Source organism: Schistocerca piceifrons, chromosome 1, assembly GCF_021461385.2.
Source record: "Schistocerca piceifrons isolate TAMUIC-IGC-003096 chromosome 1, iqSchPice1.1, whole genome shotgun sequence".
NCBI lineage: Eukaryota > Metazoa > Arthropoda > Insecta > Orthoptera > Acrididae > Schistocerca > Schistocerca piceifrons.
Genome location: NC_060138.1, coordinates 310,403,503 through 310,525,398, shown reverse-complemented (window position 1 = coordinate 310,525,398; position 121,896 = coordinate 310,403,503). Strand labels below are relative to the sequence as shown.

The 121,896-nt window shown below is 42.9% G+C and overlaps 1 protein-coding gene across 1 annotated transcript; it reads right to left on the bottom strand.

Annotated features, from left to right (window-relative positions):
* Nucleotides 1-16,066: 16,066 nt before the first annotated feature.
* On the bottom strand, nucleotides 16,067-71,178 carry LOC124714502 (forkhead box protein L1-like). The gene is made up of 4 exons (XM_047243031.1): nucleotides 71,032-71,178; nucleotides 26,091-26,373; nucleotides 20,346-20,470; nucleotides 16,067-16,833 (listed from the first exon to the last, which is right to left on the bottom strand). The coding sequence occupies exons 1-4, from the start codon at nucleotides 71,176-71,178 to the stop codon at nucleotides 16,711-16,713; spliced, it is 678 nt and encodes a 225-aa protein (XP_047098987.1). The 3' UTR covers nucleotides 16,067-16,710.
* Between the last annotated feature and the right edge of the window lie 50,718 nt (nucleotides 71,179-121,896).

The window sequence follows — 121,896 nt, the reverse complement described above, 5'->3', positions numbered from 1 at the left end:
TACTGAAGTAAGGTATCATTTTCTGGGGAAATGTACATCAGGCCATAACAGTTTTCAGGAAACAAAAGGCAATTATAAGAATAATGAAACAGGTGAGCAGCAGAAAATCATGCAATCCTTTCTTCAAAGATCTAAAGATCCTACCCCTTCCCTGCATTTATATACTGGAAGTAGTCATGCATGTCAAAAAAAGCATACTGAGAAAAGAAAACCTTTTTCCTCAAAACAAAAGTGTCCATGATTACAGTACCAGGTCAGACAGCGGCATACATGTCAATCATTGTAACACCACATTATGCCAAAAAGGTGTATATCATGCAGGAACAAAACTTTACAACAGATTACCAAGACATATAAAATCTCTTACTGAACTACAAAGCTTTAAAAAGTCTGTGACATCCTACCTTCTGAAAAACTGCTACTATTCAATCTCACAGTATCTTATGTCAGAAAAAATGTAATTTGTATCTTTAATTGTGGAAATAATTTATAAATATACAGTATTTCAAAAATTTGTAATTATTAACTGTATAGATCCAATTTGTCATAAAAATTTATAAAATTTATGTTTGACATTTGAAAATCCAGTAGCTAAAAAGGTTTTCTGTCCAATATCCTGTGTACAATATATGTACTTAAAAAGAGATTTATGTGGACAAATAAATAAATAAAGACATGCTGAAATTCCGTAGTTCCTGCATGCCTGTGCAAGTCCAATTAATAATGCTACTTACCTCGCAATTAATGGATGTTGGAACTTACCTTGGATTAAAACAACAATGACAGCACGAGAAATGATGGTGCCCTTTTAGATGTGTAGTTATGAGGGTCATTCCAAAAGTCCTGCATACTGCGTATGCGCGACCATTCCGGTGGCATGATCAAGTTGGAATTCATGTCAGTTGTCAGCGAGACTTTAGGCAAGACGCTTTTATATGTGTTTATTGGTTTGCATGGCCACGCCGTGATAAATTAAGTTTTAAAATGGAAACTGAAATCGAGTTACGTAGTGACAAGCATTCCCACATCAATGTCGAATCCCCATGTGGAAAGAATCCATGCACTTCTGATATGAGCCCACCAGACATTGATTTGTTTCTCAAATGAAGGAACAACTCAGTGGAAAACAACTGATGTAGCTACTTTGTGAGGTCATTCAAGTAATGAGACAGCTCAACAGTGAAGGAGCCCTATTTGGAATATGGAAATTGCCAAAATGTTGGGAAGCTGTTATACAGCAAGAATAGAGTTTCTACTGAAGGCCTGTTAAGGTATTTTGAAAAATAAACTATTTTATTCTGTTCTGTCTCACAGAATTTTTGTAATGACCCTGATACACAATGAATTTTCCGAAACTCACAAGCAAACGTATTAATGTTTAAGCAGTAATAGTAAGGTTCATGCTGTAAATTTCAGTAGCTATATTAGCACGCTGGGCAATATCTTAGGATCTAATCTAATGTGAAAACTTTCCAGTTGACGTTAATTTCATTTTGATAACCACAGCTTTATGGGAAGAACATTGTTAGTTGCTGGAGGAGTTGCTCACAGCTTTAAGAAGGGTATATTGATGTTGAAGTTAGAAAAGTTTGAATTCATAATGGCCAAGAATCCGTTCCTCGGGCACAAACTTAACGCAGAATGGAATACTAACAATGACGAGAATTTTAGAGCAATAATAGAATGCAGATATCCTCTACATGAAAGCAGTTTAGGTCATTCATGGGCTTACGCAGGTTCCTACGCAAAATCCTTAACTCTAGTAGTCTCTGCGAGACGTTTAAAAATGTGTATTATGGGAGTGGGCCAGTGAATGTGAATGAGATTTCAGGATAATAGATGACGTCTGTGCAACAGTCCACTGTTGTACTACCCTGATACGTCTTGACATTCTGTCTCAGTTCTGGCTTGGAGCTGCAGCCGAATTTTTACAAAAGAAAATTGTGGGTAAGAGAATAGAGTGCGAAAGTGTGGCATTTGCTAGCCACATGTATCTAAATATGAGTTCTGTTATGGTATTTCAGAGAGGAAGCTGCTGGTTGTCATCTTTAGTTCTGAAAAGCTTCAAATTTATTTTAAGGGGAGTTGTACCGCCAAAAATGGCAAAATTTGACAGTTTTACTTTTATGGAAATTATGAAAATATGGATGTTTATGCTTAATTTGGTGTTGGTTTTATTGAAATATTCGATTATTTACTATTTTAAATAAATATTTGAAAATAATCATGCAATGACATTTCCGAGAATTTTGTTTTTTACCATTTCGCATATTGGCATTTTTCTCTCTGGAACTATATAGTCTAGAAGGCTGTGGTTTCTTTGTAGACTCAAACAACAGTTGGGAAGTACCACGTTATCTGATGGTCTAAGACGTCGACTGACTGATAAGCAAATTGATCAGATTACACAATATTATGGTATGGCTATTAGAAGTAACAGAGATAATCTAGATGGTATGAGGACAGCTGTTTGAGTAATTTATTTTCACAAGCTGTCTACAGATGCTGAACCAAAACACAACCTGTGTTCCACTGAATGGTGTAAATACTTGAAGGCAAAAGAGGAGGGTAAAGTAGACACTTTCTTGCACAAAATTAATATACCAAATGCTGTTATGCTTGCCATGAAACCTGTGTTTCAGGATCTTGCCCAACCAGGGCTGTTGTAGAAATGTCTCAAGGGCAAAACACAAAATACGAATGAATCATTTAACAATGTTGTATGGTCAAGGATACCAAAAAATGTGTTTGTTGGAAGGTCAGTCTTTGAACTTGGTGTTTTGGATGTTGTTCTTACTTTTAATGATCGGTATTCTGGAAGACTACATGTTTTGGAATATCTTGGCATTCACAAAGGTTGCAACACCACTAAAAGTGTGATGGACTTGGACCAACTTCGAATCATTGCAACAAACAATATGTTAAAAGAAACCAGATCCAAGAGAAGGAGGGCAGCACTGGGTGAGGAAGATGAAGGAGGAGATGAAGACTACCATCCAGGAGGATTCTAACATATTTTTTATGTATCAGTTGGCTGCATATTAAAATTTTTTCTTTAAATGCAATTTTCTCAACATGACATTTTTCAGTATAAAAGCCCCTTTTTCTCAGAAACTTCTGAATCTACATCAATGAATTATTTACCACATAACATAGATAGTACAATGATGTTGTAGCTCTACTTTAATAGTATTTACTGTAATTAAAATTCAAGAAATTAAAATTGTGAAAATTTACACCAAAAAATTGTATGTTTAGGGAAAAAATCATAACTTTTTTCCAGTTGTCATTTTAAGGTGATCATGAGATAAAAACGCCACATTTATATAGTCAACAGTTCCTGAGAAAACGGGGCATTTATATAGCTAATTTAACATTGTCGAGATAGGGTGGTACGACTCCCCTTAAGCGGCAAAAGATATTGGTGATCTCCGACCGCAAAATTCTCGGCTATCTATGTGCTGCTGAAGTAAATCATAGTCGCCTTCATGGATGTCAATTGCGTCGGCAGTATCACAGTGCAGACGTAGCTCAGATCAAGGAAAAAGTGGCGGAAGTAAAAGAAGGGTGGCGAGACTTCCGGAAGTTGGATAGGTGCTGAGAAAGAGTGTGGTGCAAGGGTCACCAGCAATAAGCTGGTAAGGCACCTGGGACTACGGCGCCACAACGTCATGTTAGAGTCAATGAATGAAGAGGGCTACTGCTCTGTCAGGCAAATGATAGAGGCCTAAACCGCCTCTGCACCGCGGGAGAGTGAGGGTTCGTACCTCATCTTGAACAGCAAGCTGTGGCAAATAAACGAGCCCAGTGCCGCTCGTATGCGCTGGACCATTGATGGCGGAATAGGAAGTGTCAGTGCCACGTGGGGGATATGTGACGCCAAATATACATTTACGTATTGTGTGCGTTGCAGAAGATCGAGTGCTCGTAAACGGTGATTTAAGAGCCCAGCTCGTAGGTGGGAAGGTAGACGTCGGCAGTTGAGGGCAATTGTCCGCCTCAGACCACTTGAGAAATCGAGTCCTAAGCATGGGAGAGTATCAGCTACACGTAAAGGAGCAGCACTGTCCACAGGAAGTCCCGCACCTATAGTTATGGCGCTCAATTTGCGTACGTTAAGGCAGATACCACAAGCTTCGCCGTAATTAGTGACCCATGCCAGTGAATCCCTGACTTCCGCACCGCGACGAAGAACGATGACAAGATCGTCTGCATATGCAGTGCAGCTGAGTACATGGTCACCGAGAGATATCTGAAAGAGGCGTTGACAGAGGCCGCATAGCAACGGTTCTGTGGCGAATGCATAGAACAGTGCAGAGAGTGGGCAGCCTTGACGCACTGAGCAACAGATCGAGATGGATGGGAGGAGTAAGGCGGCCATTGTAGAGTACACGAGACGTAGCTCCAAGTAGGAGATGCATTACGATGGCGACGGTAGCCCGTATGGAGGAGCGTCCCTTCCAGGAAGTCGTGATCGACTTGATCGAATGCCAGGCTGAAGTCAAGAGCTGCCAAAAGTAGATGTTATTGGTAACACCCAGAGATGTTTGATCGGTGGATACCACGTACTGAGCTGTCCGTTTAAGCCATGCAGCCAACAACGGTGTAAAATCACTGCTGAGTAATATCAAGGGGCGGTAATCGCGTATCTGTGAGGTACTCCAAGGCTTCTGGATGAGAATGAGGAAACCATCGAGGAAACTGTCTGAAATCAACACGAAGGGTGACATAAGATCTTGACAAATTTTCGTCCACACTGGCGCCAGAATGCGACGAAATGTCTGATGAAACTCCGGTGGGAGGCCATCAGGGCCAGGCGACCTGTTCGTAGAACCCACTTGGATAGCGTCATGGGCTTTGTCCTCCGTGACGTTAGCAATCAGATCCATCGTCGCATCCGCGGGAACCAAGCCAGAGGAGAGTCTGGAGGCCGCCATAATGTTAGTAGTGCAGTAACGTTGTTCAGAGCACAGCGTAACGTATTGTGCATGGAGGGCAGACCCAAAATCCTGTTGGATATCAAAACGCTGCCCATCATCAGTAGTATGAACGTTAATCACATTCCTCCGACAGTGGCGACGTTCTGCTGTAACGTGATACATAGATGGACGCTCTTCCACTAACTCATTGTGTGTGCGCACACTGAACATAGCTCCTTCAAGGTGGCGGCGAGAGCGGGATGGGAGCTGTGACTTGGCACGATTCGCCAACGCCCGGCGCTCTGGCGAATGAGGCATAATAGTATATTCCCGGAAAATGGTGAAACAGAATTCCTGAATCCGTCGCCGCCACGCCGCAACCTCCCTTCTGTAATCAGTCAAGGTCTTGCGGAGAGCAGGCTTTGCAGAGAGCATTCACCAAGACAGGGCAAACTGAAAGGTGTCATTCCGTCGACTACAAGCTGTTCACGTAGTCTCGATGAGCTGCCGGCGCAGATTGATGGCGAAGACATGTCATGGTCAGAGAACGCAGTGGGCCAGACTTCAGCAGCCTGCACCCCATTGACAATGTCGGAGGTTCGAGTCCTCCCTCGGGCATGGGTGTGTGTGTTTGTCCTTAGGATAATTTAGGTTAAGTACTGTGTAAGCTTAGGGACTGATGACTTTAGCAGTTAAGTCCCATAAGATTTCACACACATTTGAACATTTTTGAACATTTGACAATGTCGAGGAAATGCAAACACGATTGAGTCAGCTGGAAGAACGTCTAGTGAAATGTGTAAGCCCCAGGAATTGCTCCCAAGAATCCTCTAGTCTGAAGTGCTGGAGAATTGTCGCTAGCGCCGTGAACGGAGAGTGATCTGTTAGTTGGTCTTTGGGTGCCTGGATACAGTTGAAATCGCCTCTCATGATCAATGCATCCTGCCGACCGAGGAAAAGAGGCGTGACCGTCTCGGAGAAGAAGGTGGAATTCTCACGGCGGCTACACGAACCAGATGGTGCATAGACATTGACGATCCTGGCGCCACTGAACGTGAGATCCGTACCTCTGGCGTTAGGGAGATGGGCAACTGGATCAGTGAGATTACAGTCACGTAAGAGGATCGCCACTCCACTACCAGGATGGAAGTATGAGAGACATGGGCTGTAAAACCATGGGGAGCACAGAAAGTTGCAACATGCACCTCCTCAAGGGAAGCTACGTCAACGTCACTATGGAGCAGCAGTACATCCGTGGACTGTTTGAGCAGTGTTGACATTGACCGTGGCTATGCGATAAGTCTGGAAAACTGCCATCGCCAGGGAACTCCCTGTTAGACCCCCACAGAAGGGCACATCAAATGGGGTCCATCGTTGTGTACACGTCCAGAATGTTCATCCTCAGCACTGACGTCATCCGCCCAGGAGACAGGCGTGCCACCGGGCCAGTTCAGCGGAACATTATCAGAGGTGCGCTCACGGGTGGCGTCAGACGCAGAATGGGAGGCGACCGCATCAAACACAGGGGGGGGGGGGGGGGAAGGTCGGTGTCTGGAGGTGGATGTTGACTGGAAATGGAGGCATGGATGGACGTCGCGTCGTCAAGTGTCAGGGCATTAAAGGACAACGCACCATCAGTAGTAGGGTCGTCATCCCGTGCAGACTTCCGATAGACGCAGTCATCAGAAGGGGTACGGCGTTGTCTCTTCCGTTTCCTCGGCGACCGTTGCTTCCTAACATGCTGTTCCATGTCGGATGGCGGGCAGCTGTCATCCGACATGTGACCAGATGACAGAACGGTGGAGGTAGGTACAGCTCCATGATCAACAACCATGGGGTCGGGACAGACAGCTTGTGCCTGCAGACAGTCGTCGTTCATTTGTATTGCTTCCGGCAGGGGTGTAGGAGAGACAGACGGAACGTCCATTGCATCGTCGATGGTTCAAATGGCTCTAAGCACATCTGAAGTGATCAGTCCCCTAGACTTAGAACCACTTAAACCTAACTAACCTAAGGACATCACACACATCCACGCCCAAGGCAGGATTCGAACCTGCGACCGTAGCAGTTGCGCGGTTCAGGACTAAAGCGCCTAGAACCGCTCGGCCACCGCAGCCGGAACGGTTTTGGTCTTCTGACCATCTGCAATTTGCATATTCATCGTCAGGAGCTGAGAATTATGGATGGTTAGGTTCTGGTAGCGGAGCATTCTTAGTTAAAAGAACGGAAGTTCAACAGCAAAAAAAAAAAAAAAAAAAAAAAAAAAAAAGGATCTGAACAGTTACTTGCTCAGACCAGTTAATTTGAAACTAGTTCGTTCATTAACTACACATCTTTAGTGTTATTGATCCAGATGAAGAAAAGTGAATAACAGCAATAGAAAAAAGAAGTCATCTGAACAAAATGACACATGGTAGTTGATGAATCCAAAGAAGGCAAAACGGAAAGAGTTCTTTTCAAGTCAATGGGTTTTGAAGTCAGAGAAGATGGTGAACATAAGGCCAGGCTGGATGTCATGAAAAGGTTATATATTTCAAGGAATTATTCAGCCCAATATTAGATATCTGTTGAAAGAGTGCTGTCTCTATGGGAAATTGGATGAAGAGATTTTCAGTTGAGATACCTGAAGCATACAAAGCTGGAAAAAGTTGAGTTTTGAAGAAAACACTGTATGGCCTTAGACAGACTCCACCCACATGGAATAAAACTGTGACTGATGTCCTAAAAAACAGGAGGACTAATCCAGCTGAAGGCAGATGAATGCACATATAAATGTGTAACCGAAGAAATGTACAAGACTGTACATGTTGTCACGCGTAGTGGCTGCGCGGTTAGAGGCGCCATGTCACTAATCGTGCGGCCCCTCCCGCCGGTGGTTCGAGTCGTCCCTCGGGCATGGGTGTGTGTTTTGTCCTTAGCTTAAGTTAGTGTAAGTAGTGTGTAAGTCTAGGGACCGATGACCTCAGCAGTTTGGACCCTTAGGAATTCACACATATTTTGAACTATACATGTTGACAAAGTAATCAGTATAGGAAAAGACCTGGAGAAAATTGAAAACATGCTGTAGAAACCTGAGAAGAATTTTGAGATGCCTGTGGCAGAAAATCCAGATACGTACCTAGCGACACAAATAATGAAAACAGAGAATGGACTATTTCTATGTCAGGAACAGTATGTGAGGGAAGTGCTGGAAAAATTCAGTATGACAGACTGTAAGGCCTAGACACATTATCATGAAGCTGTAGGAATTTTTCTTTATTTTCATGTGAAACCAGATCAGATCATAGACTCACAGTCAAGTGTCAGAAGTGGTTCACAGAAGATAAAAAAAAATTGTTACCAAAGTATTAGAAGAACTCGTAGACGACCTTTTCTATAAGACTCCACATTGTTTTGGTGAATGGGGAAGCCATGCTGGCGGACCTCGTCAACCAATCCGCCGCCCTTGAAGTCATACAGTGAGGTACTGTCGCGTGATTCGTAGAAAATGGGGTGGCGCCCCATCGCTTATAAACAACAACCATTGTCTTTATGCAAGAGTAACGTTTTGCAAAAGCACTGATAATTCATCCCGCAGAAATCTGTTAATCTCTTTGGTAAAATGTCTGACCCTACGAGTTTGTCACTGACAATTCCTGCCCATACATTGATAGTGAAGAGATGCCTCACCAACTTGTTTGCTTGAGTATTTGCGTCTGTCACATGTGAATAATGTGGTCATTTACTGTGCCATTTCTTGTGAATCCTGCCTACAGCATCGAATACTACACATTACTCCTCACAAGTAAAACAGCCCATATCTTAACAGACATTAGTTTCTGAACACACATTTCTAGGAACTTTTCTCCTAGATTTGACCAATGTTACCTCTTGCAGCAATACATGGTACATTTTTGTAAACACAATGTATGCGGTGTAGCGGCTCCGGTCACAGAAAACCATCATTACGGCCGGGAGTGCGGTGTGCTGACCACACGCCCCTCCTATCTGCATCCTCACCTTACGATGACACGACAGTCGGATGGTCCCGATGGGCAACTTGTGGCCTGAAGACGGAGTAAACGTATGCGGTATGCATGGGAGGCAACTACCTGTTAGCTTGGTGTCAGCGAGATGTGCGTTTCGGCCTAAGTGTCTGTCATTTGTATAGTACTGTATAAAACGAGAAAACTAAGTACTCTGCACAGCAATAAAATTGACAAACATTATCAGAAATCTAAACAATAGAAAGTCCAGGTCAATTAATATACAATAATAGTTACAGTTTATGTTTGCTTTTTTCAAAATTCAATTTCTGTTAAGGCACTTGTTAAGTTTTCTGAATTAAATTTCACTGCCACGCTTAATTCTTACAGTTGAGAAATTTATTCAGAATAATTTCCAACAAATCTAACTTATGCTCATCGTTCTTTTGGTTTCCACCGGGGAGGACAATTGATCCGTAACTAAGGGGACGCGAAGTCGTTTGTACTTCAGCTAGTAAAATACTGTCATAGTTTGACAACTAAGTCTGTACACATTACCATCCTGAGCAAAATCTGGAGATGCATAGACTCTGAAGTGAGGTACTTGGGTGTACTGATGGGCAGTTGAGGTTTTCAGCAGCCCGCGAAAGGCAAAGGTCCCGATTTCGAGTCTCGGTCCGGCACACAGTTTTAATCTGCCAGGAAGTTTCATATCAGCGCAGACTCCGCTGCAGAGTGAAAATCTCATTCTAGATCAAATACGATAGCGTATATAATACAGTTTCTACGATTCACAGACATGGCGTACACGTTTTTCCTCCATTAGAGCGTCAAAGTAATAGGGGTAAACTCCAGAAACTAGGCCAACCCTTCGCCAGTAATCGTGAGTTTGTACTCCTGAATCCAATAGAATACCTTCTGAGTGAGTTAGAACGCCGAGTTTGTTCCTGATCCCAGCATAAGACATCACTATTGTCTTCTCCAGTTTGAACTCTTGAAGATGATGATTGGGCTGCCATTCCTCCACAGACATTCAGACACCTTACCGAAAGTGTCCCCAGCAGAGTCCACACCGCCATAAAGGCGAAGGCTGGGTATACCTCATATCAATGTCCACTAATAGGTGTCCAGATACTTTTTTGATCAGATAGCGTCTAGCGATCCATACACACTTGCTGATAAAATATTGATCCATCGATATTTTCTGCAAGGGATGAAGGTATGTATCGGCGATATTATTTACACTTGCATATGGATAAATCGAATTCGAAAGGGCAATTTATGGCGTCGATATTTTCGCAAGTCGCCGAAGTGGCGTCAAATAAAAAAAAAGGACTTGCAACACGGCGGCCGAACTTCCCCGCGTGGGGCCTCCCGGCCAACAATGCCATACGATCATTTCATTTTTTTTATTTTACATTATATTTTTTTCGCAATTTTTGTTAAAGATTTGAAGCTGTTCTTTTGAAATTGTAGTAGAGCGTAATTTTACATATGCTTGTCTTACTACTTTTTTTAGCTTTCATCACTTCCAGTCTTTCTCTTTGACTGTGTGAAGCAGTCCGTTTGCACTGGGGGGTTGGAAGTGTGAATGGAATAACAAGACATCCGATGTGAAGAAACAGCACATAAGATGCGTGAAAAAAAAAAAAAACTTATAACGCAAGTAACGTTCCACTTCTCATCACCATTCTTCAAAAATAGGAAAATGACGAATAAAAGTGTAAATGACAAGACTGGTCTTTGCGGTGGTCGGAGACGTGTGAGGGGAAATGCCGACGTAATCGGCGCTCGGTGCTACCAACAGAAACTGCAACGTTCAACTTCAAATGGTTCAAATGGCTCTGAGCACTATGGGACTTAAAATCTGAGGTCATCAGTCCCCTAGAACTTAGAACTACTTGAACCTAACTAAACTAAGGACAGTACACACATCCATGCCCGAGGCAGGATTCGAACCTGCGACCGTAGCAGTCGCGCGGTTCCAGACTGAAGCGCCTAGAACCGCTCGTCCACCGTGGCTGGGTGTTCAACTTCGCTGGACAAAGAACTCAGAAAGAGACTCATAAAATGTCTTGTATGGAGTGTTCTTCTATATGGCGCTGAAACATGGACTATGAGGAAAAAAGACAGAGAAAGGCTGGAGGCTTTTGAGATCTGGACATGGCGGAAGATGGAAAGAATAAGTTGGATGGACAGAGTAAAAAATGAAGAGGTACTGAGAAGAGTGGGAGAGAAAAGGCAGTTACTAGATGTAATAAAGAGAAGAAAAAGAAATTGGATTGGTCATATATTAAGAAAGAATGACGGACTGATAAAAACAGTTTTAGAAGGTTATGTAGAAGGGAAAAGGAAGCGAGGAAGGAAGAGATTCCAGATACTGGATGACATGATGGACGGTACAACATACAGCAGCCTTAAGAAGGAAGCAATGGATCGCAGAAAATGGAGAGGCAAAGGACCTGCTAATATAGCAGATAACTGATGATGATGATGATGATATCGTATGCCCGATATTTTTATAAATATCAACAGTCCTAATCTAGACGCTTTAAACTGAAGTATTTACGAGAGTCTTTGATCGCAAGTTCCTTCGGTTTGCTCGTGTCTTAGCTTAAGTGCAATACACCAACAATGGTCCCACCGTACGGCTCACGCATAATAATCATCATTACTGATACGCAAGTCGCCGAAGTGGCGTGAACTAAAAAGACTTGCAATACGGCGGCCGAACCCCGAAGGGGATATCCCGGCCAATAAATGCCATACGATCATTTCATTTTACCCTTCAGTTTGATAGTCCTTTTTACGTTCTGAAGGTGACAATTTTGCCGTGAATTTTATGATTTTTAAAATTACCATCCCATTAACACCAGTTTTTGTCATACGACAATATTATTCTGTTTGTCTCCTTGTAGTCCTTTCAGGCTGTTGATAGCTGCGATTGCTAACAATTATTAGTCACTGTGATCTGCTTTCACTTCCATTTTGTGTTTCCTTGACTGACTTGAAGAAGTTCGCTTTTGATCGAAACTGGTTAGCAACCAAATCATGAAAAAGCTCTTGTGGTCATTGTCTAGGATATATTACAAAAAATAATCTCAAGTACCACGAAAAGCCGAAAATAAAAGTACAATGCCTAGAGTATGAGGGATGAGATTGGTTATGGGCTGCTGTGTTGATTGACTGCGTAGACTGGCGCCTTAACTGAAAGGTGCGGACTTCCATTTTGACATTTACGTCTATCCTCCGCAAGATCCTTTACAACGCATGGCGGAGGGTACTTTGCACCATTGCTAGTTATGTCCTCTCCTCTTCCACCCGTGAATGAAGCAATGGAAAAACGTTTGCGTGTATGACTCTGTATGGGCTCTGAGCTCACGCTCTTCTTACGATTCGTCGCTCTGCTGTCTGTCGCAAAACCTGGTTCTGTAGAGTTCCTCTAGATTCTCTACTTACCATCTAGGCTCACGGAGCATTTTCGCAACCATCTAGTATGGTTCGAACCGACCAGTAACAAATATAGTAGCACGTCTCTGAACTGATTCATTATCTTCTCGTAATACGACGTGGTAGGTATCCCAGCACTAAAGAGCTGGTTGCACACTCGATCTGTACGTGATCTGCCTTATATGTGCGGTAAATTTACCGAAAATTCTTCCAATGATCCGTATTCGACCATTCGTCCTCCCTAGCTCGTTCCATTTCGTATCCTATCGTATCGTGACTCAGTCAAGCATCATACTTTAATAATTTGTTCTAACATTATGCAATATTCCTCTACTCATCTGCATTAACTTACATTTTTTAATTTTAACGTAAGTTTCAGTCATTGAAACCAATAGAAATTTTGTGTATTATGTAACCATGTAAAAACAAATATTTTGATTTACCTTGCAATATTTTGTTCAGCTGACATGTTCCACATCTTTATCCTGAATAAAAACAGCTGAACACAGAGCTAACTACTCAACTAACTGTCCAACTCATTCTCACTCTCTCACCAGTCACTCAACGACGACACATTCCTATATACAACAGCGTCGCCAGTAAAACATACCGTCTCATACCGCTTTCCAACCTATCTGATAGATCGTTTATGTACACGGAGAACAGAAGCGGTCCTGTCACACTTCCCCAGTGCACTTTGTCTTTCTTCAAAACGTCTTAGAGCCAGGTACCTACTTGAGAACCTGTTCCTCACCTTTGTTAACTATCTACTGCAGTAATGCGCAGAGTCGAAAACATTCAGGGCATCTAGGAATATAGAGACTGTTGAAGGATTGAGTATTAATCAGCCGAAGCATAAAAAAGTGCGAGTATTAGACGTGTATATCTGACTTTCGACATCGTATTTCAACATCAACGACCTCGGGGAAGATCAGTTTGGATTCCATAGAAATGTTGGAACACGTGAGGCAATACTGACCCTACGACTTATCTTAGAAGAAAGATTAAGGAAAGGCAAACCTACGTTTCTAACTTTTGTAGACTTAGAGAAAGCTTTTGACAATATTGACTGTAATACTCTCTTTCCAATTCTGAAGGTGGCAGGGGTAAAATACAGGGAGCGAAAGGCTATTTACAGTTTGTACAGAAACCAGATGGCAGTTACAAGAGTCGAGGGACATGAAAGGGAAGCAGTGGTTGGGAAAGGAGTGAGACTGGGTTGTAGCCTCTCCCCGATGTTATTCAATCTGTATATTGAGCAAGCAGTAAAGGAAACAAAAGAAAAGTTCGGAGTAGGAATTAAAATCCATGGAGAAGAAATAAAAACTTTGAGGTTCGCCGATGACATTGTAAATCTGTCAAAGACAGCAAAGGACTTGCAAAAGCAGTTGAACGGAATGGACAGTGTCTTGAAAGGCGCGTGTAAGATGAACATCAACAAAAGCAAAACGAGGATACTGGAATGTAGTCGAATTAAGTCGGGTGATGCTGAGGGAATTAGATAAGGAAATGAGACACTTAAAGTAGTAAAGGAGTTTTGCTATTTGGGGAGCAAAATAACTGATGATGGTCGAAGTAGAGAGGATATAAAATGTAGACTGGCAATGGCAGGAAGAGAAATTTGTCAACATCGAGTATTGATTTAAGTGTAAGGAAGTCGTTTCTGAAAGTATTTGTATGGAGTGTAGCCATGTATGGAAGTGAAACATGGACGATAAATAGTTTAGACAAGAAGAGAATAGAAACTTTCGAAATTTTGTGCTATAGAAGAATGCTGAAGATTAGATCGGTAGATCACATAACTAATGATGAGGTATTGAATAGAATTGGGGAGAAGAGGAGTTTGTGGTACAACTTGACTAGAAGAAGGGATCGGTTGGTAGGACATGTTCTGAGGCATCAAGGGATCCCCAATTTAGTACTGGAGGGCAGCGTGGAGGGTAAAAATCGTAGAGGGAGACCAAGAGATGAATACACTAAGCAGATTCAGAAGGATGTAGGTTGCAGTAAGTACTGGGAGATGAAGAAGCTTGCACAGGATAGAGTAGCATGGAGAGCTGCATCAAACCAGTCTCAGGACTGAAGACCACAACAATTTCAACATCTCATTCATCTGAAGCGTAGTGAGGGTTTACAACTAATTGGACTAGGAATCGCACTAGAACTACTGCGATAGTCTCATGTCACATCTTGATCGTAGATCTGCACATAGAGCCAACTTGCCACCAGCCAGTGCAACAAATGCTACAGCTGGGATTAGGAAATTTAGTTGCATTTCCCCTTATTATCAATTTTGCAAATTAGATTAGATAAATTTTTTGCTCAATAGATCCATAGTGAGGAGATCCTCGAGGGTGTAGAACGTGTTATAAAATGGCGATACACAATAAAGTTTTACAGAGGAAAAGATGTACTAACTTACCTTCTACAGAAGCCTAGTGAGATGGTCATCGTGGATGTGGAATAAGTCAAAAATCTTAAACCTCTTCCCATTTCAAAGGTAATAAGAGACTTGTCAGAAAACATGCAATCGTACAATATATTGAGCTGCATCATTAAAGAGAAAATCAGCTTATAACACGTATTTAAAGTTGTACAGAAGTCAGATTTTACGTTGTACATTATCTGATGTTAATAATATATGCACGTCAATTGGTTCTACTAAGAAATTCGTCAATGGAGTAGAAGGAGTTGGAGAGTAGGAGAAGTTGGAATCCTTTAGGCTTCACTTCAGATGAACTTTATTGGTAGCTGAACTTTTTACGGCTGCTGGAAAGTTATTGAAAATACGTTTTCCTGAAAATGTACACTTTCTGGGCCAAAATAAATACTTAAAATCTTTGTGAAAATTGATCTTACTTCTAGCACTGATTTGATGAACTGAGCTGAGGAACAATAATACTCTTATTGATGGGTCCTGTAAACCAGAATGCACTCGCCGTTATTGAAGTGAACTAAATCTGACATGCGGCTCTGGGCCCTCAAAAATCTGTCATGTTTGTTGTGATTATTGATAACTCCCTCCAAGATTCAAGTACAGATGTCACGTTGTTCTGAAATTTGCTTCTAGGGAGCAGTAAATCTGATCTTTATGTTCTTTCTGTGGACTGACTGTACATAGTCATTCCGAGATGAAATAATAGTAGGTACCATGTGGTTTCACTTTACCATGAAAACCTGTTACATGGGTAGCTTAAAAAATCACAATAAGATGTTTGTATTCGATATAATATAAAAATTCTTGCTGCACTTTTATTATACGTATAAAATTAATGCATTAGCTGCATATATACAAAAATTGTCATGGGACATAGTTGTTTTCCGCATAAACATTGAAAAATGCTATTGCTACCATTTACAATGAACAATAAATATTACACTTTTTTACAATACTTCACTTATTGTTAGGCGTGCCAGTGGTTTATAACATATGTTATCTCCCTGACATTACTTCCATCGCCTGTTACAGGGGAAACAACAGGTGGTTACACTAGTAATTGCAAGGTAGATTACCAAGAATGGTAAAACATACCACACACGCAAATCTTTCACCTCGTCACAGTCCAAGCGTGCTTCTTTAAAGACCAATTTATGACTGAGGTACGTAGAGCTGTGAAGACAACTGTGCACATGCTTTGCTCTTGTGATGCAAAAAAAAAAAAAAAAGAAGAAACTGGACATATATGCTGTAGGAAATACTTAATGAAGAGAAGAACTTATTCCCTATTAACTTTATGAGTTGAAAATATATCCACGTGACTGGCGTAATTACCCAGGGACTAATAAAGAAAAGCATCTGACTCTGTTCTATAACTCCTTCGAGTACAAAGGAGGATACAATTACGAATCTATAACACCACCAGTCACCAATTATTGTTACCGGAAAGTCCTATGAAGATTTCAAACGTAAGGCTGCCGGAGTCATGGCTTGTATAGGTGCATCTTTCTTTATGTTATCGCTTTCGAATTAGTGCTCAGGAGACTAAACTGAATTTTACACTTTCGAATAAATTCTTCCAGCAACTTTTCTGCATATCTTTCCACACGATACTGCTGCTGCTGCGAATAATGCCCCACAATTGACGTTTGTGACTACAAGCCTACAAAGAATTGGTTCCCGGGTGCAAAAAAGGGCTTGTCGGCAAGCTTTCACAAATTTTCATAACGGAATATCAAGCACGCGTTCAGATAATTGTGTAAGATTACCTGTATCGACTCAAGCATGCTTGCACCAAATACATTAAGAAGTACGCTTGTGAAGTCTGAAATTGCATGTGTGTCCACCTTTACACGCTACACTGCTACAGTACACGTCCCCATAACATGTGGCAGCTTAGCTTAGGCACGACCACCCATTCACAACGAATTAGTTGTTGTCACATAGCAGATGTTTTCCTTATGAGATTTTCAATTCTGAAAAGCGCTGATTTGCTGAATTGGCCAGAGGTGGGGCTGCTCGCTTCATCCTTCTGCAACTGGTCGTGGGGACTGTTGATTGCCTGTAAAAGAATTTGTCAGTGTTACTTCCTGAAAATTTCTAAGAAAGTTATTAGTAGTGTCAGACACTGAACAAGTTTTTTTTTTCAAACTCTATATGCAAAAGGAAAGTAAGGTAATTTAAAGCACACCTTTCTGTTTCTAAGCATAAACTCTGTGTTTCACATTGTATTTTGTGTGTATGTGATTTAAAAAATGACTATCTCTGGTTATAGTACGTTAGTTTTACGTATATTCTGCTTAAAAAAGCGAAAAACTTACTACCACAGAACGAGAGAAGTTTTCGTTAAGCAAGACAAATCCCGTTTTTATGTTATTGAGGAATCATTAACAGTGTAGTCCGCCCAAAGGAAATTCGCTGAGGGCATGAAAATAATATAACTGCAGCAGACGCCTTTCTGAAAAGTATGTTCTTAGCCTTTTTTAATTTGAAATATGTTGGTGTGGGTGAATTAACGCTTTCCCATGTAAATAATGGCATCGTTTATTGTGTTTGGTTACATTGTATCTAACTGTCTTCGATGTTTGTTTTACTTTGTAAAGCTATCGTGAAAGAGTCATACGCACTTCAGAAGTAAGTTACTCGAAAATTTTCGTTCATTATTTTTAGAAATCATTTTACGTATAGCAACGAAACTGTTGATTCTGAATACCGAGAAAACAATAACTGAGACTAATACCGTCATTTTAAAGCATTGAAACTACCACAAGTAAGGAGACAAGAGATCTCTATGAGAGTCTTTTTCAATGTCCTGGCGTCTGTAAGTGAGAGAGATTTGTATGAAAAGTGGAGAAACACTCAGTTTTCCCGAATAGTCATTTTATTTGGGATTTTAAATGTTTATAGACATACAACTATTGATGTACCCTTCTGAATTTGGATGAACCGAAAATTCGATTGTTGAAAATAAAGTTGTTGTTGTCTTCAGTCCTGAGACTGGTTTGATGAAGCTTTCCATGCTACTCTATCCTTTGCAAGCTTCTTCATCTCCCAGTACCTACTGCAACCTACATCTTTCTGAATCTGCTTGGTGTATTCATCTCTTGGTCTCCCATTACGATTTTTACCCTCCACGCTGCCCTCCAATACTAAATTGGTGATCCCTTGATGCCTCAGAACATGTCCTACCAACCGATCCCTTCTTCTAGTCAAGTTGTGCCAGAAACTTCTCTTCTTCCCAGTCCGATTCAATACCTCCTCATTAGTTATGTGATCGAAAATAAAGTGCACTGAAAAAAAAACATAAATAAAGAACCTGCAAAAACAAAAAATACATAAAATAAGGAATAACCATTTATATGAAAATGAAGTAACCGGAGTAAAATTTCTGTATAAAATAAACTACCTGGAAATTAAAGTGCGTTGTGAGTTTTGTCACAAGTACGCTGATAATTTTTGTTTCTAAGTACCAAAGATGAGTTAGTTGAATGACTATCACTGGCACAGTCTACAATGTTTTAAGTGTTTAAAGGTGACTGGTCAATCAGTTTTTGATAATCTGTGAGCTTGAAATAGATGGTCAGAAGACCAAAATGTAGAAACTAAGAACGAATTGTTTGACAACTGATGAACTCTGAGACAATCCAAACACATTTTTAATTATAAATGGATGCTGATCACTTAATTTTTCATAAGTTATCGAAGCTTGAAAAACATCTTCGGATTACCAAAACGGAAAAACAATGGCAGTTCAGATAAATCTTTACTTACGTTTATAATTGCACGCAATCATTTTTTTTTTTACATGATATTTCTTAACTTCTGGCCCATTTCTTTTTCTCCGTCCCCTCTTTTCTTAACTGAGGTGAGAGAAGTCATGGGATAGCGATATGCACATGCACAAATGGCGATACTATCGTGTACACAAGATGTAAAACGGCAATGCGTTGGTGGAGCTGCCACTTATACTCAGGCGATTCATGTGAAGAGGATGTGGTCGCACGACGGGAATTGACAGACTCTGAGCGCGGAATGGTATTTGGGACATTGGACATTCCACTTGGGAAGTCGTTGGGGAATTCAGTATTCTGAGATCCTCAGGATCAAGAATATAACATCTGAGGCCTTACCTCTCACCACAGACAACACACTGGCCACGGTCTTCGCTTAACGACCGAGAGCAGTAATGTTTGCGTATAGCTGTCAATGCCAACAGACAAGCAACACTCCGTGAAATAACCGCAGACGAACGTATCCGTTAGGACAGTGCGGCGAAATCTGGCGTTAATGAAATGGGAGTGCCTTTGCTAACAGCACGACATCAACAGCTCCACCTCTTCTGGGCTCGGCTCCGCATCAGTTGCATTTTAGACGAATGGAAAACCATGACCTGGTCAGATGAGTCCCGATTTCAGTTGGTAAGAGCTGATGTTAGGGTTCGAGTGTGGCGCAGGCCCCGCGAAGCCACGGATGCAAGTCGTGAAAAAAAAAAAAATAAAAACACCTACAGCCGTCCTTGTGATTTTAATCTATTTTGTCGCTACCAGTTTCAACGCTTCATTGCGTTGAAACTGGTAGCGACAAAATAAAATAAAATGACAAGGTCGGCTGTGTTTTTATTTTTTGTCACGATAGTAAACGGCAGTCGTCCCAGAGACCTCCAGCTAAGAGGATGCACATACAAAAATGAATGCAAGTTGTCAACAAGGCAAAGTGCAAGCTGCTTGTGGCTCCATAATGATGTGGGCCATATCTACCTGGAATGGCTAGGGTCCTCTGGTCCAACTGAATCGATCCTTGGTTATGTTCTGTTACTTGCAGACCATTTGCAGCCATTCACTGATTTCATGTTCCCAAGCAACAATGGAATTTTTATGGACGGCAATGTCCTATGCCAACAGGCCACAATTTTTCGCGATTGGTTTGAAGAACATTCTGGACAATTCTCGCGACTGATATCGCCAGCCAGATCGCCCGACATCAATCTCATCGAACATTCATGGGACGTAATCGAGAAGTCAGGTCGTGCATAAAATCTTGCACTGGCAACAGTTTCGAAATTATGGACGGATGTAGAGGCAGCATTACTCAATATTTCTGCAGGGGACTTAACAGCCACTTGTTGAGTCCATGCCACGTCGAGCTGCTTCACTACTCCGGGCAAAAGGATGTCTCACATGATATTAATAGGTATCCCATGACTTTTGTCACCTCATTGTGAAGTTTCCAATGTGAAGGACGTGACTACAAATTCTGGGTTAAATAAAACTTATACATTGAGAAACCGGGTAAGTGAGAATCCTCTGTAGGCGAGAAAAATTTCTTTACAGTATTATATCGATAATTCTTGCATTCATGTACTTAAGTTTAACGAAGGGAAGTACAGTTATAGCTCTTACTGATGTACTTGAAAACGAAAAGGGCGATAAATGTGGGTTCAGTTTGAGTGGTGTCCAGATCAAAGCAGGAGAGAAAGAAAGCTAGTATGAAGAATCAGTCACTAGAAGCTAGTAATTTCTCCAAATGCCTGGCAGTCCATAACTAGGAGCATAACACCATAGAAGCCCAGCGGACCTGTGATTCGCCCGCGGCATTGTGTGCACTGGACGCCGCAGACCGGGATCTCCTGGTGCGCCTCCTGCGATAATTGCCTTGCTCGAACATGTCGGCCGCCGCTGGGTCCAGCGTCCAGTAGCTGCCTGCGGGAGAAAAATTTGGAAATCTGTGGTAAGTTCCTTTAGGATCAAACTGCTGAGGTCTTTGGTCCCTACGCCTACAAACTACTTAATCTAACTTAAACTAACTTACGCTAAGGACAACACACACACACACACACACACGCACACACACACACACACACACACACACACACACACATACACACCATGCCCAAGGGAGGACTCGGACCTCTGACGGGGGAGCCGCGCGAACCATGGCAAGGCGCCCAAGACCGCGTGGCTACCCAGTGCGACTTCCACGCGCGGCTCTGCATCAGTTTCGGAGCCACAATCTCACCTCTATTTGCACCGCTCCGACGCTGTCAAAGTGAAGTCCTCGACTGTGTTCTTTAAGTTTTGGAAACAGATGAAAAGCGGATGGAGCAAAGTCGGCACTGTATGGAGGATGATCGATGACAGTAAACACAAGGCGTAGGATTTTTGCAGATGTCGCAGAGGTCGTGTGATGGTGTGGCATTGTCATGCCAAAGGAGAAGGTGCTCTCTGTGTGGGCGAACTCTTAGAATTCGGAAATCGATTGCAGCACGCTATGTCTCACGCACCGACATACCGTACACACCGCCATGTTACACACTACAATTCGGAGCCCTCTTGCGGCCGAAGGCTGCAAAAATGTAGACTTGAATAACAAAGATGTTTTATTTAAAAAGAATTAAGAGTTTTCACATAAAAAGTTGGAGGCATTACTTTTTAGTAAGCCCTCGTATTTACGCTTGCCAACGGTCTTGCCGCAGTGGTAACAGCGGTTTCCGCCAAATCACCGAAGTTAAGCGCTGTCGAGCTTGGAAGAGTCACCGTCCGGATCTGCTAAGTGCTGTTGGCAAGCGGGGTGCACGTAGCCCTTGTGAGGCCAAATGAGGAGCTACTTGATTGGGAAGTAGCGGCAGCGGTCACGGAAACTGACAACGGCCGCGAGAGCGATGTGCTGACCACATGCTCGTCCGCATCCGGTGACGCCTTAGGTGTGAGGATGACATGGCGGTCGGTCAGACCGTTGGGCCTTCAACATCCGTTTGGACGGTGTTTGTCTGTTTGTTCATATTTAGGCTCAAGTCAGTTAAATTGTGGGTCATAAGGTCATAAAGTATCAATTATTACCCAGAAAAAATAAATTTAAGTGATTAAGTTTTTTATTTGTTTGCAGTCTTGGTACAAATTGAAATTAACGCCTCACAGTACAGTAGCATGCCGCCAGATGTGCAGTCCATCTCCTCTAGCGGCGTACTACGGTTCCCAGGCACGGGCATTTCAGCGTGCACCAAGATTGCAGAGATATAGCTACAAACAAACAAATGATAACGTACGTAACTTTATTCTTTTGAGATGATGGTTATAACTTCACGAATGTCCCTCATACTGTAGGGAGAATACAGGAAGTTTAGACCGAAATGGCTGCTACAGCGTAAGATATATTCGTTGTTAGAGTATGCAGTCAATTACTGTGAGAAGCGTACGGAACCCTGGATTGTTTCCTGGTCTGTAATGTCTCATTTGCCCATAAAGGTTTTGGAACAGCCGACAAAAATATCATTATTTTCTAAAAAGAACGCAGTAATAAAAAGGGTAAGTGGAAATCACTGTATCTTCCCAACAGAGAGATATTTGATCTGCTGACGCGCTAAGGTAATTAATTTGCAACAAAACTGCCACAGAATAGTATCAGCAAATTATCTGGGATAATTAAATATAAACTGTGTACTGGAATATCATACAGTCCGGAATTACCGCAACGTGTTGTAGTAGAGAGGCAGTTGATTGAGAGAAATTTAATTTTATCCGTTTTTCAAAGCCATTCTGCTTGAAATAATGAACGAAACTAAGAAAATGATGATAACAAAATTTTGTCTTCTACGTTCATACAGACACAGTCGATCATTTTCTGAACTAATGTGAATTCCAGCAGCGGGACTTCGGCCTATAATGAAGAGTCTGTTTAATTCCAGCAGATTGCAACAGACGTAATTAAATATACTTCTCATAATATTCGTACAGCATCAGTACATCCACTGTATGTCTGAATGTGCGGTCTGTTGGCTTGACTGTGTGGAGGATCTATGCAATTTAAAGTGAAAGCTGTAACGGAGTTATATTGTGCGAACGCATCCTTACGGTTGATCATGTATAACTTCAGTGTTTCCGGGCAGCTCAAATTAATTTATACACTCAAAGAAATGTAATAGTAATACAAGACAGGACATAAAATGATAGAAACCGGTGTTAATCAATGTAGACATTAACACTGATGTACGTTATCTTTTTCTCCCATAAATAATTACGGAGAGTACAGGATGATTACGAACGGATCGTGTTCGATTTAGTTTTATACTCACTATTTACAGAATTTAGACTTTGTAATCTATCTGGAACACTGTTTTAGTCTGCCCGGAACTCTGTTGTACGGTGTATCGACCAACAGCGTTACAAGTTGGCGATAACTTTGTTGGGGCATTGTTTAGTGTTTATTCTGTGAAGTAACACTGGCGTTAGCGAGTCATTTTTTTCAGATCAGGCTACGGGTGAAATACACTTCTGGTCATCAAAATTCCAACTGCTTATGGTACGTATACAGTATAGCAGAAGAATAAATGATTAAATTTGTAAGTGATCGTACGATATACATTGCGTGAAATTTAGTATGTAGACTTTTAAATGAACACATCGCTATTCGAATGTTTTGTTGCTTATTTAATTTATAACTAAGGTTTCGGCATTTTATGCAATTTTCAAGTGATTGAGATAATGTCATTAACATATAACGCACAACCCAAGCTCAAAATTGGCCATAAATTAAGAAAAATATTGGTTCTTCATGAAATATGGGGAGCCAATATTGTTCTTAATTTATGGCCAATTTTGTGTTTGATGTCCTGCATATATGTTAATGACACAAACTCAGTCGCTTGAAAATGGCATAAAAGGCCGAAACCCGGGTCGTAATTAAATAAACAAGAAAACAGTCAAATGGCGGTGCGTTCATTAAAAAAAATGGTTCAAATGGCTCTGAGCACTATGGGACTTAACATCTATGGTCATCAGTCCCCTAGAACTTAGAACTACTTAAACCTAACTAACCTAAGGACAGCACACAACACCCAGCCATTACGAGGCAGAGAAAATTCCTGACCCCGGTTCATTAAAAAATTATTGCATGACTGTTGCTCAGTAAGATCAAAAACTGTTTAGTACCTACAGCTGGCCCTCCTCCCGGCAACAACAACGCCTCTAACCCAGCTAGGCATCGGGTCGAAAGGCGGCTGGATGACAGATACGGGTTCATCACTCCATGCTGTTTCCGCTCTATGCCAGTTTACATCAATCATTGTGCCTTATGAATGGTGGCATACAACTCTCTCGACAACCCATGACCATATGCTTTCCATGGGTGAGACATCTACAGAAGGTGCTCGCCATGACAAAAGTCGAAACCTTGTGTATTAAGCTAGGACTGGACAGTACGGGGAAAATGCGGTCTCGTGCTGTCTTCTTGAAAGATGTCAAGGTGACAGGAAAAAAAGGGTGCAGCCACTGGCCTTAACACGCCAGAAAAAAGGCTGAAAAGACGATGTGGTGACACTCATTTTTTTAGCGTTGTCGTTGGGCGTGCTTGTCTGCTGCTGCGTCGATGGTAGCTGTACCGATGGTTAATGTAGTACTCCGGACATTGTCTTATGTTTTCTGTGTATGCTTGTCGTGCTGTAGACAAGACCATTTCCTGACGCAAGATACGTGACGTGCCTGTAAAGCTGCACGCATGGCTGAGTGAGCAATGTGTCCTCTCGAGTGATAGTCGCTTGGGGTCCTTAACTATGGCGCTCCTCAAACCATCGGTTCCATATTGGCATGACATTTACGGGTCCCCCAACCACATATTGGGATAACATTTACGGGTCCCCCAACCAACACGAGAAACAATATCGCAGAATGATAAAAAACAGCAGTCTCGGTAAGACACGCTCCAGCCATTGTTGGATTACGACATGTAGTGGGACGTTTCTCCATCTTACTCGGGGCGCGACATGATACTGTTACATTCAAACAACATTCAAATTTGATTTCCGAAAGAGAAATGTTCTGCGTAATCTTTAGCAATGTACGGAATGTAGATGCTGCTATTCCTGCTTGCTTTAAGGTGTTATGCTGAAATGCTACTCATTTGCATAGCTATAATACACTACTAGTCCACCTTTGTAGCCGACAAGGAGACACATGGCTGTCGGATTTTTGTAATTTTTTGTATTTATGGTACGTAAAAATCAGAATTCAAATAAAGGTGTAGAAAATTAGTTCGATGAGACTCAAAAATTCTGGAGAAAAGTGACTTAGAAGTTCCGCGACCATGCTTAATATGCTAAAATGAGATGGATTTTTTCGACAAGCAGTGTGGCTTTGTGGTAGAGTGCTGCGTGGAGGGCCGGAGTTCGATTCCAGGCGGTATCAAATTTTTAAACAAAGGCGCATGTTCAACGAGCATTTCCGTCAAGCGTAGAATACATAAGACGCAGGAGACTGGTATTTGCTAAATCGACGCTCATTGCGGTCATTTTTTTTTTGTTTCGGTTCGAATACCTACACCATTAAAATGTAAAATTCATCAATACATGCTAATTGACAGATGCAACTCTCATTTCTATGAAAAATTCACATCTTCTTATTTCTAATTATCCACTGCATCCAAATTTCAGCCCTTATTGCAAACAGAAAGTCTTAATAGCGGAACTTTTATAAAAGATTGATGACTTAAAAAATTATAAATTACATTTTTTTTATATCTTACGCTTGAGATAAATGCTCATTGAACGTGTACCTTCGGTCAACAATTTGATTCTACATGGACTCGAACCCTGGCTCCTCCTCTCAGCGACCAAGCACTATATCACAGAGCCACACTGCATCTTGAATAAAAATTTACCTTATATTGGCATGTTAATCATGACTGGAAAACTTTACAGTCTTTCTTTTTAAAGAATTTTTTGGAGTTACATCGATCTGCTTTGGGGGAGGTGTATTTGAGTTCTGAACTTCACTTACCCTAAGTATAAAGAACTACAAAAATCCAGTTACGGTGTGATCCCCTTGTGAGAGTCAGCGCGGCTGCCTGCCTTGCGGAGGATCCGTCTTCGATTTCCGATACTGCCAGGGATTTTTCCTTACTCGGCGTTGTGGTGCGAACTGAGGAGCTACTCGACAGATTAGCAGCGGTCCCAAGCTCAAGAAACCCAACTACGACAGGGAGAGCGGTGTGGTGACCACTGCCCCTCCATACCGCATCCAATGGTGCCTTGGCCCAGGATGACACGGCGGCCGGTCGGACCGATCGGCCCGTCCAGGGCTTAAACTCAGATTTTTTTTTACTTTTTAGTACACTTCATATCAGTTTACGTTTGTTGCATTCCGTTTTCCTAGTGTTACAATTATAACGGTCAGCAGTGTAAGTTCCACCGATGAGATCTATTAGGTAATACCCTTGACAGCTCATTTATAGAACATGAATAAATCTAAATGATTTTTCAGAAGCCATTACGTCAGTGTGTGAAGCGATACTCCCATTGCATAGCAAACATAAACAAATGCTAATACACACCTTTGCCACTGCTTGCACCCGCCTCCATGTCCCGGTCGCGTGGAACCTTGATGAAGCAGTCGTTTAGGCTTAAATTATGACGGATGGAGTTCTGCCAGCCTTGTCGGTTGTCCCGGTAGTATGGAAATCGCTCCATGATGAAGCGGTAAATGCCGCTCAAAGTGAGTTTTCGGCCCGGGGAAGAACTGATGGCCATGGCTATGAGTGCGATGTACGAGTATGGCGGCTTCTCTGGCTTTGGTTGTCGGCTTTCCGCTCTTGGCACAACGGGAAGACAGCTCCACTGCAACAGCAAGTGACGTGCACGAATATTTGCTGGATTTCGATATGTTTCTTACTTTGACATTAAACAAGACTCTACAGGAACAAAAAATTATAAAATACTCCATGATTACGTGTGAGTAATAATGAAATATAGTTACATTTTGGCTTAAAAAAGGGCCATTCTACTGTGAGAGCTACTTATCCGTTCACAGGACACAAGATGAAAAAGTTCTACATGATACAATGTCGCCAGTTTCGCTTACCAGCAAGTTATCCAAGATACCTAATTGTGACTCAAGCTTAGCATTCTCTGAGAGCCTTCATGTTTCCGTAGAAAATATGGACCATCTCTTGCATGGTTTACTTTAAGCGGCGGCTTTAAGCCATATGAATATATGCCAACTTTAAAGGAAATAAAAATCAATAGTGCACACATATTGATGCTCGTAGCGATAGCAACAAACAGAAATCATGCACTCAATGAATCTAAACATGGTGGATATATAGTGTATTCCAGGAGGAACGATCAGTACAGGGATATGACAGGAACGCCCTTTTGAAGCAAGAAACGTCATGAGGACATAAGCCCATTCTGAACGGTTTCAGAAATAGAAAACGTTTAATGTATATTTATTATATGTGGCGCCCACGCGTGTGTGTTACCCACCCAACCTCTCTGACGTTTTATTCTAGCCCAACCTACCTCGTTGCTTTCAACCTCTTTGCTCAGAATGTCTTTCTGCCATTAACTAGCCCGATGAACGTGCAGTTGTCCATGGTGTGTCAGTAGGGCGAGGAACTGAGAGTGTATCAGAGAGAAGCAGCAGTTATCTGTGTTTATATATGAGCTGGCTAAAATGCCAGACTTCTATACTTTTGAAAAATATGCAAATATTTTCGGCTTCTGCGATGTTAGTGTTCCTGCTGCTGCCGAATAATACCGGGACGATTTCTGACAGGTCGAATTCCTTATCGTAGAGTGTGTACCAAAGTTTACAGCACATTGATTGAAACAGTTATTCTTACAAGATAACATTTTTCTTCTGAACGTGTAGTCCAGCAACCGGTGCAGGAACAGCAACAATAGTTGAAACGGTGCAGCGTAGTCCTACACGCGGAAAACTTGTACCCATTTCACATACAGCATGTCCACTATATCCACAGTGGCAACAGTACCACACGACTTGAATTTTGTCACTGGTTAATGGACAATCATCATTTCTTTCCATTAACAGCATTCACTGATGAAGCCTTGTTCACGCGGAATGGAAACAACAACACTCCTAATAACCATCGAAGGTCGCAGGAAAACCCACACGCTACAGTAGAAACAAATTTCCAAGTTCGTTCTTCGACCGATGTTTGGTGCGGTACGATTGGTAACATGTTGATAAGTCCCGTCGTCTTAGAAGAGCGAGTGAAGGGATAGAAGTATTTGTATTTTTTTTTTTGTTAATTCGTTTGTTGAACACCCTGAGGAAGTTCCTTTGGCCACACTCACTGCAACGTACATCCAGCCTGACGGAGCCCCTCCACATTTTACCAGATGAGTGAGGGAACATCACAGCCACACCCTAATCTCTCGATTGCTCGTGGTAGTACAGTTAACTAGCCACCAAGATCGCCAGACCTTACGACATTAGATTTTAGTTTATGGGGTTGGATGAACTCTGAAGTGTACAAACGAAAGGTGAATAACCTGTACCTTCCACAGATCGAAGTGACATGATCCTCATGGATATGAAGTAACTCAGAAATATCTTAACCATGTTTTCATTTAACGGGTAATAACAAACTTGACACAAAACATGTAAATATACAATATACGAAGATACGTATGACAATTTTTGAAGCCGTTGTAGCCACACAGCACCAAAGAGAAAATCAGTTTACAGTACTTATTTAAATAGGTAACATTACTATGCTCAAGACGTACAGAAGTCAGATTTTACGTAACATTCACATTATCTCGTATTATATCGATATACAAGTAGTCCCACCTAAACATTTCACCGCCAATATCTCTGACAGCACAATAGATGTTAACAAACGGCTTTCACGGGTATGAATGTACGGCAGCGGCTCACGAAAGTAAATACTAGGAGACATTCTAAACCGTATGCAAATATAGGTCTCAACGCAAACTTATGTTTTTTTTTTTAAATTGGACAACCCATATTAGTCCATACGCAATCAATAACACGAGGAATCAAAATAATAAGGTGTTGGTTGCATCGTAATACGAGAATTGTCCAGAAAGTAAGTTCCGATCGGTCCTGAAATGGAAGCTACAATGAAAACCAGAAACGTTTTGTTTGCAGCAGTTAGGTACACCTTCCACCTACTTCTCTACATAGCCGCCGCACCAACTTCGATTGCTGTCGTAGTGTTGTATCAACTTTCCAATATCTTCGTCATAGAAAGCAGCCCCTGTGCTTTCGGCCAGTTATCTGCACTGGTCTGCAGCTCGTTGTTTGTGGAAAAATTTTGTCTTCATAGCCAGCGGTTCTTGTGAGTAGAGATGAGACTCAGGGGGAGCCAATTACGGACTGTATTGTGGGTGATCAAACACATGTCATCGGAAACGCTGCAGGAGCGTCTTCATTGCCCCTACAGTGTGCGGCCGAGAACTGGCATGAAGAAGGAACTGCTCGACAGTTGTGTTATGTGGGCTGCATGACACAGGCGAAATCTCTAACCAGGCCCTCGTACTTGGCGGGAGACACTATTCCATACGCATCTTTACGTGCTCACTGTTCACTGAAAACTGAAAAGAGCGACGCGACACGATCGACGGGCATACTAGAGACACTGCCCAACACATCTGTGCAAAGCTTTACCCGATTTTCCCAGAGGTTTCCATTTCGCGACCGATCGGAACTTACTTTCTGGACAAACCTCGTACATCAGTTACATCCCGAGAAACTGGAACGCGAAGTTGATGCGTGAAATGAACGAAACGCGCCGCAATTGCGCTTCCCACGATGCAAGCGTGACCCCCATGTTGCTTCTGATTGACGGGCTAAGATGCGACAAACGCTGTACTTACATATTGCTATGCACACTGTTAGTACGTGGCCTCGGAAACATACACATCTCCTGTCACCCGTCATGAAAACAAGGACGCTGCTTACTCATACGTGCTTTATTGAACTTTTCGACAGTACTAAAATGGGCCTAACGGTAACGAAATACCGATAACCACCGACCAGAGTAAACAAAATTAATGGCTGTCAAAGGGTCGCACAGAAGGATACACAATGGTACAAGCCAGGTACAGGACATGTCACTCAGTATCTTTAATGACTACGACACAATTGAAACGTTGCAGATGGTGCAACGCATACATAAACGCACAGTAGTACCAACAAAACCAAGATACGTCTTCTCAGTAATGCGCAAAATGTATGCCGGTGTACAATCTCATGTTTCACAGCCGAAACGTTACAACGTACGCTCGAAGAGATCGCCATTTACTTGGCGACATCGCTGTGCGCGCTCCATCACGGATCCAGTCACGGCTGTCAGTGTTCGTGGTGTCATTGCAGCATGTGCAGCGGTAATCCAGCTTTCACTTGTCGCCAGCGAAAAGACTACAAGGGGGTGAGGTCTGGCAACCGAGCTCGAAATCCCTGAATGGGGCTGCCCCGTCCAATCTACCGATGTCAGGATTGTTGGTTTAGTGCTTGTCGTGCCACCATAGTATTATGCACAGGCCCTCCATCACGTTGATACCACATTATTTGACACAAATGAAGGTGTAGGTCTTCCGTCAGTCCAGATAACGTATATCTCAAGAACCGCTCGCACTGTCGACCATTAAGAGTGCCATCAATGAAATACAGGTCAGTGATGTGCTGTCTTACAGTACCACACCACACACTGACACTCCACTGACTTTGAAGTTCAACCTGGTGAATCCAGTGAGGGTTTCCTGGTGACCAGTAGTGCACGTTGTAGAAGATGACTTTCCCATGGTTCGTAAACGTGGCCTCATTGGTAAACAGTACCGTACGCAGAAAGTTATGCCCTTGCCGCGGAACTTACTGACAATATTCCAGGCAAATGTGAACGTCGTTGTCATGGCGACCTTGATGTAGCGCCACGTGGTATGGGTGGACCTCCGCGTTTGCAAGATACGCATCACGCTGGTTTGAGGGATTCCTATCAGTCTCTCCATTTCTCGAATACTTGCATGAGGGTTTACTGCAGTGGCCGCCACAACAGCTGTCTCTGGTTCTTCAAGTGTTATGCCTTCACCCCGGATCCACCGCCCTGTCTCGCGAAGCCTTCTAACAATATTCATGAAGATAGCACAGATCGGATTACGTCTGTTAGTGTAGCGCTGGGCATACAACCGTGCTGCACGTCAGCCATTTTGGTGACATTCTCAGTAGAATAATATCATGTCAACCATTTCCTCATCTGTGAATACCATGTTATTCACAATATACATAAATGACCTTGTGGATGACATCGGAAGTTCACTGAGGCATTTTGCAGCTGATGCTGTGGTATATCGAGAGGTTGTAACAATGGAAAATTGTACTGAAATACAGGAGGATCTGCAGCGAATTGACGCATGGTGCAGGGAATGGCAATTGAATCTCAATGTAGACAAGTGTAATGTGCTGCGAATACATAGAAAGAAAGATCCCTTATCATTTAGCTACAAAATAGCAGGTCAGCAACTGGAAGCAGTTAATTCCATAAATTATCTGGGAGTACGCATTAGGAGTGATTTAAAATGGAATGATCATATAAAGTTGATCGTCGGTAAAGCAGATGCCAGACTGAGACTCATTGGAAGAATCCTAAGGAAATGCAATCCGAAAACAAAGGAAGTAGGTTACAGTACGCTTGTTCGCCCACTGCCTGAATACTGCTCAGCAGTGTGGGATCCATACCAGATAGGGTTGATAGAAGAGATAGAGAAGATCCAACGGACAGCATCGCGCTTCGTTACAGGATCATTTAGTAATCGCGGAAGCGTTACGGAGATGATATAGATAAACTCCAGTGGAAGATTCTGCAGGAGAGACGCTCAGTAGCTCGGTACGGGCTTTTGTTACAGTTTAGAGAACATACCTTCACCGAGGAGTCAAGCAGTATATTGCTCCCTCTTGCGTATGTCTCGCGAAGAGACCATGAGGATAAAATCAGAGAGATTAGAGCCCACACAGAGGCATACCGACAATCCTTCTTTCCACGAACAATACGAGACTGGAATAGAAGGGAGAACCGATAGAGGTACTCAGGGTACCCTCCGCCACACACCGTCAGGTGGCTTGCGGAGTATGGATGTAGATGTAGATGTAAATGTAGAATGCCTAGAACGGATGGACACCAATTACAATATACTGTATGTCGGTGCCATGCATCTAAATGTATTTGCACACAGAACAGCCTGCTTCGTAGTAAGCCATTTCCACACACAGTGCCGATTGTGGCCCGTTCTTGCACACAACTGCAGAGGCGAAGTGTTGACCTCGGCAGTGTAATGGGGTGGCGTACACAAACTGACAGTGTTCCGTAGTCTGCATGCATTGTGGCAGGAATCCCTATTATTACTTTCTGCCCTCGGGATAACAGTGAAAGTAAGAATGTGTACGTCAATCATATCGCGATTACGAGCAACGTGCGGGTCCCGCTTGCATCGCAAGAAGTTCAATAGTGGTGCGTTTCGTTCATTTCACATGTCAGTTTCATGTTCCAATTTTTGGGGATGTAATTGACGTATTACCATGCAACAAACGCCATTATTAATGAGAGTTCTCAAGTTATTGACTGCGTATGGAATAAAATGGGTTTTCCATTTTAAAAAATGGTAAGTTTCTAACATGTGTGAGACTGGTTCTGCTCTGTCTTCCTACCACAGTTGCGCAAGGATGCTCTATGAGTGTTTTAGAAATTTGTGATGAACATAGTTCAGAAGAGTACAGCAGTACGGAAACTGTAATCAGACAATGATCTCATGTTGGTTCCACTACACTCCCTGTATACGAAACATTAATGCTAACAGAAATAAGTGTATGGGTTCAAATGATTCAAATGGCTCTGAGCACTATGCGACTTAACTTCTGAGGTCATCAGTCGCCTAGAACTTAGAACTACTTAAACCTAACTAACCCAAGAAAATCACACACATACATGCTCGAGGCAGGATTCGAGCCTGCGACCAAGTGTATGGGGTCAGGCATAAACGTATGTTAGCAACAATGAAAATGTTAGATTTTGATTACCCAGGTTTACGTTTTACTCTAATGGTTGAGGCGTTGTCTAACTCAGTCAGAAATTACACTTTTTTTCAAGCATTGAATATTGGTCAGCCACTTGACGTAGTCCTTATTCTATTTATTTCTACTAGTTTGTATACTTTAATTTTAACATGGTTAACTTTGTTAGTCATGGTGATCTCTCCATTGGCAAAAGATTCCGGAATAGTCCCCCATTCGGATCTCCGGGAGGGGACTGCCAAGGGGGAGATTACCATGAGAAAAAGATTGAATAATCTACGGAAGGATAATGTTCTACGAGCCAGGGCGTGGAATGTCAGAAGCTTGAACGTGGTAGGGAAACTAGAAAATCTGAAAAGGGAAATGCAAAGGCTCAATCTAGATATAGTAGAGGTCAGTGAAGTGAAGTGGAAGGAAAACAAGGATTTCTGGTCAGATGAGTATCGGGTAATATCAACAGCAGCAGAAAATAGTATAACAGGTGTAGGATTCGTTATGAATAGGAAGGTAGGGCAGAGGGTGTGTTACTGTGAACAGTTCAGTGACCGGGTTGTTCTAATCAGAATCGACAGCAGACCAACACCGGCAACGATAGTTCAGGTATACATGCCGACGTCGCAAGCTGAAGATGAACAGATAGAGAAAGTGTATGAGGATATTGAAAGGGTAATGCAGTATGTAAAGGGGGACGAAAATCTAATAGTCATGGGCGATTGGAATGCAGTTGTAGGGGAAGGAGTAGAAGAAAAGGTTACAGGAGAATATGGGCTTGGGACAAAGAATGAAAGAGGAGAAAGACTAATTGAGTTCTGTAACAAGTTTCAGCTAGTAATAGCGAATACCCTGTTCAAGAATCACAAGAGGAGGAGGTATACTTGGAAAAGGCCGGGAGATACGGGAAGATTTCAATTAGATTACATCATGGTCAGACAGAGATTCCGAAATCAGATACTGGATTGTAAGGCGTACCCAGGAGCAGATATAGACTCAGATCACAATATAGTAGTGATGAAGAGTAGGCTGAAGTTCAAGACATTAGTCAGGAAGAATAAATACGCACAAAGAAGTGGGATACGGAAGTTTGAAGTTCTCTAACGCTATAGATACAGCAATAAGGAATAGCGCAGTAGGCAGTACAGTTGAAGAGGAATGGACATATCTAAAAAGGGCCATCACAGAAGTTGGGAAGGAAAACATAGGTACAAAGAAGGTAGCTGCGAAGAAACCATGGGTAACAGAAGAAATACTTCAGTTGATTGATGAAAGGAGGAAGTACAAACATGTTCCGGGAAAATCAGGAATACAGAAATACAAGTCGCTGAGGAATGAAATAAATAGGAAGTGCAGGGAAACTAAGACGAAATGGCTGCAGGAAAAATGTGAAGACATCGAAAAAGATATGATTGTCGGAAGGACAGACTCAGCATACAGGAAAGTCAAAACAACCCTTGGTGACATTAAAAGCAACGGTGGCAACATTAAGAGTACAACGGGAATTCCACTGTTAAATGCAGAGGAGAGAGCAGATAGGTGGAAAGAATACATTGAAAGCCTCTATGAGGGTGAAGATTTGTCTGATGTGATAGAGGAAGAAACAGGAGTCGATTTAGAAGAGATAGGGGATCCAGTATTAGAATCGGAATTTAAAAGAGCTTTGGAAGACTTACGGTCAAATAAGGCAGAAGGGATTGATAACATTCCATCAGAACTTCTAAAATCATTGGGGGAAGTGGCAACAAAACGATTATTCACGTTGGTGTGTAGAATATATGAGTCTGGCGACATACCATCTGACTTTCGGAAAAGCATCATCCACACAATTCCGAAGACGGCAAGAGCTGACAAGTGCGAGAATTATTGCCCAATCAGCTTAACAGCTCATGCATCGAAGCTGCTTACAAGAATAATATATAGAAGAAAGGAAAAGAAAATTGAGAATGCGCTAGGTGACGATCAGTTTGGCTTTAGGAAAAGTAAAGGGACGAGAGAGGCAATTCTGACGTTACGGCTAACAATGGAAGCAAGGCTAAAGAAAAATCAAGACACTTTCATAGGATTTGTCGACCTGGAAAAAGCATTCGACAATATAAAATGGTGCAAGCTGTTCGAGATTCTGAAAGAAAGTTCCTTCATGTGGTATCCCGTTAATTTCGCTGGCTTTCATTCACGTTTTCACGTAGGTTTCGCTTTTTTCTTGCCTCATTTTCTGAGAATATGAATTATAGTTCTCTTAAAATTCTTTTGAAGGCTTCCACGTCATTGCCTCCTCGCCCTACCAGTGACTGTTGGTATTTTAGTGGCAGCTTCAGGGTACACAATTTAATCAATTTTCCATCGATGTATGGCACATCCAAACACTGGTTTTTCTTTGCCATTGCTTCGAAAAATTGAACAGGCTCTTCTCTCCTGAATTTTCAAAGTATGGATTTTGTAACATATGTCACCCTATTTTGCGCTTCACTCGACCGATAGCGTGAGAGAAACTTATCTCTGAAATCTTCATATGATCGACATGTAGCTGCTACGTTTTGCGTCGTTTCTGCTACTGTTCCAGACATATGGGCACACATGAAGTCTAGTGTTTGTGTGCTAATGTCCTATGTTCTGCTAGTCCTACTCTGAATTGACCAATGAAGGTTCATGTTTGCAGTGAGTTTCCTTCACGGAAATGCTGAAGCTTCCTTACAGTGAGGAACTAATCGTTGTCCCTGTCACGTATTGGCTTGGTGTGTTGCCTGGCTAATCTTGCCACTTCATCATGTGGTCCGAATTGTTCCAAAAAGTATGCTTGTGGTACCTGACGTCTTTGTGGTGCCGACTGATCTTCAAAGCTTCCGAAACTTGCCTGTTCTGTTACCAGTGACCGGATATCACGTAATTCCTCTTCCGCCTTTGACTGGAATCGTATTTGCGTGAAATTCTTTTTCGTTCCTTTGGAAACTTCTTGCTTTTCCGATGGCGCTATTGACTCGGCATTTGTTAGAGAATCAGAGCTTGTATGATCTTCATCACTTCGCTCTTGTATAGTTGGCAACAGTTCTTCTCTGACTTTTTCGAATTAATTCTTCGTTTTCGCTTCTGTTCTCAAGATTCGAGTATCGTACCTCTTGAGAATCGCTTTCATGGTGCGTTTTTGCAACACATTATCTTCAACTAATTGTCGTGCTGTGCCCGCTGCTCGGCGTGTAATTACTTTAACTTGTTTGGTTACCTTCGCAGTTTCACCGTGAGTATCGTCACGTAATGCTTTGTTGTCATCACGTGATGTTTTGAAGTTGTCACGTAATGCATTAATTTTTATTTCGGTCTGGGCGTCGTCCCGCAATGTCTGCACGTCCACTTGGACCTTGTCAGTATCTGTTCTTAACTGCGAGTGACCTATTATTAAATTTTCCATCACATCTCGGAATTCTTTTGCCTCTCCTTCAACGTGATGTAATTGTTCTTTGACCTCTATGCTTTATATTTTAATTTCACGCAGTTGTTTTGTTGTTCCTGCGTTCTGCTCACATATCTGTTGTTGCAGTTATTTCACTGTTCCAGCACTCTGCTGACATATCTGTTGTTTTATCCCTCTGTTTTGTACCGTTATGGTGCGCGTTAATTGCTGGAGAATTTCTGACAAATTAACAGGTCCTAGTACCTCTCCTTCCAACGTGCTTCGTTCTGTGTTTACATTCTCGTGTCTGTTCAGGAGCTGCCTGCAGTGAACTGTGCGGTGACACATTGCGACTTGTATTGCCTGCACTCGGTTTTGAGAGAGGTCTTATTAGTTATTACATGTACAATGGGTTCTCCATATTCAAGACTTTCCCCATCTTAGTGCTCCTCTGCAATATGTTGATCGCCATTTGCGGCGCCTTGTTGCTCGGTATTTACTTCCTGCTGCACTCCCTGTTCTATTTCTGGCGGTGTTGGGTCGTCTGTTGTTCTGTCCTGTGGTTTCAGTACGCTATCTTGCTGAGTGTCTACCTCTATTCAGTCAATGTCTCGATATACTATTACCAATTTCTCTGATTCCCAACTTTGCAAATTTGACTGACGCGCCCTACTTCGCGTAACCATACGATCATACGACCTTACTCGCTTCATAAATTTATTACATTCACTCTTTCTCTAGCGTTTCTAGTTGACACAATAACAAGACTGTACGACTGTCACTTACCAGTTGGGACAGAACCAACATACAACGCTTCGTCTGCCACCTGTGCGCTTGTAAGAAACAGTTAAGCTAACAATGGTCTTACAACTATACTGCCGGCCGGGTAGCCGAGCGGCTCTAGGCGCTACAAACTGGATCTGCGCGACCGCTACGGTCGCAGGTTCGAATCCTGCCTCGGGCATAGATGTGTGTGACGTCCTTAGGTTAGTTAGGTTTAAGTATTTCTAATTTCTAGGGGACTGATGACCTCAGAAGTTAAGTCCCATAGTGCTCAGAGCCATTTTTGACAACTATACTATGGGGATGCTGCGTACCTGTCAGTGCATTGCACCTCTCTGTATCCTTATTGACTTGTCAGTAGCCACTGATATTTACCAATGGTTGATACAACACAAAAATGTAATTCGATATTTTTCTGGTCTACTAATTACATATAGCCGGCCTACCATCCTGGCAGAGTATCCATTGTCTAACATGTGTTAGTAAGTTAGTAAGATGTGTTATTTGTCTGACGCCTTACAAGTTATCTAGGCGCTCAGTCCGGAACCGCGCGACTGCTACGGTCGCAGGTTCGAATCCTGCCTCGGGCATGGATGTGTGTGGTGTCCTTAGGTTAGTTAGGTTAAACTAGTTCTAAGTTCTAGGGGACTTATGACCACAGATGTTAAGTCCCATAGTGCTCAGAGCCATTTGAACAATTTGAACCTTACAAGTTACTGTTGAAATCAATATTTGCGCTCGGTTTAGAATGTCTTGTAGTACTTACTGTCGTGAGCACCTTCCGTATATTCATACCGTGAATCGGTTTGTCGATATCTCTTGTGGTTCCGGAAATAGTGGCGGTGAAAAGTTTAGGTGGAACACCCTGTGTGCGCATAAGTCGGTTCTCCTAAGAAGGATCATAGGATTACTAAAGCGCAAGGTGTTGAAGAAACAATACATTGTAACAGACAACTGTAACTACAAGATTCACAATGCGGGTAAATGAGGTATTTTTAGTCAAGAAGGCGATCGTTTGCATGAAAAAATATACAATGCCTGACAAAAAAAGCGAAGCACACAGTAGGGCAGGAGGCAACGGTATGAAACTTCGCAAAGGAGAGGGTATGTGATGTTACTGCAGTGGTTACAAAATCAAGCCAAATTTATAAAGATCGCGGCAGTGTGAGCCCAGTTATCAGTAGCATGCTGTGACCCCTGTGACGTGGATTCGTGCACTGACTCGGTTAGGAAGGCTGCCATAAACACGTAGTTCCCTCTCCTGAGCCAAGCTGACCCGCAATTGTAATTCATCCTTGATATCCTGGGAAATGGCATTGGGGAAGAGTTGACATCCAAGTCGATAACACACATGTTGTGTCATGGACGGATCTGGAGATCTTGCTGGCCGCTGGAGTAGCTCTGCATCGTGCAGAAAGTTCATAGAGATAGGTTCCATGTATGGACGAGAATTGCCTTGTCGAATAATGACACAATGATGCTGAAGCGTGAGAGCTAATAAATGTGGACGCAGGATCTACACGGCGTACCGTTGTGCCTTCCGAGTTTCCTCAGTCACTACCAGCCATACCCAATGGTTCCGCACTCCATACTGCCAGGAGTAACACCGCCTCTCCAAAACTTTGGAACAATGGCGCCTCTTCACAGTTCGCCGCCATACCCGCCGACAATGGTCATTTGGGATAGGACAGAGAGAAACGCAATTCATTGATGAACACAATGTGGGGTCATCGATCAGCAGTCCATGCTTCCAGGTCACGGCACCATTCCACACGCAGCCATTTGTGTTGAGCTGTTAACTATAGCCTGCACACCGAACGGCAATAGCCTAGTCCGGCTGCTGCTACATTCCGACCAATGGTGGGATGGCACAAAATGTTGCATCCATACAAGTTCATTACTCATACTAGGATATCAGGCGCAGATGTGAAATGGTTATGAAGTACTTGGTGCACAATATGGCGAACAACGCTTAGCCGGCCGTTGTGACCGAGCGGTTCTAGGCGCTTCAGTCCGGAACCACGCTGCTGCTACGGACGCAGGTTCGAATCCTGCCTCGGACATGGATGTGTGTGATGTCCTTAGGTTAGTTAGGTTTAAGTAGTTCTAAGTCTAGAGGACTGATGACCTCAGATGCTAAGTCCCATAGTGCTCAGAACCATTCGAAAAACGCTTGTGGTGATCAGACGTTGTCAACTGTAACACTGACCACTAGTTTGCCTGCTCTCAAGTTCCCAGCAGTCCAACATCAGGCCACTGTCACATACGAATGCTCCATAAATATGGATACTGCGTGGTTCGACCAGCCGACCAAATAGAGGCCTTTTTCAAACGCTGTCAGGTGCTGATAACGCTGTCTCAGACGGGTACGCGACATCTCTTCGTCCTTCACAGTGATTATGCCACATCTGACGCTGTTTGGTTCCCTTTTATACCATACGATGGCTGGTAACAGTAATAAACAGGAACAACACTAATGCTCTCGGTGAGTGATCTCTCTGTCACACAGAGAACTGATATGCTCGCCGATGGTGTGTGTTCGTGTACGGAAGTTATATTGACACAGACTGTGTCTTCGGGGTGCTTCACTTTTTTTGTCAGGGAGTGTATTTCGTTAGTACATAAGTTACTTACAGAACCAAATTTCCCGAAACAGAAATTACTATTTTTTATGTTCTTCTCTTATTCTTCATCGAAGTGCAAATAGCGATTTGTCAGTGAAGTAATTAAAACACGTGACAAAGATCTGCATAATGTGGTCACTGTGGTTTTTGATATTGGACTGCTTCAGTGAGTATGCGTCAAAATTGGTGTATCATTTCCATATGTTGACCTTGACAAAATGTGCATGCTGTTTTGTTCTTTTCCCTTAAGCAAATATAATTTATTCATACAGAAGCAGTATGTAGGATTACTTTATGGCGTCGCCACATGCATTGGGTAAACACCTGTTTAGGTGGTAGGGAATATTACTATAGTCTAAAGCAATTATTTAATTTGTTTCCAGCAATTACTTGGGGTTTGAATGTACGGTTGCCAGGTACTACGTTTTTTCCGGATTTATCTGTTTTTTTTTGTCTAATTTTGGTACTCCGTTTTTTGTTTCTCTTGAGCCCCTAATAATCAGTTTGTTTAAGTTCATATTCATGCAAATACTTTCCTGAATTTCATAACATCTTTACGCTCTAAGAAACCGTAATGTGGTCCTTTGCTCGGTTATATGTGTAGTAAGTCTTCGTGGTGGTTACAGGTATGAGTTGGTAACACCTACAACCAGTCACTTCTTGAGAATAACTGCATAGTGACCTTATTCTGCTTGAGACTTATCGGTACAATCTGGTAGGCTTCCTGACTACAACGTATTGTTTTCAGCTGTTGTTGTCCATAGCGATCTAACAGTTATAATATTACAAAAATTTTATTTAATCATATTCCTTACTACTCATAAGTACCACACATACATAAACGTTCCTATAATGCAATTTTCGGAAAACATTGGTACGTCCGTGTGTCATTTCTGCAGTAGAAGGCGATTAGTTAAATGGAATGGGTGCCGTGAGCAGTGTACAAGAGAGAGAGAGAGAGAGAGAGAGAGAGAGAGAGAGAGAGAAATACTTCCTCCTTGTCATTCTAGTCGCCTTGCAGCAATAATCACTATGTCCCTTCCTTTCCGCTCGTCTTGGGCGGAGATATACTCAGAGAGTGCAGCAGCCATAAACCATTGTTGCATAGCCTATTATAATTGTTTAGCGTTATTGTCAGTATTATCAGTTCCTGTTTAGCTGTAGACAGAGCAAGACGCATTTCCGAATCACTGATTTTCTTGCGAGACCAACTGGTAAATACACATTCTCGTATTTTCATCATCAGTATGAAACAAACATTTTACGTACATGTGGCTGTATTAGTTTTAAAATGAGTGAATGTGGAACTGTAGATTCTCACAAGACTCCGCCAAAGAAAGGAAAATGATATCTAAGCACTCTCAAGTGTATCTCAAGATTTGGGAAAATACGTTTTCTTGGGTTTAACCGGGATCGAACGAATATCGGACGTTTTTTGTTTTACGCAGAAAGGATTTTAGCATTTCCTACGGCAGACAAAACGGCTGGGACATACATTAAAAGAAAAATGTAGCGTTGAATCAAAGAAACTGCAGAATTATTCCGTAAGTAAAAAGAATACAGCGGAACATCGTAATGTCGCTTCAGGAGAACTGGCCCCAGTGTATCATGCAGTAAAACACAGCCACAGTCACTCCAGTTTGGACAGCGGAAATAAGCTCGTTTCAAACACTTTCGAAGATTCTGCGGCGGCTTCAAAAGATTTCTCGTGGACGAACGTGTTGGTCCTTAAAGCGTGAATGACTTTTTAGAAATTAAGAGGCTCAGAAAAATGTCAGTTTTTTTTTTTACTGGCACAGACGCATCAAGTAAGAGCAAAGAAAAAATTTTTCCTCTTTGTTTTCATTATTTGATCCACTGAAAGGAGTAAAAAACGAACTTCTGGGTTTCATTGAAAATGCTGATGAAACCTCTTCTGGAGTGACTGATTTGCTACTGTGAAGTTTGGATACCAGCAAGTTGGGTGTAAATAAAGTTTCTTCACACAGTGCTGATAATGAAAGCGTAAGTTTTGGCACAAACAAATCAGTTTTTCAGTCATTTCTCGAATAAAAATATCATAAAGTGTATTGCACTAATCGTGTACACCACGATGCAATTAAGAATGCAACTGATAAATTGGAAATCGATGTGGAAAGCATAGTTCTAAAAATTTATAATCACTTCACTGTTTCTGTAAAAAGAAGGGAGGAACTGAAATCATATTTCCAGTTCGTGGAACTGGAATGGACAGAGATGCTGAGACATGTTCCCACGAGACGGTTTTCTTTGACTAAAACTGGAAACAGGATTTCACTGAACTGGAACACGATTAAGAGCTATTTCCAAGATATTGATGAGTGTCCAAAATTTTTGAGTCAGTTTTTTCTGAATGAAAACCCTGAGTAACATGTCATGCCAGAAATATGTTACCTCCGTTTTGTGAGCAATGTTATAGATCTGTTGGATACAGTAAAAAGACCATTAGAAGGTTGTGATCTGAGTATCTTGGAGACATTTTAACAAATGCGTCTTTTAACTGATAAGCTTACACAGAAGCAGAAGGATGGTTTTTATGACTACAAGGCAAAGGAACTATTGGATGGCTTATATTCTTACGTATAAAAAAGTTTCAGCAGATTTAAATGGCTTTTATAGTATTTTACGTATCTGGAAAAAAGATATTATACCACCGCCAATAATCGATATATCTGCTCAGCTGGTTTTTCTTAGAGGATGAAACTGAATTTAAAGACTTTGAAACTGTAGTGAAAATTCTTAACCCAAGAGATTACATTTGTATTGATAGCTTGTGTGAAGAACTCTCTGAATTCAAGTCTAGCTTACTTGAAACTCTGAATAAAGACGGTAGTGGTGTATCGAAGTGATTACATTTCTTTTCAGCTGTAGCAGAACATAAAGTGCCAAATATTTGTAAGATAGCGGGATTCTTGTTTGGTATACCAAGATCTAATGCTTTTGTGGAAAGATTATTCTAATTAATGAAAAACAACTGGACTGAACCAAGAAATAGCTGTAGTACAGAATTGATCGAGTCAGAGCTCCAATTGTGTGAATTTTAATCAGTCATGTAAAGAATTTTTTGAATATGTTAAGAAAGATCTTACATTATTGAAAGATACGAAAACATCTACAAAATATGAATAAAAGCTAGATAAATTTGTACAAATGTTTTTCGTATTTGTAAATGAATCTCATTATAATAATATGTGGAAACATTTCCAAAAAATTCGAGAATACTCCAGTTTTTCTTTCTCGAAAAACGGAGTAGCTTCGAAAATGCTTCGTTTTTCCCTCAAAAAATTTGGCAGCTTTTGGGCATTTACCCGACTTATGATTTGTTTTGGAATGCCAGGTCGCCCTACAGTTCCTTGATTATGGCGCTCCCTTTGTGTTGATTTTTGTGCCGACAGGGTTCTGCAGTGATTTTTGCAGATGTCGTTCCCTTAAGTTTTGTCACAAGTCTCTTCAATGGCAGCGTGTCACGATCACTCAAACACACTTGCATCCTCTTTATGACTTAGCAGATGAAGTTTTTACATTTTTCACCGCACGAGCACCAACAGTTTGCTCACGTTCGAATTCACCCACAACTACACAGAACACTGTTTTGACTACGATTGAAACTCGCAACGTATTAAAGACATTGCACAGATGCCTTTCGCGGTCAAATACAACAGCGCTTAGCTAGCCTCTGCAGTTTATATTCAACGCAGCGCAGCGTAACGAATTTTGTTCTTAACAGTTATTTCTCAGCACAACCTACGCTGCAACACCCTTACCCACTTTTTACACTGTTTCTGACCACACTGTATATGTTACCATAGTTGGGCAACGGTAAAAAAAGTTAACTTAGCTAATCGTTAATCTGTCGCTAAACAGTTAACTTCATTAAACTTGTAAAAAACTTTGTAGAGAAATTAATGTTGAATTAGAGTGAAACACTATATAAAAAATTGTTGGTAATTTTGAGAAGTTTTTTACGAAGTTATTAATATTATTACAATTTTAAATTTGGTAAAAGCGTTACTTCACAGGAGGTTGATCGGAAGTTAAAGTGAATCGTTAATCATTAACTGCTGAGAGTAAACTTTATGTTGTGGGTGTAGTGAAATGAGCAAGTGAATCAAATGTATTACTGTAGCTATGGTGACAATGTTTTGGTAGGGAAAGTTTAGGCAGGACGTCGAAGACAAATAAAAAACAGTTTAATCATCTAGTTTTATAGTTATTTAGCTATCAACGTTAAATCACTGGAGAATCAAAACACAGCAGAATCAGATCTTATCAGTCATAAGATGAATATTCCTCTTCATGAACACCAAAATGTTAAATTTTTCATCCGAGTAATCATCTTATGAATGTCGCAATTCTTTTTATTTCAGTGATTGCTACGGAAATTGGAGAGGAATTTCACCTTATGCCAGACACATTTGCAGTCTTGTTTCAGGGTTTTTGTACTATATTCAGTGGGTTTATTTCTTTATTTTTCTTCTCACATGAACCTACTAGGGGTTTGTGCTAGTAGCTCTTGGTCTACTGCACAGTGTACAGCTTGTTTTTAATGCTGTGATGTTTTTACTTTGTTTCTGTCGAGGAAAGGGGGTTATTTCTTGTGCGTTTGTCGATACACATGCATTTCTTTCGATAATGTCTGCTGATTTGTTGTGAGATGTGTTGTGTCTGTGTGTGTATGTTTTGTTATTATGTGTTGCCTGCTTCTGTCATACCCACTCACCTGTGCAATTTGTTTTATTTTGTTCACTTCTTCGTGTAATCATGTTTGTTCAGTGGTTTCTATTCAGTCTGTCGTAAAATATCTGAAGCTTGCTTCTTTATGTGTTATGGGGTGACTGGATTGGCTATTTATTATGGTTTTGGTGATTGAGGGCTTCCTATAAGTTGTGTACTCGTGTTTGTTGTTTATTTTGTCTATAGTGAGATCTAAGAAACTGAATTTTTCATCTGTTCGGTTTCAATGGTGGACTGTATTTGTGGGTGGACGGTGTTTATGTCTTCATCGAATTCTTTCATACATGATTATGATTCGTCTATTAGGCAAATTATATCATCCTCATATCTGTGCCAATATTTTATTTTGTACTGCTTTGGTTTTACTATTTTGTCAAGGTTTAAATTTTCTATCTGATTGACGCAAATGTCAACTAAGAGGCCAGTAGCTGGGGATCCCAAAGGTAGTCCTTCTTGTCGAGAGTAAAATTTGTTTTTGAATGTGAAGTTGTTTTACCCTGTGATGAGCTTGAGTACAGCCGATATTCGCCGGCCAGAATGGCCGAGCGGTTGGTTCTAGGCGCTACAGTCTGGAATCGCGCGACCGCTACAGTCGCAGGTTCGAATCCTGCCTCGGGCATGGATGTGCATGATGTCCTTAGGTTAGTTAGGTTTAAGTAGTTCTAAGTTCTAGGTGACTGATGACCTCAGAAGTTAAGTCCCATAGTGCTCAGAGCCATTTGAACAGCCGATATTCCTTGTGCGATTGTTGCGGGTATGTTTCCTTACAGCTGGAGGTTTCTTCATAGAAATTACGTCAAATGAAATTAATGTACCTGTGCTTGGCATGTCTTCGTTTCTTATCTTTTCTATTAAGTTACTTGAGTTCTTTAGACTTCTGTTTTCGGAATGTTTGTATATTTTCTGCAGCAGTGTGTGTGTCTGTTTGGCTAAGTAATAAGTTTGTGCTTAGGTAAAGTTAATCAGGGGGTGTATACGGATTCCTGGTTTGTGAATTTTAGGCAACGATTTTAGAGTGGGATTTTTCTGTATCATTCTTTCTAATCTGTGTGCCTGTAAAAATTATTTCTATGTTTTCCGGAGTTATCTGTAAGTCTCTTTGGTATCACTTTGTTGGATCACTTGTTAATTCTGTGATATTGTTGCTTTGGCTGGATTCCAATGTTTTGTCAATGTGTTCCTTTTCTTTTATGAGTACAATCGAATTGCCTTTCTCAGATTTTGTGATGATAACATTTTCTTGTGTTAATTTTTTATCTAGCTTTCTGTGGGTTTTTTTCTTCAGCTTTCATTCTGTTTTCATTTATGAAGGTTTCGTTCTATTTGATTGTTTTATTTCCTCGGCGACTGGTTCTCCTGTTACGCTTCCATTGAATTCAGGTGTGTCCGGTCTTTCTTGTTTCTTTATGATGTGTTCAGTTTCTGTTATACTCTATTATCTTGGGTGACACCAGTGTGTTTATGTTGCATTTGGGACCCTTTTCAGGCAGGTTGCTTTCTTGTACAGACAGATTTATGTCTGTGAGGTGAATCACTCTTTTGTGAAAGGTGTGCTTGTTGTACTGATGTTGTGATTGGTGGATATTTGTGTGATTTGTCATTTTCGTGAGTTTCTTTTGTTGGATTGTCTGTTTTCTTTATGTTATGGTATGTAGATGACGTAGATGCATGTGTTATGACCCTGCGCATTAATTCGTCAAAGAATTTCTACGGGATTCAAGGTCAGTGGCCGCCTAGCTCTCATTTCCGCAAACGAAACAGAAAGTCTTATCATTGATAAAATAGTAAAATGAAAGCTACACAAAATAAAATGTTGGTACATGTATATAACGATACGGGATCCAAAGTCAGTGGCCTCCTACCTGTATTTTCGTAAATCAGACAGAAAATCTTATGTTTGACAAAATAGTAAAACCAAAGCAGTACAATATAAAATATTAACCTCAATCTTGCATAAAAGAATCTCATGAGGACATAAACACTATCCACACGTAAATACAGTTCACCACTGAAACACAAACAAATGAAAAGATCATTTTCTTAGATCTCACCACACACACGAGAAACAATAAACATGAGTTCACAATTTATAGGAAACCCACAATCATGAGCACCATAATTAATAGTCAATCCAATCACCCCAAAACTCTTAAAGAAGCCAGCTTCAGATGTGTATCACACGGAGTGAACAAAATACCAATGAAGAAACATAATTACACGAAGAACTGAACAAAATAAAACAAACTGCACACGAAAATGGGTGTGACAAAAACAGGCAACACATAATCATAAAACATGCACTCACACAGACACAAAACATCTCACAACAAATCAGCAAACATTATGATAAGAAATGTATATATAACGACAAACGCGCAAGAAATAAGTCTCTTACCTTGAAAGAAACAAAGTAAAAACACCACAACATCAAAAACTATCACAAGGTGTAGACTGTGCATTAGACCTAGAGCTACTAGCGTAGACATCTAGTAGTTTAATGTGAGAAGAAAAATAAACAAATAAACCCACTGAAGATGATACGAAAAGTGCTGAAACAAAACTACAAAAGTGTCTGGCATAAGGCAGAATTTCTCTCCATTTTTCATACGAGCGAGGCTCGTTTAAAAGACAAAACATCTCTGTCCACAGAAAAATGTTGTTCGACTATCGCACTCGAGGGTACAGTGGTATTATATTTAATAAATGAATTTACTAAAACGCGCGTCCTCCTAGAAATTTAACTTTTGCTGGGGTTTAAATTTTTTTATCAGCTTCTCTAACGACTTCGGTTCGAAGACATGTAAAGAAATCATGTTCGCAACAAAAAAGTTTACTATCCATTGGTCCATGCTAGCTTGAGACACACTGCTGCTAAAAAATGTTCAAATGGCTCTGAGCTCTATGGGACTTAACTTCTAAGGTCATCAGTCCCCTAGAACTTAGAACTACTTAAACCTAACTAACCTAAGGACATCACACACATCCATGCCCGAGGCAGGATTCGAACCTGCGACCGTAGCGGTCGCGCGGTTCCAGACTGTAGCGCCTTTAACAGCTTGGTCACCACGGCCGGCAACACTGCTGCCATTTGCTGTAATGTCAAAAGACGCTCCAGTGTTTCTCTGTCGCATAATTTTTACCGGATTACAGCTACTGGCTCCGCTGTCGAAGTCTGAACGCTCAGGAGTGTTTTTTCTTTATGGCTTTCCTCGACTGGACCGTGCGTTCACTGTTTCTGCAAACTGTACATACCGCAATTCATGTGTTCTCCGTATGTGGTGTTTCAATTTGTTTACGCTCGAATTGTGGGCCCTAGATGTTGATTTTTTAGGCAAACACAATTTACAGTCGAAAAATATTTGTTTTCCCGATATGGGAACAAAATTAAAGTTACCACTTAAAAGCGCCCACGAGTTTCATCAGTTGTAGAGCTCGAATCCGATTCCATGCTTTAGTCTCCACAGTCAATCAACTAACGAAAAACAGGAAATAACGCGAACTCAGTGTACAAACAACAATAAACAGCCAACATCTAGTTATTGCCGGCCGCGTGGCCGAGCGTTTCTAGGCGCTGCAGTCCGGAGCCGCACGACTGCTACGGTCGTAGGTTCGAATCCTGCCTCGGGCATGGATGTGTGTGTTGTCCTTAGGTTAGTTAGGTTTAAGTAGTTCTAAGTTCTAGGGGACTGATGACCTCCGATGTTATGTCCCATAGTGCTCAGAGCCATTTGAACCATTTTCTAGTTATTCTCGCTCCCACTCGACTGTTTACATAATTGGTCGTCAATTTTTTTTGTTCAAGAGTCAGTACTGACATTGTGAGGTGCCACCTCGGGCCTCTTATGTGCCGATATTATTAGTAATTGCTGACCTACGTAAATTAGTGTGTTATGAGCCCCCAACAGACCAGCTATAGTAAGAGCACGACAAAATTGGAGCCGGCCTGAAATTACTAATGCCGTTAAAAGTCGACATCATTCGGAACATTTCGTGTCGACTGTTTTCTGTTCTGTTTCAGAATGCTGCCAAAAAAAAAAAAAAAAAAAAAAAAAAAAGAAAAAGGTTCAAATGGCTCGGAGCACTATGGGACTTAACATCTTAGGTCATCAGTCCCCTAGAACTTAGAACTACTTAAACCTAATCAACCTAAGGACATCACACACATCCATGCCTGAGGCAGGATTCGAACCTGCGACCGTAGCAGCCCCGCGGTTCCGGACTGCAGCGCTAGAACCGCACGGCCACCGCGGCCGGCGATGGCTGCCACAGGGGCTGCCATATCTCGGCGATCCCAAAGTCGTGTCACCATAACAGCCTGACAAAGTGTTGTGATGTTGTCCATATGAACGGATGATTAATTGCCACACATGTTTACCAAATTTTGTGATATGATTTGTATAATACAGCCAACCGGTTGGCTCTATTATACGGACCATATTCTTGTACGGTTGCTGTGTCACAGGCACGCTTAAAATTGTGAAATGTCTTAATGTCATTTTTCTTCTACCAGTTGCGTGGTATTACAACAGCCTTGATTTAATTGCATACACCTTACTACAAATATATACCGCATTTGGAGATGACAATGCCTGTAATGCGCATTTGCGATTCCATGTTACTTCCGTATCAAAATTTATACCATATCAACTGATCGGTAAGCGCCGCTTACGCTCCTAAGCTTTCAGAATTGCAAGACAAACAATAAGAATTCCCTCTTCCACATCCTCTCTACCCCTAATGTAAGCGGACAACTTTACTTAGATCACCATCGAATTAATCAGTGTCAATTAAAATTAGCCACATATTAAAATATTACTGTCTCTGGGCAGCCAAATTAATTTCGTAAGAATCTCTTAACGTTAGTTGACGTTTTCCAGTTCGGCTGTTAAGTGCTAGGAGCTTATTATTATAAAATATAGCTGAGAACCGCGGACCACACGAATGCTTGATTCTAGATGAGTTCTAGATGAGTTGTATATCTTTCAGTTTTTATATTTTCACAACTCTCTAGTAAATCTCTTTCCTGTGACACTTTCTCAATTTTCCTAAAACACGTGTCAAAAGTGTGACGGATCTCTCTCCTGTGAGATTTTCCCAGTTTTCCTAAAATAGTGTCAATACTGCAGCCTGTTTATGGGAAAAGAGGAATGGTACCCGCTACCTACACCAGCTACTGCACTGTGTACGACAACGATATACCTTATTGAGTAATGTAAGTGATAGTATTAATTTTTGTAATTTCTTATACCGCATACGGTATTGTGCATGACGCCGATATACCTGATGGGCAATGTAAGTGACTTTATTCATTTCCTTAATAAATCCCAGTGAGTAAAAAAAGTACTGTTACTCTCTCGTTTTTATAATGAATATCTCTTTTCAGTACGTTCACCTTTTGTCGATTCACTTGTCAACCTATCGAGAGTCGCGCGTTCGATTTACGCTGGTGTCCAAAATTAAAGCAACAAACAGAAATTTTGCGAAGTTGCGTTTATTTTGCCACAAAACAATATAAACAGCTGATAGTAAAGCAGAAACAATGTAAATGATACAGAACGTAAACAATTGCAACATACGTAATGGTTTTTTCCAACTTAACGGATTTAGACACACATTCCGACAACTGGTTAATGTGCTCAGTATGGGGTGTGACCGCCTCTGGCATCAGTACAGGCCTGACGACGATGGGGCGTGCTGTAAATGATGTCATCAATCTCATGTTGAGGCATAACGCACACCCTTCCTGCAGAGCTTCTCGCAAGTCTTGGAGAGTGGTTGGTGGATGATAACGTGATACAACCCACGTCCTTAGTGCATCCCGAGCTTACTCTATGGGATTCAAATCAGATGAGCGAGCAGGTCACTCCATGCGTGCAAATTCTGCCGCTTCCAAGAAAATATCAATCACCCGCGCTCTTTGAGGTCGAGCATCATCATCCATCAGTACGAAGTCTGGGCCCACAGCATCTCCCAAAAATCCCACATGAAGTCCGCAGGTCTTGACACAATACCTGACAGCGGTTAAACCTTGTTGATTCAACCGTATAAGTTCATGAAGAGCTGTTGGAGTGGTCAACAAAATACCTGGTCACACCATTAGGGACCCTTCTCGGTACTGGTCTCTTTCTACAATGTTTGGGTCCCGAAATGGTGTTACACGTTCCCTCCAGACGCGAATACGTCGAGAATGACTCTCCTGACCAAACCAGGATTAATCTGTGGAAAGAATATTGGCCCACTGTTCGGCCGTCCAGGTGGTACTCTAGACGTTCCCTTGACGCGTCAGAGGTACGCATACAGCAGATCTCCGGCAATAAAGGCCACTCTGCTGAAGCCTTCTGTACACCGTCTGCCTCGATAGCGGTTTCTTGCTTTAATTTTGGACGCGAGTGTATATCGCTTGCAGTGAGACCGCGACTTCGATGTGAGCCGTTCCTTGGAAATTACCGGGAACTATTCGTTGTAATATTCTGCGCTATCGCCACACGATAAAGCAATTACATGCTCAGTGAGCTAAATACTACGAAATTCAAATTACGCATGAATGCGCAACTCAAGCAAGACTGAAGATTAGAGACAAAAGAAGACAGCGGCACGGTGACATTCATCGTAGAGTGAAACAGAAAACGTATTTCCTACTGGGAGCAACATTCAAACTAAACGCCCATCGTTGATTTGCCTTTGCGAAGAGGTTTACCTTTAATCGGACTGTGCTGTACGCATGGGAAGTGGTAGTAGCAATAAATGAAACAAAAAAGCGAACCCCCAATGTACCTAATGGTCTACACACAAATCAAACGTCTAGTTTAATTGACTTGCATCAGATACCAGACGGAATACACGAGTCGTTCAGTGTAGCACAGCCGTGAAGCAAGCCTCATTCATAGCCCTTAATCGGCTATCACGGATCGTTAATCACAGTTCAGACGTCGCTTTCATTTCCATATTTGTTTGGAGTCTTGCAATTCGAAGCTCTGATACAAGAAAGATCGTTACAGAAAATGTTGCGTCGGAGTAAAGTACATTGCTACATGTGTTGGCACACTAGGAATTTGGTACGATGCTAAACAACGTTCGGAATCGTGTTTTATTTCTTGACCGGAAAGCTTATCTGATCCACTACTTTAGGCATGTAATCAAAAAGTAAACATCATGGAGGGAAACAAAGCTTCAGCTTTGGTCATGAAGATGCTTAGGCACTTTTTAAGAATATTTTAATTGTTTCGGTCTACTTCTCGAGATATGAAGGAAGACTGTGTCCTCTCTCCACAGTGAAAGGACAATCGACGTAGGACAAACAGAAGAGACGGACGATTGAACAAATCCACTGATCTCAGCATTCACTATGGTGAAAGGTACTAGAACACAAAACAGTCTTAAGCATTTGTCCGGTAGACGACTATTCACATCACTTCGTTTTTTCAGATAACTGCAATGTTCATCATTTTCCATTAATGTATTTCATAATATTCCATAATTCCCTAAAACCAGAACAAAAGAACCTAGCTTTACTACCACCCTCTTTTATTCCATGTACAGTTTTTGCGCTATACACACAATAAACAACGTCGCATTTTATTTTCTGGTATATATTTTCAACAAGTCAGACACTTTGCTATTATTCGAATAACTAGTTCCAAACAATTCTCCCCATTCTGAATTTTAGATAATGGCGATACCTTGTGTAACTACATTTGAATTTATGACCTTCGTAATAGCAAAGTACTTACCCAGATAAAATGTGTTTACTCTATTTCAGTCAGTCTTTGAAGGAGCTAGGCATTGTACTTCATAACCACTAGTAATTGGTTTCTGTGGAAAGTATCCCTTAAAACATACTCTGACGAATGGCAAAGTTGCAGCACCAATACGTCACATGTAACTGAAATTAGACTTTGTACCACAGATTAGGTAAGAAAAGCTTGACCTGTACGCCGCGCTGACTTACGTAGTGGGTGTATCGTCCGATCTTTTGAACTGCCAAACCCATCCAGTTAACCTATATGTTAACGTGGACCGAATGGGGACGCAACTTTGAAATTTTTACAAATATAGATTACTGCCGGAGCTGAAAGAAATTATAAGTGACAGAAAAAGGACTGACTGAAGACGAAACAAAACGCAACCCAATCCAGTCAAAGCGAAGCCAACACAACCCGACCCAACCACATTCAACCTGTCCCAACCTACTCCAATCTAACCTAATCGTCGTTGGATGCACGCCCACATAGCGAGGGGGTAATATAAAAGTGACTAAAATGTATAAAACTGTACAAAATGCCAGACACTAACATCCAGCATATTGTGAATATTCCTTGTAATTAGAGTCTCTTAGACGTCATTGCATTGAGTCAAAGAGGAACTGGACACGTTTCCGGGAAATTTCCCTCCACGCTATTCGTGCGCGGATCCATAATGCATTAGTAATGGTTGCTAGAGGACTGTGACGAAAAGATACAGACAAGACATAGTCCAAACGTATTCGGTGGGCTACAAGTATGGCGAACGCGTAGACTCGGCAACCAGTCGACGAGTAGTTCTTGGAGCGAAGATTTCAACATCCCTGCCGTGGCAAAGACGACGTTGATTTTCCTGTACAGGAGACACTGCTTCCATCTCTAAAACATTCTTAATGTAGGATCAGCTTTCTAGACTGCTCTCCGTATGTAGAATTCGGGATCATGTATTGTTTTTGATGGTGGCCCAAACAATCGCATTTGGTGATTGCCCACTGAGACACTCAACAATGCTGGCTGCCGTTTTCAGTCACCACGGTAAGGTATAACATCTATTAGTCGATCACCTTGTCGTAATAGATGTTGAAGGGGAGTTCGGCAGTAGATACTATTTTTTCCAGCCGACAAACCCACTAGGGCTTTCTCGTATAATTGCCGCCTCGGCCGTTTGTGATTTGTGGGCAATAGAAACCGAAGCAATGGTGTGTGTGCTACCAGTTAAGCCCACAGCAGACGGTGTCGAACCATCAAAGCAGACAAGTTCTCATCCATTGCATCGATGGAGCGTTCGGACAACGAAGTGGACGTACATTGACGCACCTCCTCGGCTTCGACGTAAATCAAAAATCGTTCAAATGGCTCTGAGCACTATGTGAATTAACATCTGAGGTCATCAGTCCCCTAGAACGTAGAACTACTTAAACCTAACTAACCTAAGGACATGGTTGGTTGGTTGGTTGTTTCGGGAAAGGAGACCAGACAGCGAGGTCATCGGTCTCATCGGATTAGGGAAGGACGGGGAAGGAAGTCGGCCGTGCCCTTTGAAAGGAACCATCCCGGCATTTGCCTGGAGCGATTTAGGGAAATCACTAACCTAAGGACATCACACATATCCATGCCCGAGGCAGGATCGAACCTGCGACCGTAGCGGTCGCGCGGTTCCAGACTGAAGCGCCTAGAACCACTCGGCCATACAGCCGGTGACGTAAATCATTCCGACTAAAAACGTGATATTTATCATCTGCATTTTTGTTAATTTTTTCTCTTATGCAATCAATTAGGAAGTTCTTGTGACTTTTAATTTCGGTCGCGAAACTCGAAATATCACATTACACGAAGGTGAAGGCAGTAGACTGTCATGTACGCTTTTGTTTCGACAATAGCTGCGTATAAGCGTGCCTTTTAAAATACGACTTCATTTTTATTAAGGCTAATGATTTACAAAATGTCACAAATTCCTACAGGAGGTAGTGAAGGTCAAAATTAGAAGAAAAGTTTCTATCGGTACGCTAGCGATAGCATGCTTCGTAATATGATCCAAAACGACGCGTATAGAAACGACATTCTTCCCGGGCTAACACCTCGGTTTCTGCAGGTGATAGATGGTAGGATGTAGCGTTCTGGATAGTTCTTGGGCTAGGAACCATTTGTATACTCAACAGAGGAATCGTCTTAGCGTAGCTACCCTACAGTAAAGAGTCAAAGTATGAATATTACACGCTTCCTCCTGCTTAGGCAAAAGAGCAAATTGGTTGGTTCTTTTGCATTTTGTCATGGCCTGCGTTGGACATTAACGGGCTTACGGAGGTACGGTTAGTTTACGGGCGTTTAAAAAAAAAAGCCGAAAAAGGGTTTTCTTTTCTATTTTTCCGCATCAAAACCGAGCTGCGGATTCCAAGACGGCTATGCACAGATAATAGCTGAAAGTTTTGCGATATATTGCTAAGATCCCCGCCTTGAACAGCTTCGGAAATTCTCTTGATATCTCTATCTGTTTCCTAGATACGGACGTTCAAAGTTATCCTACTTCTACACGTAAAATACGCACATAAACTCCGGTATGAGCCTAAATCTAGGTAATATATAACTGCAGCAAATTACTCAGATGACTGACTTATACTTATCTAGAAATGCCAGCTTCTCGTTTTCAGAAATCTGTGTTAGCTGTTGGGTGGTTACTTACAGAGTACCGAAAATTCGATTTTTCACAATTTTTTCGTACCAAACCGAGCCAAGGTGGCTTTATGATATATTCCTAAGAACGCGATCTCGAAAAGCCTTAAAAATTGTATTGATATCCTTATCCGTTTCCAATATACAGAGGTTACATTACGCAAAAAATACGCACGTAAATTCTGATGTGAGGCGAAATCTAAATAACAGGTAACTGCAGCAAACTGCTCAAATTATAACGTTATATTCTCTATCTGTAGGCATTCATCAAGAAGTGCCACCTTTCCGTTGTCAAAAATCTTTATCCGTTATCGAGAAACACCACAAACACCACAAGAACACGGTTTTTGGATATCAAAACTGACTCGCAGCAAATAGATGCAACTCTTACGATACGTTACTAAGATCTCGATCTCGAACAACCTTGAAAAGTTTCTTGAGGTCTTTCTTCGTTTCAGAAACATGGAGGCTCAAAGTTAGCCTGCTTCCACACGTAAATCCGATGTGAGGAGAAAATTTTGTTTAAAATGTGAGGTAGCACGGGGAAATATGCTGTAAAATGTCTCGGGTATCATCAGAAGGGTGGGAAACCAGCTGCCTCAGTCTACCTTCCGCAGCATCTTTACAAATGTTACCGAAAATTTTGGCATACGAACATATTCGTTTTTTTTATGCTGAGAGAGGACGCAGTGGTGCAGAAAGAGCGACAGTGGCAGTGACAGAATAGTGCTAGGAAAAGAGCGAAGAAGACTGTGCCAGTGGGAGAGGAATAAAGAGAAAGAGAAAGTGGAAGTGGGTGAGAGCCAGTGATAATGAGAGACAGAGTCTATGAGAAGAGACAGCAACAGTGGGAAGGAATGAATGAGGTAGTAGCAGTAAGAGAGAGCAAGAGGGAGATAGTGAGATTGAGAGAAGATAGTAGTAGTAGTAGGACAGAACGAAGGAGTCTGTGGCTGTGAGGCAGAAGACGGTGACAGTTAGAGACACACAAAGAGATCATGACAATAAAATGGTTTGAATGAGTGTGTGAGAATGGGCAAGTGGGAGTGGAGGGGTATGAGGGACTTACAGTGGTGGACTAGCGGGAGTGAGCGAGCTACATTTTAAGGATCTTGTACGAGTGAGAGGTGATCTGCATGTTAGAAAGAGGGCAAATATGTTCGCATGCCAACATTTTTGGGAAAATTTTTCAAGGTTCTGAGGAAGATAGAATAAAACAACTGGTACCCCACTTTTCAATCAGTCTTTTAAACAGTTAAATATTGGCCTTGTTTGTGATTCGATAGCACCATTTTTTCGTTGGTTAATGATATGTCGGGAAACCATTGCCTGCTAAGATATGGGCCGATTAGGAGCAGACACTAGGCAATGCTGCATATGTTTCCACGCATCCTGAAACAGCATTCAGCCGTTCTTTGCAGTGAATCACGCATTCCTTCATTCAGGTTACGTCACATGCATACTTCACATGCTCCTGTAATATCTGCACATTGTTGATAATGTGGCCATGCATCAGTGGTTTTAAATGTCCGATTAGCAAGAGATCCAAATGATTCAGGTCCGCCTAACGGGAGGCCACGCTGCCTGACCTCCGTGACCAAGCTAGCGCCCATGAAACGTGGGACGCATAAACCACAGTCGCTGTCCTTCTGCAAAGGTGAAATTCTACAACAGCGCCGATAATTCATCGAAGAAAAAATAAATGTCGTGTGATTGGGGCCTCCCGTCGGGTAGACCGTTCGCCGGCTTTCGATTTGATGCCACTTCGGCGACTTGCGCGTCGATGGAGATGAAATGATGATGATTAGGACAACACAACACCCAGTCCCTGAGCGAAGCAAATCTCCGACCCAGCCGAGAATCGAACCCGGGTCCTTGGACCATTTTTTTTTTTAAATCTCATTTTGCTCTATATTGGTCGATGAATTTGTTCGTGGCGGACGTCCGGTGACGTCCATTCAGGTTCTTTGTTGATCTGTTCACTCAGTTTTTTTTATTACAGAGGGTAGCTAACCCTCTTACCGAGCACGCTGAGCTACCGTGCCGGCAGCCATTCAGCTACCGGGGGCGGACTCATCGTAGAATGGACTGCAACAGCAAGACGGCCTAAAGCACCATTCAGTACAAAGTATTCTTCAGAAATAAAAAAGCCTCAACATTTATTAATTTCCGGACATATAATTATAGGAACTTTCTTCTTGTTATGACCAATATTCTCTCCCGTAGGGATATGTGACACTTTTTTTCAAACAACATGTATAAGCAAAGAACTGTGTAAATATTATGGGTAACAGAAACGGCAAAAACATCATTTACGTCGTTACATATCAAACAGCAGCATCTCACTAATCCACAGCTCTCTGGATGAAAACATTGATTTGTATTTGTGTACGCGAGAGGGAAAGAAAGAACTGTGAAAGACGAACATATCCGTCCGACAAGAAGGCAATCATTCTGTGCTGGCACTAATATTTCATGGTCCATCGTCTCCTCTTTTGTTCATAGGTTTTACGCACGCATAATTTCCGTAATAACATGGTTTGCAAGAAGCGAAATGCCACTAAATGACAAACCAATTTCCTGGTGAGCGACCATTTTGTTCATTTCAAGCTCAGTCACCTGTTAATAATGCTCTATGCTCACGGAGCGAGCCCGATAGGTCACTAACGCTTCCAGTCACACAAGAGAGCACGATGCTGGGGCACCGTGCGCAGTACTCCACATCTACAGATCCATAATACCACCAGTTCTCTGTTTTGTCGATGACACCTGTATTTGCGCTCCATCAAAATTTTATCATTCCCTCAGAATCCTTGAACGCCACATACATCGCCTCACCTACCGTATCCGTCTACCTTGCACCACTCGTATCTTGTATCACCTCATTAATCCCCTCCCTCTCCTCTCAGGATTTAATACACTTCCTGCAAACTTGACACGAAACACTCTACCATTTCATCTCTGATTTTCAACCGTTGTACTCTGCTGCGCTTGTACTAACACATCCCCGTTTCCAAATGTAACACCTACGCACTTTCCACACCCTGTCCCAGAGATCTACCCATCATATTAGCTTGAGTAGAACATTCCCTTTCCTCCCCATGTCAACACTCTCCCCCCATTCTTCCCTTTTCAGAAGGTTGGTTCGGGATGCTCCTATTCATCTTTTCTAATCAAATCCTTTCCAAAACGCTCTCTCTCAGCAATACTCCTCACTACTGCTCATTTCCTATAACTCGGTGCGGAAGTGAAGTGTTCCAGTAATAAACATTATTGTAAATTGTTAGCATCTTAAAAGGAAATATTATTTATAATCTTCTGTGCACTATCAAGCGTTTTAATATAATTTAAAAAAACACACACATACATTTATGCATTTTGTAAATGCTCTCAGCAAAAGAGCGGCAATGTATCGTTTCCAGACAAGCCTCGTTCTGGCAGGTGAGGAAATAACAAGAAAGAAAAAATGGTCTACGTGTGAGCCGTATCTTCGCAATGTTAATCACTTGTTCCTGGTATACTTTCCAACGCATCCTACAGAAAATTCTTTGTGGATGTTACGATTTTCAAACTCGTTAGTGGATATCGACCAACCTAAAAACTGAGAGGGTCGCAAACTTTAGAGAGATTGCTGGACAGAGCTTCTATGATTTTTGACAGTCACTTTTTACAATGTTTATGCCGCTCTCTGGGACCCACGATTCCATATCCTGTCCGACCGGGTCGTCTTACCTTTGCTTAATCTGTGTGCCTCCGCTCGTGATGCCATAATTTCTTGTTTCAGATCTCATCTTCCCTTTCCAAGCAGCAGTTTGCAAGTCCTGATCAAGAGCCGTGTATGTAAATAGTTTACAGTATAAAGCAAGGTGAACGAAGTGACATCCTTTCATAATGCCTAAATTCAATTAAAACGCTGTTGTAGTTTCTGAGGACATTAAACAAAGCTCGAATAATAAAGTAGATTTTCAAGGAAGAGAAATTCATGTTAGGAAGAGAGCTAACTGGAGCCGTATCCTACAGCCACTGTTGGTTAACTTGTGGAGCGAATAAGCAATGGAGAAAACAAAAGACATTTGCAGAAAGGAAATAAAAAATGTAGATTTTTCGTGAACTCTGAAATAATTTCCGCTACGGTCGCAGGTTCGAATCCTGCCTCGGGCACGGATGTGTGTGATCCTTCGGTTAGTTAGGTTTAAGTAGTTCTAAGTTCTAGGGGACTGATGACCTCAGATATTAAGTCCCATAGTGCTCAAAGCCATTTGAACCATTTGAAATAATTTCAGTTCTTTTTATGTTTTACACATTTCGATCTCCAAGAACTTATAGAAATAATTGAGCTTACCTTTCAACAATTTTGCAACTCATTTAGATGGAGATTCCAAGTACTCATTATTTCAATTTTATGTAGGCCTCTGCTTTGTGATAATAACAGATGGAGATGGAAAGTTTTTTTTTGTATGTAAGAAAAGAGAATTTAAACAACGTGTACTGTATTGCCAATAAGGCCGCTACAACTTCCATCTTTCTAAGTCACTCTTAATAGTTGTTTTGTAGATTTCTAAGTGTATGTGAAAATATGTATGAGTCACAAAATATACCGGGTGGCTATAATTAAACTTTCCTATTTAACACGTTGTAACACGGAAACTAATTACCGCAAGAGGACCAAACTCGGTAGCATTAATGTCAAGGATATAGCGAAGAGAAATAATGCAGATTCAATTCACCTGAAACAGTTTTAATGTGCTCCTACGGTACATCATACCATCAGATAGCGGTACCATTACTGTTACGACAGGAGCTCAATACGGCGCCCACGAGTGTCCAGAAGAGTCTGAAAGCCCAGGATTGTATTCTGCACAGCCAAACGAAGCATGTCCGCAGGTATGCTGGCTGCCTCTCTTGATATGCTGCGCTTCAGAGCAGTACACGTGTGAATGTTCCCCTGGTGGTAGCCTTACAACCAGAAATCACAGGGAGTGAGATCACGTGATTGTGCAGGCCAAGCATTTGGAATCGATCGGCTGATAATTCGATCGTTTCCAAATGTGTTTCCGAGAAGCAGGTGAACTTCACGAGCGATGTGCGGTGAGGTCCCATCCTGCATGAAAACTACTGAGTTCATTGTGTCTCTCTCCTGTAAAGCGGATGTGGTATGCTGGCGAAGCATATCGCAGTAACGCTGGCCAATCACACTGCACGCATTTGGTCCTTGAGCGCCAACCTGTTCAAAAAAGAATGGGCCAATGACGAACGTAGCCGTGAAGCCACACCATGCGTTGACACGTGCACAATACAGAGAAACTTCATGCACAGTGACTGGAGATGAAGATTCTCACGCTCGGCAATTATATGTGTTCACCTCACCTGTCAGAGAAAAATGAGCTGCTTCTGTACAGGATGGTCCAGGACCAGCCCTTGTCAACTTCAGTCCTTGTGAGAAAGAGAGCGAAGTCAACACATCTTTGTGCGTCCTGTGGTGCAAGCTGCTGTACGATTTGGAGGCTGTACGGATACCATTTGAGAATGGCTGGAAGCTCCTTCCGTACGGGATGTTCAACCGTAGTGACACAGCACGCGCACTGCCTGACGATCGGGAATAGCGAGCAGCGTTGTCTGCCGTAGCAACAGCGATTTTATCAACCATCTGTGATGCAACCGGTCGCCCAGTTCTCCAGTTGATTCGAACTTCTTCATCACGTCAACAAGTGCACTGGGACTGGTCAGGTGTGTGAGACTATGAATCACGATGACTGATCACGGCATCTGGTGGCCATAATTGGAACTGGACGATGGCGCTGTGACGCTTAGAAATCATGCACCCCATACACTGGACATTAATGCTACCAAGCTTGGTACTCGTATGATGATTAGTTTCCGTATTATAACGCGTTAAACAAGGAAAGTTTAATTTAACCACTCACGACTGCAACCAGAGCATCCACTATAATATCGAAAATGGAAAATGCCATGTGGCTAGGGTCTCCCGACAGGTAGACCGTTCGCCTGGTGCTAGTCTTTCGAGTTGACGCCACTTCGGCGACTTGCGTGACGATAGGAATGAAATGATGACGATAAGGACAACACACCATTTAGTCGCTGAGCGAAGAAAATCCACGACCCAGCCGGGAATCGAACCAGGCCGTTAGGTATGACAGTCCTTCGCGCTGACCACTCAGCTACCAGGAGCGGACAAATATCGAAATATTAAATATAAAGTAAAGAGTAGGAAAACCAATGCTTTCAAGGCCGGAGTCTTTTAATGTAAGAGTTTTCTGGTTATGACGACGTGGCATATTGTGAAGTAAGTGTCACTGGATAATACCGATCCAGAGGAAGGTCGCTGAAAACGTCGGTGTTATCCAGTGACAGTTATTTTACAATACGTCGCTGTACCATATCCATAAAACTCTTATGTTGACAAAATCAGTATCAAGAAGTCTGAATCTACAAATTTCAGAGAGACTGTAAAGAACCGTGCAAAGAGAACTGATGGCTGCTGGCCGATAGTAAGGAATACTTAAATAAATTTTGTAAAAGAGGTAGACAGAATGAGAACACAATGAAATTTGAATTACGAATAAACTAAGTTGACACGAAAGTGACTGAGAGTAGCAGAAATATAATTGCAACTTGCTAAATTTTAAAATAGAGACAAAAGAAAACCGGAAAGAAATCTATCTGTCTTCAATAAAAGAGTTCAACTTATATTAAACACTGCCGAAACGGTTTGTCTCTAGCATAGCACTGCGTAAAAATTAAACGCGAATTGTAGAACAATCAAAGAAAGAGTTACCGAAAGTATTTGTAATTTGGTGCCGGAAAAGGATGTCAACAATTCAATGGGCAGGCTAAGTACGAAATGAAAGGGTGCTACGGATACTGAAAGAAGAAAGGAGTTTACTGCGAACAGTTGCCAGAAGAAAGGACAGATGTATGAAACAAACACTATGGGGCTGGAAGAAGCTGTAGAGCTGAACAATTTTTTAGGTTTGAAGTTGATTTGCTTACATGTTTCTCAAAGACAATTTCGCGTAAGTTTGCTATTTTAGCTGGCATATTATGTACAGGAACATGTTCTGTGTGTTGAATAAAAAGAGCTGAATGACTGGAGGAGAGAAGAATTCAGATGTTGATTGGAATATGTTCTTAGAAATTCTGATTACAGCAGGGATGAAATACAGCGAGTGAAAGGATATTCACAACTTTTAAAGAAACCAGGCTGCAATTATGAGAGTAGAAGAACATAAAAGGGAGGGAGATATTGAGAAGGGAGTGAGACGGGGTTTTAGCCATGCCTCCACGTTATATTATCTGTGCTTTGAGCAAACAATAGAGTAAACCAAACAGAAATTTTGAAAGGGAATTGCAATTTAGGTAGAAAAATGATAACTTTAGGGCTTACCGATTGTGTGGTGCTCATGGAGAGACGGACGGCAAAGTAGTTGGAAGACCAGCTGAACAGAATGCACAGTGCCATGAAAATAGTTTATAAGATGGACATCAACAAAAGTAAAACAAGGCTAATGGATGAAGTTAAATTAAATTAGGTGACGATGAGGGAATTATATTACGAAATGAGGCACTAAAAGCAGTTGATGACTTTTGCTGCAAACTATTTGACGACTAAAGAAGTAAAGAGGATGTAAATTGCAGACTTGTAACAGCAATTAAAGCTCTTTCAGAAAAATAACTATTTTCACCTCTAAAATAAATTTAAGTATTAGGGAGTCTTATCTTAAAGCATTTGTCTGGAGTGTAGTCTTTTATGGAAGTGAAACGTGGACGACAAACGGTAGAGGCAAGAAGAGAATAGAAGCTTTTGAAATGTAGTGCAACAGAAGACTGAGCGTCTATTTATTTTAATTATTGTATGGCATTTTGACGCATTAATGTATGTATTAATGTGTCAAATTTTGGTTTTGGACAAAGTCGTAGGAGAGTCGGAAAAAGAATTTAAAAACCAAAGCCATTGGAAACTCATACGACTTGGAAGATTTAAGAATGGCATCCAAATTTCTTGGCTAGTTTTTGCAGATGAGCCGGAAAACGAAGAGACGACAGCAATTAAACAGAAACTGTCAGGGATTGCGATGAAAGAGTTGGTCACCAAAAATATCCTCCAAAAATCATCAAAAACTGCTCGCAAAAATGGACAAATCGAGGGATTTCCATACTTCAAGTATTTCGGTGAAATCCTAGAACCTGCCGAGAGAGAAAAAATGACAAAGAAAATTCGTATGCAGAAGCTTTGGAGATCTTATGGTAGAATCTACAGTGTCTGTAACAAAAAAATGTATGTCCACACAAACGAAAATCATGCACCATACACAGTTAACAAGCTCGAAGTTTTGTACGTTAGCGAAACGCTTACACTTCACATCAAAGATGATTTAATAGTTATCCTGAAAGAAGAACCCAAAATTCTAAGAAAGATACTCGGCTCTGAAAGAAAAGAAGATGGGCACACACTACAATCCACAAACAACAACCAAAAAGCTATCGCCTTTTCAGAAAAAGAAGACTGAGGTGTCCATGTCTCGCCTTTTCAGAAAAAGAAGACTGAAATTTATGGTGACATCAATAGACTCCCAACAAAGAGATTCACTGACAAAATGTCGAAGTGCAGAACAACTCAAAACCGTACTCTGGATACAGTAGCTCAAAAATTATCTAGATAAGGCTCCTATAAGTTAATGAGACATTTTTAACTGAAAAGTTTGCAAATGGGAAGTACTGCCAGATAATGCAGTCACCACCTGACCAGGGACGAAGTGGACTGAAGAAATAAAAAGGACCCAAAGAGAAAAATTGAGAGCTACTAGGAAGCTCCGAAGATTGAAACGTAATAGCTTTGTGCGATGCGGTAGGGTCCAGTCGGACCTAATTATTATTTATACAGAATGCAGAGTAAAATACATATGTGCAGTATTTATGTTATGCAGCAGGGAGTCTTCTGGTCTGCCATCGTATTATGTTATGGGACATTCTCCTGTGGTGTATGACGATTTGTGGTCCTCCGCAATCAAGAAGTGGAGAGGGCAGCGTAACCAATTTGTGTAGAAGGATATACACATCTGCCATGTTTGCTTCCCGTTTCTATTTAGCACTGACCATGCTGTGCGCGGCACGTCAAAACCTGGTGGTTTTTCGGTGATGCGCGGTATATGATTACTTTGTTGTCCAGTGCATTCTCGAGTCCACGCGTTGGTACGGTTGATCTATCTTCCACAACGATTCCTGCTGTTTTTGTTGGTTGTCGCCTAGTTAGGCTCTGTTATCGTTGACATCATTAGTATCTTAAAGGATTGTTAGGTATCTTATAAAAGATGTTTTTGCACTCGCTCGAGAGAACGTTTGCGCTTCTATGAATGTGAAAGAACAAAACTGAATCATTTCTTTTATTTGTCCTCCAATGAGGCGTTTCGCCTTATACAAGGCAATTTCAGATTAGCCTCCGAGAAAAAATACAATCTTTCACGTAAATGTCACTACGCCGGTTTAGCGTAATTGGACAAGCAAGAAACAATAAAACAACTCAGAGGCAAAATATGGTGTTAAGCACATAGGATGCCGCTCATAAATAAAACAACTCATGCAAAATATGATGTTAAGGACAGGATGCCACGCACACAAATTTTCCAGCTGGAAACAGCCATGGTCAGAATTTGAAAAAATAATGTGCAATATCCTATAAAACAAGAGTAAAATATATCGGAGTATATCCGATAAAATGTTCAAACGCCAGTAAACAGTCTAATGCACTATAAGTCCAAAACACAGTAATACAAAATTTAAAAATATATAAAAAAACTTACTGGTTTAGAAGATGTTAAATAAGCGAGAAATTGTGCCTAAAACAGCCACAACAGGCAGTTGCCCTTGTCAATTTTTTTTTAAAAAGGCGTTGTTCGGGTCCTATAAAACACTTATCTCAAGAACAGCCAAAAGTATTCAGAAGCAAATGACCGGCTTAGTCTCACAAAAGGTATAAACAAGCAGCGGATTAGATTTGTCAGGTGTGCAATGCCGTCCACATCCACTAAAACGGGATCAGACCTACATAGATGCATCACACAGTAAAAATGTAGGACGCGGAGTCGGTCATGCTCCTGGCTGTGTACATAGCACTGGGCATAGGAATTTGTAAGAAGTATACGGCTAGCATACGTAACCCATAGCAGATGACGTATGTAGGCCCATGGGTTGCAGTAGCTATTACGTTACCAAATATTACGAAACATGATAAACAATAAAGCCTGATAAAAGTTCTAGCTTAAAACTCCTGGTAAAATGTTTATACAAATAAGTCGTAATAAACAATAGCAAACAAATTTTAAAAAAATCAAAAAGTATAAATGTATATACTGCAGTGGCGCAAACGAATAAAACCTTCACGAAGGAACCAAGACAACTAATTTCTCAGAGGGCCAGGCAGTATTACAGCTATAAATTACTTGGTACACTTTCATCCCTTCAGTCAAAATTAGACCACAGACGCGCTAAGTATCGTCATATGATACTCAGTAACTTCAAAAAAATGGCTCTGAGCACTATGGGACTCAACTGCTGTGGTTATCAGTCCCCTAGAACTTAGAACTACTTAAACCTAACTAACCTAAGGACATCACACACATCCATGCCCGAGGCAGGATTCGAACCTGCGACCGTAGCAGTCGCACGGTTCCGGACTGCGCGCCTAGAACCGCGAGACCACCGCGGCCGGCAACTTCAAAAAGAAAAGTAAGAGAGAATCAATACGCTTCTAGTTGAGGTTGTAGCCAATGGGTAGAATTTGTTTTGAGAAAACCAGTAATCATTGTCATAGTGTTATTTAGATGTTATTTTTTGTGCATGCGAGCTGTTTCCAAACCTGGGGTACAATATTCAGCGTTTGAGAAGACACAGGAAAGAAGAACGCAACGTGGTTGTCGACAGTCCCCAGGTTCCACCACACTTTCTTGTCTTAGCTTTTGGGATGTTTTTGTCAGGTGCTCTCCGCAATATATTCTATCAACTGTTACCATCAGGTACCTTGGTGTTTTGTTGTAAGTACGGCGTTTTCAATGGAAGCAGGATACTTCCGTTTTCGTGGCAAAAGATTAAATGGGTAGATGAGGTAACAACTGAACAGGTACTAAATGTAATCTGGGAAAAAAATTATTGCACAACTTGCCTAAGAGAAGGCATCGGTTGATAGGACACACCACGAGACATCAGAAATCGCCAAGTTTGTAGTAGACGGAATTGTGTGTGTTGTAAAAGGCGACCAAGACTTGTTTACAGTTAGCTAGTTCAAGTGGGTGTGGCTTTGTATCACCGAAATGCAGATAAAGTACCTTCTACACCATTCCAAATTTTTCGCCGTTTAATATCTGGTGGTAAACTGTAATATACTGGTAAATGGAAATGAGCGTATGGCATCGTTGGCCGGGAGGCCCCTATTCCGAGAAGTTCGACCGCCAAGTGCAAGTCTGATTTCATTCGACGCCACTTTGGGCGACTTGAGGATGAAATGATCTACATCCACATCTACATCTACATCCATACTCCGCAAGCCACCTGACGGTGTGTGGCGGAGGGTACCTTGAGTACCTCTATCGGTTCTCCCTTCTATTCCAGTCTCGTATTGTTCGTGGAAAGAAGGATTGTCGGTATGCCTCTGTGTGGGCTCTAATCTCTCTGATTTTTTCCTAATGGTCTCTTCGCGAGATATACGTAGGAGGGAGCAATATACTGCTTGACTCTTCGGTGAAGGTATGTTCTCGAAACTTTGACAAAAGCCCGTACCGAGCTACTGAACGTCTCTCCTGCAGAGTCTTCCACTGGAGTTTATCTATCATCTTCGTAACGCTCTCGCGATCCTGTAACGAAGCGCGCTGCTCTCCGTTGGACCTTCTCTATATCTTCTATCAACCCTATCTGGTACGGATCCCACACTGCTGAGCAGTATTCAAGCAGTGGGCGAACAAGCGTACTGTAACCTACTTCCTTTGTTTTTGGATTGCATTTCCTTAGGATTCTTCCAATGAATCTCAGTCTGGCGTCTGCTTTACCGACGATCAACATTATATGATCATTCCATTTTAAATCACTCCTAATGCGAACTCCCAGATAATTTATGGTATTAACTGCTTCCAGTTGCTGACCTGCTATTTTGTAGCTAAATGATAAAGGATCTATCTTTCTGTGTATTCGCAGCACATTACACTTGTCTACATTGAGATTCAATTGCCATTCCCTGCACCATGCGTCAATTCGCTGCAGATCCTCCTGCATTTCAGTACAATTTTCCATTGTTACAACCTCTCGATATACCACAGCATCATCTGCAAAAAGCCTCAGTGAACTTCCGATGTCATCCACAAGGTCATTTATGTATATTGTGAATAGCAACGGTCCTATGACACTCCCCTGCGGCACACCTGAAATCACTCTTACTTCGGAAGACTTCTCTCCATTGAGAATGACATGCTGCGTCCTGTTATCTAGGAACTCCTCAATCCAATCACACAATTGGTCTGATAGTCCATATGCTCTTACTTTGTTCATTAAACGACTGTGGGGAACTGTATCGAACTCCTTGCGGAAGTCAAGAAACACGGCATCTACCTGTGAACCCGTGTCTATGGCCCTCTGAGTCTCGTGGACGAATAGAGCGAGCTGGGTTTCACACAACGGTCTTTTTCGAAACCCATGCTGATTCCTACAGAGTAGATTTCTAGTCTCCAGAAAAGTCATTATACTCGAACACAATACGTGTCCCAAAATTCTACAATTGATCGACGTTAGAGACATAGGTCTATGAGGATGAGGACAATACAACACACAGTCCCTGAGCAGAGAAAATCTCCATTCCAGCCGCGAAGCGAACCCGGGCACGCTTGCGTGGGAGGCGAGCACGTTACCACCCAGCTAAGCAGGCGGACAATATACTGGTAATTCTTAATCTGTAAGCATTATGACAGAAACTATAAAACGTAATGGATACAATTGTGTATTTACTTGTCAATGTATATAACTGGTTGTAATTGTGATGCAAATATTGTAAATTGCTGGGTAATAGCCTAGTGAACTTTATTTGAATGTATCGACAGCAACGGCGACAATGCAGTAGCCGTGCCGTCGCTTATCTTTGCATTTGGAGAGTCTGTCGCGTTCCGAGCAGGGAGGAAGCAGAGCAGCGAGAGTCATGAAAGAGTGCAGAGTGTTCGCTGGTCGCTCCGGCAGACGCGGTGTGCAGCTATGATCGCGCCAGTGTAGGCGCACCCACTTCGTTAACTCGCGGGTACTGAGTGCACAGTCGGAGTGGCACGGATACAAGCAACTATCGGAACCTACGTGAGTGTGGGACACCTGTTTAAGATCCGATACACAACGCTTACGCTACCACCTGGAGAGGGTGGACTTGGTCTAGTGAACGTATATGAAAAGGCACGGGCGTTATTCGTCAGTACGATTTTCCGACAGTGGCGCGGTCAATTTCTCAATATCTCGGGTGCGTTGGCCGATGTACTAGCGCCCACTTCAATGCTGCCCCCAGTCGATGTGGGCCATATTTCATCGAAGCTGTCACATTTCAAGTCTTTTTTTTGGAGCTTAGCTATGTCAGAGATTCCTTCCCAACAACACGACTACCGACGACGCGAGACGTATACCAACTCTTACTGCGCCGGTGGCCCAGGAATACCCTGGAAAAGAAGTACCCAGACAAGAACTGGAGACAGATATGGCGCGTTATACGGAACGTTTACCTCCCAACGTCGGTACGCTCAACATGGTATGTGGTGATAAATAGGAAGTTCCCAACGAATCAACGGCGGCACGCGATTCATTTGGCAGACACTCCACTATGTTTAGGCTGCGCAACAGTGGACACTGATGAACATCGTTTAGCATGTAGTGGGACGGCTCCAGTGTGGCACTTGGCACAACAGATATTGGCGTTCCTGTTACGCTCGGCCCCTCACACCATTTCATCAGACACACTTTTTTTCCCCCAAGAATCTTATTTCCCGGTCCAAAAAACCAATGCAGTGACATGGGTACGGGGAATGGTGGTGGGATACGTGTATAACGAATCGGAAAAGGACAAACTTGATTTTTGGCATTTTCTCCTGGATGGACACACGAAGCTGCAACAGCATAAGAAATATAGGCAAGACTTCGCTAATTACTTGCGACTTACATTTACCGACCCGCCGGCCAGATGGGGTGTGACGGGTGAGAGATGAGATAGACGAAGAAGCCGAGATAGACATCGATCACACTTACGGACCCTTAGTTAATTTCGAGAAGACGACCCAGTCTTACACCAACGTCTGGAGAACGGGTCGATAGATGGCTCTCTTGCTTTATCGAACGTCGGGTCGTGAGCAGGTGTCGCCCCCGACACGAATTTCATTTCATTGCTACAGGAGCATGTTCTTTTGTATTTGTACTATCCGCAATTGTCTTCATGTCTTTCATTTGAGCATTTTCAGTTTTATTCATTTCCTTAATTAATTAAGTTTCTAATTAGCCACTATTTGTCAACATATGGACTTTGTAGACACTATTTATGCGATAGTACAACAACATGTATGTCAGCAAAGGTGGTAAGCCTGACATTGGATACAAACAAAAAAAGAAAAAAACCAAAAAAACCAAAAAAACAAAAAAAGATGGATATAGCGTTAAAAAAAAAAAGAGTGGACAGGCGGAGGAAGCTGCACCTCCAGCTATTGGCTGTCCCAGAGTTATCCGTGGCTACAGAAACGACTCGTGGTTCGCAACCATCAGCAACAGCAGCAGCTCAATGTTGTCATCGGCTACATTTTCTGTCGCCCGCACAGCTACAACATCGTAAAACTGGTAACTGACAACGTGTAACTAGTATTGCACAGGAATTACCCAGTAGCATTTCTTTCACAAACTGTAATTATCTTTTTTGACTAATAACCTGCAGTGCACCTGTGTTGTCATTGTCCTCCGACATTACCAAGCAGTGTCCCTTTCCTCTCCAGGCAATCACCGAGTGTTGTAAAAACATGAAAATTGATTAACTGTCTACTGCCACTTTTGTTTGTTTACCAATGGCTAGTTTCTGTTTAAATTTTGCTGCCTCAATAACTTTCATTATTATATTGCATAACAGAGGCTTAACGAACTTGCGATTTTGAGTATTAACTTCACTCAAAGTAACGTAAAATTTCACTGGCAAGACACATAGGTAAAGATACAGCATAAATTGAAAGTGCGCAATTTCATTTATTCCGTATTTAGCTTAGCGAGGGACTTTCGATGGCTTGGTATGTATTTCATTGTTCTTATGTTAAATCAGTTGCTCATTTGCTTAAAGTGAATCAATTCAGTCTCTGAATAATGAAAAGTAAATTGCTTGCCCTTATCGAAATATTGCGTTACGTTAAGCTGAGTTTAATGAAAGTCATTTTTTCGTAACAAAATTTCAGTCATAGTTAGCCACTGATTTAACCAGCAACTTCATTTAACTTTGCTTTCACAATTTAGTATTTCAGAGTAAGTAACTGCAAACTCAGAGCTTTCCCATTCATTTATTTTCTTCTGAACTGTTGTGTTGTGGAAAAGCGTGACAGCCTTCTGTTCCAACGCCAGTGGTTATTTGCTTAATGTCCTTTGCCATTACGTTTCTTAGGATTCTGGATATTCATTGCCCTAGTGGACTGGTGACCTTTTAATTATCTCTTTTTTGCTAATCAGTATTTTTTGTATTATATATTACGTGAGTCATTTGACTAAATTCTATCCACTTCAAAATTATTGTCGGTATGTAGATTATGTTTGGAATAGATTTTTCCTTCAGAAGGGTCTGCTGTAGACTTTCCTCCTAGTAAACGGTACTATTTTCCTCCGGTAACGGTAGCCTCACTCATTGTAAAATTTCCCTAGGCATTAGCGACCACCGTGATTCATATCACAATCTGATAGGCTGATTAGGAAGGATGTTGTTACTGTTTGTGAAAGTTATGCAAAGTTTTGTATATGATAGACTGGGGTGGAGAGTTCCATCAAACTAGTCGACGACTCAAGACGACAACAGCAGAACTGAAGAGCCTTGAAAGTTTCATTTTAGGATATGACAGCATTTTCAGGCGGCTATGTACTGCTCCGGTAGGGACCGTGGGGAAATTATTCGTCAAATTACAGCAGGCACAGAGGAATTTATTTAATAGTCATTCTTCTCAGATTCGACTGGAATGAAAAGAAACGCTAGGATACTAAGATAAGTAACTTTTGCGTTGCAATTCGTAGTGGTTTGCTGAAGACGTACGCATATGTAGATTCCATACTTTGACGAGTCGTCGGGAATTCGGCCATCACGGCTTGCCTAAAATGCATATCACCTGTGGCGATCGAAAGGCGCTGCGTTATTACGTTAAATGATGAGCCGCCCGGATTAAGGCGCAGATGAAAGTCCCCGTAGCATAACGAAACGTGGAAGACACGAGGCCGACGTTGCCATAGCAACAGTACCTGCGAGAGGGCGACGAGGCGCTGCGAGGCGGAGAGCGCGGCCAGCAGGTGCAGGCGGCGGTGGTGCTCGCGCAGCAGCAGCAGCTCGTGGTCGCGCGCGCAGTCCATGGCGGCGGGGCAGCACGCCGGCAGCGGCAGCCGCAACATCTCTGCCCGTGCCGGCCTCTGCGCCGCGCGGGTCCGCGTGGTCGCCGGCCGAGGCGCGCCGGGCGGCCAGTGCGCATGCGCCGCGCGCGCCGCTGTTTAAACGAGCCGCAACACGTGCTCGCCCACGCGACTCCTGTTCGCTGACAGGCAAGCATTACGGCAGGGCAAAGGAGGGGGGGAGACTCTTCAAGACACCGAGGTGCCAATACAGCAAACAGACGTCGTCCACATAACTTGTCTCGCAATTTGAGAGCGTCGGCTTCGTATCTTGACAGGGCACATCACATAGTTCGCATAAAAAGATGTACAAATTAATTGTATGAATGCGTGGTGTCTCTTCATTCGGACATATCCGAAAGAACATCGGACATATCCGAAAGAACAGACGCCACGCATTCATATAATTGATTCGCCTAGATGGGCAGTGGATCCACCACCTTCAATGCGGATGCATAAGTACGTCCGAAATCCTGAGGGAATCTCAGAGTAGCGAGCACGGAGAAATGGACAGGGACTGCCGATAGGTGGAGCTCGGTGGGAACGTGGGTCGGCCGTGAAGCGTCGCGAGATAGTTCGTGCAGTTGCACTTTTAACGCTGTGTTCCCGATGACGCAGTGCTAACGCACCTGCCTCTTAACTAGGCGATCCCAGGTTCAAATCCCGGTCCAGCAAACATTATCGCTCGGCGCCGTTGATTCGGCGCAATGTCCCGAGACAGCTGACGTCAGTTATCCCTTCCCTTTCCTTTTACCCTTCCGCCCACCCCCCGCCACCAACCTTCAATCTACGCACAAATTAATGCTCTTGTCGGTGATTCGACGCACAATATGAGTACACTACTGGCCATTAAAATTGCTACACCGTGAAGATGACGTGCTACAGACGTGAAATTTAACCGACAGGAAGAAGATGCTGTGATATGCAAATGATTAGCTTTTCAGAGCATTAACACAAGGCTGGCGCCGGTGGCGACACCTACAACGTGTTGACGTGAGGAACGTATCCTAAAGATTTCTCATACAAAAAGAGCAGTTGACCGGCGTTGTCTGGTGAAACGTTGTTGTGATGCCTCGTGTAAGGAGGAGAAATGGGTACCATCACGTTTCCGACTTTGATAAAGGTCGGATTGTAGCCTATTGCGATTGCGCTTTATCGTACCGCGACATTGCTGCTCGCGTTGCTCGAGATCCAATGACTGTTAGCAGAATATGGAATCGGTGGGTTCAGGAGGGTAATACGGAACGCCGTGCTGGATCCCAACGGCCTCGTATCACTAGCAGTCGAGATGACAGGCATCTTATCCGCATGGCTGTAACGGATCGTGCAGCCACGTCTCGATCAAATGGTTGAAATGGCTCTGAGCTCTATGGGACATAACTTCTGAGGTCATCAGTCCCCTAGAACTTAGAACTTGTTAAACCTAACTAACCTAAGGACATCACACACATCCATGCCCGAGGCAGAATTCGAATCTGCGACCGAAGTGGTCACGCGGTTCCAGACTGTAGCGCCTAGAACCGCTCGGCTACGTCTCGATCAACAGATGGGGACGTTTGCAAGACAACAACCATCTGCACGGACAGTTCGATGACATTTGCAGCAGCGTGGACTATCAGCTCGGAGACAATGGCTGCGGTTACCCTTGACGCTGCATCACAGACAGCAGCGCCTGCGATGGTGTACTCAACGACGAACCTGGGTGCACGAATGGCAAAACGTCATTTTTTCGGATGAATCCAGGTTCTATTTACAGCATCATGGTGATCGCACCCGTGTTTGGCGACATCGCGGTGAACGCACATTGGAAGCGTGTATTCGTCATCGCCATGCTGGCGTATCACCCATTGGTTACACGTCTCGGTCACCTCTTGTTCGCATTGACGGCACTTTGAACTGTGGACATTACATTTCAGGTGTGTTACGACCCGTGGCTCTACCCTCCATTCGATCCCTGCGAAACCCTACATTTCAGCAGGATAGTGCACGACCGCATGTTGCAGGTCCTGTGCGGGCTTTTCTGGATACAGAAAATGTTCTACTGCTGCCCTGGCCAGCACGTTCTCCAGATCTCTCACCAATTGAAAACGTCTGGTCAATGGTGGCTGAGCAATTGGCTCGTCATAATACGCGAGTCACTACTCTGGCTGAACTGAGGTATAGTGTTGAAGCTGCATGGGCAGCTGTACCTGTACACGCCATCCAAGCTCTGTTTGACTCAATGCTCAGGCGCATCAAGGCCGTTATTACGGCCAGTGGTGGTTGTTCTGGGTACTGATTTCTCAGGATCTATACACCCAAACTGCGTGAAAATGTAATCACATTTCAGTTCTAGTATAATATATTTGTCCAATGAATACCCGTTTATCATCTGCATTTCTTCTTGGTGTAGCAATTCCAATGGCCAGTAGTGTAGTACCGTGTACACCAACACACAGCTATAACCACAGAGGGCGCCAACAGCCGGCATTGTGAAGAGTGGCGCCATGTGTAGTTCCGATCAGCCGTCACATTGATGGTGCAGACAACAGGAAACTAATTAAGCTTCTGCCACAAAAAATCCGCTCCAACTGCCTGTAGTTATATCAGCCGCCACAGAGGGCGCTGGCAACAGAAACTACACTGGTGCGCAAAGATTTAGGACGAATGTAAGTTTCCCACGATGTGTCACTGCCATCGGCAGAAGAGCGGCATAGATGGGTCGCTGCCGGCCTACCTTTCCTGTAAAGGTGTTTAAATAACAATAAAGAAAAGAAAAAAAACGTCACTGCCAACTAACATAGCTCCACGAAAATTGGACCATGAATAGAAAGAACTGCTACAGTACAGCACAGAAGATAACTGAAAGAAATAAGCAACAGTAATGATACTTTTATTCAAAGACAATAATCACACTGAAATAAGCGGTATTCGTCGTGGTCCCCTGGATATTACTGAAGCTGGCGCATGTTTCTTGCTACAGAGTGTGATCACCACGGACGTGCTCTCAAGATGGCTACGAAACTGGTAAGGTGTTGTTGTGGTAGGTCGTTCCATTCCTCCAGCAGCGCGGTTGACAACTGGTGGGTAGTCGCTGGCGCGTGGGACGTGCTGCAGTACGTATCCCCAACGTATCCTACACGTGGTCGTTGCGATTTAAGTCGGGCGAATGGACAGGCCAGTCCATTCGCCGAATGTCCTCTCGTTCCAAGAGCTTGTCCACTTGACCTCTTCGAGACGGTCACCCATTGTCATTCACAAAAATCAAGTCAGGAACCAATGCGCCCCTGACGAGACGTACATGCTCCACGACAAACTGGGTTAGAATTTAGTAGAGGAAATGGTGTGAAACGATAAACTTAAATAAGGTGGCTGTGTGAGACGTAAGGCTGGGTTTACCCCTTGTAATATTATTAGGCTCAAAAGAAGAAATTAATATTTTTAAGGTGGTAATATTAAACTCGTTGTTATTGAACTAATGTGTGTAGTGTCTCTACTTCTATGTCTGTGAAGAACAATATCAATTTCCAGAGCGGAGTCGGCTACTCCCACAGCGTATCCAATTTCGTGCACGTAGACTAGTTACTCTCGTGGTGTAGAAGCAGCTGCCGACTCCGACGGTCGCCTGTAAAATTCTTGAAATGTAAGAGAGAGAAAACTTCTATAGGATCGTCTCAAATTCGGATAATACCATTCGCATTTCGTCATTCGATGATTGTCTGCGATTGAAATGAGTTCGTTTTAGCAGGGAAAACTTTCTCTATGTTTTTGACCGTGCTATTGAAGCAAGTTCTACACCAAGCACCGACCATCAAATGTTGGAAGTCCTATTCAAGCTTCTCGTACATTACAGTTCATTACAGAACCTTTTTGATCAAAAATAAATAAGCGACATTACCTCTGAAATGCACCAGACTGTATTATGGCTGTTACTAAACTCCACATTAACGTTACATATCGCTTGTGAATCTCAGAAAACACAAACTATACAATATGGCGGCTAACAAAGGCTGTTTCGTTGCACAGACTTCATACACGTCCTCTCGTTATCCTGTATTGCAACAAAGTCCGTCACATAGTCTACCGACTTTCTTACATTTCTTCGTCTTCCATGGAACAAGTCAAGGAATAAATATTTTCCCCGCGCAGGTGAAACGCACTACTCCGCAATATATATATTAACTTTGAACAATCAGCAATAGGACGGACGTTGAAAGTATCACGACTCTGAACGACAATACAGCCTTCAGGATATTATATCTTATAAGAATCATGAACGAGATCGTGAATGAAAGAAGCTCGGGTGGCCCAGGGAAGCCTGCCCTTTAGCTAGCGAATAAGAAGCACGGATGGCCTAGTGAAGTCTGCCCTTTAGTTAGCGAGAAGGGGCACAGAGGCTTGACAAAAATATGGAAACACCGCGATGACAGATGCTACATAATCCTTCATTTGCACCTGTGCATTGTCCTCAACACGCGAAAAGTATCAGTCGTCGCCAGAACAGTGTGCGCCCGCTTAGCTGGGTGCCAACGCTCCTACCTCCCCGTGCAGCGGGTCCGGGTTCGACTCCCGGCCGGGTCGGAGATTTTCTCCGCTCGTGGACTGGGTGCTATGTTGCCCTCATTGTCATTTCATCCTCCCCGGATGGGGCCTCCCGGCGAACGATGCCCTCCGCTCATTTCATTTTGTGAATGCGTTACGCTGGAGCTAAGTGAATTCGAATGTGGGCAAATTGCTGGTGCCTGTATGGTGGGAGCTTCCGCAGCCAAGGAGCAGAAGTGTTTGAGGTTTCAAGGGCCATCGCGTCGCAGATTAATACCGAACACAGTGAAAGCAGAAGAAAATCACCACTATGTCATAACGTGGACGAAACTCTGTGCTGAATGATTGTGACGGACGACCATTGAAAAGGATTGTGACAAATCAGAGGAGGACAGCTGCAAAAGTCACTACAGAACTGAATGCCGCACTAGCGAACCCTGTCAGTGCCAGAACAGCAAGAACGGAACTCCAGAAGCAAGGAACTGCAGGACGATCTGGATAGACAAAACCACACAGCAGTGACGCAGATGCCGATAACAGAAAAGTCTGGTTCCAAAGGCATAAAACCTGGAGCAGTGGAAGAAAGCCTTTTGGTCGAATGTGTCTCGTTTCACACTTTTTCCAGCTTCTGATCGAGTTTACGTTCCGAGAGTGTAACATGGTGGGGATTGTATGGGCAGCCATCTCGTGGTATTCCTTGGGTTTCAAGATTAGTCTGCAAGGTCGTATTGCTGCTAAACGTTGCGTGACCATTTTGGCTGATCAGGTCCATCCCATGGGACAATGTTTGTTCTTCAATGGTGACGACATGGTCCTTGTTCACATGGCTTGCGTCGTTGACGAATGGTTTTGTGAGCACTAGGATGAACGGTCACATCTCCTCTCGCCACCACAGTAACCAGATCTCAATATTATTGAGCGGTTGTGGTCTACTTCTCAGAGAAGGGCTCGAGAATGCTATCCACCTTCACTTGCCAGTGTTACGAGGAAAAAACTGTATAAGATTCCCTTGAGAACCATGCAACACTGGAAGCTGTTTTGAATGTCAATGGTTTTTATGTATCGTACTGGACATGGCGATGCTCTGTGTTTATGATGATTCCATATTTCTGTCCACTGCCTGTGTAACGGAGTAGGGGTAACCTGACAACGAAGTGTAAAGTGTGTAGGAGTGTAGGTTTTCGTACGAGAACAGAAGAACTCTGAAAGGTAAAGTACATCTTAAAAAACGGAATAAGAAGGAATTTTTCCGTTATATCTGTCTTAAGATTAAGTAATTGCAGTGGTTTTAAACAAGACGTGATTTAACAGCTTTACAGCGTTTAAAAATTCACGTATCATTCCGTGTAGATTCAAATTAACAAGTGAGAGCTCTATTTGCTATAGAGGTAGGTCAGTGAAGAAACAGGAAAGGGAATGTAGCTTGATATTCCAAACAGACTGCTACCATGTTCAGACACGAGGCTTGTTTGTTACACAGTTTGCTGTGGACAAGCAGAGAATAGTTACGCTTCAACGACCCATCGAAACCGAGACTACTGAGTCTTCTCCTACAGTTTCTGCATCTACGGCTCACTCTAATAACACGGTAGTTGTTCAGTGATATCTTAACAAACGTTCTGTCGTTCCGTCCTTTCTTCTAGTTCTAAATTATCCACGTATCATTCCGTTCCTAGCCTATTCTGCGAAGGGTCTCATTTCTAATCAGTCTACTTGACTTCGATCATTCTTCAATTCCGGTTTCCCGGTGTCCTTTATTTTTTCCGTGCATGTTCCTCCCTTCACCTGGCAATGTAACTAATCTTACACGACGGTTTACCATACGTGATATTGGCAGGGTGTTGACATTTTTTGAAACCAGCCTGTGTGATGGTAAAGAGAAATGATGTTACTGGCTACTAACTTTTTCTGAAGACTAGCCCTAGAATAGGTATAAGAAAAAAGCTACTGCCGAAAATGTTATGGATCTGAATATACTGGCGGAATTCCTACACGGAATATGTGATTGTGGCTAGCAGCAGCTTGTGGCGGCAGTGTGTTTGTGGCTTCTACCCTTGTATCGTTTTCTGTTTAGCCCTCTCCCAGGAAAACCCGTAAAACGCGACATCACACGGTGTCCTCGGAAAACGTCCCCAGCCTCCGAGCTGTTTGTTTCTGGACCGGCGCGAACGACTCTAGACCAGTGCCCTCATCCAGCACGGTGCACCATGACTATTACGGACCTGCAACGCAGTGTGGCGTACTGTAGTCTCTGAGCATAAACGGCTCAAAGAGGTTTTGCATCACATGCATGTTCTAACCTACGCTTTTCAGTGGGATAAAAGCAATATTCAAAAATGTTCTGCAAACCTCAGTGATGAGCATCTGTGTTGTTTGTGTAAATAATTCTCAGTACCTATAGAATATAAAAAACTGGGCGGGATTACCATTGTGTGGCTTAATAATTCACAGAACTTATTAAATTGTTTATTATTTACCTATGTCTCTTCTTTGTAGTTTTCTGGACTTTTTCAATGATATAGTATATCTAAAAGTATGTCTACTGCTTGAAGAGGCGAGATCAAGGGTCGTAAACTTAGTTACGCGTCTACATTACAATGAATTGTTGCGGAGCTTTTTCTCTTGGTTATTACCATCACTCAGTTCTTTGTTTGCATATCACAAAAAATCTAGACTTACAAACAAATTATGTATAAAAACGTCTGTCTTAACACCACATTGGCTATCAACACACCTTTCTCAACAAAAACTGCTTAATGTGATCCAAAAAGACAAAGAGATCAACGATGTATTTTTCTATAAAAATGATGTTGTTAAAACTCGATCCACACAAGCAAAGACAGTTTTTCGTGTAATTAATACTTTTGGTAACTGACATTGCAAATGTTATAAGTAATCATATGAAATCAATTGTAGGAATAATAATAATAATCATTCTGGATGTTTTTCAAAACTAGAAAATATGTTTGACACGTTTTTAGTACCACAGTCATCTGTGTGAAAGAAGTTTTCATTACATACTTTTACGTTTGAATATGTAGAAATAATACTTATCATCTGTCTAATCATAATGAAAATCAAAATTTTGTGTTGAATGAAAAAAATATTGGAAGATCTGGTAATTTTATTGAATTTATGGAGTTGTATACTAAAAATAAAAGTGAGTGACCTGACCAGTTTAATTATAATAACTATGAATGTGCTACGCTTAAATGCAGTATGTCTTGGAAATGGAAAACAATACCCAATATAAAGGCAATCTGTTTCAAAGTGCACATCTTTGCCCATACCTGAGGTGAAAACCTGCTGCCAGATTACGTTTAGTACCAAACTGTTCCATCCAAGAATCGTAACATGTTTGGCTGCCCCTTGGAATGTTGCCCACAAGGTAGAGGAAACGTTTCTGTTCAAGCGTATCCCAGTCTCCAACGGCGGTCCTGCTATGTTTATCCAGTGCGAAGAGGATTTCTGCGGCGACGCCCCTCAAGCTTCAACTGGCCCCACGCATGGTCAGTCCTGTTCGTGTCAGCAGATACCGCAAGCCACTGCATTCTGTTTTCAACAGATCGGGGCGGTATGCTCGCACATTACCGCCTTGAAAGACGAAACAGTCACCGAAATGTTGACTTAAGGGTAGTGCGATAGGTTGGAGGATTCGGTTGTGATGCTGCACAGAACTCAAATTACCCTTGAAAGTAATAAGAGGCAAACTCTCATAAATTGTACTACTTTCAGCATTTTTCTGATTTTACTGAACTCTAAAATACATTAAATGCAATACCAATAATGTGTAGAACTGTCTCCCTGCATGTTTCTAAAATAAACTTAATACAATCTAAAAGATATAACACAATAGGCGGAGTGGCACGGAGAGGTACAATTTATAAGACGTCTTCTAAATTGTACCACTGGTATTATAAACTGCACCACTAAAAATTTGCTCAACTGGAGCAAGAAATACAGAATTTTTTTGAGCATGTACAATCTTTATTTTAATTTTCAAGACATTAGCAAACAATTTTGAAGTCTTACTACATACTCAGGAAAATTTTTGGGTACTTCAGCACTTACACAGAACGCTTTCAACACTAGCTATTGTAGTATTATCCTCTTCACCCCGAACGTTCATGTAAATAAACTGTGTCTAATAGCGGCCAAAGACGATAATTAATATTTCACAAGTAAATAATGCAAACTCTTGTCTTTCATCGCTGCTTGATTTCAACTATTTTCAACACTCATCTAATTTTTCCTATTGCAGTGCACGGCGAGTTCATGTAATCTTTCTCTTCTCTTTCAGCCATGATGTAGTATACAAGTGCGTACATGGTATCCTTGGTTATATATATTAAATAATCTTTTTGTTGTATTGAACTGTAAAATCGGCCATGGTTAGCAGCTTCTGTATATGAAAATTGGTATGCCCATCAAGGGAGAATAAATTTTCCATTAAAAATGCAAAGGTAAAGTTCGACGTCAAAGTCTTTTTATTGTAATTGTTATTGAACGTCCTTCACTAAACAATTTTGTATTATTTATATTATATGTTTCTACGATAAAGAAGAGCTACTATTTTAACCTGCATTCATGGTAAGAGATCCAAGCCGATTCCAGGCATACAGGAAAATATTTAAGCACATGAAAGTATGTATAAATTATAGTAAATAAAAAGTAATAAGATACTACACTAATCGTTCAAGTTTGCAGTTCCCAAACCAGCTTGAAGAAGTATTTGAACTTAGTGTTTTGACAGTTTAATTTTTTTACCCCTGCTTTTCTTTCCTTTGTCAAAGAGAAGCTTCTTGTAAGGACTACCGGCCGCCTCAACAGCAGAAAAAGGTCAAACGTGTGTGAAATCTTATGGGACTTAACTGCTAAGGTCATCAGTCCCTAAGCTTACACACTACTTAACCGCTAAGGTCATCAGTCCCTAAACTTACACACTACTTAACCTAAATTGTCCTAAGGGAGGACTCGAACCTCCGCCGGGACCAGCTGCACAGTCCATGACTGCAGCGCCTAAGACCGCTCGGCTAAACCCGCGCGGCCTCTAGATGTTCCTGGGAGTTCTTGACTTGCTTGTCCACCAATTTCTTCTACCACATTTCTAGCTCCAAACTCTGATTTGGATTTAGTCACCACTAAACCCGAATTCTGAAAAAGTATGTGGATCCTGAGTCCAGATTCCAGTTTTGGAGAAGCCACTGGCAGCATTTTGTGCGGTCGCAACCTTCCTATGTGACTCTCCAAACAGCTGAACAATTCCTATCCGATGATATTGCAGTCAGGGATTTTGCGAAGCCATTAGTCAGCTGATTGGCTGTGGCTGTAACAAGCTGAAAGAGGCTTAAAAATGCAGAGTCTAGTGACTAGCTTGTTACTTGTGTGTGGAAGTAGGCAGAGTACGATTAAACCATTATCGCAGCTGCCGGCCGGAGTGGCCGAGCGGTTAAAGGCGCTACAGTCTGGAACCGCGCGACCGCTACGGTCGCAGGTTCGAATCCTGCCCCCGGCATGGATGTTTGTGATGTCCTTAGGTTAGTTAGGTTTAAGTAGTTCTAAGTTCTAGGGGACTTATGACCACAGCAGTTGAGTCCCATAGTGCTCAGAGCCATTTGAACCATTTGACCATTATCGCAGCTACAATTATAGCTTGAAGATTTTTCGATGTGTTGCATATCCGTTTAATACTAGAAACAGCTTTTTGGTAGAATCAAGTCCTATAGTGTTAATAAGTGCTCCATCCACTGAACAAATAATTCATTATTTGGCGACAGGTAGAGCCCCCGGTTTTAAATAATCAGAAAACCGTTTTCTCTTCAGTACTAGCTTTCGATGCACGTACACGCCAGACATACTGAAGCAACAAATACGTTTGGTATTTGCCTCCTTTTCTGCATTAACTATAGCCTCCATATGGTGCTTCCCTCTCTGTAAAATGATCTTTTGTTGTTTGTGTACTATGGATAGGATATTCTCGTCCATATTGAACATCTGCATAGTCTGAAAATCAGGTTTGTCCACCACATCAGAAAGAACTTGAAAACATTTCATAGCAGCTTCTTTGTTGAAGCCAAATGCACTAGCTGCCGAAGTAGGTTATTGGCTCAGAGATAATTCAGGATGCAGAGACATGAAGCTAGGAAGCTATAAACCCTTTGTTTACCTGCTGTTACATTTTTAAATCTGTGTGCAATCCCACTTGCTTCTGCCAAATCAAGGGCTGGCTCCTGCAAGTCGAGAGCATTCAAACATGTGGGATTCGGGTGGCAGAATACGACCCACCACTGCGTCCTTGTAAGTAAGGGACCAAGTTTATATTTCGACTAACGATGGATGTCCACTCCAGTCTTTTTTAATTACATGACTGTCAGCTGGCCAGAGTGGACGAGCGGTTCTAGGTCCTTCAGTCTGGAACCGCGCGCCCACTACGGTCGCAGGTTCGAATCCTACCTCGGGCATGGATGTGAGTGATGTCCTTAGGTTAGTTAGGTTGAAGTAGTTCTAAGGGACTGATGACCTCAGCTGTTAAGTCCCATAGTGCTCAGAGGCATTTGAACCATGACTGTCAACTAACATGTTTTAAGATTACTTGTTTCAATCTAATGCTGCAGCACATGAAATAAAGTAAGACGATATTTGACAACTGTATTTACGTTTAAAATAATTTGCTTCGTTCCAATGTTAAATTAGATGAAGCAGAAAGATGTGTGAAATTCAAAATTCGAAACATAACCCGTTAATTGGCCTCCTGTATTTATAGTTTTGCACTTGGCGACATGTATAGTTATACAATTATTAGATGAAATCTATTATTGAAACATATACACGGTCTAGTCACATTAATGTATGGCTATGTTCGACATCAACGTGCAGTAACCGGTCACAGACAAGAGATGGCAGCACTGGCAGTGGGGGGGGGGGGGGGGGGGCGGGACGTGTAAAGCGTGAGTCTTCTCTTACGTGTTTACCTTGGTAACATAAAGACAAGCTATTCTTTATATGTGTACAAAGCACAGTATTTAGATTTATGTCACAGTCTGCATTACCCGTTATGAAGTGATACTATAGCAGCCACTGCATTTATAAACTACTGGCCATTAAAATTGCTACACCAAGAAGAAATGCAGATGATAAACGGGTTTTCATTGGACAAAATTATTATACTAGAACTGACATGTGATTACATTTTCACGCAATTTGGGTGCATAGATCCTGAGAAATCAGTACACAGAACAACCACCGCTGGCCGTAATAACGGCCTTGATACGCCTGGGCATTGAGTCAAACAGAGCTTGGATGGCGTGTACAGGTACAGCTGCCCATGGAGCTTCAACACGATACCTCAGTTCATCCAGAGTAGTGACTTGCGTATTGTGACGAGCCAATTGCTCAGCCACCATTGACCAGACTTTTCAGTTGGTGAGAGATCTGGAGAACGTGCTGGCCAGGGCAGCAGTAGAACATTTTCTGTATCCAGAAAAGCCCGTACAGGACCTGCAACATGCGGTCGTGCATTATCCTTCTGAAATGTAGGGTTTTGCAGGGATCGAATGAAGGGTAGAGCCACGGGTCGTAACACATCTGAAATGTAACGTCCACTGTTCAAAGTGCCGTCAATGCGAACAAGAGGTGACCGAGACTTGTAACCAATGGCACCCCATATCACCACACCGGGTGATACGCCAGTATGGCGATGACGAATACACGCTTCCAATGTGCGTTCACCGCAATGTCGCCAAACACGGCTGCGACCACCATGATGCTGTAAACAGAACCTGGATTCATCCGAAAAAATGACGTTTTGCCATTCGCGCACCCAGGTTCGTCGTTGAGTACACCATCGCAGGCGCTCCTGCTGTGATGCAGCGTCAAGGGTAACCGCAGCCATGGTCTCCGAACTGATAGTTCATGCCGCTGCAAATGTCGAACTTTTCGTGCAGATGGTTGTTGTCTTGCAAACGTCCCCATCTGTTGACTCAGGGGTCGAGACTTGTCTGCACGATCCGTTACAGCCAAAGGCATAAGATGCCTGTCATCTCGAGTGCTAGTGATACGAGGCCGTTGGGATCCAGCACGGCGTTCCGTATTACCCTCCTGAACTCACCGATTGCATATTCTGCTAACAGTCATTGGATCTCGACCAACGTGAGCAGCATACGATGCGATAAACCGCAATCGCGATAGGCTACAATCCGACCTTTATCAAAGACGGAAACGTGATGGTACGCATTTCTCCTCCTTACACTAGGGGTCTCAACAACGTTTCACCAGGCAACGCCGGTCAACTGCTGTTTGTGTATGAGAAATCGGTCGGAAACTTTCATCATGTCAGCACGTTGTAGGGATCGCCACCGGCGCCAACCTTGGGTGAATGCTCTGAAAAGCTAATCGTTTGCATATCACAGCATCCTCTTCCTGTCGGTTAAATTTCGCGTCTGTAGCACGTCATCTTCGGGGCGTAGCAATTTTAATGGCCACTAGTGTAATTAAGGCGACAACGGCCAATGATCCACTCAGCGCAAGCGCAGACCAAACCAGAACTCTTGCAGGAATTGGCGAGATACTGCGAGTAATGAGGCTGAAGAGCAGGGCCATTACATCAGTAATGTGTTGTATAATCAGCATTTGTGTCGCACTCCAGCTCTTTTTTTGAAAATCGGCACGACCGCTAGAGGATTAACTCTTCTCCACTATGGTGCTGATTGTAAATACGGTATTTTAATACTTGTTGAGTTCTTTGCTACAGTTAATGATTTGGGATTAGAAGCCTTTGACCTATAAATCTTGGCGAGTACTGGTTTGGTCGTTTGAGATAAGATTAAAAACTGTGTCTGAACACTGTTTGCTATCTTTTCATACTTCATCCCCGCAAACGGGCCAAATGTGAAGTTAAGGCCTCTGTGTAAAGCATAAACAGACATAGCTATACCGAAATCACGTGACAGTCGCAGGTTGGTGCTGAGAACATGTGCGGTAGGGTGTGCTCACTGCAAAAATACGTCTGCTCCGTGGCCATGACAGTAGACGAGCCTACACGGACAGCCGGTCTCGTTACCACGCCGCTTTCGGTATTAGGCGAAGCGCGTCGGCACCTGATCGATTCCAGCTAGCAAATTAGCGACAAGGGCCAGTGTGTCGGCCAGCCTGGATGTGATTTTTAGGCGGTTTTCCCTATCTGACTCATGGATACTGGACTGGTACCCACGTCTCACCTTAGTTGCACGATTCGCAGACGTTCTCACACTTTCACATGGCATAACGCTAGAAACAGACAGATGCGACACACACATTCTATTCCAGGAAGGGGAGCGGCGACAAGAAGAGTATCCGGCCACTCTCTACCAGTGAGACCGTCAAATCCAGAATAACATGCCGCCCCTGGGAAGACGTGGGATAAAGGGCAGGAATAAGAAAGATCATGACAGCAGACACTGAACGAATTCACAGACGAGATGCTAGAATCGTAGCAGGTCGATATAGACAACACTAAAGTGCAACAGAGGTGCTTGGGGATCTGAAATCTGGTTTCGCAGGACTGAGAGGATCAAGTTGTGGAAAGGGGCCAAGGTCAATTACTGTTAGTCACACAAGAACATACAACTTCATTCCTCGAAAACAAATGCACAGTTTTCTCTTTAAAACAACAAGGATCAATTCACAGCTGAGGGCCTAAGTAACTTCTCAATAATAAGGTTCAAATAATTGCTTTTAAAAGACAAGTATTTAGAGAAACGGCTGAAGGCCTTACTTAAATAAATTTAAAATATCTTCTCGGCTAAAGGCCCGAATAATATTTCAGATTAACTAAGGAAATTCTTTAAAAGGCAAGCATTTACCAATTACGGCTAAAAGCCATATTAAGGAAAATTTGAATTAATTCCTCAGCTGAAAGCCCAGTAATATTTCAACATGATAAAAGGCAACCTTTAAAGACAAGCATTTACACAATACAACAGAAATCCATCGTAAGAAAACTTGAAATATCCTAACGGCTGAAAGCCCACACAATTATTCCAAATAATATTAGGATTTACACAGTATGGCTGAAGGCCATTTTAAGAATTCAAGATAATTAAAGAGAAACCTTACAGACAGGAATTTACACATTACGGCTGAAAGCCACAAATTTTAAAACAAACACGGCTGAAGGCCTAAATACAGAGCAAACAAGAATCTTAAATAAAACACAGCTGAAGGCCTAATCTTAAAATACTTCACATAAGATTCGGCTGAAGGCCATATACTGAAAATACAACATACAATATTAATACACAGGTGAAGGTCTGCCACAGTACTTGCGACAATAGAAAATCAGAATCTCAAACAACAGAACAGTGGTGCTCAGAAGTGTTCCAAGTGTCGACCTGGGGAGGAAGCTCTAACAAAAATTTAGGTGAGACAGGCAGCCAAGCGTAACACTAAATAATCGGGTGGCAGCACGACCTAGGGACGGCTGAAGAACAAACCAACAGCCGAATCAATTTCCTTCCACCCGACCAACGACACGACAACCAAAATATCAGTGAGGACGAGGATCGCAGCAGGACTATGTCTTAATAATTGGCTTCTAAACACAGTCAAGGCACAATAACCACTCATAGAAAAAGGGAGAACAACATCAAGCTGTCAAACAACACGCCCCGCCGGACAGCATTAATACGGCGAGGAAAACACACTGCCAGGAAACTGCGCCAACGACCAGGGCAGCTAACTGGAATGTTACCGACCACAAGGCACAAGATACCGCTGGTGCACTTCACTAACAAATTACAATCATTTCAAAAGTTAAATATCATACAGAAAGGCAGCTGCAAAATTTTGCCGTCTCCAGCACACCATCACGTTGCTTGCTTGCGGGAACAGCCCAGAAAGCAACAACCGGCAATCAACGAAGAGATGTCACAGCAGTTGAGATTTCATAACAGGTTCACTGGTTACTCAACTCCAGTATGCAGGTCCGGTGGGCGACGATTTTTTGCAGCTCTCGCAGCTAGTGCCACACAACTCCGACCGCGCGTGCACGCCGCCAGCGGCCTCGGCCTGACCACACACGGCAGGGACTTCCTCGCTGCTCTGCTGCTCTCTCGCAACCGACCAACTGGCTACTCCAGTACGCAGACAGCATTCATCAGCTCAGTTGAAATCACAGAAGCTACACACAGTTCCACGTAAACACTTGCACAAAGAACTCCGACAATCCTAAAACCAATCACCGTGGAACAACAAGGAGAAATGACAGGTCACACACACACACACACACACACACACACAGAGTTTCCATAAGAGGTCGGCGACCAAATACACGTCGTCCGATGAGACGACCAACCGAAAGAACAATCAAGGTCGTCCTCACTCAAGTTGTAAGTGTCGGCAACGGTCGGGCGAGTCTTGACTGTCCGGAGTTCACTGCAGCTCCAACCCGACTCAATTAGATGTCCGTTCGGAACTCTAAGACACGGCGATCCGGGCACACTGGCTGGAACCCATCCAAGCAGAGGTAACTCTTGCCCATCGGCGACGACATCTCTGCAAGAGGAAGGAACCGACCCACGTCAACCTTGAATTTACCTTCAAAATCTTTTCTTAAAGAATTTACTTTATTTACTAGCTTTTCATCAAGAACATTGACACTTTTGATCACACCAGGTGAGCGTGGAAATAGTTGCCAGGGAGTAACTGATGAAAATGAAATTACTTTTAACAAATGGGAATTTTATTCATAGAAGCCTTTTCAAAAACAGATTTAAAATTTATAAGCAGAAAATATCAAGTTACAATTTTATTTAGAGGCAGAAAGAACAATATTGAAAGTATGGGCCTTCGGGCTGAGAAGCTTGCCGCTTACTTTCAACACGGCCCTAGTCACGACCACTCACAACAACCTCTGAAAGACGACACTGATGCAAATCTGCAACACACCAGATTCCTTTAAACTAAAAATTTTAACAACTCACACGAACACATTAACTATGCACCCCATAAGAGGGATGGGAATGGTACAAACACTCACACTAAGAAATTATTTGCCACCGAAAGTGCAATTTGTTTTTTAAAAGGACTATTTAAATAAAACCCATGAAATTCAGACTTACATAAAATGTACAACGTGCTCTACATTACACATATACCGCCTTGCAAGATGATAGGAAAGATAAAAACATATTTCAGGAATTCGGCCTTTACACCTTAATTCTATAAATTCGTTAACACCGAATCCGACAAATATGAAAGAGGCAGCTATTAACGTGTGGTAGATTGACAGGGGGATTACTGAACAACCCGAACTGCAGATTGCTCTAACCCTCCCCAACTCCACAAGGGAAAAACGGACCACCCAATTCACAAACAACCACCTTCCCTCGGGTGGGCAAACGGAGAAGAATGGTGGGAAGACCCCAAAACAAAGCCGCTGGTGACCTCACCAGGAAAACAAGTAGAATTTAACAAGTAAATGAAACAACATATCTGCAATCACTTAACTTCTAATAAACTGCGATTTCTGGCGAAGACCTGGCGCAGCACCCCCAACGCTCTCCCGAACCGTCCGCTGCCATCCGCTTCAACGGACGCAGGAAGGCGCGCCGATCTCCCGTCCCACGGCGTCGCAGCCCGCACCGGCCAGACTGATGTCGTGGGTTGACTCCTGTTGCTCTCGTGTCGACCGCGAAGTCACTAGCTCTCGCTATACGGCGCGGCCCACTGGACTCACGTAGGGACCTCACATGCGCCGACACTCAAGGCGGACAAGTCATCTCGTGTCTCAGTGCGCGACCGACTAACCGACCGATCCAACCGCCAATGAACGTTGCCCGAGCAACTCGAGCAGACTGGCGGTCTATCGCGCAGACTCAGATGCAGGACCCAGCCCCGACCGGACTACAACTAGCTGAGTTCTTTAACTGGAGGAGTGACAAGACTCTTATTTTCTGGCTTAAAGTTTGATCCAAACGACAGACAGACACTAACTGCCACACAAATGCGAACGAGAGACAGACCAGCAACTGGTGACGCTAGACTGATCTAGCCTCACTCCGACTGACCAACTGCTGAGCTGATAGCGCCCCTTAAATGCACGTGAACAGGCAACCTTTCCGCTTTCCCACCAGAGGGAGACACCAAAGCTGCGATTGCCACAGCGGCGCCACAGCCAGAAACGGAGGGCGACTGCTTCGCACAACGCGCTGCGGCGCGCTCTTCAAACAGCATTTTTTTTTTTTTTTTTTTTTTTTTTTTTTTTTTTTTTTTTTTTTTTTTTTTTTTTTTTTTTTACCACGGCTCATCACGTCTGGCAAGATGACCAACTGACCAGGCCTAGAAACGGTCAAAAGATCAAATACACGTCGCCTGATGAGACGACCGATCGAACAACCAACCAACGGTCGTTCCCGCTCGGACAGTATATGTGTCGCCAGCGCTCGGCTAGTACTGGTTGTCCGCACCTCACTGGCGCTCTGTCCCAACTGAACTCCCGACAGACGACGACCTGGAAATACTAACGGTCGCTCCAGAGATAGTACGAGAGTGCGCTTATCGATAAGCGCTGCTGCTGCCACTCACGCGAAGCAAACCACCAATTTAGTGGCGCCAAAAAATTGAGTAAGAAAGAGGCGACAGAACCGTAGAAACAAGATGACGAGCAATAAACGGCATGACCGCGAGCAGCGCACGGCTCAGGATCTTCATTGAGAGTCTTTAGAATAAACGCGACGTTTTCTCTCTAAATCCTGATGGGTTAAACTAGAGAAGCGATACGAGAGGGCTGTGCGACAATTTTGCTGCCACAATTATTCCGCGCACGGATCCTGAAAGTAAGATGAGGGAGATTAGTGCGTTTGCAGAGGCATATACAGGGTGAACCCCAACTCCACTGACAAAAGTTCAGTGGTTGCTTAGGGATATTTTCTGAGTACTGTGGTGTAAAGGACCTTTGGTTTAAGGTGGCTCCACCGTCAGAGTAATGCTAAAATCCTCAGACGAAACACGTACACTTTTATCAGTGTTTTAAATCTGTTCTGTCAATATACAGTGCGCAATAAATGCAGAACGTTTTCCTTACAGTATTGTTCAAAATGTCGTTCAGCATAGACTGTCTTAAATGCTCAAAATACCTGAAAGTGTGACGTACTACTACAATGGCTGCAATAAACCCAGCAACTGAGTCCGTGTGAGTAATGACGAAAAGCTCTTCACATGCTACCAGAGGAAGTCCATCCGACTACACACCTGGCCATAGAAGAGGAGCACCGAGACCAACCCATTGTTGTCCAAACTGTTGTTAACATCGAGTGCAAAGGATACTGGAGCCGCCGCATAATTTTCAGGGGTGCATCTCTTAGAAACTGTAGGAGGACATGTTGAAGACACGTTCAGTTTATCGGGAAGTACATAAAATCGTACGACTAGGTTATTGCCTAGTTCCTATTAAATCTTCTAATTCGCTGATGTTGACTAATCAGCTTATTGTGTTTTATTCCGAAGGTACATGTTTTTCATATTTTATTGACTTATTTTTGTTAATACCAATATAATCTATGTATGAATGTATTTCATTATGTAACGTCTTGACTACACAAATGCTTTAATATGAAAATTGCACGATGCAACAATTTATTGAAAATAATATATCAAGTGGTAGAACCAGTTAGTATAGATGCAATCTATATTGAAAAACGAAGGCAGGTGGTTGACAGTGAAGAGAGGTTTGCATAGTAAGTTATGATGGGAATGCGCGAGTGTTTAGTGTAACTAAAACGAAAAGGTCGAAAGCCGTAATTCGGACAACTTCTGTGAGAGGAACACTAAACGGGGAATATGTCGATTTCGCGCTGTGTAAAATTGACTTTGGAGAAACTGTCGCGGACTTTGAATTGTCGTCGTGTCAGCCCACTACTGTTGTGCAGTAGAGCTGTTTGGCGAACTCTTCATAGAGCCTTTTCTAATTTGTTGTATGCAAGAACGTTGGATGTGTTGAAAGAAGAACGACTAGAGGAACGAGAACTGAAGAGTGGAATGAGGTGTTCTCCCGGTAAAGAAGAATAGATGACATTCAGAAGGACTTTAATTTCGTGAAATTTTGTAATTGATGGACACTGCAGCAAGGCGGACGAGTGAGAGGAGTGTGAAGAAAGCGATTAGTAGTCAGAGAAATAACAATACTGCCAGTGAAAGAACTTCTTGTATATGCAGGGTGTATCATAATTAATGGCGTAAACACACAAAAGGTTCAAATGGCTCTGAGCACTATGGGAATTAACTTCTGAGGTCATCAGTCCCCTAGAACTTAGAACTACTTAAACCTAACTAACCTAAGGACATCACAAGCCGTCTGTAAACACATACAGTTGAAAGTACACGATACTAGAAGCAAAAAAGTCTCAGTTAACATAGGGTCGAAAATGCATATCTTAAGAGATACGAGCAATTTTTCATCTTCGATTCTGTGAAGCAAATCTCTTCTACTGCAAGCTCTGTGCTTTCCATATTTTAGGAAGTGGTAGTATGGACCAAAACTAGAAAAAAAGTCCAGTAAAGATGTGCTGTAAAATGCATAGCTTAAAAGTTTTGAGCACTTGTTCATTAGAAGGGTTGTGTTCCAAAGTACCGCAGATGAACAAGTGCACATAGCTCTTAAGGTATGCATTTCAGAGCACATGTTTACTGGACGTTTTTTTCTTGTTTTGGCCCATACTACCACTTCTCAAAATATGGAAAGCAAAGAGCTTGCAGTAGAAGAGATTTGCTTCACAGAATCGAAGATGAAAAATTGCTCGTATCTCTTAAGATATGCATTTTCGCCCTTATGTTTACTGAGACTTTTTTGTTTCTAGCATCATGTACTTTCAGCTGTATGCATTTACGCCATTAACTATGATACACCCCGTAGACTGTGGACTGCGAATGAACTCTGTGTTAAAAGGGATAAAATGTTATTTAGACATTGGAAAATTTAACATAAATCAGGCTATCAGGCAATTTGTGATGGTATAGCATGAATTATCATTGAAGTAACTTTTCAGTAAACGTGTACATAGGCAAAAAAATATATTCAAGCAGGCGTGTACATATTGTTGTAACAATTTGGTGTTTCTCGTGAAACATATCATCTAATCTCGTCCAGTGGATTTTTGTGGATTTAATAAACTTTTTGTTGTGGCGTAACAAGCTTGCTACGCCACACTGGGAGGGGAGCCGAAAGAAAGGCACGCGTACACACACGCCGACTGGCGTCAAGTCTGGAACAGGATAACTATTGAATGGTAGCAAGAAAAGTACGTAGCTTTGGAATATACTTAACTTTATTCTTTGTTGGTTTACACGTTCTTCTTGAGACGTTTATACGATAACTCTCAAAGTAGGTAAGGCTAATGGCGCCTTGCTAGGTCGTAGCCATGGACTTAGCAGAAGGCTATTCTAACTGTCTCTCGGCAAATGAGAGGAAGGCTTCGTCCGTATTGTCGCTAGCAATGTCGTCGTACAACTGGGCGAGTGCTATATCGTATCTCGAGACCTGCCTTGTGGTGGCGCTAGGTCTGCGATCACACAGTGGCGACACGCGGGTCCGATTTAAGCTACCACCTAGCAAGTGTGGTGTCTGGCGGTGACACCACACTTTTTATTTTGCATCAGATGCAGATCTAGAGCCTGATTTTTCATCGTAATATTTTCAGTTAATTCATTCCAAAACGTCAGCCAAAAACCGCCGTTTACACTGACAACGATACGCAACTACTACAGCACGAGAGCAGCAGAGATCACTCTACTTTCCGCCATAGTTTCTGGTGACATTAACAAAGTAAGAAAAATTAGTCGCTGGCGAAGAACGAAAAACAATAACAGTTTCACCACGCGTGAAGATCCGCCCGTTGCCGTACCTATTTTTATTACATTCCCGTTAACATACGTAGCAAAAATTTCTGTTAATTTTTCAGAACTCAGCATCAAACCAAAATATAAGTTTAGTTAAATTCATATCTATATGAGAGGAGAATCTGAAGTCAGATTTGTAGACATTTCATGAACATTACTCATCAGAATTTTTAAAGTGTGCGTTGGAGTTTGTAACGATTCATGTTGAATGTTACTTAAGTTTCTTCTGCCTGGTCCATTGATGAATGAATGCGAAATTTTCGTGCTGCACAAAATTTATTCACATTAATTGACATCAGAACTGCACACTCGTCATGTAAACAAAACACAGACGGACTTCACTGATCTCTTTGACTTCCAAAAGTAACTTCAAAACTGCCCTGTCGCAGCATCGCTGCAGCGCTTTACATAGAATTTTAACAATAGCTTCCAAAATAAAGCATTATTAATTTTGTACAATTTTGATGTTACAATTAAAATTTACAAAACGTAAGGTAACTGATGTTACAGCCGAATAAGGTATAAAATACAATATTGAATGAGAATCTTTTATAGTAACATCTTTAGTTTTCCATAAGAAAATCATTCTGAATTTTAATGACAATAATGTCTCTCGTATTATTTTAGTTACGCAATTAATTACAAGTTGGGTATGGTTCAATGGCAGTACAGAGCTCGCGCTTTATCCGATTACGTACATAAAATGCACAAATAAGGCCTGAAATTCTGGAAATTGGAAAACTGTGAGATGTAAACAATTGGAGAGTTAATTAGAAATGTAATTACAAAGAATTAATTACAGAGGAAGACACAAAATAAATAACAACTGAAAATACATCGCTTGGTATTAACTTTTAAGCTGATTCTCAAGATAGTGAGGTCTACTGTTACTGGATTTTTAGATTACCATTTTGTTAATTAGAAGTATTGATTTTTCATGCTAACATCTCTGCAGTCTCTAGTTATTTATTGCTAAGGACTTATTACTTTAATTTCTTCATTAGTTACTTAATTTATTAAATGTATATAATTTTATCAATGACAAATAATCCACCGATAATTACGACAACGCACGTCCTTCCAGAATATTCCACATGCCTTTGCAATGAATATCAAGTTTTTTTTAATCAAATAGGACAGAATGATACATATAAAGACGCACATACAAGGCCTTAGGAAGCACTGAATTGTCCGTTAACTATCCGGTTGCATATAAAAAAAGGTGGTATCGAACATTTCAAATGAGTCCTGGGAGAGGCTGTACCATTATAAGTTGTACTGCTTAACTATTAACATTAAAGGTTCAGTTGCTTTATTTTGTATGTGTGGTACATTCCAGCGGACCAGAAATATAAAATAAATTCGTTTACTATCAGAATTCTTTATGTAAAATAAACCAAAGTCAATAGCTTTATTTGTTTCTTCGTTTATGCATGTTCTTACTGGCGATATCCTTATATGAGTTAAGGTTACAGTGAGTTCGTCCGGTATTCTTGTACAGTATTTACATATATTAATGATATTAATGAGCGTATGAGTGTGTATAGTCTGCACAGTTTAAGGGGAGCTGACTGAAGGAGCAATGTTTCGAACCGAACAGTTTATTCAGAGTGAAGGTAGTAAAACGTTTTAGTGACAATAGCAAAGATTAGCAATTCTTTTGCACGACTTAGCACAAGATTGAGTTGTGATACCAGTTAAGGCAGTAGGTAGCACTTTATTCCGTTTCAACTCATCACATGACACTGGTCAACAACATTTTTGTTGCATTGTTATGAGCAGCTGTTCTTATCTAATTTAAGGGTGCTGATTTCAGATCTGAGATCGGTTTCTTATGAAAGCTCTAGTTTTTTTGCAATCGCAAAATTCAATACTTCTTCATAGTTTCATCATGAAATCATAATATAGGTGGATGAATATTTGATTCAAATTTCTTAAACGTAGCTGGTAATAAAAAATAAATTAAATTCAAATTAAATAGAAAAACCGTCTAAATCTAGTAAATGGTACGAACTGAAACACTTACCAACATCAAGAAGGTAACAGTTCGATACAAGTGACTTGTAACCAACTAGTACTTTCTCCTGAGACAGAAATTTTCGTTTCAAGCTCTTCCGTTGTGGACTACTTCAGGGACACGTCGTTAAATACTCTAGCAGTAGTCTGCTATCGTATGTTTCTCCCATCTCCCTGACGGAGCTCTTCCATGTCTTCAGGGAATGATGCAACCGTTCGCCTTGATGGTCACTGACATATCCTAAGTTGTCAGGGAATTTGTGAAGACGACTGTGTAGGAAACGGAGTCTGACATCGTATTACACCTAAGGATATGAAACACTGACAACATATCTGCTATGACACTTTCATAGTCTGCAGAGTTTTTATTACCAAGAAAATTTTCCATTAATGCCACGAATGACACCCATGCAGCCCTTTCCTTGATTTTTATCTCTGTGATAAATTAGATTACAAATCAGCAGATCAAAAACATTAAAAGTCAGTTAAAAAAAATCTCATGAATTTGGCGTGAGAGTTCGAAAAAAAATTGTTGACCAGTGTGACTGACGACAATACGACCCCATGTATTCACAGTGAACTTGTCTTGTTGGGTAGACACATCATAGAATGTGCCTTTTCTTCATTTCACACATAGATATTCCAACTGCTTCAGGTGCCCTCGCTTGTAAAACTGCCCTCCTTTGTAAATAATACAAAAACAGTAAAACGGTGATTTTCTGCTCAGTACTATAGGAAGTGGTGTGCAAAATCCACTTGACGCAGGAAGTTCGCTGGCTGCATGGCTGTAACGTTTGCTGTGATGCAGTGCAGCTGTCGTTCACATAAGATTTTCAAAACAATTGTTTGACTAATGTTCAGACCTCTTGCCACACACTGACTGACCAATCGCATATAACACATTCTCTTCCAGACATAATATTCTGGTACTCCTGGTACGGCCAGTTTTTAACACAGACTTACCCGGTTTTTCGTAGGTGTCTACGAACAGATGCAAAGGTACTGTTACGTGCTCTCCATTGCTGCGGAAACAGCTTGTAGTGCCCCATCCAGTCTTAATAGTAAAACAAATCCAAAAAAGATTGAGATTGATATAGTCCTATTTCTATCTTATTCAAAGCAAGTGTGAGCAATTTCATACCACAGGCATTTATGGATTACAAATGGTATTAAGACCACAAATAATGGTGACATGTTATAAGGCAGCTGAATTGTGATTGGTATGAGTATTACATTCAACCATTTAACTTCAAGAACAACAGAAAATGTGGTATCGATAGCTACGATGCCACAACGTAGGTGGGCTCTGCTAGGTTGGCGCTACGACAGACACCGACGACAGCGCCCTCTAGCCGGAGCGGGAGAGATCTACGAGCTCCGCTCCAGATTCTGCCCATTTCATCAAGAGCAGACGGCCTGGAAACATCGCTTCAACCTCAGCTCGCTATTGAGACTATGTACTACTTACGACGGGAATACGGTTTTGCACCTACGGGCTCTTCAGTTGTAAAGTTACGTATGTCATTGACTAATAATTAAATGTACTTTCACGTAAAAAGCTGTACCGAGAATCTTACCTCACCTGCTCCTGCTCCTTCCTACATGCGGCCTAGCCATTCAGTTTACAGGAGCAGACCCACGAGCCGCCTTCCAGGTGCGATACAAAAGAACATATTACCCAAACTTTAGCATTCAACATTAATAAGTGTCCTAAACAGTTCGTGTCCTAAACAGTTCCTTTCACAAGTCGGTGTCCAATGCAAAAACGCAATTATCTACTTTTGTTGGTAATAAAATCGGTAATATGCAACATTTACCACTATTCAACAGCAAAGTTACGGAAGGGGTATTAGTTTCTGTCTTCCTAATTTATAGGTCCTTGGACATCGTAGGTATGTAATAATATATAGTGGGAAAAGTTCAATAATTCATTTACTGAACAGAACGTATAATTCATTAACCGTTCCCTTTAAACCACTTCTAATTTCTTTCTGTGACTGTCACAATAAGAACTGAGAATAGCTTTGCGATTAGAACAGCAAGTAATAACAATGTGTTCTGTGTTCAGTGGCCTTGTTATTATGGCACTTAGCAAAAACAGTGCTGTAGTTCATCAGTTGTTAACGCCAGGGACCCTCCTGACTCTAACTTCCATGTGTTAAGTACAGCTGTTCGCTCAGTACCCTACACGTTTTACCTTTAGCTGAGCTGGCTGCACATTTCAGTTATTACAGTTGACATTTCCCTCTATGATTAACTTTTACACGGAGTTTCAATTACTACCAGACAAAAAATCATAATGAAGTATTTGCCCTGAGACAGTATTTATTTCTTTTACTGCCCTAACACTTGAGAAATCACGAATTCTTTAAACAAACTGCAGTCTGTGTTTAGAGGTTGAAGTACTATCAAGTACTATCGTCGATCAGCCCTATGGAACTGGGATTGTAAGCAGTGACGAAACGTGCAGTCATGAATTTCGTATATGTGTAAGCAAATGGAAGCAGCAGAGAAACAGAAAGGTTGCACATGCTGCTTACACCATGTTTCCAGGAACGTTTCACGAACGATTAACCATCTCTACCATCTGCAGAAAGTGCAAGCTTTGATTCCTGCTGACCTCAGACCTCGCGGCGTGTTCAGCCAATCGTCCCTGCAGCGCCTTACAGCCGATCCTCACTTTCCTGCGGATGTGCGTTTCACGGATGTACTCAGTTTCACCCGAGACAGAATGCTAAATAGTCGCAATACTCAAGTGTGGGCCGATGGGAAGGGCCATCAACACAGATTATCAGTCAACGTGCGGGCAGGCATAGTCAATGATTAGTACTAGGCCCATTTCTTCTTGTTATTCCCCGCTTATATGCGCCAGGGTACACAGTGTGTACCAGACACGTACTAACTAGTTTCTTGATCCCACTTGTTGTTCGTCAACGGATGTGGTTCTAACATGATGGAGTCACACCTCACTTTACAATGAGGGTTCGTGAACACCTGGACCGGACATTCCTGAAAAGTAGTCAGCATGTTTTCCTAGTTTCACTACACGTGATTTCTTCTTGTGTGACCATGTGAAAAGTCTTGTGTACGAGACATCTGTCGAGACTAAAGAGGATCTTCTGGCAGGAATTCTCGCCGCCTGCTACAGTGCTCAAGAGACATCGGGGGTGTTAGAACAGGTACGGCAAAACTTCGTACGACGTTGCCATTCCTGCATTGATGTCTTGGGCATGTAGTACCTTGTGCAGGTAAATGGAAGTCATTCTTACTGTACCGTAGTCTTATGATTTTCGGTCTCTGTGACAGTTGCGTACGACATTAATAGTTCATCAACAGGGAAATTATCTGAAGGTATTGGGAAGTATTCGCAGCACTATCACACCAGATAATGGAATGAATGTTCGAAATATTGTCTGCCACAATATATACACGGAGACGCACAGTAATGCTACGTGTGATTCACATTCGAAAGTCTAGTGCGTTAGTCCCCTCCCCAACTTCTCGTAAATGATTTGCAGCCAACTAGCTTACCTCGCATCTTGTACATGCCCCATTTGTATTCTTCTCCGTAGGTCGTGAGCTCTTGTGCTGTAACCAGTGCATAATAATGTGGAAAGTGGGTAGCTGCCTTGGATGAAGACAACATTGCACGAGTACGTCATCTGAGCCAGTTTTTCCACAAACTGTTCCATCTTTATATGAGATCAGATTTTATACAGGCATTGCTATCTTAGCAATTTGGAGCCTCCCCTTACAGGGCGCACTTGTGACTGCTCCATCTTTTCATCAATAAGCGTTGACAATAACTAAAATTTGTAGTTAGCATTTCCAGATGAATTGAGTGATACTGAAATTATTATTAACAAGTTCTCAGTGCAAGCAACGTCATCTGCACGGTTGCAGCTGTTTATTAATATTTAACAGTAAATTGAAATAACGAAAGATTCGCTTCTTGGGCCCAGTTTGGTTGGTGAATTCCTCTGCTCCAGTATGATACGAGTGTTGCTCGCCGGGCCGTTCTCACGCTATATCGCCATCTGGCTCGTCGTTTGATGAGTATGCCTTGTGATCTCCCAATAACACGTATATGGAAGAACTCTTTTATCTGGATATGATGGTCAATGTCAATTGTTATTTGACAACTATACGGATACATTCGGTCGAGTGATTTTTGGTGAACCCCTATGTCAATTTGAAGATTAGCTCAGCAGAGCTGTGAAGAGTGTGCACTGGCCAACTAAACATGATGGCTCCATGCTTAAAAGCGTGTAGGTCGAGCTCTGGAATGTAATAATGTGGCATGGATTCGACAAGTTATTGGTAGATTTTCGACCTATAGCAACAAAAATTGTAATAAACGTGAGCAGGGATGTGGCATAAACGCTACAAATGCAGCGGGTATTCTGTGTGTCAAGATCATGGTTCGAAAGTGGGGGCCCTTAGAGCGTTGTACGAGGCTAGGCGGAAGTTGAGTAGAATTTCGCTTATGTCATTCTATCCAGTCGTTTCCGGACCAGTGTCCCTTACGTCAAACTGAAACACTTACCCTTCTGCATCATCGCTGGAAGTGCGTAACATATTCATGGAACTCCCTGTATACAGGGTGGTCCATTGATCGTGACCGGGCCAAATATCTCACGAAATAAGCGTCAAACGAAAAAACTACAAAGAACGAAATTTGTCTAGCTTGAAGGGGGAAACCAGATGGCGCTATGGTTGGCATAGTAGATGGCGCTGCCATAAGTCAAGCGGGTATCATATGCGTTTTTTAAAGTAAGAACACCCATTTTTTATTACATATTCGTGTAGTACGTAAAGAACTATGAATGTTTTAGTTAGACAACCTGTTTTTTCGCTTTGTGATAGATGGCGCTGTAATAGTCACAAACATATAGCTCTCAATTTTAGACGAACAGTTGGTAACAGGTAGGTGTTTCAAATGGAAATAGAGAACGTAGGTACGTTTGAACATTTTATTTCGGTTGTTCCAATGTGATACATGTACCTTTGTGAACTTATCATTTCTGCGAACGCATGCTGTTACAGCGTCATTACCTGTAAATACCACATTAATGCAATAAATGCTCAAAATGATGTCCGTCAACACCAATGCATTTGACAATACGTGTAACGACATTCCTCTCAACAGCGAGTAGTTCGGCTTCCGTAATGTTCGCACATGCATTGACAATGCGCTGACGCATGTTGTCAGGCGTTGTTGGTGGATCACGATAGCAAATATCCTTCAACTTTCCCCACAGAAAGAAATCCGGGGACGTCAGATCCGGTGAACGCGCGGGCCATGGTATGGTGCTTCGACGACCAATCCACCTGTCATGAAATATGCTATTCAATACCTTTTCAACCGCGCGCGAGCTATGTGCCCGACATCCATCATGTTGGAAGTATACCGCCATTCTGTCATGCAGTGAAACATCCTGTAGTAACATCGGTAGAACATCACGTAGGAAATCAACATAATTTGCACCATTTAGATTGCCATCGATAAAACGGGGGCCAATTATCCCTCCTCCCATAATGCCGCACCACGCATTAACCCGCCAAGGTCGCTAATGTTCCACCTGTCGCAGCCATCGTGGATTTTCCGTTGCTCAATAGTGCATGTTATGCCGGTTTAGGTTACCGCTGTTGGCGAATGACGGTTCGTCGCTAAATAGAACGCCCGCAAAAAATCTGTCATCGTCCCGTAATTTCTCTTGTGCCCAGTGGCAGAACAGTACACGACGTTCAAAGTCGCCGCCATACAATTCCTGGTCCATAGAAATACGGTACGGGTGCAATCGATATTGATGTAGCATTCTGTGACGTTTTTGAAATTCCCGTTTCTCGCGCAGTTTGTCTGTTACTGATGTGCGGATTATCCGCGACAGCAGCTAAAACACCTACTTGGACATCATCATTTGTTGCAGGTCGTGGTTGACGTTTCACATGTGGCTGAACACTTCCTGTTTCCTTAAATAACGTAACTATCCGGCGAACGGTCCGGACACTGGATGATGTCGTCCAGGATACCGAGCAGCATACATAGCACACGCCCGTTGGGCATTTTGACCACAACAGCCATACATCAATACGATATCGACCTTTTCCGCAAATGGTAAACGGTCTATTTTAACACGGGTAATATAAACTACCGGCCATTGCTACACCAAGAAGAAACGCAGATAATAAACGGTTATTCATTGGACAAATATATTATGCTAGAACTGGCATGTGATTTCATTTTCACGCAATTTGGGTGCATAGATCCTGAGAAATCAGTACCCAGAAAAACCACGTCTGGCCGTAATAAAGGCCTTGATACCCCTGGGCATTGGGTCAAACAGAGCTTGGATGGCGTGTACAGGTACAGCTGCCTATGCAGCTTCAACACGATACCACAGTTCATCAAGAGTAGTGACTGGCCTACTGTGACAAGCCAGCTGCTCGGCCACCATTGACCAGACATTTTCAGTTGGGGGGAGATCTGGATAATGTGCTGGCCAAGGCAGCAGTCGAACATTTTCTGTACCAGAAAGGCCCGTACAGGACCTGCAACATGCGGTCGTGAATAATCCTGCTGAAATGCAGGGTTTCGCAGCGATCGAATGAAGGGTAGAGCCATGGGTCGTAACACATCTGAAATGTAACGTTCACTGTTCGAAGTGCCGTCAATGCGAACAAGAGGTGACCGAGACTTTTAACCAATGGCACCCCATACCATCATGCCGTGTGATACTCCAGTATGGCGATGACGAATACACGATTCCAATGTGCGTACACCGCGATGTCGCCAAACACGAATGCGACTATCATGATGCTGTAAACAGAACCTGAATTCGTCCGAAAAAATAACGTTTTGCCATTTGTGGACCCAGGTTCGTCGTTGAGTACAGCATCGCATGCGCCCCTGTCTGTGATGCAGCGTCAAGGGTAACTACAGCCACGGTCTCCGAGCTCATAGTCCATGCTGCTGCAAACGTCGTCGAACTGTTCGTGCAGATGGTTGTTGTCTTGCAGACGTCCCCATCTGTTGACAAAGGAATCGAGACGTGGCTGCACGATCCGTTACAGCCATGCGGATAAGTTGCCTGTCATCTCGAGTGCTAGTGATACGAGGCCGTTGAGATCCAGCACGGCGTTCCGTATTACCCTCCTGAACGCACCGATTCCATATTCTGCTAACAGTCATTGGATCTCGACCAACGCGAGCAGCAATGTCGCCATACGATAAACCGCAATCGCGATAGGCTACAGTCCGACCTTTATCAAAGTGGGAAACGTAATGGTACGCATTTCTCCTCCTTACACGAGGCATCACAACAACGTTTCACCAGGCAACGCCGGTCAACTGCTGTTTGTGTATGAGAAATCGGTTGGAAACTTTCCCCATGTCAGAACGTTGTAGGTGTCGCCACCGGCGCCAACCTTGAGTGAATGCTCCGAAAAGCTAATCACTTGCATATCACAGCATCTTCGTCCAGTCGGTTAAATTTCGCGTCTGTAGCACGTCATCTTCGTGGTGTAGAAATTTTAATAGCCAGTAGTGTATCACGAAGCAAATACCGTCCGCACTGGTGGAATGTTACGTTATACCACGTACTTATACGTTTGTGACTATTACAAAGCGAAAAAAGTGGTCCAACTAAGACATTCATATTTCTGTACGTACTACGCGAATATGCAATAAAAAAATGGGGGTTCCTATTAAAAAAAACGCAGTTGATATCCGTTTGACCTATTGCAGCGCCATCTAGTGTGCCAACCATGGCGCCATCTGGTTTCCCCTTCAAGCTAGACGAGTTTCGTTCTTTGTAGTTTTTTCGTTTGATGCTTATTTCGTGAGATATTTGGCCCATTCACTATCAACGGACCACCCTGTGTAAGTAGCTGTACGACTGAGGCTCCAGGACCAGAGCGGTCGGCACTAGATTACGAAAGTGAAGCAGGTAAAACGTTACTCGGGCCTCACACGTAAGCAGCGGGGTGGCTGGTGTGAGCGCAGCGGAGGGCGCAGACTGGCGGCTTCCGGCGGCCCCCGTTGCGCTGAGAGGCGGCAGCCGCTGTCCGCACACTTAGCGCCGCCTGTTTACAAAACACACGCCGCCGCCCGCGCCCGCCGTTGCCCGCACCTCACACGTCGCAGCCGTGCCACGCCTAGCCACACGACTCTCGCCCCCATTTATTTTCGTAATCTGATCGCCGTGGCTACAGTTTTGTTCAAAATTCCTGAATATCCAGTGCCTCGTGTGTTCTTCTATTTTTTCCGCCGTTCCCTGCCTGTCAGCTTACGTATGCTAGCGCCAAGTATAATACATCTGATCTCTCGTTCTCAAATCGCAGTTCAAATTAGATGCATGGTGTTTTTCGAGACATATTTTCCTTTCTGCCTGTCACATCGCCTGCGAAACATTTGTCAGCAATCTTGGCACACGCATCCAGTTTCTATCACTGTCTGTTAAGAAGATGGCAACACACTGGATAAGTGCCATAAACTAGCAGCTGTAATGTATATTATTTCTCAAGTCGGCATCCTTTTTTCTCAACACATACTAACAGTACAGGCATGAATGAGGTATCGACAGCATCGTTTCTTAACGGACTTCTGACACTGAATCCCGACTGACACGTCGCGTGGCTGGCACCAATACGTCTTACTTGTAGTGTCATCCTTGCCACCGATTTCGCTTTTGTCAGTCGCGAGTCAGTTCATCACGGATTCGGCTATTAAGCCTGCAGCATCGAGGCAGCAGTGCTCACCGAGTGGTCTGTCTGTTGCGGTAAGTTACAACGAGGTCGGCAGGTTGGCCCTTACTTGGTGCGCATGCTCATTGCGCGTGGTATTAATGGAGTGTTGCTGCCGCAGACGGTGAAAAGGTTTGGATTGGCTGGTTCAGATGGCTCTGAGCACTATGGGACTTAACGTCTGAGGTCATCAGTCCCCTAGAACTTAGAACTACTTAAACCTAACTAACCTAAGGACATCACACACATCTATGCCCGAGGCAGGATTCGAACCTGCGACCGTAGCGGTCACGCGGTTCCAGACTGTAGCGCCTAGAACCGAGTTTGGATTCCGGCACGAGCCATGGTTTTTGGTTTTTCTTGTCACGCAGTGCATGTTGAGAAGAAGAGCTTCCCGGAGCGTCGCCTAGCATTAACCGTACGCCTGGACATATGGTGTGTGGTTCATTTAAACAGGTGCAGTTGTGTACTGACCTATATAACTAATGTTGTCTTCAGTCTGAATTTGGTGACCAGTCTGATATGTCAAAGTTATGTCACATGTGACATGAAAACGGGACTCAGGCATTCCACCTTATTTTCCTACCACTTGGTGAACGATCTGCAGCTATATGTAAGGTAGCCCGGTAACCTGTTTATTATTGAGTGATTATACACTCCTGGAAATGGAAAAAAGAACACATTGACACCGGTGTGTCAGACCCACCATACTTGCTCCGGACACTGCGAGAGGGCTGTGCAAGCAATGATCACACGCACGGCACAGCGGACACACCAGGAACCGCGGTGTTGGCCGTCGAATGGCGCTAGCTGCGCAGCATTTGTGCACCGCCGCCGTCAGTGTCAGCCAGTTTGCCGTGGCATACGGAGCTCCATCGCAGTCTTTAACACTGGTAGCATGCCGCGACAGCGTGGACGTGAACCGTATGTGCAGTTGACGGACTTTGAGCGAGGGTGTATAGTGGGCATGCGGGAGGCCGGGTGGACGTACCGCCGAATTGCTCAATACGTGGGGCGTGAGGTCTCCACAGTACATCGATGTTGTCGCCAGTGGTCGGCGGAAGGTGCACGTGCCCGTCGACCAGGGACCGGACCGCAGCGACGCACGGATGCACGCCAAGACCGTAGGATCCTACGCAGTGCCGTAGGGGACCGCACCGCCACTTCCCAGCAAATTACGGACACTGTTGCTCCTGGGGTATCGGCGAGGACCATTCGCAACCGTCTCCATGAAGCTGGGCTACGGTCCCGCACACCGTTAGGCCGTCTTCCGCTCACGCCCCAACATCGTGCAGCCCGCCTCCAGTGGTGTCGCGACAGGCGTGAATGGAGGGACGAATGGAGACGTGTCGTCTTCAGCGATGAGAGTCGCTTCTGCCTTGGTGCCAATGATGGTCGTATGCGTGTTTGGCGCCGTGCAGGTGAGCGCCACAATCAGGACTGCATACGACCGAGGCACACAGGGCCAACTCCCGGCATCATGGTGTGGGGAGCGATCTCCTACACTGGCCGTACACCACTGGTGATCGTCGAGGGGACACTGAATAGTGCACGGTACATCCAAACCGTCATCGAACCCATCGTTCTACCATTCCTAGACCGGCCACCCAACGTGCTCTAGAAGGTGTAAGTCAACTACCCTGGCCAGCAAGATCTCCGGATCTGTCCCCCATTGAGCATGTTTGGGACTGGATGAAGCATCGTCTCACGCGGTCTGCACGTCCAGCACGAACGCTGGTCCAACTGAGGCGCCAGGTGGAAAGGGCATGGCAAGCCGTTCCACAGGACTACATCCAGCATCTCTACGATCGTCTCTATGGGAGAATAGCAGCCTGCATTGCTGCGAAAGGTGGATATACACTGTACTAGTGCCGACATTGTGCATGCTCTGTTGCCTGTGTCTATGTGCCTGTGGTTCTGTCAGTGTGATCATGTGATGTATCTGACCCCAGGAATGTGTCAATAAAGTTTCCCCTTCCTGGGACAATGAATTCACGGTGTTCTTATTTCAATTTCCAGGAGTGTATGTCTAAGGTCGTTGTAACTTTGGTGATTAAGTACCAAAATTTGCACCTTAGTTTCCGAGTAACGAAATACTATACTGCCTCGTAAAACTACATCGGATTTAAATGGTTCAAATGGCTCTAATCACTATGGGACTTAACCTCTGAGGTCATCAGTCCCCTAACTTAGAACTACCTAAACCTAACTAACCTAAGGACATCACACACATCCATGTCCGAGGCAGGATTCGAACCTGCGACCGTAGCAGCAGCGCGGTTCCGGACTGAAGCGCCTAGAACCGCTCGGCCACGACGGCCGGCACATCAGATTCCATAACGTGTAGTTCTGGTGGGCTCTTGCCCGCTTAGAATTATACGCAGTTGTTACCATCACGTTTCAAGGAACAATCTTACCTACATCTACATCTACATTTATACTCCGCAAGCCACCCAACGGTGTGTGGCGGAGGGCACTTTACGTGCCACTCTCGTTACCTCCCTTTTCTGTTCCAGTCGCGTATGGTTCGCGGGAAGAACGACTGTCTGAAAGCCTCCGTGCGCGCTCTAATCTCTCTAATTTTACATTCGTGATCTCCTCGGGAGGTATAAGTAGGGGGAAGCAATATATTCGATACCTCATCCAGAAACGCACCCTCTCGAAACCTGGCGAGGAAGCTACACCGCGATGCAGAGCGCCTCTCTTGCAGAGTCTGCCACTTGAGTTTGCTAAACATCTCCGTAACGCTATCACGGTTACCGAATAACCCTGTGACGAAACGCGCCGCTCTTCTTTGGATCTTCCCTATCTCCTGCGTCAACCCGATCTGGTACGGATCCCACACTGATGAGCAATACTCAAGTATAGGTGGAACGAGTGTTTTGTAAGCCACCTCCTTTGTTGATGGACTACATTTTCTAAGGACTCTCCCAATGAATCTCAACCTGGTACCCGCCTTACCAACAATTAATTTTATATGATCATTCCACTTCAAATCGTTCCGCACACATACTCCCAGATATTTTACAGAAGTAACTGCTACCAGTGTTTGTTCCGCTATCATATAATCATACAATAAAGGATCCTTCTTTCTATGTATTCGCAATACATTATATTTGTCTATGTTAAGGGTCAGTTGCCACTCCCTGCACCAAGTGCCTATCCGCTGCAGATCTTCCTGCATTTCGCTACAATTTTCTAATGCTGCAACTTCTCTGTATACTACAGCATCATCCGCGAAAAGCCGCATGGGACCTACGCGTGTATTGTAGTTTTTAAATGAATTCTCAGGTGTTGAGTGTAAAATTTTTTTAGCGAGCTTCCTGTTTTAACGTTAAACTTTATTCTTTTATATAATATGGATATGCAATTGCAAGTGTGTTGTTGTAGATGATTTATGTTTCAGTTGGGCGGAGCGCAGTGTATTTCGTCCGGTACGGTGGGCGCGGCACCGGGGTTCGACGATTTGACCGTTGCCAGTGGAACTGTGACTCGTTAGATTGGGATCCATGTTGCTGGCCTTCAGTCTCGCTCTCGTCCTTGAGTATTGAGGTTCCCTTTGTTCCTGACTGTGTCAGTTCGTTAAGCTTTGTAGCTCATTCCTCCGCAGCTTTGGCGAATGCAATTTTTAGATCGAATGAATTTAAACCTGTAAAACTGGGTTTCACTCTGTAATTAGTGCCCGGTCAGATTTCTGGAAACTCCGCCTTATTAATTCTGTATTCCCTCATCAGCAATTTGTTTCTTATATTTGTAACTTATGTGTTGGTTGTGAAATTTAATTTTTATAAAGGAAGTTTTAATATCCGTATGTTCTCAGGGAATGTTTAGATGTTGAAACGCTGTTTTTTTTATTAATTGTTTGTTATTTTAATTAGTGCCTACCTGTAGTGGCATCAACTGGATTATTCCTTAGTCAGAAGTTCGTGTGCCCGATGTCTTCATTGCAGAGCGTTGAAATTTTAGAAGTTGCTTTTATTATTACTTGTGTACCTTATGGTAAGCCTTAATGCTATACCTTGGTATGAATTTATATTGCAAAAGAGAAGTCATTGTACAGGATAGTCTTGCGGGTTCAGAGTTGGGCAAGTTTTGATTTTATTAAGTATTTACACCGACAGAAATTTTCTTAATGCTTTATGCATTTGTTATGCAGATTTTAACAGGGGTTTAAGAAAAATTTTATTGAGCTCCTGTGAGGTTGGTAGTTTATCTCTTTTACTGTATAAAAATTGTGCAAGGTAATAAACATTGTTTAACAGAAGCTATGTATTTTTGGTAATTATGGCCCTGCTGCTTCCTGTGTTATTATTGGACGCAAATAGCACTATCACCGATTTTGCCATAAAACTTACTATTTGTGGAAAATTTTAACGCAAAAGAGACTTTTAACTATAATAGGCAAAAGGGCATCACGGATGCCGAGCTTCATTCCTATATTTTACGAAGCTTACTCATTAAACACGAATAAGAGACTCCATTTTCATATTCTCTTACTACGCACCATTGTATTTGTTTACAGCTTTGTCATAGATAATAACCGTGACCATTGTGGTAAGCCATTATCTCTGCCTGTCGTGCAGGCTGAATTTTCTAAATAGATATACTTTCCGAAACGACAACATATTTGTCATTGTCGCCTTGAATTGTGATGTACCTATTTGCTACTCCGGCCTTACTTACTCACATAAAATAGAAAGTGCAATTAAAACCTCAAAATCCAGTTCGAGGTTATTGCGACCTTAGTGATAAACGAGGTAAGGAGCGAACACTACGGCCTAACCTACTGCGCAGTCTCGATATTACTTTATTGCACTTGGCCTCTCGTGGCCGTTAGTGGAAACACGCGGGGACGTTCCCGTAAACAACTACAGTGGTATCTAAGGAAAACGCATCGCGCTGTGAATGCCCCCAGAACAGTTCCGCATGTACTATAAAGTGGCTCAGCGAGGCCTCATCATGTATCACAATAAAAACTTGTATACATTTCGCATTTATTTACTTCTCTGTGTTTTTTATTCGTATTTCTCATTGAACCTCTCTTCAACAACAGGTAAAAGTAAATATTAGGGTCGGAAGTTAGAAATTACAAGCAATAATGCATGGAAATGTATACAAAAGGATGTATCATAAATTCGTGATCATTATTTCACGTCGTTCGGGTCATTTTTAAACGCGTTTTCTCTTCATTCCCACAACTACCCTTATCCCAACGGCTACACTTATCCCAAATAATATAATTATTTAAAACTGTATAAGTACGAGAATTCCGCACCGATACCTTGGTTCCAAATATGTTACCAGCAAGTGTAACATTGCACAGTATCGATAAAGCAAATTAAACGGCATTTCCAATTTGCTTACTAACAATTCTCTCATTTACGTAGGTCCACGAGACCCAGAAAGCAGTAAATACCGGTGGTCAGACTGATGGCAAGTTGGTTGACTTGCAGACAGCCCTCGATTAAGTTCCTCATTGCCGCCTAATGAACAAACTACGAGCGTACGGAATGTAATTCCAGCTGTCTGGTTGGACAGAAGAGTTTCTAGCAAACACAACACAGCATGTCATTCTTAACGAAGAGAAAACTTCAGACGTAAAAGTAACATCGCGCATACCCCGAGAGAGTGTTATGGGACCATCACTTTTCACAATTTAAATAAATGGCCAAATGAATAACGTCGGAAGCTCCATGAGGATTTTCGCGGATGATGCTGATGTATATAGGGAAGTCGCAACGCTAGAAAATTTCAACGAAATGCAGGAAGACCTGCAGAAAGTCGATGTTTCATGTAGACATAGCCAGTTGACCCTAAATATAAACAAATGTAATCTGTTTCGTGTAAATAGACAAAGACCCGCATTATCATTTGATTATACGCTGCAAGCAATCATTGGAAACAGCAACAGTTTTTTGTTACAGACAAATTATGAAAAATAGAAATACGAGTACATTGCGCATCTCATTGGGTCGAGGAAGATTCGAAGTTTAATGTTCATGCAGACACTATACCGTATGCCAAACATGAGCATCATGCATTGCTCGAGAGCCGGCCGCGGTGGTCTCGCGGTTCTAGGCGCGCAGTCCGGAACCGTGCGACTGCTACGGTCGCAGGTTCGAATCCTGCCTCGGGCATGGCTGTGTGTGATGTCCTTAGGTTAGTTAGGTTTAAGTAGTTCTAAGTTCGAGGGGACTGATGACCACAGCAGTTGAGTCCCATAGTGCTCAGAGCCCATTGCTCGAGAAACATCGAAACAGTAGTCCATTTCATTCCGTACTCGAATCTACAGGTCTATGTTTATTGAAGTGACGGTTTCAACAAATCGATTTCTCAGCTCTCGAAGAGTTGCTGCCATATGTGGGACAAAGTCTCTTTCTTCTATGTACCGCCACAGACAAAATCAAAGTGTGTGAGGTCTGGTGACCTGGTAGGTCAAAAACAATGAACAAGATCTCTTTGTCCACCTTTTCCAATCCAACGTTGTGGGGTGGTGTTGTTAAGATACCGTCGCATGTCATGATGAAAGGGAGGTGGGGCGCGTAATTGGAGACCTCGTGAAGTTGAGGAAAAAATCAATTTTGCAGTATGTCCAGGTGTGACATTCCTGTCACGATTTCGATCGGACAAAATAAAGGTCAGTAAACTTTGTGAACAGAAACGGCGAAAAGCACACTCAGTTTCGGTGAGTCTCTTTCATGTTCGCTGACGACGCCACGATTTTGTGACCCCCAAATTCTTACATTATGGCGGTTTGCTTTACCCAATAGATGAAACATCGATTCGTCCGAGAAGATGAGTCGTTCAACGAAAGTGTCCTTTGCCAAACCCTGGAGAACTGAAATGCAAAATTTGTACCTTCTGTTATGGCCGCCGGGACGCAGTTGCTGCAGTAACTGCAACTTGTAAGGCTTCACAAGCAACAATCACTCCAGAGCACGCCACATCATTGTCTGAGGAAGTTGAAGTTCTTGCACTGCCCGTCTTGTGGACTTCCGAGTTTTCCGCGTGAACGCATCTCGGAGACGCTCGGTATTTTCGTTTTCATCAGACGTGCGTGGCTGACCAATGATATTCCCTTTAAACGAGCAACCAACTTCCAAGAATTTCGTACGCCAGTCATAAATTTACTTGTGCAGAGGCGGCTTCCTGCTGAATCGACGGCGGAATGCACTTTGCACTTGAACAATGGATTGACTTTGCGCGAAACCAACATTCAAGATAATTTCTGTTGTGAGGTAGTCGCTGTGTTGCTATAAACACACAACAGCGCAGCTTTGTCAGAACTTTGGACCTTCCTCTGTCCAGTGACGTGCACAATGTGTTTCTATCTTTTATAGTTTGCCTGTAATAAACTGCTGAAATCTGTTCCTTCTTTTCGAATTACCCGGTATATAGAAGTATGCGTGCGGAACTACTTGAAGTGGAAAAATCATGAGAAACTACTCGCAGGCAGGTGATACAGTGAGAAATCGTCAGGAAGTGTGGTTCACCCACGGAGGGCAGAGCTTACAAAGCCCGCTTTCTACAAATACTTGGATATTGATAGTCAGTGTCGCATCCGCACCAGACAGGATTGATGTAGGAATAGGAGAACATCCAAAAAAGAGCAGCGCGTTTCGTTAACAGTGTCTCGCAGATGCTCAGCTAACTCCACCGGCAGATGCTTCAACAGGTGCGTTGTGCATGACGTTGTGATTTCTTGTTAAAATTTCGAGAGGCTGCGATCCAAAAAGAGTCAGCCAATATATTGCCCCCTCCTACGTACATCTCGCAAAAAGATCACGAAGGTACAAGTAGAGATATTCGAGGCCACACGGAAGCTTACTGACAACCGTTCTTCCCGCGAACCATTCGAGACTGGAACAGGAAAAGGGAGGAAGTGATGGTACACGAACTACCCTGTGCGTAAGGTAGCTTGCAGTGTGTAGGATGCAGAAGTACGACGCAAGCGTTGTCAGTGTCGTTACGCGGCAACCAGTACCGCGTAAACGGGCTCCGATCACCGCAAGACGGTCCGACATACTGCTTAAACGGTATAGCAGATGGCGTACCAGATTTAGCCGAGATTAAACTAAGCCATATAGGAGCAGCCTCGAACACAAATCGTTGCGCCATTTAGCAGCTCAGACTCGTGCATCTACAGCACAGAGCTGTGAACAGACTCAAACTGAAACCTTTCAAAGCAAACGTAGTGCACCGACCCACCAAATTATTGCTCCTTCACATTGGTTCTAAATGTGACTACTGCAGTCTGTGTATATTAAAAAGACTGATATTGAATATTTTATGATGAAGCATGACAACATTGATCGGGGTTACGAGAACTCGTAGAAATCCTCATCATTTACATCAAGAGCCTCTGCAAGGTGTAAACAATTCTTCAATCAAAAATACCCGAATATTGTCACACTTGTGAGAACTTATGGTTTGGTCGAAAAAGTTGGAGCCGGCCGGGGTGGCCGAGCGGTTCTAGGCGCTGCAGTCTGGAACCGCGAGACCGCTACGGTCGCAGGTTGGATGTGTGTGATGTCCTTAGGGTAGTTAGGTTTAACTAGTTCTAAGTTCTAGGGGACTGATGACCTTAGAAGTTAAGTCCCATAGTGCTCAGAGCCATTTGAACCATTTTTGAAAAAGTTGGTTTCTAGAATTAGATCTGCAGAGATGGCACACCGATACTCTTGTCTTCAAATCAAGCAGAGTCTCTTGATGTAACTGATGTGTATTTTCAGTCTTCAACATTGACTGTCTGAGGGTTCACAAAAATTTGTGGTACACTGGATCACCTGTGAGGTACACTGTGATATACAGGGTGAGTCGCGTAAGACGTAACACCCCCTTTATTCCGGGGGCTAGTGCACGCATCGACATGCGGTTTTCGGCGAATCATAGCGGACTATGGGGCACATACGTTGGTAGATGCACAATAATCACAACGTTTATATTGTCCGAGATAATGAGGCAAGTATATGATGTTTTTTAAATGGGATGCTATACTTTTTTTACCATCATTCGAACGCTCTGGAAAAGATGCGTATAGTGATGTAACGCGTGTTGCTATTGTGATTCAAACTTTGCTTAAAAGAGGGTGGATGAGGATTTACCTACGTAGCGTAGACCGTGCATGCTGCATAGAGCACGGCCACTCCGCCCGCGGGTCGCGCGAGGCGTGTTTACAGCCTGCAGCCGCTTCCGACCGCCTCGACCTTCAATCGTACAGTATTTCCCAGCGTCTTTTAAGCGAAGTTTGAATCACAATAGCAACATGCGTTACATCACTATACGCGTCTTTTCCAGAGCTTTCGAATGATGGTAAAAAAAGTATAGCGTCCCATTTAAAAAACATGTACTTGCCTCATTATCTCGGTCAATATAAACGATGTGATTATTGTGTATGTACCAAAGTATGTGCCCCATAGTCGGCTATGATTTGCCGAACACCGCTTGTCGATACATGCAATCGGCCCCGGAATAATGGGGGTGTTACGCCTTACACGGTTCACCCTGTATATAGAACTGTACCAATTTGTGTACAAGCAGTGTCACTTAACTTACTTGTTTATGTGATGGAAAGAACATCCACTGTGAGATTTATATAAATATTTTACGGTTGCGCACTGCATGTGTAAGATAACTTTTAAAGGCAGCTGATTGACATTTTGCGGAAGCTAGTACGGTTTCTCATTTTGTAACAACAGGTTACTAACTGTGCAGTACAAAATCTATTTTATGGAAGAAGTAATTTGCCTGGGCATGACGGATGGTGTCAAATGTTATTTGTCAACTTTATGGATACACTCGATCCAGTGATATTTGGTGAACCCCTATGTCATTTTGAAGACTAGATCAGCAGGGCTGTGAAGAGTGTACACTGACCAACGAAACTTGATGACCGCATGCTTAAAAGCGTGTAGGTCCAGCTCTGGAATGCAATACTTTACGTGGCATGGATTCGACAAGTTGTTGGTAGATTTCCGACGTATTTGGCACCAGATATTTACGCAGTGTCACGCAGTGCTGCTAAACTACGACTCGGTGATTTATGCACGCTAAATTGGGGCTCTATAGCGCCCCAGAAGTGTTCCATCGCGTACAGGTTAGGACGACTTGGTGACCAAGAGATCAAGATAAATTCGTCGCCACGCTCCTCAAACCACTATAGTATGATTCCAGCCTTGTGCGGGATAGTAATCGTGCTGGGAGATGCCATCGTCGTCCGGGAAGATATCAAGTAAGAAGGAACGCAGGTGGCCCGCAGTAGTTCCCATGGAAGCAAAGATGAGTGTCTCCCATAGCGTAATACTGTCCCCACCGACCTAGCCCCCTTGGTGTGGACCATGTCTCGAGCCGCTGTTCGTCTGGGTAGGTGTATGTCTGCACGCGGCCATAGATCTGGTGTTAAAAAGAAACGTGGTTCGTCCGACCAGGCGAAACATTTCGACTGATTTACAGTCCAATCTTGATGACCCCGTGCCCATTGCAATCGTAACGGACGATGTGGTTGGGTCAACAAAGGAACACGTGAGGTCGTGTAGTGGTCGTCTGCTGCGGAGGCGCATGGTCAAGAATGTGTGTGGAACAGCGTGCACCGACACACTTTTACCTCTGTTAGCACAATACTGTGTCGTCAGATGTGCCACATAACACCGCCTATCCCGCTTTGCTGAAGTGGCAAGCCTGCGATCTCCACGTTCAGTGATGATGTGTGGACGTCGAACACCTTCTTGCCCACACATGGTTTCACTGTCCTTCAATCACTTTCTACAGATACTCACGACAGTAGAACTTGAGTAGCCAACCAGCTTCTCCATTTTCGAGCTGCACGTCTCCATGTACAACGTCATAGCAGTTCGCAATACTCCCATTTGCGACCAGTATCGTCACTAAGGTGATTCCTCATTCGCCTCTGCTTCGTCTATATACTTTCCTTATTGTTTCTCGTGCCCATAGCTTTAGTCGCGCAATATGCAGTGGTCATAATGTTATGGTTCATCAGTGTAACCCCTAGTAGACGTAGTGACATGAACTTGTGACTCTGCACCGCTACTGGATAGTAATCATTTTTGATTAGTTAATAAATAGTGGAATTCTTGCGAAAGGAAACTGAAAGCGACCAAAAAACAGTGGTGAGCATTTGTGTTCCAGTAAGAAAATTCCAGTTGTGGAAAAAGTGCTCCCTCTGTAATTCATAATCGTCTTTTTATTGCAATGCAATTGCAATTTTTGTAGAAAAAATCTCGATAAATAGCAGTTTTTTTATTAGTTGATTATTTTTGAGCAATGTGCTACACCTAAAAGGGGCAAATACTTACTTATCAACGTTTTTTTTTCATCGGCAAAAATACTCACAGGCAATAGTACACGGACTGACTTCCAGCGTAGTTAGACTGTGTGACAATAAACGGTTTTAGCTGCAGAGACTGCCATAATTTTGAACTGACGGCTATGTGAATTGGAGCAGTTCTCCCTTTCCTAAGGTGCACTAACCGCACGAAATGAATTGCTTAAATAAAATCATATCAAATCATTAGTCACAAGCATCAACAGAAACAGATACAATTCCTTTGTGCCCATTCTTAAAAAAAAAAAAAAAAAAAAAAAAAAAAAAAAGAAAAAAAAAAAAAAAAAAAAAAACCAAAGAAGAACGTTCCGGCCAGGGGCGAAACTTTCTTGCATGACTTTGCCACTGAGTTATTTTAGTAACTACAGAAGTTCCGTGACAAGATTCGCCTTTAACGAAACTCTAAGAAAAAAGCAACCAGCTATTTTAAATCTGGCTCTCTATAAGAAAAATTTATGGATCACCTGAATGGAGAAAACATTGCTTAAAAGTATTGCCCATATTCCTCCTGTCACGGAACTGGGCAATAGTTACACATGTATCGCACATAAAGAGACCCGGAAACGCTTAGGTAATCAAGCGAAGATTGTGATACATGAATGACACTTCTCAACTTCTTACCTGAGTGTTCGTCAGTTTCAAACAGGTTCAGAGTCGTGAGTTATACGTGGAATCGAGCTCTGATCCTTGTTATTTGCGGACAGTTACGTACTTTTTTCATCTAGACTGACTTAAGTGAAATAACGGGCAGTTAGTGGCTCACCAACGAAACCTCATTATGTATTAAGCTTATTAACGATGCCATTGTACAACATCCATCCAGTGCGTGCTTATCACGCTTCAAAAATTATGGAGAAAGTAGATTACAAAAACGTTTTACGACGGATTCTTTAATTTTGCTCTTCAGCTTGGGACTAATTAACTTAAAGAATTCAGTAGAAGGAATCTAATAAAGTAAAGTAACAAATGTGGAGTATTGCAAGACGGATCATTTGTAGTTCATGAATAAAACTGTAGAACGGAGCAATTAATATTAATCAGCACGCTTGTTGTTTGTTTGTTCACAACATACTCCACTGCATACTATTTACAATACCACATTTATGTAATTTGTGAATGTGTGTGAGCCGTGGTAACAATTGCTGTTTTGAAGAGCGCCCCGCAGCGCGTAGTGTGAACCAGTCGCCCTCCGTTTCTGGCGGTGGCGCCGCTGTGGCAATCGCAGCTTTGGTGTCTCCCTCTGGTGGGAAAGGGGAAAGGTTGCCTGTTCACGTGCATTTAAGAGGCGCTATGAGCTCGCCACTGGGTCAGTCTGGGTCAGTCTCTCGTCCCTAGCTTGCTAGTCTGTCTCTCGCCCGCATTTGTTAGGCAGTTAGTGTCTGTCTGTCCTTCAGAGTGCTAGTATATTTGTCGTTCGGATCAACCTTTAAAGCCAGCAAAATGAGAGTCTTTCCACTCCGCCAGTACGAGAACTCAGCGAGTGGTCGCCCGGTCGGGCTTAGTTCCTGCATCTGAGTCTGCACGTTAGGCCGCCAGTCTGCTCGAGTTTGCTCAGGCAATGGTCACTGGCGGCTGGATCGATCGGTTGGTCGGTCGCGCACTGATACACAAGATGACTTGTCCGCCTTGAGCGTCGGCGCATGTGAGGTCGCCACGTGAGTCCAGTGGGCCGCGGCGTATAGCGAGGGGTAATGGCTTCGCGGTCGACACGAGAGCAACAGGAGTCAACCCCGATATCAGGCTGGCCGGTGCGAGCTGCGGCGCCGTGAGACGGTAGACTGCGTCCGTTGAAGCGGCTGGCAGCGGACGGTTCGGGAGAGCGATCTGGGGGTGCTGCGCCAGGTCTTCTCGAGAAATCGCGTTGTATTAGAAGTTAAGTGATTGGTGATTTGTCGTTTGATTTACTCTTGTTAAATTCTAATTGTTTTCTTGGTGAGTTCACCAGCCGTTTTACTTTGGGGCAGTCCCACCACTCTTCTCCGTTTACCCACCAGCGGGAAGGTGGTTGTTTATAAATTGGGTGGTCCGTTTTTCCCTTGTGGAGTAGGGGCGGGTTAGAGCAACCTGCGGTTCGGGTTGTTCGGTAATCTCCCTATCAATCTACCGTACGTTAGTAGCTGCCTCTGTAATGTTTGTCGGATTTGGTGTGTTAACGAATTTATTGCTTGGAGTGTAACGGCCTAATACCTGAAATATGTATTGAACTTTGGAAACTTTGATATTATTGCCTATGATCTTGAGAGGCGGTATCTGTGTACTGTAGAGCATCTTAACTATTGTTTGGCCAACCTTGTAGAATTTTGTATAAGATTGCATTTCATGGGCTTTTATATAAATGGTCATTTGAGTATATAAAATTGCCACCCTTTCACCGTAAGACTTCTCTTAGAAGTGGCACCTTCGGTGGCAAGGTTAATATTTTAATTGTTAGTGTTTTGTACCATTTCCATCCCTCCTACAGGGGGGGGGGGCATAGTTTGTGTGCTTCTGTAAATTGTTAAAACTCTTAGTTTAAAGTTACCTGGTGTGTTGCAGATTTGCACCAGTGTAGCCTTTCAGAGGCTGTTGTGAGCGGTCGTAACTGCGGCCGTGCCAAAAGGGAGCGGCAAGGTTCTCTGCTCGAAAGCTTATACAGTCAAAACCTGCTTCTTTCTGTCTCTCAATAAATTGTTACTTTGATATTTAGAGGGTGCTTTCTGACTATGATTTTAAATCTGTTTCTTTTAAAAAAAGCTTTTAGGCGCTATTAAAGTGAATAAAATTCCCATTTGTTTAAAAGGAATTTGGCTATGATTTAATCAGTTACTCCCTGGCAACTACTTCCATGCTTACATAGTGTGATTAAATGTGTTAATTTTCTTGATGAATCGGTAGTAAATAAAATAAATTCTAAAGAATATTCTTTGAAAATAAATCACGGCTCACTGCGTGTGCGTGTGTGTGTAGTGTAATGTTTGTGTTGTATGGAGATGATTACGCTGAGAGAAGGGAGACGGTGACACCTGATGCCGACACATGGCCTACTACTCGCGAATAGCACGAGGGGACCCGCCAAGCTTAACGTCCCCATCGTACGGACGGATCACCATGGAAGTCACGTGCCCTCACTACACGAGACACTGCGAGCAAGTTTGGTGCTTAGCCAGGACGTTGACGGGAAGTCTGGGAATCAGGAACTTTACGCGACCATCTCGCCTCCCCTTGCCGGTCTAATAATGACAGTGAAAATTCTTCCACCACCAGCACTCGAACCGAATTATCACTGTGTCGAGTGCCATCGCACAAGCGTGCGTTAACGACCGCGTCCTCGTTATCTGGTAACATACTGTTCTGATTAATTCTCCATTCATTTTGTCAATCTAATAAAGTGTCGTGGTTGCTGATATTCCGTCCATAGAACCCATCGTCTGAAGTAGTCAATTATATACATGGGGTGAAGAAAATATGCCGCATTTGACGGTCAGCTTGCGATCCTTAATCCCAATTCAAGAGAGAAGGGTATCTAACATTATTCTTGCCAGTAGGTTTAATAGAAATGCGATTTAAAAAACACTGTAACTGCGTGCAGGGTAGCCAAGAACAGGTAGCACGAATCCTGCACTCTGTCAGAGATGTCACATTAGCTCACTGAGACGAGCCAATGCCGTGGAAAACGGATATGCAGATCCGCGGATGTTCGAGGCTGCCGGCACCATTGCTCATCGTGATCACGTTGGGTCAGAGGGCTGGTTGCCCGCTGTAACAATAATAATAACAAAAAAACTATGTAAAGGAATCAACGGCGAACTTGAACAGGGACGACGTCCACCCAGACCATATGCCAATAAGCAATAACGAACAAATTGAAAAGAAAAAAAAGTCTCGTTCGCGCCAAACTTTTTTTCAGTTGAAGCATCGAATTGTATCTATTTTACACCTCCACAACGCAGTATCTTGTGTATTTCTTTCGATTACTGTTACCTTCATTTAAACGTTAAGATACAATATGAACTTTTTAGAGAAGTAAACGACCACTTTCTTTCTACCATGACACAAATAAAGCCAACAGGAAATAACAGTGAGTACATTAACATCGTCTGTAACCAACGAGGTACAAAACCCATAAGAGGTTGGCTACACTAGATTGCACATTATGTTGCGCACAATAACTACATTCTGTACGCTTGCCATCCAGACTTATCTTCACAGAGCCGTGAGGTACACGTACGAGCAACGTTCACTTTAGATGAGACGTTCAAAGCGGTCACCTCGCATTTGCAAACACTGGATGATACTTTGCTAGACCCTGCACAAAAGAACCTGCATCCACCACTGCCGAAACGGCGCGCACGCGAGCTATTAGACCGTGTACATCCAGGGATGGATTGCTATAAACTTGTTCCTTTCAGTGCCCCCACAAATAAAGATCTAGCGGATTGATGTCTGGGAAACCCGGAGGCTAGAACATTGTACCTCCACGAACAATCCATTTCCTTGGAAATGCTTAATTTAAACAGTTACACTGAGAGGCACCCACATGCCTTGCTCATACTGTGGCATCAAGCAGTCAGGCCTGCAAGATGAGTGGTCTGCCAAGCGAGTGGATTCATTCTTATTTATCGAGTAACATGAACTCTCGTACTCACAATTAAGTTACAAATTATCCTCCTATATGAATAATACGCAACTGAAACGCACATCTGACTATCAGTAATTTACAGAACTCTGACTGTTCACTACGCACTGGCAATACCACATTTTCTTTTTTTTATTTAACGGCTTTTATCAACACGTGGCCATCGCACTGAATATGAATGGCGCACACATTATAAATTCTGGATATCATGACAACATACAATTAGAAGGAAAAGGCCACCAATCTTTTTCTTTTCACTATCTTATTTATTCCGATAAATTCTATAACCTAAACACACAAATTCTGTAACCTACAACAATAACACATGAGAAATTCCGCGCAGTGGGCATGGCTTTACATTGGTGATTCTCTATCTTATGTTCTCGTAATTATTTAACGCTACAGTGCACTTTCTGGATAGAATGGTGGATCTTTTATTATATCTCACACTTCGACTCTCACAATCATCATCTCGAAACTTTCCTCCAGACCAAGCGGTACAAAAGGAACACGCATAACCCACTACCTCTGAAACCACCTTGCTACTCTCCCATGCAAACCACACATACCCAAATTACATGACATACACCACACTACAACATGGAATACAACACAATAAATAGTCACAACACTATCACTTTCAGCTTTCCCACTTCAATTAGTATTTATCCCAGTTTCACACGACACTGTCCTACTTCGTAGTTCTTCTTTCCTACTATGAACTCTGGAGATATATGCACTTCTTCCTGTGCAATGCAAGCCAAGTGGCGTTGCTGGATAGACGGCTGACTCACCTTGCTGCTCTCTCAGAGTATTATAGTTTGAATCAAGCGTCACACGGAAACATAACATGCAAAGTAATATTAAGAGCATATTCATCACACACGCGAGTCCTCAACTGATACCATGGACGAGTACTTCTCTTTATCCTTTGTCTCACACACAGATTGAGACTCACACAGTACTCACCACGTGGAAGTACTCGTCTCTAATTTCAAGTCCTGCACACGCCATTTCTTAAATATTTCAATTTATAGTACACACGCTAGTAATTCAGCTTAACTTAAGCACACGGATGTATTTCAACTTATTGCTACACGTGGTTTCATTGTGACCGTTGGTCACTTCCGAAGATTACTACGATCCCATTAATATTACCTGCCTGACATTTAATTCTACCCACAAAAGTTCCTGAAATAGAGAAATTACACTCCTGGAAATTGAAATAAGAACACCGTGAATTCATTGTCCCAGGAAGGGGAAACTTTATTGACACATTCCTGGGGTCAGATACATCACATGATCACACTGACAGAACCACAGGCACATAGACACAGGCAACAGAGCATGCACAATGTCGGCACTAGTACAGTGTATATCCACCTTTCGCAGCAATGCAGGCTGCTATTCTCCCATGGAGACGATCGTAGAGATGCTGGATGTAGTCCTGTGGAACGGCTTGCCATGCCCTTTCCACCTGGCGCCTCAGTTGGACCAGCGTTCGTGCTGGACGTGCAGACCGCGTGAGACGACGCTTCATCCAGTCCCAAACATGCTCAATGGGGGACAGATCCGGAGATCTTGCTGGCCAGGGTAGTTGACTTACACCTTCTAGAGCACGTTGGGTGGCACGGGATACATGCGGACGTGCATTGTCCTGTTGGAACAGCAAGTTCCCTTGCCGGTCTAGGAATGGTAGAACGATGGGTTCGATGACGGTTTGGATGTACCGTGCACTATTCAGTGTCCCCTCGACGATCACCAGTGGTGTACGGCCAGTGTAGGAGATCGCTCCCCACACCATGATGCTGGGAGTTGGCCCTGTGTGCCTCGGTCGTATGCAGTCCTGATTGTGGTGCTCACCTGCACGGCGCCAAACACGCATACGACCATCATTGGCACCAAGGCAGAAGCAACTCTCATCGCTGAAGACGACACGTCTCCATTCGTCCCTTCATTCACGCCTGTCGCGACACCACTGGAGGCGGGCTGCACGATGTTGGGGCGTGAGCGGAAGACGGCCTAACGGTGTGCGGGACCGTAGCCCAGCTTCATGGAGACGGTTGCGAATGGTCCTCGCCGATACCCCAGGAGCAACAGTGTCCCTAATTTGCTGGGAAGTGGCGGTGCGGTCCCCTACGGCACTGCGTAGGATCCTACGGTCTTGGCGTGCATCCGTGCGTCGCTGCGGTCCGGTCCCAGGTCGACGGGCACGTGCACCTTCCGCCGACCACTGGCGACAACATCGATGTACTGTGGAGACCTCACGCACCACGTGTTGAGCAATTCGGCGGTACGTCCACCCGGCCTCCCGCATGCCCACTATACGCCCTCGCTCAAAGTCCGTCAACTGCACATACGGTTCACGTCCACGCTGTCGCGGCATGCTACCAGTGTTAAAGACTGCGATGGAGCTCCGTATGCCACGGAAAACTGGCTGACACTGACGGCGGCGGTGCACAAATGTTGCGCAGCTAGCGCCATTCGACGGCCAACACCGCGGTTCCTGGTGTGTCCGCTGTGCCGTGCGTGTGATCATTGCTTGTACAGCCCTCTCGCAGTGTCCGGAGCAAGTATGGTGGGTCTGACACACCGGTGTCAATGTGTTCTTTTT

What these genes read in the sequence shown, in the direction of transcription:
- LOC124714502 (XM_047243031.1), bottom strand. Translation starts at nt 71,178, where the DNA reads ATGTTGCGGCTGCCGCTGCCGGCGTGCTGCCCCGCCGCCATGGACTGC. An exon ending in GCCTCGTCGCCCTCTCGCAG is followed by an intron (nt 26,374 to 71,031) that starts GTACTGTTGCTA and finishes TTGCTGTTGCAG; the next exon opens with TGGAGCTGTCTTCCCGTTGT. An exon ending in ATGCCGCGGGCGAATCACAG is followed by an intron (nt 16,834 to 20,345) that starts GTCCGCTGGGCT and finishes ATTCTTTTACAG; the next exon opens with GCAATCAACAGTCCCCACGA.